This window comes from Lepidochelys olivacea (genome assembly GCF_965140295.1).
Source record: "Lepidochelys olivacea isolate rLepOli2 genome assembly, chromosome: 18".
NCBI lineage: Eukaryota > Metazoa > Chordata > Testudines > Cheloniidae > Lepidochelys > Lepidochelys olivacea.
This window is the reverse complement of record NC_140428.1, coordinates 24,527,195-24,645,403: the sequence shown is the minus strand read 5'-3', so window position 1 is coordinate 24,645,403 and position 118,209 is coordinate 24,527,195. Positions and strand designations below refer to the sequence as shown.

Genomic DNA, 118,209 nt, shown 5'->3' with positions numbered 1-118,209 from the left:
ACAGCAATAAAACAGCCCTATGAGCTGAAGCCCTGCGACCCAGAGGTGTCTGGCACAAGCCAGCAGCGGGTTTTTCTTTGCGGTGTAGACATACCCTCAGGGGCTTATGCATGAGATAGGCATGCCCTCAAGGGAGGCAGCAGTGTGCATGCTCAGAGGCAAAAACTTAGGCACTGAGGGAACTTTTACACTGAAAACGTAGGCACTGAGTGAGTTTAGGTGTCTACAGTGTTCAGCAGGAACTTTGTGGATCACAGCAGAGCCTAAAACTAGGACTTAGATGCCTACACACACAATTTAGGCACCTCGGTATCTATGTGGATTGGGAACTTAATGCCTAAACCATGCAATACTGTTTCATAAGTGACAATAAATAAGTGGGGTTGAGGCAGGCATAATCTACTGAATATTTCTTTAACTTTATATATAGTTCAGTCCACAGCTGCTTTATTCTTCATGTGATCACAAGCATTAATACTTTACCTGATCTATGATCCTCCATCAAATACTAGTTATCTGACTGTTTATAAATTCTCTGCCTTTCTCTCCAGAATCATCCAGTTCCTCCCTCATTCCAGATACATTTTCTGATAATAGTGATGAGTCTTTACATTCTGCCACTGTCTCGCTTTAAGAAATTTCCAAAGTTGATCCATATTACAGAACGTGTGGTCTGGGATGCTGTTCTATCTAATCTGACACCCACCACAGTGCAAGAATCTAGACTCCTTCATTATTGCCAAATCTTCCTGCTTAAGAGGTAGAAATCTTCTCATGAGCTGCTGTCACCTTGGAAACATCCAGAAAAAAATGCTATCCCTATAAAGAAGCACATTATTTAGCCATGTAGCAAACTGTTTTGTCAATTCTAATGAGTCAGAAATTCAAATGTCATGAGACAGGTCCCCCTACATCTTAACTCCTTTTGTTTTGAGAATGTATCTTGTAGTAGATACATCTTCATACTGTAGGTGCCTGGCACCCCACTGAGTACAGTATAAATAATGATGATGATGTGTATAAGACAAGGGTAGACAAAATGGATAGGTCTCTGCTCTGAGGAAATTAATCTAAATTAGACACAATGCAATTAACAACAATAAATAAAGAGTGAGGGGATGGGAGGACAAGAATTCATGACAGCCTCCTCCTGACGCTGTGTGCCATGCAGCCTCAGTCTCCTCAGCGTGCAGGGTCAGGGAGGCTGTTACTGGCATAGAGGATGGCATGAAAAGAGGACATAAAGCACCCTTCAGAAGAAGAGACATAGGGAGCATCAAGGTGAGCTGAATCTGCAAAGCATAGAATACCCGGGGAGCAGCAAGTAGAGATGAGGTGCAGGTGCAGAGCTGTGTGTGACACTGGAAAGGATGAGCCTGAATGATAAGAAAGGCTATTGGAAGCCAACAAAGGGCCTCAAGCAGAGGGTAGAAGGTGGGCTGAAGTGATAGAGTGGTTTAGTGATTAGGGCAATGGTCTGGGACTCAGGAGACCCAGGTTCAATTCCCCATTCTCCCACAGACTCCCTGCATGACCTTGGACAAGACTCTTGGCCTTTCTGTGCATCAGGTCCCTCTCTGTAAAATGGGGATAATAGCACTTCCCTACCTGACAGGGTTGTTCTGGTGGTAAAGACTGAGAGTCATTCAGAATGGGCTCTATAAATATCTGAGATGGAGGGGTGAGGACAGTGACTTTAATGGTAGAGAGCCCTGTGGGTGCAATGTGAGAACACAAGAAGCCAACTCAGAGGAGGTTTGAGTAATTAAGTAGAGATCTTGCTGCTCCATGACTGCATGTGTCTGGAGAACTGAAAGAGATCTCTTAACAGACCTAATAAAATCCCTTCCCAACAGATGGAAAGCCATTTTCCCAGGTTCAATTATTTAAAAATCCAAGAGCTCCTCTATAATAGAGACACTCTCTAAAACTCTTGGGAAATTTACTAACTTTAAATTACAATATGTATATGCATTCTCCAACTTCTGCATCTTTCTTCTAAATTGTCTATTGTCTCTAATTAGTGTTTCAGTTTGATCCTGGAGAATAGTAATTTTCTTTGTTGTCTTTTCTTCTCTGAGCTTTTCTGGTGGATCTGTCACTTTTCCCTGTGCCTAAACTCTAGTTTCAGTTCCAATACCAAATGTAAATAGCATCTAGTTTAGCTCCCTTCTATTAAAGAAACAAGCATAGTGACGCTAATGAAGCTTCTCTAGGTTTACATTACAGCAAAGAGAATGGCAGGATCTCTTTGTATGCACAACGTCCTCCTCCAAAGTTGCCAAAGTGCAAGTCTCTATGGCCTCAATTCTGCAGCTATCCATATATTAACTGTTTGCAAGATCTAGAACCATATTACATATCTAATACCCAACATTCATTTGTTTCCTGCAACCAGAGACTAGAATGGGATCCATGAAAAGACTCTATATCCATTACAATGCAATGAATTCTCAACTTGTGGGATCCCAACACAACAGGACCAGAAGGGCCATAACCACCTTCTCTTTCTTTATGCCCTCACGGGAGAAGGTGCTAATGAAACTTTTTGTTGTTGTAATATGGGGTCATGATATGGAAAAGGTTGAGAACTGCTATATCCCATATCAATTTAACTGGTGCTGTAATCAATCCCGCTGCAGTTTCCTTAAAGCAAACACTTTATATATTTCCCAAACCATCATGTTTGAGGGCAAATATGATTTTTAATATCCAATATTAGTAATTAATGGTTAGATTTATAGATCTTTACTCACATTGAGTAGCATCATGTTTTGGGAGTAGATCCATTGATTTCAGTAGGGCTACTCACTAAGTAGGAAGGCATGAGGTCAAGCAGAGGTTTACTAAACACATTTTATAGATAATTGTTTTAAGCCTGTAGGAAATACTTGTTGCTATGGGATGATGTTGGGGCAGCACCTGTGTCTCAAAGGTGCATGGGTGGAGGCTGCCTGAAAATACTGTCTTGGAAACGGGAATTAGCTGTTTGAAAATGCTCCACATATAAAGTTACAAAACACAGGTTCTTTATCATGATTGAAGATAGCTCAAAGCACTCATCCATAAAGTGGCTTTAGCACAGTATGTGTCCTAATACATGATCAAAACTCAAAATTTTGAAATATTTTGTGGAACAGAAATTCTGAAAATTTTTTATTTGGAAACAATGAAGTGACCTTATTGAACTGCTCCATCTCAATACTGTTGAAATAATATAGCACAATAGAAAAATATAAGATCTATTATATAAATGTAGAATAATAAAATCAATTGTTTATAATACAAAAGTCTAAACAAAACAAGAAAATCAAATTGAAATACTCCATTTTGATTATAAGTAATTTCAAATGTTTCCTTAAAAAAAAAGTTATTCAAATTGACACATTCCCATGAAACATTTCAATTTTAACGAAACTGCATTTTTTGACTGAAAAGTTGTTAACAGACCAGTTTTCCACCAGCTCTGATCATCTGGGTTTTTTAAAGTACCCTAATACTAGTCTATTCATTCTGGAGAGCTCTGCTTTCTCACTAGGATTAAAAACAAACCACTTTGTCCCTGCTTTACATCTGACCCATAGGCCCCCCACCACTACCAGGAATGTGGGCTAGGCTGAACACAGTTCTCAGTATCCATTAACATCGCTTCAGACTCGGCCAAAGGAATCTTTACAAATGTTACATGACTTTTTGTTCCAATTCAGAATGAAAACAAGTGTCTAAATATCTGTATGTCCTGTTGAATGGAAATTCCATTTTCTGACCAGCTCTAATCGTTACTCTTCTAGGGCTGCTCAAGGGATTGTGCAATAAAGCTCTGCTCCTATTTTAGAGCTTTTGGCAAAGTTATGATTCTGCCATTATTTTTGAGCAAGGACATGGTTAAATTTAAGGCTTTGAACTCATGTTTCTTTACTGTTAAAAATACAAGTGACCCTGTTATTTTCTTTTTTATTAAAAATTAGTCAGACAACATTTGAAACCGGCCCTGACCAAATGCTTATAAAAAATACCTTGACAATTATATCCAAGCAAAGAACTATATTACAGTGTGTATTACCATATAGACTTATTCTTCCTAATGTTTAATTGAGAAGAAACCTGCTTGAAGGTCTTTGCTGTATCAAAAGCAGCTTGTTCTGTCTTTCATCTGTACACCCTCTGACTAGTTCTGAGTCTGTGTAGCAAGACTCCTTTACCCTACTACCATGGTTGCTTATTACTAAGCTTTTATATTCCAGTCTTGAGTTGCTTAAAATACATACAGGAAGCAACATGCACAGAATCATAGCAGTTCATAATTAACAAAATGTATAGATTCCTCTGTAGTTAATAGATCTCATCACAGAATATCCTGATCTTATACTCTGCAGATTTATGTATTTATTCAGCTTCAAGCACTGCCAAGATTTCATAGTACGCAAAATTAACCATATGCACAAATCTTCAAAGAACTGGGGCCTATATCCTAAACTATATGATCTTTGAGGCAGGGACCGTGCCTGGTTTTGTGTTTATATAGTACCTAACATACTCTAGGTGCTACTAGAAACAAATGCTATCATTAAGGTGTACATGTAAAGGGACTCAGTCCCTCTTGCCTGTCCTCAGACTCCTCAGACTCATACTTGACCTATAAGACCTTGCTCTCCCAGCCCTTCAGTTCAGCTCCCACTATCCTCAAGTCCCTATATCATCTTCCTCCTGAGCCTGATAGCAGAAGACTAGAGAGTCCAGTCTTCCTCTAGCTGGTGGATTGCCAGAGAAGAAATACCTACTTTAGAGGGCAAGATCCCATCCCACCCCACCCCTCCAGACAGCCTCACTCCACTCCTCTAGAAATTTGTAGTCTTACTACTTGAGTAACTTCCTGCCCCTAAACTGCTGAGACAAGGTAATCCTCAGCCTCTTTAGCAACCAACCACTTTAGGCTCGGTTGCAGCCTCTCGTCAACAGTGGTGCTGGTCAGCCAATTAGCCACAGGTGAGGAGGTAGCTACTCTATCCCTTAATCCTTAGCAGTTCTGACAGAATGGGTTTTATGCACCCCATCACAATATAACACGACCACCAGCTGTAAAAACACTTGAAAATTGGCTTAAATAAATACTTGTAGTTGGATACTGCTTCCATATTGCAAGCACTGAGGTTATTTTCTGTAATATGAATAGGGAACTACAAGGAAATATTGCATCCAGTGAGGTAACCTTATCCATTTATTTTAGGTAAATATGAGAAATTCAGCAGCAATCACTGTATGAAACAATGGGCCGTATGAGCCCATCAGTTTCTAACACAACTCCCTGTTTTATTTAAATGTAGAGTTGTGCTTAAAAAATGATCCAATATTTTTATGTCTAAGTCAATTATAATGGAATGCCTTTGAATACCTATTAAAGACATAACTAAATACAAAAGTTTCAGCATGGTTTCTTGTTCCAGTTACCAAACAGGTCTGAGTACACGCATGAAATATCTGAAAGGCTCCATTCCTTACACACCTGTAAATATTTGTTTCTGACACAAGTGAATCTGCAATTTCTGTGGGATTATATACCATTTGTACTTCAAGCCAAAAATAATGGATATTTAGGGTGAGTTTAGATCTTAATGGTCTTTTACTTAGTTAACCTAATTTGATCACAGGCTCTCACCATTTGGAGCTGGAAAGGATACATACCCCTTCAGAGGGCATAGCTAAATTCTCTCCACTGAATGTACAGTGACTGACAGGTGTTCACAGATTCAGCAATACCCTGTAAGAGAGAAAGTATTTAGACACCAAGTGGCATTTTATTAAATGTAATGACTTATTGTTATTACTTCCTTTGTTATTCAAATAACTAACATGTAATCTAATTACTTTTTTACTAACATAATTTTGCTATGTTCTTGTAGCTATTGTTAAAGTGTTAGAAAGCACCTCAAAATCTACAGTTTATACTGAAAGAAGAGGCAGGATTTGCAGTATAAGTGACATTATACTCGGTAGCATGATCAGCACTCATGATGTGCTGTAATAGCCTTTCATTAGACATTAAGGGGAAAATCCTATTGTCAGATTTGCACATGCTTATCTCTGAAAACATAATAAAGATAACTACATAAAATACAATTAAGAGAGGTCTGTTCTGGGCTGGAGTTCCGGATTTTTTAGTACTTCAAAATGTGTATATTCTAAGCATGAATCTGCATGACTTCTGCATTGCAGAAAGGGATGTGGATTCCTCAGAATGAGGATTTTTCATCATAAAGCCATCATTAAGTGGCTTAAATACTCTGGGTTCTATCATTCATTCTTCCCATAAGTTTTCAGTAACATATATATATATATACCAGGCACAACAGACAAATCACAGCATAACCTAGTGTCATACAAGAACAACAAAACCTCATATGCCTAAATGACGTTACAAATACACTGGACAAAATTCAGAGCTTAGGTGTGAAAGGGGTGTAGATGTTGGTGTAAGTTACATATTGGTAAATGCGGTCTGACTCTAACTTAGTGTAACTCACACGCTGAGGAGGTCAGAAGAAAGTATACATTACACCAGTTCAGACTCACCACTGAATTTGGTACCAAGGTCCCAATCCTGCAATCAGATTCAAGCAGGCAGACCATTGTACCCATGTGGCACCCCATTAACTTCATTAGGACTCCACATAGGCACAAGGGAGTCCTGGCGGCACAGATCAGATTGCAGGTTTGAGGCTTAAGGCCTTGATTTTCAAGAAAGCATGTACCATATTCTTAACTTTAAGCACACACTGTGACTTAAGCAAATGCTTAAAATTAAGCACATATTTAAGTGCTTTCCTAAAGCCAGGCCTACATGAGTAAATCTAGAGTAATCTGAGCACAGAGGGAGTTTTAAATGGTGAAATATGCATGTTTGGGGAGCTGTCAGAGGTGTAAAGTACACCTGCTTTAGATTTCTCTAGCCTAGACAGAGACTTACCTGACTTTGGCATATAAATACACAAGCACCATAGGTGGGATAATCCACTTTAAATGTCAGAGCCGGTGCCCAAACATCACACTGAGAGAGTTGATACCAGCTTAAACCTATAGGAAGGGGACGTTAGATGGCAAAGCCATACAAAGAGAAAAGAAGCAGTTTGCCAGGGCAGCCAGCTTGTAAAGATAAAGGCATAGAGTTTGTCTGCTACTCACACTGTGCTGATGGCCACAATCTCCAAGTGGGCATATATCACTGGCTGATGCCAATCTGAAATTGAGAGAGGAGCCATTCTTATGCATCTCCAGAATGGGTCTGACTATAGAACTCTGACTGTTTTATTAGTCTTTTGCTACTTTTCATGTTCTTCTATATCATTAACTATCAAAATGTGATTATATATTTATAGCTTCTACAGTGCCCTTTACCATGTATCCAAAAGTTAGTTTAAGTATTAAAGCAGTGTGACTTTAAGGTAATTACCTATTGCCACAGAAACTGTGCGATATACAGACCCTATAAATACTGTTTACTAAGGGAAGGCAGGGAAATTACATCTAGTAGCATATTAATAAACAGCCTACATAAAGAAAGTAACTCAGATGTGAATGTATAAAGCGTTGGGTCAGTATTTATAGATTAGCAATTTAACTTAACTTTTATAAAATCACTTTATTTCACACCATATATGAACTAAATAGTACATTCAGTGTAATTGTCTATGTATTTTTAAGTGGCTGTTTTTTTGTGCTAGAAAAATGTTCAATACAAATGAACATTTTGACATGGGAGCTTATATTTTAACTGACAATACTAACAATAAAATAACATTTTAGAAAAGCAAAAAAAAAAAAACCCCAAAAACATGAGCTATGTATTTATGGGACCAGATCCTGAGATGATGCAAATTTATGTTGTCCACTGACATCAGAGCTATTCTGATTTATATTAGCTGAGTATCAGATCCACATTTTGTAATTCTGGGTTATTTATCTGGGTACAATTTAGAACCAAGGATTTGCTGATAATGGATTTATTTTGTGCTTTTCAGTGTAGGATACACATTGTGTATGTGTTATAGCATAAGATAAAATATACTGAAGAAATTATGCAATTTGATTATCTGTTGAGTATCCTCAGATGTGTCTATTGAGAACACTTTAGCTCCATCAGTCTAAGTTGAGTTAACAGAAGGCTTAAAATAATTGGTTGGGAAAATTCCTAATATTTTAATTTTAGTTTTAAACTGCATTAGAAGCCCCATTAAACTCTGGGTTCTAAAGCACCTAAAACAAGTGAGACCTTTAACCACACAAGTCCGGCATGTATTTGCAAGTACTGCATACCTCAGAAGACCATTTCAGTTTAAACTATAAAGAATAGTTTGAATATGGTGGTTAACTGTATGCAGACTTAAAACCTATTCTCACAAAGCTATTCCTGCCTATTTTGTGGGGGGGTGGAAGACCAGCACATTACCTATAATTGCTTTCAATTTGCTGTAATGATTGCATCCAAGTATTTATTAAACTGGGCTTTTAAATTGAAACAAGGCAGATAATGTATGGTGCAATGATTAAAATGGCACTTTAGGACAAGCACTCAGCCATGAATAAAACTGTCCCTCCATATTTTTGCAATCAATAATATCCTGTAAATTGTTTGTTATGCCTTAAATTAAATACAGTTGTGATAGTACACAAAGTCTCCATTCTTCTGAAGCCCTGAACTAAATTCTCCTCTTAGTTACACTGGTACAATATTACTGAAGTGTAACTGAGAGCTGTGTGTGGCCCACAGCTTTTTTAATTCTACTCAAGCAAAAAGAGTGAATGTTCTCTTGTTAAGGGCAGATGAAATAAGCAGCAGATGTTAAGATGAGACCCTGATTCTGCAAATACTTATGCATGAAATCAGTGGGACTATTCATGTGAATGAACTTACTCTCACATACAGGTATTTGCAAAACAGCAGTCCTACTCTTTTTTTTTTTTTTTTTGTGCACAGCAATTTAGCGGTACAACCTGAAACAGAACTCAGGACTTCTGACTTCCAGTGCAGTGTCCTAATAGCTAAATCACATTGCCCCATCTCCAGCACGCCCAACCAGCAACTTTCACCAGCACCAAATTAGCCATAAGGATACTTGTTAATATGAATATTATTGATACTGTTAATAATTTTGTGTTACCTGCTACGTTAGGAATTGATTTTTCAAAATATTCTTTTGAAAAACTAAATGTATTTGTATAATTTAAATTTCTGTGGGCAGAATATTTTGTTACTGATTTAGAATCTTTAATCCACTGTGCCTTTTTCAGCACTGAGTTACAAGGAAGAAGATGTGGGCTCCATGCCCCTAATCATATTACATTCCTTTGGTATCCAAGATTCCCATTCAATTCAGTGGGACTCTTGGTTGTCCAGTGAATATAAGATCAAGCCACATGTTTACAGGTGAAGATACAGATGTGATGGGCATTTCTATGGAGTCACCTGAATAAAAAGAATAATAATTATAACAATATTAAATAATACTTTGCTTGTCTTAAAACTCTTAGTGTCTTAATTTTCAAAGTACTTTTACAAGCAATGATTTAAGCCTAATAAGACTCTAGGATGTGTGCAATTATTATCATAATTCCCATTTCACAGATGAACAATTTTAGGAGAGAGAGGTTCCAGGGACACTGTCAGAATAAAAATCATATTTAAAGCACACCTTTTGTTACCATTATTATTTTTAAATTTATTATTTATACTTCAGTAGCACTTACTGGAGCCCTGCTATAAATGCACTGTACTTTAGTGTGTGGGTGCTGGGTGGAGGTGGCTTGTGATGTACAGGAGGTCAGAGTAGATGATCTGGTGGTCCCTTCTGGCCATATGACATAGTAAAAAATAGTCCCTGCCCTGAAGAACTTACAAGAAGGCTCTGATCTTCATAGAAATCACAGAAATGTAGGGCTGGAAGGGACTGCAATAGGTCATCTAGTCCAGCCCCTTGTGCTAAGGCAGAATTAAGTATACACAGACCATTCCTCACAGGTGTTTGTCTAACTGGTCTTAAAAACCTCCAGTGATGGGGCTTCCACAACCTCCCTAGGAAACCAAGGTAATCTTGCAAACACATATTCACATATTTAACTGCAAGCATGTGTGTAGTTCAAAGGACTATTCACAATATTAATATAAGGAATTTTGTAAAACTTTAATGGACCTGACCAACTTAAATATCATATACTGCAAAGAACTTAAACTATTAAAACATCAATTTCTCTATACCTGTCCTATGAAAAGCAATCAAGTCAGTTTCACATTTGCTTTACACTCAGTTTCACATGTTGCTGCTTAGTACTAGGAAGTTAAAATGTAAACACTGCAGGGGATTTGTTTGCAATGTAAACAACTGTTTCCAGTGGAAATTTAAAAAACAAATGACTGGAAACATTTCTGTAGGATGTTTTGTAAAAGCTTGTGCTTGTTTTTTCAAAATATACATTGTTAGGGTCAAATTAGAGTTGACAAATCCCAGGAATGCCATCTACTGTGCTCTAACCATTATTGACACTGTGCTTCCTTCTTAGCCCAGAAACAAACACCTGACTAGTGATGTGAAGGAAATGATAGGGTTTTTTCCCCTGAAAAAAAGACAGTTTTTTTTTTCATCCAAAAAAAAATGAGACTCTGGAATTTTTTGATGAAAACTGATGTTTACTTAACCATTTTTCACTGAAAAAAGTTTGAGGAAAATTTGAAGCTACTCTTGACTCCCAGGCCCCCGCTGCAACTACCGCACTCACTCTCCACTGCTCTAACCAGATCTTAATCCCCTCCGAGCCAGGAAGAGAGTCCACTATTCCTGACCTTTAGACCCAGGCTGTAAACTGCCAGGCCCTACTCCCCTCCCAGAGCCAGGCCTCCCAGTCCCCCTCTGTTGTAGACACTGGACTCCACTCTCCTCCCAGAGCCAAGACCACCTGACTGCCTATCCTCCTCTATCTGCCACCCTTACGCTGCCCACCCCCATCCTGGTAGTTCTGGGAATCCCAATTTTATGGTGCCTACGCCCATGTAGGGATCAGAGGGCTGCCACGGCTAGTGTGTGTGAGCGACGCTGCCACTTAGCTGTGTTGTGGGGCCATCACACCACATGGTGTGGATGTGGCAGTGGGACATAGTGAATGCCATAGCAGAGACAGGGTGGCTGCTAATGGGAAGTGGGCAAAGGAGGGCGCCTGCCTTGGGGGGTCACTGTGTGTGTGTGTGGGGCTAACCTGTGAGAGGGGCACTGAAAGGGGCCTGACCTGGTGGGGGGGTCGCTGTGGGGAGCACTGAAGGAGGGGCTGACCTGTGGGGGGGCACTAAAAGGGACCTGGCCTGGGGGTTGGGCGTTACTGAAGGGGGGGGGCACCGAAAGGAGCCTGCCTGGTGGGTCTCTCTGGGGGGCGGGGCTGAAAGGAGCGGGGCGGGCCCAGCTCAGGTTCTGGGAGGAAGACGGCGATCCCCTGAGCGGCCTGCCAGCCTCGGGCACTGTTGGAACGTACCATTTCTTGGGGGGGGAGGGGAGAACACAGAAGCCCAAAGACGGCAGGGCTCCTCCCTAAGTCAAGCAGCTGGTTAGCTCGCGGGGAGTCACAGCGAAGCGGGTTACGAGGCTGATGGACTTCATCTTTGCAGGGTTAAGGCTTTAACGTTTCTTCCTGCTCTCCCCCCCGCTCTCCCAAAGTGGTTCGTTCCGTTGCCTTAGCGGCTCCTACAACAACGGGCGCGGGGCGCGGGACGCGGCTCGGGGAGGTAGGTGGGGGAGTCGGTTGCTGCCGCCCGTTGGTGGCAGTTGAACCCCTGTCTCGGTGGGGTGGTGCCATTAGCGCAATGGCTGGGGGATTGCTGAGGTGCCGGCCTGCCCCTTTCTGCCGGGGTGCCCGAACTTAGTGCAGCCCCTGACCCTCATGCCTCACCCGCTAGCTGAAGGGGTCTTTGGGGCCCACACTGTCTGGGGCAGACACGATTTTGAGGGGCTGAGCCCCTCTGCCTCCTCCGGTCCTGCAGTGGGGGGCGAGCCCTGTCCCCAAAACCGATGTCGTGACCTGTCATGTCCTGGTGCGCTTGCATTACCTCCAGGGGTGCGCTATGCCCCTATGTTCTGGGGCTGTCGTGATTTTAATGGGGCGAGCAGTTCTCCCTGCTTTGGCAAAGGGAACGCGTGCCCTCCCCCAAATCACTGTCACGAGATTTGCAAAGTCGTGACGTGTTGTGTCCTGCCACCATTGCGTTATGTCACAGGGTGCGCTACGCTCCTATGGTCCAGGGCTGTCATGATTTTAATGGGGCAATTAGCTCCCCCTACCCTGCCAAAAGGGATAAGGTCCTTCACCAAAATCATGCTCACAGGCTGCAGCTGTGAAACATAATGAGGCACCGCACTACAGCATGATAGTGTTATGACGTGAGGATGGTATGTCAGGTTGCGGTATGGTAATGTCATGCTTGGATGCAGGATTATTGCACTCGCAATAGTTGCACTGCATGTTGTGTCCCACCATTTCACAGTGGTATTTTAATGTGACATGTTGTATGGTGACAGTTTGGCTCAATCTCATTAGATATTTGCAACACCATGGTGGCATTTTGACACAGCATGATGGATACAACTGTATTGTGTCATGTTATGCACGACACTGTTGTGATATGCTGTAATATATTTGATCCAATGTCACGTGTCAAGTGGGCATTTTGACGCAGTGTGATGTTGTGATGCAAAATAGCTATTCTGCCATATGATGAAACGTTTGATGTTACGTGCCTTTCACTGCCCATGTATTTATTATTTTATTTAAAGAATTATCCGCCAATATAGATTATGCATAAAACAGACCAAAAACGTTAGTACAAAAACATATCACAATAAATTTTGACCCAATTCAATCAGTTATGTTGCCACATTTCAAGAGAAATTAGACTTAATTAGACTTAATTCTTGACAATGTGAAGTTTTGTCAGAATGTATTCATATTGCCTCCCAATACAATGACCTTTTGATACATTGTTGTGTTATGTTGTATAGTATGGTATTGTAATGCTTTGCTGTACTGTTTTGACATCATGTTATTATCTGATGACCTTCTCATGTACTGTGATGCTCAAAACTAGGTTGTAGCTTCAGTCTCTTTTGCCTCAGCTGATACTTCATGGAAAACTGGAAAATGGTCTATTTAGAACCAATTTTATTTCTGTATCACACAAGTTCTGTATATATATATATATATTTTTTTTTTTACTCATGAGGACAATAGGATCCCAGTTTAATGTTGCAGGAAAACACGTTCTTTGTTAAGCTTTGTAACACTTCATCCCCCTCTGTCAAGTGCTCTGGGGTACTCAGATGAAGCACACCGCATTATTATTAATTATTTTATTATTTTTATTATTAATTATTATTATTATTTTATTTGCTCCTGTTGCTCATCTGAAGGTTAAAATCAAAATGTATTTATGGTATCATAGTTCATGCAGCGGTGATTGATGCCACAAATAGTGAGGTTTATGGGACAAATTCTCCAATGGTGTGAGGAATACAGCCCTGTGAGTTCAAGGTGGAGTTAAAGCTGCAGAAATTTTTGAGCTGTTGAATAACCAAAAGACCTTTTCTTGCAAGTGATCTTAATAACAGAGAGAATGCAAGAAAGAAGAAAATACAGCCCATGGCAACAGAATGGTTTCTACGTAGAATGTTTTTTCAAAGTTTTCTATGAAGTGACAGTGACTCTTTAAACCTTCTGTACAAATACGATCATTTTTTGTGCATTATTCCCCTCCATGCAATGGTATAAAAATAGGTCATGCTAATTTTTTATAGTAAAGTGCTGATGCTGTTTTTAATCCTTATCCATGTTATTATTGTACTTATGGTGTATGTTAGGTATCTCTTTGAAATCATTTCTTGTTGCTGCTCAGTTAGGACCTGATCCAATGCCCATTAAAGTTAATGGGAGACTTTCCATTGGTTTTAATAGGTTTTGGATCAGACCCTCCAATTATCCTTCATTGCCACATGTAGCATAGTCTCCCATCTGGAAAGCACAAGTTTCTCTTTTCACAGAGGGTGAAATTTTCCCAGCATCATTTGGTTTGGGCCATGGAAACTCCAGTACTTTCATTATGTGAGAAGGTGGGGTGTTGTGAGTCACAGCTCAGGGAGGAACTCCTACACCATCCGTAGCTCAGTGGTTTGAACATTGGCCTGCTAAACCCAGGGTTGTAAGTTCAATCCTTGAGGGGGCCATTTAGGGATCTGGGGCAAAAATTGGGGATTGGTCCTGCTTTGAGCAGGGGTTGGACTAGATGATCTCTTGAGGTCCCTTCCAACCCTGATATTCTGTGATCAGGTAGTCACACCAGCCACTGCTGCCTCCACATGATAGAGGTGGGCTCTTCACAGTCCATTGTAGAGGGATAGGGACATGATGTAGAATCCACAAAAGGACTGAGGCACTGCAGTGCTGTGTGTCATGGTGCCTAATTGTTAGGCACCTAGAAAATCACAGGAACCATACTGTGATCCACAAGGCTGAGTTAGGCTCCTAGGTTCCTTATATGATGAATGAGGTGAGATAGGTGCTGGGAAACGAAGTCCACAAAAGCCAGCAGACTAGGCAGCTCTCTGCCTAACCTAGCTAATGGGAGATGCTGATTTGCTAAGCCCTGCCCCTGCCTTAGTAATGCCCCTAGGCATTACTCTGCTAGTGATGCATGAATGGGAACCCCTCTCTTGGCTCTGGCACCTATGTAGTTTCTTGAGGAAAAGAGAGAGGTGCCTGCCTCGCTCCACACAAAACATCCAGAGGAGGAGGAGCTGGTGTTGCTACTGCCCACCTTATAACTTTTAGCTCAGTTGTTAGAGCATTGCTCTGGGATGTGGGAGATACAGGTTCAATTACCCCTTCTTCCCCCAGCAGCGAGGGAGGAAGGGTTTCGCACCTCTCAGGAGAGTGCTCTAACCACTCAACTATGGGCTATTCTGATGTGGGGATCCCTGTGTCTCTCCTGTTGAAGCTCTTCCACTGTGGATAAAGAGTGATTAGAGGAGGGACTTGACCCAGGGTTTGCTGCCCACCATTTGGGTGCCCCAACTGCTGGACTATAAAGTCTTTCCCAATCTCTCTCTCTCGCTCTGTGTCCAGCCTAGTTATTCTTTATTTATTTATCTAAGTGGAAGAGTTTAAACAAGAGAGAATGATATTAGATTAACCCATAGCTCCATGGTTAGAGCAGTCTCCTGAGAAGTGGGAGATCCCTGTTCAAATTATTTCACCTTCTCTGCCAGGGAGGGGAGAATTGAATCTGGGTATCCAACATCTCAGGTGAATGATCTAACTACTGGGCTAAAAGTTATAAGGTGGGCACCATGACCACCTCTTCTTCCTCCTTGAATGTAGAGTGAGAGAGCAGTGTGTATGTCCAGGTGCCAGGTGAGTGAGTTTGGTGGAAGTTTTGGGGATTGCAGTGAGGGATGCATGAACCTAAATCTGCGTTTAGGCACCTAAGTAGCTTGGTGGATTCCACCCATAGTCTCTGGCTGATGATTATATGGACCCAGAGGCTGCATGCCCAGCTGAAGGAGCAACCAGGGAAAGTTCCATTCCCCCACTCACTACCCCAGCATAGTTTCCCAGCACAAAGCCTGTTTAATAAGTCCTTGCCTACACACTAACTTCTACCACCTTAACAAAAGGCATGCTTAAAACCAGTTTGTTTAAACCAGTACAAAACCCTTATTTGGGTTTAACACTGTCTTATATTGATTTAGCTCAAATTGATTTGAGTCCCAATCCTGCAAAGACTTAGGCACATACAGTTGAATTCAATGGGGCTACTTATGTGCATAAAATTAAGCACATAAGTCTTTGTGTGAATAGTCTTAATGATGTACCATCTGGTAATAACTCCAAGTGAATGCCACAAGGTATTTACTGAATGTGGGTAAATTTTATCAACATTGGGGAAGTATTTTCTGGTAACAGTGAGAGAACTGCATCAGAAACAAAGGTTATGAGGAAGTGACTCAAGCTGAGCCTACTCTATACTGGTAAAGTGTCATGAAGGTGGAAGGGTTATTTTTGTCTTTGTATCAGAACCAGTGGGATAGGACTGTAATATTTATATGGATCCAGGGAAATTATAAATTGTTCTGACAACATGCTAACCACATTCCAAAACCTGTTGCAGCTGCTTTATATCTGTGAATAAATATGTCACACACAGCAAATTCTGTATGTACATTATTAAAATGTCACACATGTGGTATCTGTGTGACTAAACAGATCATATTCAGCACTTACAGTGTCTCAGCTATTGTAGCTCCTTGACTAAACAAGTCACACTTGGCAGGGTTGGTTTGTTTGTTTGTTTGTCATTGCATATGTAATAGTATTTTAGCTGAATAAGGGTAGGTCTACATAGCCCATGGCAGCGAGTCTCCCTCAGGCTCACTGCGCTCATGCTACCGCACTAAAAAGCTGTGTAGACAGAGCTTTGAAGCTGCACCTCTGGCTGGAGCTCAGTCTCTGAAGCCTGGGGAGGGAGGTGGGCTTCAGAGCACAAGCTCCTGCCTGAGACGCAACATCTACACAGCTACTTTTAGGACTGTAGAGCAAGCCCAAGTCTGTCGACCCAGGTTGTGAGGCTCGCTGCTGCAGGCTATGTAGACATACCCTAAGAGGACTAGATTGAACAAGGCTGCAGACCTTTTGGCTCTAGTACTATAGAGGTAGCATTGAGGCTTTTTCAAGTTACTTACTAGCACTAAGGGGTCAAATCCTTCTCAATGTATATGTATGCCTAAGTGCTTTTTGCTGGATTGGGGCCAGAGTGTTCAGCACCTTGATAGATTTAAGCCATTGTTTAGTTTGGTATTTGTTTACATTATATATATTTCACTGTGAGTTGTTCACCCTGACATTTTTATTGAATTTGAGGGCTGTTGTGTTGGGGTAAAATTTTCAAGAGCTCCTAAGTCCTATTTTCAAATATGACAAGCATTTAGGGTCAGATTTTTAAAGGTATTTAGGCACCGAACAATGCAGTTAGGCCTCAAGTAAGATTTTCAATGGGAGTTAGGCACCTAATCACTTTCTGTGCTTTCAAAATTCCCACTAGGCACTTCTATGCATCTTTAGATGTTTAAGTATCTTTATAATTCTGACCCTACGTGCTTGAGTCACTTTTGAAAATGGGAACTTTTACTCTTGGTTCCCTCTTCACCTCCATTTTGCTTCCTAAGGTTCAGTCACATGCATGATCATAACTGGGAGTCTGACCCTCTTTCCCGCTTTCTTTAATATTTAATTCATAGAGAAATTCAGTCAGCAAATAACATTTCTTATACTGTGCAAACAGACTTTGCCCTCTCTGTGAAACAATGGGCCAGATTTGTTCTGTTTAAAAATCCACAACAATTGTGCTGTTGAATGTTAATTGTTTGTTATTTTCAGTTGCTAATATGCTGCATCCAAACAGTAATGAAATATCTGATATTTTTGAAAAAAAATTTACACAGAGTGCTATAATAGAAATGATAAAATAATAATAGACATACTTTTTACCGATGCCACTAATTAGACTGTTTTCTCTACTGGTTATGTAGTAATTCAAACACAAATTGTACTAAATCTGATGGACCCGATTCTTCTCCCATTGACACAGGTTTTAATTCTGATGGAATTGCTCCCTGGCTTACATTGGTGAGAGTGCATTCAGAATGAGGCTGGCTAAGTCTCAGATCCACAAAAGCAGGGAAATTTACAATTAAAGATTAAGTAACCAGTGTGTGGTATCTAGATGGCGCACTAGATTCAAACTAGTTTGTACATTTTAGGATACAATTCCTGTATATAAAAGGAGTTGGGTAAAATGACCTAATTGTTCTTTTTCAACTCTAGGCCCTGATTCTCAAGTGATGTAAATTGGCATAGCTCCATTGAAGACAATGGAGCTACCCCAATGTACACCACCTGAGTTAATGGCTCCTAGTTTTTATCATAACATTAAGAATCTGATTCTTGCAATACTTGTGGACTGAAACCTCTCACTGACTTATAGGATGTTTTGGGTTCACAAAGACTGTAACACTGAACCTTAATTGTGCATCCTATAGACCAGGGGTGTCCAACCTGAGCCTGAGAAGGAGCCAGAATTTACCAATGTACATTTCCAAAGAGCCACAGTAATATGTAAGCAGCTCCCCATCTGCTACCCCTCTCCATCCCCTAGCGCCTCCTGCTCACCGACAGCCCCACCAATCAGTGCCTCTCCCTCCCTTCCCATGCCTCCCACCCGCCGTAATCAGCTGTTTTGCAGTGTGCAGGAGGCTCTGGTGGGGAGTGGGGAGGAGCGAGGGCATGGCAGGCTCCGGGGAAGGGGCAGGAGCTTTGAGGGAAAGGGTGGAGTGGTGGCAGGACCTGGGGCAGAGCAGGGGGTTGAGCAGTGAGCACCCCACAGCACACTGGAAAGTTAGCATCTGTAGCTCCAGCCTTGGAGTCAGCGCCTATACAAGGAGCCGCATGTTAACCTCTGAAGAGCCGCACACGGCTCCAGAGCCACAGGTTGGCCACCTCTGCTATAGACATTAGGTACTGGACACATGATAGATGCATGCACTATGAATATCCCTGCTTTTATTTCTATTCACACCCATATACTTCTTTGGGAACTGGATTTGGCCCCTATAATACCTAAATGATGTTTTTGTTAGGTACATTTCCATGTTTTTTAAACTGATTTATCTTCATACATTTTTTGTACATAATTTTGTTAAATGAAGCAAACCTATGCTAAAAATCTGTTTTCTTGTCAATTGTCATAAATAGCTTGCTGAGTGAAATTATATTTTTGAATATTAATAAAAATGAATTAATATAGAACACCTGACATTTCTCACAAAACTAGCAATCACTGGGTTAAAATGTGACTGGAAGCACTGTCATTGTTGACCTTATTATGGTAGGAAAATACGCTGGAAATGGCCTAGTTTTCTCTTTAAGAGATCCATTAAAATCCAGACTCAAAATGTGCAGCTAGTAATTAAATGTTAAATTGTAGCCAATTATTTCACATATATGAAATATCTGCTTGATCAAATGTGATTAGTTCATCTCAAAATATAGTCAGCATTTGTGTGTGGAGTGGGAATATTCATACACCAATTATTTCCTCTGGTAGCTGAATTCTATTAAAAGAATTGCCAGTATGGAAGATACTGAGTTCTTTGATATTTGTGAAAAGGAACAGACAGCTGCTACACCATTTTTGGAACAAGAAAAAGATGACAACAACAGTGTAACAGATCAGTTCTGGAATGTGGCGAACCAACCGAAAGGTAAAGGTGAAATATTTTGCTAATTTACAAATGCTGACATATTAATGTACCTACTCATTTGGCTCTTTGAGACAGTACAATACAGTACAGTCCACACAATAGATTTGGAGTCAAACTGAGAGCTTAGTTATATTGGTATAAATCCAGAGTAATTCCATTGACTCCAATGAGGTTACTGCAGATTTATATCAGTGTACCTAATTATAATCTAGTCTTTCACTGTTTATCCCCAGTACCTCTACTTCTCAAATCAAACAGTTGCTCACAGAGATACTGACCGCACTAATCAGGGTTTGACTGTGTAGTTCCTTAGTATTACACAAGGACAGCATACAAATATTTTACTGGATGCAACCTTCTTTTCTATTTTCGTGCCCTATTACCAATTATTACTCAGAGTGCAGTGCTGGTACTGACCTTAAAATGAAAAATTTCTTAGGCAAGCATTTTATTTTTTCATCATCATCCTGGTACATGGAGACTACATAAATATTTAGTGAGAAATCATTCTATTATTGTTGCAGCAAGCTAGAAGAATGAAAAATATATAAATGCATGCAGTGTAGAATAGGTTAGTGTTTGTTGACAGCATTTTATTATACTGCCTGCCAAAACCTATCAATGATCCATAAATCCTGAATTCCATTTGGCTAATACAAACTTTCTTCTTATAGCACTTACATTTGATCGTCAATGACAGTTCTGTAATGAAGGTGGAGAGCATTTGTCTGTTTTATTTCCCAGGTGTAAAATTGCTTTTATGTGTATTTTGTGACGAGAAGTTTTTGATTATACACAGCAATAAAGCTTTTAAGATGTCATCTCCGTGCTGCTTGTCATGTTTTGACTTGGCAGGAAATGTACATTTTAATGTCCAAAGTATCTTTATTAAACTGTTGTTTTTCTTTAATTTTTGTTAGGACACAAGACTGGAGAAGAGTCAGAGGAAGATGATAAAATCAAAAGCAAGGATGCTTCTGAAGGAGTTGGAGAGGACTTTGATTCTAGTGGGTGAGTAATTTGTATACTCAGTCATCAACTATGCTGGTAATTTCTTATATGGTTTTAATTTGCTTTTTGTGGGAGAAGATTTATTTATCGGGACTTCAAGAATACACTGGATTTCTTTATAGGAAGTAAGAATTGTAGACCTTTCTGACAAAGCTGTTCTAGTAATGGAAAGCAGCAAGGCATAGACAATAATGGTAAGATGCAGACAAATTTTGGGCCATATTTATCACATGGAATTTATTGGGATCTGCAAATAAGTGAGACTTTTGTTTGTGTAAGAACACCAGGCTCGGGTCACATGTTGTTGAACAGATAGGCATCAATATAATTGTACTAATGCTACTTTGGGTCTGCAAATAGGCGGTACAGCAGATTATTATACTACTAAAATCTCAGTAGACCACAGTTAAAAAATCTAACACAGGTCACATGTGAAAATGAGTCTGGTGGTTTAAACATGGTCCAATGGAGGTGCTGCTTCATTTTGATCAAAGCACTCTTAGGCCCGGTTTGACAAGATTGTTAATCTCTTCCCAGGAGTGAGCTGGCAAGAGGATAGCAGGAGTGATGAAGATCAGGGAATAAGGTCCATTAGCCTGTTTGCATGTGGAAACTTGCATCTCACATATGCTTAGCTATAGGCAGACTTCTACATTCTCAGTTCCATAGGCACTGAAACTCAAAGTTCATTGAAATAATTAAGAAAAAGAACCACCAAATGTATTGCTCTCTATACACTTCATGGGACCTGAATGATAGTTTATTAAATCAGTGGGACATGAATCACTTAATGTACTGCTTTTAATACATTTTAAGGAAGTCTGAAATGTCCCCTTGATGGCTTTGAATTACTGTCCAAGGATCTAGAATTTTACAGGCTCAGGACAAAATTTTAAATTTGGGGGCCTAAAAGTGCCTAAATAAATGGCTTGATTTTTCAGAATTGCTGAACACACACAGCTCCCACTGAAGTCAACTGGAGCTACGTATGCTCAGTATCTTTGAATATCAGGTCACTTATTTAGTTCCCTAAATATGGATTTGTGCGCCTGACATCAGCTTCCCACGTTTGAAGTTCAGCTCTGGTTTACATCTGCATAACAAGGATTTTAGTGCTGATTTTGTTCATTTTTTGTTTGTTTTGTTTTTTATGCTCACTGTACATTCATATTCCTGATGGAAGCTTAATTTTAAAAACTGAAGGAAAAAGAGTGTAAGTGTGTGTTCGTATACCCCAAATAACTATTTAAACGCCTCAACGTTGTCACAGTGGTTAATCATTTGTCACAGTGGAAGTCTTTTTTTTTTTTTTCCAATCTAAAGGGAAAGCCAGGAGTGCCACATGAACAATGGTAATAACAATAATAATAAGACCATAAAGTATGCAGACAGAGTTCGGATATTAAACCTGCGCAGAAATCTCAACCAGCTTGACAACATAGCCAAAGAAAAGGCTCTTACCATTGCAAAAGCAAGGTTAGTGTGTAGCCATGGGGTTCAGCTGTCACACAAGCATAGATAAACCACAGTTTTTGTTTTGTCCTCCAAAATCAAATTCCAGGATATCATTCCTGATGTAGCTATTGTTTATCATAGTTTGTATTATTGTTTGGTGAAAGCTATATTTATCCCAGCAAAAGATATATTGCAAACAAGAATGGAGGCTGCAAGGGCACTGTAGGATGCAAATATAGGTTCTGTTTTCCTTAGGTTCTGTAAAACCTTGAAAGCAGTAACTCTATTGATGTAAATGCAGTTGTACCCACTTACCCCAGGGTTGTCATGGAAAAAAATCTAATTATATTTGGATTTATACATTCTCCGGTAGAATTTGCAATCAAAACATTGCACCATTGTGCTTGTGTGAGAGAACCAGAAAGTGAATTTGAATATAATCCAGGATGAATATTACTAGTCTCTTTCCATTGTCCAAACTGAGAGACAAGTAAATTGAACATTAAAAATTCATTTTCAGTTCATAACTTGTAACACAGGTGAGGAAGCTTTTTTTTCTTTTCTTTTTAAAGGACTGTTAATCTAACAGTGTCCCTTTTTTGTGAAGATAAATGCATGTTACAGACTCAGTTGTCATTCTCAATTTTTATTCCTCCATACTAAATCATATAAATAGTTCAAAAGAGACACTTGTTGATTTTACATATCAGGAATAAGAAATGGCAGCAATATGAGTTTAAACTCAGTAACTCCCATGCTATAAATCCATACTATAAATCCATTGTGTGATACTCAGGACATTAGTTGAATATACTAGCCATTGCTGCTATCTGTGCCAAATCCTGCCTTGATTTAAATCTCTATTAAAATAAACTGGAATTGCTGAGGAAATGGCAGAAAAAAATAGCCTCCTGTAAGATCCTCAGCTTGTTTAAGCTGTCATAGCACCACTGATGTGAGTGGAATTGTGACAGTTTACATCATCTGAAGATTGTCCCTTAAGTTTAATGTCAAAAACAGATGTACATTGGCAATGCTCTTTGAGGCCTATATATTAAATAACATTAATTCCTCCCTTTAAACGGATAAGGCTAAAAAAGAGTGCTGGACTCATATGAGTTAAACAGGATACAAACAAACAGTGATGAGTATTAATAAAATGAGGATTTCAATACTAGCGACTAGGAACAGATGCTTCTCTAAGTTATTTCTAAGCAACCCCACTGACCCAACTGGCTGTTGGGAACATCAAGTAGATAATTCAGAGTTTGGTGGTCTAGCTAAACCTCTAAAATCAGGACTGCATTTTGCCCTCATATTTCATGAACTACATATTTTCAGGATTTCATTTAATATTCAAAACCACTAATGTGTTGCTATTGTCTTTGGGACTAAGCTGCCATGATTCTTTTAAACAAGCTCCCTGAGTTTACGATCACTTAGGGATTTTTAAACAGAATTAATCCTAATTGATAATAAGCACTAAAAATCCCTTTTTCTGAAATGGAACAAGACTTAATTGTTTGAGAAATTGCTTTTTCATATTGAAAATATTTTCCTATTGCTTTATGTTTCATTAGCAATCATGTACAGTCAAATGTGGCCAGCTCATACTGTGTATGCACAATGTGTAAAGCAACAAAAGGAATGAGAAAAAAAGCCAAGTTAATCACAAAAGCTATATTAGAGCTGCCAAGAAAAATGTCATCTGCAAGTTATATAGTGAGTTAGGAGTGTTTGGCACTGGGAATTCATGCCTAGGGACCAATAAATGATCAACAGAGATGATGAAAACTCAAAGAAGGAACCATTATTTCAGCTGTTCTGTTGTCTATTCTGATTGTTAATTCCTCCATTCTGCCCCTCAGGACTACATAGTTTAAATATCACGTTAATTTTTTTTTAAGTGAATGAAAACTGAGTTACTCTTAAAAACTAAGAAATTGCAAAATAAAGCAGGTGGCATGCTTTTTGGCAGTGCAAACAGGGCCGACCTTACAGATGGGTGATGTGGGCAAGCACCCAGGGCACCGTGGTCAGGGAGATGCCATGGTCAAGAAGTGTGACAGGCCTGAGGTGTGAGGCCATAGAAGGGAGCTTGGAGCAATGGGGTGGGGGGAGGCAGCGAGGCCCAGGGATAATGGGGGATGGGGAGCGTGGGCAAGCAGCGAGAGCCAGGGCGTATGGGTGGGGAGCTAAGGGAAGAATTGGAGGCCTGTGGTGATTGGGGGATGGATGAAGGGTCAGGGGAGGCAGCGGGGGCCAGCGGTGCCAAAATACAAGTTCGCCCAGGGTGTTACCTGCACAAAATTCTCTATTACTCGCATACTCTACGGGCACCCACCTTTACCCAGTTCCTAGGGCTCAAGGTGGGGCTCCCTCTTAATTTAGGCACCCACCCTTACCCCATTCCTAGGGCTCAGGGTGTAACCTTATGCTCTAGTGCACCCACCTTTACCCTTTCATGGGCTCAAGGCGTAACCCTCTTAATTTAAGCGCCCACCCTTACCCTTCCATGGGCTCAGGGTTACACTGTGCAGGTTTGTGGGGTCTTTTACCAGTGAAAGAGCCTTACACAGTAATATTCTTAACCTCCTATTTAACAATGATTACCAAAAAAGAACGCACATGTTAAGCATACAATGCTCACCCCTCCCAATAAGGCAGATGAACTTTTTTTGATGGCCAGTCAATATCAGGTCATCTGGGGTCACTCCAGCTTCTGCTCTGTATGGTGTGGTTGGCAGGGTGTTGAGGTCTGGCAGCTCTGGTCTTGGGGCTGTCCTGGAGTGGGTTCCAAAGAACTTCCTTTTGAACCCCAGTTTATATAGTGAAACTTGAGTCTTGCTTAGCTGTACCTTAACCAATCATTTTACTAAATTATTACTAAACAATTTTCTAACTAATCCTAACATATTGTAAAATAATTCTTCAACTAATCACACCCCACCATCTTAATTGATTTACCCCTAGAAAAATTAATTATTTAACAGACAGAAACAATCAAAGAACCAGACAGAGACCATACAGATAAACAATAGAGAAGTGGGGACCATAAAGGCAAAACAATAAAGAATTAGGGATTTTACAACTACAACTTGTTGATAAGTGATTTCTTGCCAAACAGAATGCCAGCAAACAAAGTTTTCTTTAACCGTCTTAAGATTTGTTTCCTTATCTGGTGGTGATGGGTACTGTTAGGACAGGATCGCCTTCTTAACAGCCTGATATTACATTTTTTTAATCTAATTTAGATGAAATATGAGGATGTGACTTTCTGCTTTTTGGTTAATGGCTGCTGGTCTTCTAATATGGCTGCAGACAAAGGCCTTAGGCCTTACAATTTGGCTACAGGAAAAGGCCTTATCCTTATGAGAGCACCATTTTCCCTAAGACTGGCCCTGAGTGTAATGCCAGTACAATGCAACCTTAGAGTTGAAAGACCTTGCAAAAGAAAACTTGACTCTTTGGCCTGGATCTGCAAAGGTACATAGGTGTTGCAGTGCTCAGTCACTATAAGTGATTCTCAGTCTCTTTCTCTGGCCCAGTTAACATTTTATTAAAGTGGAATGGCTTCAATAAGAGAGACTGAGAGCAACCCATATCAGAATATCCCATAGTCCTGTGGTTAGGGACTTACTGAGAGGTGGTGAACCCCTGTTCAACTCCTCCTCCTCAGGCAGACAGGGGAAATTGAACAGGAGTCTCCCACATCAGTACCCTAAGCACTGGGCTGTATTATAAGGTGGGCTGCCTCTACTTCCTGGTGTTTTGTGTGGAGTTAGGCAGCCTCTGAGCACACTAATGGACTGGGTCCTGCAAGCAAGATAGGTGGAGGAGCTCCTCTCTTCCCTTGGTTTGTTGATCACACTGAGGCTCAGGCATGAGATAGGTGAGTGGACACCCAGAATGAGGCAGCAGTACTCATGCTCAGAGGCAGAAATTTAGGCACCTAGGGGACTTTTACTGCAAAAATTTAGGTGCTGAGAGAGTTTAGGCACCTAAAGGTTTAGGTGGCAGTCAAGCAAGGGTTTTGCAGATTGCATACAGTTGGGACTTGGCACCTAAAACTGGGTTTTGGACATCTAAGTCACTTTGTGGATCTCGCCCTTTGTTTCTGGACTACTGGCCATATGTTTCCCTGGAGTTGAACGCTGCAGCATGCTGGCAATTTTAGCAGAACTTTCAAATGCTCAAGTAATAGTTATTATTAATTATTATGAGTATTACTGTAGCAATTAGGAGCCCTAGTCATGGATAAGGACTCTATTGTGCCAGGTGCTGTACAAACACAGAACAAAACAGACAGTCCCTGCCCCAAAGAACTTACAATTTACGTATAAAACAAGAGACAACAGATGAATGCAGGTAGATGAGGGAGTACAAGGAATGAGATAGTACTGAACAGCATTATAAGCAGTGGTCTTAGCACATCAGAAGCCTAATCATTGCCAAACTTTTGTAGGAATCATGGCAAAAGAGAATTTTAAGGAGGGATTTGAAGGAAGATAATGCATTATTTTTGTGGATATGTATGGGGAGCACACCCGAAACATGAGGGGCAGCATGAGAAACAATACAGATGTGCTTGTTTGAAAATTTAACAAGGGGTGTTGGAGGCTGGCATTGTTAGCCGATCGTAGCCGAGGATCAACATCTCAATAGTGAATCAGAGATAATAGGTGCGGTGGAGATAGGCCATGAAGAGCCTTGAAGTGAATACAGGCAGCTTATGTTTGATGCAACACAGAAGGGGAAGATGGTAGAAGGAGGCAAAGAGCAGGGTGACATGGTCAAAGCAACAGTCTAGAACAGCGGTTCTCAACCAGGGTTCTGGGTCCCCTGGGGGGCTGTGAACAGATTTCAGGGGGTCTGCCAAAATAAATCAGAGAGCAGGGCCAGCATTAGGCTCACTGGGGCCCAGGGCAGAAAGCCGAACCCCAAGCCCTGCTGCCCGGGGCTGAAACCAAAGCCTGAGCAACTTAACTTCACAGGGCCCCCTGTGGTGTGGGGCCCTGGGCAATTGCTCTACTTGCTACCCCCTAATGCTGGCCCTGGCTATTAAGCTACTGAAAAACAGCTGTTGTGGCACAGGTGGGCCATGGAATTTTTATAGCACGTTGCGGGAGGGGGGGTTTAGAAAGAAAAAGGTTGAGAACCCTTGGTCTAGAAGATGATTTTTGCCTCAGCATTCTGAATAGATCTGACTGGGGCAACTTTGCATTTGTCAAGTCCAGAGAGAAGGATTTTGCAGTAATCAAGATGCACAATGATGAGAGCTTGGCCAAGATTTTTAGGTGTGTGGATGGATAGGAAAGACTGTATCTTAGTGATTTTATGTACAAAGAATCTGCAGCATTTAGACGTAATCTGGATGTGAGGACCTAGACAGAGGTCTGATTCAAAAATGACGTCCAAGTTACAGGCCTGAGTGACGAGCAGAAACCCAAAGCCTCTGACATGGTACGATGCCAGAACTAATTACAACTAAAAAAGATACTGTGCAGAAGATCTGCAGAATTCAAAAAATGGAACTGTTGTGAGTGGCAGGAATAAAATACAAGCCAGTGGAAAAGATTGTGTTATCCTTTTCTGGAAATCTCAGCAGCACACAGCGGGAAAGGTGTGCTCATCCACAACTGCCCAGTCTCCTCCTTTCTCATAGCAGACCTTGTACCCATGGAGTGCACTCCAAGGGGTTTCAGAAGAGAGGGAGATGAAACTTTGGCAGCGGTTGATATTTCCTTTCACATGGGACAGGGAGAGCCATGCATGGAGGATCCAATTCACCCATGGATCAGGAGTGAGGAACAATCCCACCTGGGGATTTGACTCAATAATTATCGTATTTCAAGTGACTATTCCAAATTATTAGGAAAAAAGAAGTTATTATTTTCAGATTCTGTAACGTTATGATGAAATGTACATAAATTATAATAAGGTAATGAGGAAATTTCGGTTCTAAGTATCATTGATGAACTATTGCTATGTAACTGAGAGGAGAAAGTTTTAAAAGAATTGTTTCTGTGAATTTATAAACGGTGCTCTTGAATAGTGAGATGTTGTAACTTAGTATTAGGGTTTTCTGCTTTTATTTTCTGTTATATTTCAGGGAACTTTTTTGGAAAATAAATATAAATCTGCAAAGCTCAATATTTCTAGACATTTCCTGCCGTTTAGTCATGATCCTCCCAATGTGTGCACTCAAGATGTCAACTCGTGTCCTTCCCAATTGTGCAATCATCTTGGAGTGGCAGGAAGTTGATGGCTGGGAGTAAAGAGGCCAACAGCTGTTTGCAACATTTTTTCATCATAAATAAAAACTAATAATTATCACTGCATCTTCCTTGAAAAGTGGCTTTTATTGGTAAATATCCATGCAATTTTTAAACGGGAAGTGCCATTTATAACTGTACTTGAAGCTCAACTGCATATGACCTACTTTACAGTGACATGCTGTGAAAGATTTCCCTTGTCAATTGCTATTATTTTGCAGAGCTAGGATAACAATCCTTGTACTTCATTATCAAACATAATTCTATTAATAGTTACAAATATTTGGGTGACTGGGTAGCTTAGATTTATAAAGCCATATGGAGTCTTAACTTTGGGTCACTGGTTCAAAAGTGACCAAAAGACAACCTTCTGATGACTATTTGGTAGCCTAAACGGGTGTGTCTAGTTCCTAGTGGGCTTCTTTCTGTCTACTCATCAACTAAAATCACTATCATAACTGCAGTGGATTAGACGCCCTTTATTGGCAGTCTTAGCACAATGGGGCCAAAGACTAAACTGGCCAGACACACTGAATTTCCTACTTACTGCTCAAGAAGGTCCCTCCAGAATTTAAGGCGGATTGCCATGGTGTCATATGGAACCTGCACTGTTTCTTTTTGTGCTATACTTGAATAAATAAAAGACTTGTGCTGTCAATATAACAATTTATGAGTCTGTTCCAAAGCCCATAGAAATCAAAGGAAAGAATTTCATTGATCTCCATGGACCCTGGATCAGGCCCCATATCTGGAGCATAACATCACTTACCTTTAATTACATAGGTAGTTTCACTGAAGTCAGTGGGACTACTTGTGTACTAAAAGTTAAGTATTCACCTTAAATGTTTCATTGCATGATGGCCAAAAAGTATAAAAAACAAATTACAAATATGCTGGAGGAGGCTACATTTTAAAAATACTCTTTATTTATCATCATTGGTAGATGCTACTAGAGCTCTGAATGAAACCAGAATTAATTAAGAGGTTATATTTTTTTCTAAATTCCTGGTACAAATACTTTAAAGTTAACAAGTGCCTCTAAAGAAACTCTTGATAGGATCCAGCTATGATCCTGAGGAGCAGAAATGCTTCAAGAGAAGGAATGGGAAACATACCAAATATAAATAAGGATGTTTTGTTTGTTTCAGAGAGGAGCTCAGTGCCTGCCAGCTGCGGATCGAAATGCTAACAAAAGAACGAGAGTGCACAGAGACCAAAATAGAAGAAGAGAAAGAGGCTGGAAATACGTAGGTAGAGGGTATTTCTGGTTGTCACAGATTATTGACATGCTCGGTGTTTACACGTGGGAAGGGGAAGGTAATGAGATAAACGTGACCTTTTCCCTCTTCTTGTTATTGCTGAAAATGTTTGATAACATTATTAAACATATTCTTGAATCTATCAAATGACACCTAATAGGTCAATGTTTAAAAGTCATTGCCATTATCAGGATAAAAAAACAAGCTGGTTATCTCCATGGGCCATGCCATCTGGTAAGGAGCAGTGCACTGTCATACTGTGCTTGGAGAACCGATCAGATAGGTTAGGTCTCAAGTTGGTGAAGACTAAGTGATACAGTTACTCTCCAGGCAGCTTATTATTCACACCAACAGTACCTTCCACTTGATATACAGAGCAGCAGTGCAGTAGCTTGGGAAAGGCGCATCTGTGCAGCTTCCTGTCCAGAGGTAAGATGCTAGTAGGCAATTGCTGTGGAGCAAGAAGTGAGGATTGGAGGTTAAAGGAATGTCTCATGACAGCAGATATTTATGAGCTAGTCCTTTGCATTTGGACAACACTGACAAAGTGGAATGACCAAATGCAGTATTTTGTAGTAGCTAGAGCAGGGAACTAGGTGTCAGAACTCATGAATTCTTTATTTTGTTTTGTCACTGACTTGTGTGACCTCAAGCGGGTCACTCCGCCTCCATTTATGCATCTATAAAATGGGAGTGATAACTCTTTAGTTATCTGAAATCTGGTCTTGTGAGATCTCATAAGAACGGCCATACTGGGTCAGACCAAAGGTCCATCTAGTCCAGTATCCAGTGGCCAATGCCAGGTGCCCCAGAGGGAATGAACAGAACAGGTAATCAAGTGATCCATTCCCTGTCGATCTCATGGAAAGTTTCTTTCTCTGTAGCACTTCCTATCTGAGGAGCTTAAAGTAATTTACAAACATTAAATACTCTAGGAAACTGTAAAAAGGTGAAGTGTGAGATAAGTTAAATTTTGAATCTAGCACTGTGTCCTGCAAGTACACATTCAGATCCAGACTCTAATCCAAAATTTTCCAAAAATTTAAGTGTGTGGTGTTGTGGGTCAGGATCATATTGCATTATGGTAATATCCTAATATTATATATAAGATTTATTGTTCCAGTGGTAAATATGGTCAAAACATTTGCTTCTGAGTTCTGTGTAATTCTCATGCCCTTTATCCCAAACATTTTTTATTTTAGTAGACAAACATATCTTCTGCTCATCTTTAAAAAATAATAACCCCATCAACTAAAATGCATACCTTTGCTCATGGGATTAATTAAAGTTCACAGTGGCCATCAGATTAGTCATTTTATGAGAGATAATAGTCTCCCAAGGATTTATGGGGACTTATCTTGTGATTCTTATAAGAATCACAGGCATTACTGAGAATACAAACATGCCTCACTTGGAGAATCAACCCATTACAACCTATTGTCATCATTTTATCAGTGATATATCCAATGTACCTGACAGTCTCACTGAAGAATATCATATATACTTTACCAATGAGTTTTTATATATTTGTCTTATACAGATACAGCCTGTGGAGTTTTACAATATAGTCCACATATGCACTAAATTTTTGTTTGGATGTGTAGCCCTTGTAAATTACTAATCCCAGGATACAATGCACTGTCTTAATCAGAGTAACCTTCTCACATCAAGACAGAGCATTGCATGCTGAGACCTGTAGTCCATATGGAGGCACCTTAATATTGAAAGATGAGTTCTAAAAAGAAGGTATATGCAATTTGTTCATTTTATGCAAGTTTGTCATTGTAGCACTCAGCTGGGCAAAAACCGAGTGCCATTGACACAAGGTCCACAACGAAAATATGATAATCTGACAGATAATTTAATGACATTTGTATACCTTTAACTTTGGTTGACTCTTCCAACTCCCAAGAAAGCCCGTTGATCACGTTCGTCATTTTACATGAGAAAGGACTTTCTCATTTTTAGCCTTACACAGAGGCTAGAATGTATGAAAGGGATTTTCAGCCTGGGATAAATAAAATGTAGATTTAAGAAATGTATGTGCTATAGTACAAATAAAGTCATCTTAACATATACAGTTAGTCTGGTTTACATTTATCATTCCTTCCACCCACCATTCATTTAATCATCTGGTTAATATAGATCAACTGACATCAGAAGTATGCTATGTCATTTTTAGTTTTGCTATGCTCATGCCTGTTATGACAAGGAACTGGTACTTATATATTCTGTTTCTCAGTGTTGTGTGTTTGTGAAATGCACAAATGCAATATAATACAACAGCAGCTACTGAGCTTCTCTGCTGTGAAGTGGGAGTGAATTTACTGGACCTTTCTAATTTGTTTAAATTGAAAGCAGTGGGTGGTTTGTGTGCTGGTATCCAGTGTATTGTGAACCAGCTTTGCAGCTGCCACTGTGCCCTGTATTCTTCAGGTTAATAAAATGTCTCAATGAATAACAAACTAATAAAGGTAACTTAATTGCTAAAACAGAATGGCTAATGATCAAAAACAAGTGACAAGTGACTAAATGTTTAAGGAAAATGAATTCTTGTGTAGTAGACACTATTCTGTAATATATAGTTTGAGTGTGATTGAATTTCAGATTCTTTGGGCAAGTAAACATAAGAATTTTTTAAAAGAAAATTATTTTAAAAAATGTAGTTTGATTGTCTGAAGACTCCAGGGAGTGGAGTTTGCAGCGTAATCGGGTGAAATAGCTGAATTAAGACTTTTTCAATCTTTTGCACAGAAATGTACGCTCTCCAATAACAATGTCCTGTTTGATCCCATATGGCTTCTAGAGTTAATTTCCATAGTTCTTCCTCTCAGGAAGTCTTTATGGAGTAGTTTTGAGACACTGTATCCTCATGTAATTTATTGTAGAAGAAATATGCTCAGTATCAGATGCCCTATAATTTAAACAATCATTAAATAAACGCTAAGAAGAGCAACATAACTTTTATACTTATGCCAGGCCAAGGTCTAATCTGTAGATATGCTGCTATGTAGTAGTTCTGATAGCAACTATCACAATGGTCCATTATAGATATTTGCTGCTTAATAATGGAGTAGGAAGATATACCAAATTCCTGGCTTAAAGACTTAAATAACATGATATTTTAACAGTTGTTAAAATATGAATTATCATTAATTTAGCATTATTGGTACCTATGCAGTGATATTTGGACTTAAGTTAATGACAATGTTAAATTATGCTGGAGATGCAAATGAAAAATATGTTTTCTATTTAGTCAGGTTCAAGTTACTATTCAATAAGCCTGAAATAATACAGTACTTTAGGTTATGGCTACAAGTGAGTTTGTGCCATGTACTGCATCTTACAATGCACTGGTTTTGTTTTTAGGTTGTAGGGCTTCTGTGACCAATGGCAGAATTAGTCACTTCACCACTTTGGGCCTCTGTGTCAGGGCCAGGTAGTGGGTGGCCTGTGTGTATGGGTCAGTTACCATGTTGTGGTCAGGAGACGAGCACCAGAGTCAGCGTCAAGCTGGGTCACAATACCAGGAATTCTGGTACTGAGTTACAGGCAGGTGGCAGGGGCAAACTGGGATCAGAAGCTGGAGTCTAGGGTTCACAACAAGTCAAGGTCTGGAACAGACACATGCAAGCAGTCTACATCATTGCTCAGGCAGCTCTCTGTGATGGCTTCCTGGCTTATATATCAGCATGGGCCAATCAGTGGGCTATGGGAGGCCACCACCCAGGTCCAGCTGGGCAGTACATGCTGCAGTGTCTTACTTCACATGGTCCCCCAGCAGAAACATGGCCTCAGCTTCCAGTGATGATATGGAAATGTCAGGAGTCTGAAACAGTAGAACCTCAGAGTTACAAACAACAGAGTTACAAACTGATCAGTCAACCACACACCTCATTTGGAACCAGAAGTACACAATCAGGCAGCAACCCACACACACACACACACACACACAGAGCAAATACAGTACAGTCCTGTGTTAAATGTAAACTACTAAAAAAATAAAGGGAAAGTAGCATTTTTCTTCTGCATAGTAAAGTTTCAAAGCTGTATTAAGTCAATGTTCAGTTGTAAACTTTTGAAGGAACAACCATAACGTTTTGTTTAGAGTTATGAACATTTCAGAGTTAGACGAATAACCTCCATTCCTGAGGTGTTCATAACTCTGAGGTTCTACTGTAGTCCCAGATTCTAGTGCCATATGATTCTTGCATTCAGTTTGCTTATTTTTCAAACCTGGGATCGATACTTATCCAGCACAGCTATATGTACAAATTAAATCCCATGCAAACCCTATCTTGAGGGCTTACACGGGACTTAAGTGATGCACTGGCCTTCTGCGCAGGAGTGTATTTCATCCTTGGAGAAGTAAGGAGGAGCAGTAGCATATATGAATCATTCATTATAAATTACATTCAGATGGACCAGGTTTCAGACCAGCTGAAAATACACATTTGTGTATGGTTCAGGTTTGAAAGTATGAGGTTTACATTATATTTCGTTGACACAATTTTAATCAGTGTAAGTAATTGCTGTTAAAACAAGCATGTTAAACACAGGGCGAAGCTATCTTTAAATAGTATCAGTCATTTTTTATGCTTTCTAATAAAATTAAGAATCAGTTGATTTTTGACTTTGACAAAGGTAGTCAAGCTAGTTTTGATACTTAGCTCAGTAAAGCCCATTTTGGGGTGTACGGAGTAAGAAGCAGGATCATTACTCATAGAGGAATGTTCAATATGTGGAATGGGACAGAGATTTCAAAATCCATTTATATATCATGACATTTCTTCAACAGATGATATACCATGAACCTGTCCCACAATTGACTTTTCCAGGATTAGCAAGAGACAGATTGTCAGCAGAAAGTACTCATTTATTCTGTTTATTACCAGCAGTAAGACAATGCATTCAACTAACTGCAACTGTTGGAGTGGCAAAAGGCCTGATTGCAAGCACTGAAGGGAGAAAGATGGAAATGAGGGAGATTTATATTAAGGGTTGTTATTTGGGTCAGTGAATTAAACACTTCTTTTTTCTGTGGAAAGCTTGATAGATTGGAGACTCTGGGACAGATTCTCTGCTGGCATAACTCCATTGAAGTCAAGGGAATTACTCCAGCAGAAAGTTTGGCCCTATGTGGCCTTTTTTCCATCCTGGAAAGTTACCAGTCTCAGTTCTCCTCTGTTACATCAGTGAAACTCAGCTGAAATAACTGCATTTGCACCAATGCAACTAGGAGCAGAATTTATCTACTCTGTTTGCCAAAATCTTGGGGGGTACAAGTAAGGTTGTATTATCATTTTAAAAGCAGACAACAATCTTTGTCCTATTTGTTTTCCTAAAATTAACTACATAAGTGGTATTTATCAGCATTAGAAATTACAAATCACTTTAAAATATGGCCGAGTGATGGTAAAATGCTCTCATCTTAATTTTCAATTAACCAGTAGATAGTAGTTTAATGAGATTGTGCCTTTCAGAAGAGAATGGACACTTTAGGAGCCATTATTGAAAGACATTATGTTAATATAAATTAGTGGAATTCTAAAACAAATGTCTCAGCCTTATGGCACCTTAATTATTTCTGGAATTTTTTACTTTGCAAGGTTTTAACATACATTATTTCATTTTTTTCTTTTTAAATGTAACAGTGCTGCTGTATTCCGCCTACAGGCAATGCACAGACGACTGTGTGCTGAACTGGGGAATGAAAAGGACCTTGAGTCAAAAATTGCTTTGATGCTGAAAGAAAATGTGTAAGTTAAAAAGTGAGAAAGAAGTGAGAAAGAATTGAAGGGACTGATCTTCAGCCCAAAGTCCTAAACCAACTTATTGATTAATTCACAGTTTGAAAGGGAGTGAACATAAAGCATGCAAATTTGTAACAGCTGATATTTAAAGCGATTGAAAACTTAGAGGCAGTAAAGCTTGTGAAAAAGTTTAAAGGACATAGTCGTCATTTTCTTTCCGTCCTACACCATTTGCAATACTGTCTTAGAAGCCTGAAAATAACATCTCTCTGTATTCATTATGTAGTTTTTGTGGCGAACATTTTTGTGTGTGTGTGTTCTGAAAGGAGCTGAAATGCAGACAGTTATTTTAGAAACTACTACTCCTTCAGTGTATAGAACAGGTGCCTTTATCAGGCTTAAACAGCATCATCAGAAATGTGAGCACAGCTGTAGGAATTGCAGGCCAAATTCTCTGCTGGTGTAAATAGGTGTAACTCCTCTGTTAGTGACCTTGAGCTGAAGCAGTTTGACCCTTGCAGCGTGAGCAGAAAGACACACATCTGAAAATCAAAGACTTCAGAAACTGACCTTTGATACTGTTCTACTACACCAGCAATATTCCTTTTACATAACAAGTCACCGGAGTTGTGCTCATGTAGATAAACAGAGAATTTGACCTAGGATTTGGTTCATTGCAGTGATAGTGGAAAGAAAAATATTGTCTCTTTGTAGATCCCACAAAATAGCATTTATTGCTTTTTCAAATTTTAATGTTTTGGAGTTCATATTTTAATTTTGTGGTAAAGCTGTAGTGGATTTAATAAAATCTCAGGTAGACATTCTGAAACCTTTATTTGTCATGTTAAAAACAGTTTCAAAGTAGATTTTAATTTTGGGCTAACCTACTAGAGAGCACAACATCAAAGAGTCAATAAAATCAACAGCAATGCTTCCATTCACTTCTGTGGGATCGGGATTTGACTACTGATATTAGGGCTGTTCAGTGAGACTATTGCATCCTAAGCTCTGAAATACAGTGAACTTGTATCTTTTACTTAGTGTCTCTTACCAACTTGTGTGTGTGTTTCCAATAGCAACTTATTGTTAAAGGAATTTTTACTGAGAAAACAAATGTTTAAAAAGTGCTTCACTTTCATAGCATCTCTAGTCAAGTATACAATTAAGTTCAGGGAAATGTCATCACTCTACTTCCATTATAAAGGTACACGAAGTATCTGCACCAGGATAGGGCAGGTAACTGCATCTGATCATCAGTTTGCAAAGAGCTGCTGTTTTCTAGTGTACCAGTGGGCCTTATCTAAGGTATTGTGAATTTTCAAAAGGCATTGTGAGGTTAATCTTGAAGGGACAATGTGACAGTTGTCACCATTATTGATCAGTTGAAAGACAGTCAGTTCTTTGTGTCTTTCAAAATGAAAGATGCCTTATAAAACACTGGCGCATATGGCTGGAGATTTGACAAGAGACTACGCCTCTCTTGGTGACCTTGAGAAGAAGCAGCTTGACCCTCTGGGGCATGTTTGCACTACAGTTGGGATTATTTCTCTCAGTCCAGGTGGACAGCCACATGATAGCTTTGCTTGAGCTAACACACTAAAAATAGCAGTGTGGATGTTGTGGCATGGGTGGCATCACGCGCTAGCTACCTGAGTATGGACCAAGGGGATCAGATAGGCTTGTACACACATGGCTAGCGTGTGCTGCAGCATCCACACTTCTATTTTTAGCATGCTGTCTGTCTACCAAGGGCAAGCTTCCACTGCAGTGAAGCCATACCTTAGAGTCTGAGCAGAAAGAAACACATCTGAAAAGCAAAGACTTCAAAACCAGACCCTGGATATTTTTGCTACCATATTAGCAGTGTTACTTTTGCAGAACAAGCACTCTGCATATTTATGTGAAGGAAGTGTATTCTATTTTTGTCAAGCTCTCCATCCTGCAGATGCCACAGTTTAAACTTGAGTAGAGTCATTCCTTGGTTGTTACATAAAAGTTTTCCTTCAACTTTGTGCTGATGTTGGGGCCACATGGGAAACTGAGTGAATATCTGTCAGATTCAGGATAGTGAGCAAACATTTTGAAAGACACCTGGACACTGAAGGGTAATTTATATGAGTTATAGTCTTTGCTGTCTTTTGGAAAAACCAAATGCTTAATATAGAAGGATCACAGAGTGTGTCTCTGTAAGTTAGGTATTTCATGACTGCAACTTCTCTAACTTGCTCTGACTCACAAGATGTCGAAAGAATCTCTTTCAGAGGTCAGAATTGATTCTTGTTTACAAAAGAAAGTGCTGCCTGTGCGACTGCTCCACCATTTCAAGCACCTGCATGCTCACTCTTTTGACTTGCTCTTCAGCAATCCTTCTTTCTTTTTCAGATGTGAGAAAAACACAAGGGACTTTTCCAAAAATCTCCTAACATCGTCATTCATAGGTTAACTTGGGTTTCTATTTCTCCCCTATTTCCTTAGCATCCACCATGTACTATCCACTGAATGAGTATAATGCCGCTTGCCAAAACATTAATGTCTCCAAATGTTGATTTTATATAAATTGATATATAATATTTTGGAGTAACTTACATGAGTTTCCACATAAAGCAAAGGCTTTTGAGAGTAGCGCTTGACCTCACACATACCCATGCAGTACCCTGCTTTGGAAATGATTTGTGGGCCATATCCTTAGCTGCTGTAAATCAATGTAGCTCTGTTGGTTACAGTAGAACTATGGTGATTTACACCAGCTAGGGATTTACACCAGCTAGGGACATATAGGTCCTTGTCTTATTCTGAAGTAGGAAGAAAGGTGGAGTAAAGTAGACGTTTCTCCCTGTGATCCTTATTAGGAAGATTCTAACTTCTATCCTTTAATGTATTCTTCCTGAATATATTATAATGACATTCCCCAGGGTACAATCTGGACTATTGAACAGCTGTGTCCCCTCAATTTTCCAACCTGGGGTGCTTTCTACACTGCTTCGCTGTTAGAGCAAGCACTCCTGGTCTGCTCTCACACAGCCTCTAGCATGTAAATTCCAGCTATACTGTCTGAGTGCTATGATCAGCCACCCTTGAATTACACTGCAGAGCAACACCAGCAAATTCCCAGTCCCAGACTTCCCCCAGAAATATGCCTCTTATACTGCCCAACCCTCTCCTGGACAACACAAGCTCACTGGTTTAGATAAAACAATAAAACAAGTTTATTAACTACAAAAAGATAGATTTTAAGTGATTACAAGTAAAAATGCTGATTACAAGTATTTAGAAAAGCTGCACGAGCGAAGTCCATGGGGCTGGATGCACTGCATTTGAGGGTGCTAAAGGAGTTGGCGGATGTGATTGTAAAGCCATTGGCCATTATCTTTGAAAACTCATGGCGATCGGGGGAGGTCCTGGACAACTGGAAAAAAGCTAATGCACTGCCCATCTTTAAAAAAGGGAAGGAGGAGGATCTGGGGAACTACAGGCCAGTCAGCCTCACCTCAGTCCCTGGAAAAGTCATGGAGCAGGTCCTCAAGGAATCAATTTTGAAGCACTTAGAGAAGCCGAAAGTGATCAGGAACAGTCAGCATGAATTCACCAAGGGCAAGTCATGCCTGACTAACCTAATTGCCTTCTATGACGAGATAACTGGCTCTGTGGATGAGGGGAAAGCAGTGGACGTGTTATTCCTTGACTTTAGCAAAGCTTTTGTTATGGTCTCCCACAGTATTCTTGTCAGCAAGTTAAAGAAGTATGGGCTGGATGAATGGACTATAAGGCAGATAGAAAGCTGGCTAGATCGTCGGGTTCAACGGGTAGTGATCAATAGGTCCATGTCTAGTTGGCAGCCAGTATCAAGCGGAGTGCCCCAAGGGTCGGTCCTGGGGCCGGTTTTGTTCAATATCTTCATTAATGATCTGGAGGATGGTGTGAATTGCACCCTCAGCAAGTCTGGTGATGACACTAAACTGGGAGGAGTGGTAGATATGATGGAGGGTAGGGGTAGGATACAGAGGGCCCTAGACAAATTGGAGGATTGGGCCAAAAGAAATCTGATGAGGTTCAACAAGGACACTTGCAGAGTCCTGCACTTAGGATGGAAGAATCCCATGCACCGCTACAGACTAGGGACCGAGCGGCTAGGCAGCAGTTGTGCAGAAAAGGACCTAGGGGTTACAGTGGACAAGAAGCTGGATATGAGTCAACAGTGTGCCCTTGTTGCCAAGAAGGCTGACGGCATTTTGGATTGTATAATTAGGAGCATTGCCAGTAGATTGAGGCACATGATCATTCCCCTCTATTTGGCATTGGTGAGGCCTCATCTGGAGTACTGTATCCAGTTTTGGGCCCCACACTACAAGGAGGATGTGGAAAAATTGGAAAGAGTCCAGCAGAGGGCAACAAAAATTATTAGGGGGCTGGAGCACATGACTTATGAGGAGAGGCTGAGGGGACTGGGATTATTTAGTCTGCAGAAGAGAAGAATGAGGGGGGATTTGATAGCTGCTTTCAACTACCTGAAAGGGGGTTCCATCTACACTGTTCTCAGTGGTAGCAGATGACAGAACAAGGAGTAATGGTCTCAAGTTGCAGTGCGGGAGGTTTAGATTGGATATTAGGAAAAACTTTTTCACTAGGAGGGTGGTGAAGCACTGGGAATGGGTTATCTAGGGAGGCGGTGGAATCTCCTTCCTTTGAGGTTTTTAAGGTCAGGCTTGACAAAGCCCTGGCTGGGCTGATTTACCTGGGGATTGGTCCTGCTTTGAGCAGGGGGTTGGACTCGATGACCTGCTGAGGTCCCTTCCAACCCTGATAGTCTATGATTCTAAGCATAAAAGCCAGAACTGGTTACAAAGAAATAAAAGGTAAAACACAACACCTAACTTTACAAGCTAAAGTGAATTCAAAGCAAAAGTCTCTCTCACCACATGTTCTAGCAATATTACTGGTTGACTTCTTTTCAGACAGGATATCTTCCTCAGTCCAATGATGCTTCCTTTGTCCTTCAAATGTTGTCGATGCCGTGAGTACAGAGGAAGGAAGAGATAACTTGGGGTGTCTGCTCTCCATTTGTGTACTTTTTCCTATTCTTTGAGAATCATCTCCAGCTGGAGTTCAGGAGACAGAAAATCTGTGGGGACGGGAACCTCCAGCTTATTTCTTTGACAAAATGTTAATTTCTCGCTCACACCCTTTTTCCTGCCAAAGAATGGCCACTTAACCAGGTGATAATCCATTTGATTTCATTGACACCTGGCTGAGGTGCCAGTTTGCCTTTTGTCTCTGAGGAACTGGTTTGTGACTAAAAGAAAAGGAGGACTTGTGGCACCTTAGAGACTAACCAATTTATTAGAGCATAAGCTTTCGTGAGCTACAGCTCACTTCCTCAGATGCATATCGTGGCAGTTTCCACGATATGCATCTGAGGAAGTGAGCTGTAGCTCACGAAAGCTTATGCTCTAATAAATTGGTTAGTCTCTAAGGTGCCACAAGTCCTCCTTTTCTTTTTGCGAATACAGACTAACACGGCTGCTACTCTGAAACCTGGTTTGTGACTGCTTCCCCAGATCTGGAATATGTTTTAGTAACATCATATAGTAGAATATTATAACTTTACATACAATGTTGCCACACATATTTTACCAGGATAATAATGATCAGCAAATCATGAATTTTCAGATGATAGTTTACAAGGCATAGTTTATACAAAATGTATCATAGCCTTGAAAAAAGGGTGGACGTAGTGATGCAGACTGTCACAATTATGTACTGAATAATATATAAAGAATTGTATCTATGCATATTTACTTAGTTTCTAGTTCTTAAAAGGAGGTGAAGGGAAAGCAACATCAGCAACCACAGAAAACTGGTGCTGATGAGTGTTTGTAGCAACATAGGTAGCACATATCAATTAGTGATCACCACAAGTGTGCAGGTCACTTAGGATAATTAACTCTCCCTGTATCCCATTTGGAACCATTTTTAGTTTGAATATAACAGTGTTGTGTTATTCGCTGCAGTCTCCCAGACACCCTTTAATGAACTATAATACCAAAATAATAGAGACAGTTTAGTAGCACTCTGTATTTTTCTGCTCATGCTGTTAGTTGATGCATCACACTTACAAAATTATTCAGATGATAAAAAATAAAATGATATCTTTGCAGAAGGTAGCTGGCAAACCCCTTTATAGTTTTGCACCAGCAGTTCAAATACTAAACAGCCATATCAAAGCAAAAGCTCAAGCAGGAACTTATAGCCATGCTTAGCTAAATGATTAGGCAGAAAGTAGTATATCCTACTTCAGAATTACATAGTAGCTTTAAAAAGCTTCTTTGATGCTTTCATTTGGTGTGTGATTTGCGTTAAACGCATTAAACCTAAAAAAAAGTTGTTAAAGATTGTGACAGCCAAACAAGCCAAACAGATAAAAACACTTCCTGAAACAAGACAAAAAAGTGCTAGTTAAGTTGTACTTTCTAATTCCTGATTTCATCTGAAAGCATCAGAATGTCCTAAGACTTTCACTTTTGCTGAGAATAGTTCTCTCCCCATTCTGTGTCTGCCTCAGTCATATCCTTCTGTAAAATTTTCAAGAGCACCAAAGTGACTTAGGAGCCTACATCCCATTGAGGCACTTAGGCCCTGATCCACAAAGGCAGTGGTTTTCAACCGGTGGTCTGTGGACCCCTGGGGGTCCAAGACTATGTCTAAGATTTCCAAAGGGGTCTACACCTCCATCTGAAATTTTTTAGGGGTCTGCAAATGGAGAAAGGTTGAAAACCACTGATCAAAAGTATTTAGGGATTTAACTCCCATTGATTTCATAGATCTGGGCCTTTGGAGAATACGTTCTATTGAGCTTTAATAAGACTTTGGCTCCTAAATGCCTACGTTACTTTTGAAAATGGGACTTTAGGGCTCATTTTACCTGATGTGAATATTGCAATTGCCTGGTCTGGCAGGTTCACATATAACAGGACCCCACACATTTTTAAATCTCATGCAGTTCTAGGACTCCATATTGTCTGTGATCTGCACACAGGTTTCTCAGAGACTTCAATAGGATTTTATCCTAACACCTTGTCTCTGGATGTGAGGGCATGGATATTTACACTTTAATTCAGATTTAATGTCCTGTATCAATCTTAAGCATCCTTAATGCACCCCTCACCATGGTATCTAGGCACCTTGGTCAAAACTCAGAATAGTCAACTCTAAGGACCATCACTGAAAAAGCTTACAAACAAACTAGATGTTTTTGAATAAAGAAAGTATTAAAAGCATTCTTTACTGTCGAGTAAACATTCTGCCTTTTCTTACATTGGGTAAATACCAGCTTGAGGAAAAAGAGGAGTTTGAGGAGAAATATAAGTGACATCTCTAAAAATCAGAAGTATTAATACTAGTACTAACAGGATTATTAGCTATGTCCTTTGAAACTAGCAGGGCATAGCGTAAAACATGGCTGAACTTCCTTTTTCACTATGGAGCTGGTAGCACTGAATATATGTAATTAATTGGTCTGCTTTCCTTTTCCCAACTATCTTTGCCCATTTCATTTGCATCCCTTTAATGAAAACATCTCACTCTGTGCTTAAAAGGTATGAGATGTGGCAGATAGAAATTGAGCAGGGGAAATTTGGAAGCCTCCGGGAGCAACTTGAGCAGGATGAGGAGGAACTAGAGAGACAGTGCAAAGAGCGGGCAGAACAGAGGATTCAGAAAGAAAAGACTGTAGCCCAGCTGGCAGAACGAAAACAACAGGTTGGAAAAAAGTAAGCACAATAACTGATAATCCGCTTTCCTTTCCCCAACTATCTTAGCCCATTTCATTTGGATATTGGAAAGGTTTCCTAACTCAAAGGATGCTAGTTATGAAGGCTCTTCATGTAGGTACTCACCACAGAATATTTACACAGGGAAATGCAATTAAAGGGGCAACATAAACCAATGGCAACAGTCCACAATCCTACAGCCCTTGGGTAAGCAGAGGACCCCTTGACTTTAGTGGGAGCTGTTCGTACATCAAGACAGTAGGACTATGCCCACTTGATTTTTATTTGTGTTTTGCAGAAAAGAAACGGAAGCCTGGGAGGCGTATGAGAGAAGACATCAAAAAGTAGTCGAAGATGCACACAGGAATCATGAGAAAGCAGCTCAGTTTCTAAAAAAATCTATGTCAAGGTTCCATTAGCTTTTCCCCTTGCTAGTATCATAACACAATATCTGAAATGTGATACCTGATCCTCAGCCTTTAAGAGGAAACATTTTACAGCTAGATTACATTGTGACATTTAACCCTTGTCTACACTAGAAATTTATGTCAATATAACTACATCGCTTAGGGATGTGGATTTTCCACACCCCAAATGACATAGTTATACTGACCTAACCTCTGGTGTAGACAGCGCTAGGTTGACAAGAGGGACACAGCTATCACCTCTCAAGGAGGTGGACTATCTATGCCGATGGGAGAAGCTCTCCCACTGGTGAAGGTAGCATCTTCACTAAGTGCTACAGTGGCATAACAAGTGTAGACAAGCCCTTAGAAATCTCCAGCCATACCACCTAGTGCTGTGATCCTGCCAGGTCTCACAAGCTAAACAGGGACTTGAATAAGAGGCCTCTGAGGAAAATCCAGGTGACTTGTGAAGTAGTGTGGGTGAATCAGTAGTTGGGATCCTTCCTTTTGAGTCTGTTTTGACAATTTTCAGAGTAGCAGCCGTGTTAGTCGGTATTCGCAAAAAGAAAAGGAGGACTTGTGGCACCTTAGAGACTAACAAATTTATTTGAGCATAAGCTCAATGTAGCTTATGCTCAAATAAATTCGTTAGTCTCTAAGGTGCCACAAGTCCTCCTTTTCTTGTTGTGACAATGTCCCACTATGGTCTTAGGGGGCACTGTATTGCTGGAGGAGTTGAGTTTTGAGTTAGATGCACTATCTTGGACACTTGTAGGCTTGTCATTCCCTTTATACTTTTTAACTGGGGAAAAGCTGAATTCCAAATCAGATGATTACCTATCTAAATTACCTCTGAAGTTTCAAATGGATATGGTAGTTTTCACTGTGTCTACTAAAACTGCTGCACAGTGTTTCTTTGCACTGTTTCTGTTACATCTCTGCATTGTACTTCAGTGGTAAATGAGATGAGCTCACTCTGTGTTGCTTTATGTTTTCGTAAATAACTATTGTTAGTTTCTGGCATAAAAATAAAAACTCTTTACAAAATATTTGTAAATCAACTTTACATGTATATTAGAACCTTATACACTGGAAAGGTAATTGTATATTTTCCCTATTATTCTTTAGTTTTTTCTTTGGCAATATGGACAAGATGCCAGAAATTAAGTCCAGTGAATTCATTACTTGACTGTTCTGAGTCTTACATCTCAAGCAAAATATATTGTATCTACTAGAATGGAATCTAGGATCATGGTAGTTAGAGATGGAAAAGACCAACTGGTTAAAAAATGAACCAAATATATTTAAATTCATGTTAATAGTTATGGGATTTTCTCAGGCTTGATTTAGGAGATACCATGTATAAAAAGGCCCATATTTAGGGGTATATTTGTAGTCTGTAAACAATAGAGCAACTTATGCAAGCATCAGCCTTTGTTTCAGTAAATGTCATTGTATATCTTTGGTTATATAACCAACACCTAAATCTTTACTATATTTTTGTGGCTAGATGTTGATCTCGATATGGAATACACCTACTGGTAGATACTCAAAGTTTAAGAAAATATATTGTTGAACAAACAATCTTTGTGGCCCTTTGAAACTTAAGTGGTTCTAAGTAGAAGAGTCCTCCAACTGTTCTATTTTACTGGACCCGTTATCATATAAACACAGTGTAACCTACAGGAGGAATGTTTGGCAATGTTAACAATTACTGTTTGCCAGGTTAGCCATTTTAATGGTGAATGCTTCACAGCAGGACATGAACCTGAAAGGCTTTATTCTACCAACAGAATTCATCAGAAAGAAGCAAAGGAAGAACTGAAAACTCAGGAGCATATGGAAAAAAGGATGCAAGCTGTGCTGTCTCTGAAAAACAACATAACTTCCAATAGGGTACCTCTACGACTGCTAAGATTAGTAGTGATGCAATTGATTCTCTGGAGTGACAGATTTTAATGCAAACCATTTCAATCATAGAATATCAGGGTTGGAAGGGACCTCAGGAGGTTATCTAGTCCAACCCCCTGCTCAAAGCAGGACCGATCCCCAGTTTTTGCCCCAGATCCCTAAATGGCCCCCTCAAGGGTTGAACTCAGACCCCTAGGTTTAGTAGGCCAATGCTCAAACCATTGAGCTATCCCTCCCCCCAATATTCAGCTTGCCCCTGGTATAACATGACCTAGGAGTCTAGCCACTAAAGGTTACAGAGTCAGACTCACCAGGGCCGGCTCCAGCATTTTTGCTGCCCCAAGCAGCAAAAAAAACACAACTTGCCGCTGAACGGGGAGGCAGAGTGATGGTGCAGCCGCCGAATTGCTGCCAGCGACTGAAAAAGATGGTCCCCGCCGCCAAATTGCTGCCAAGCGCAAAATGCGCTGTGACGGAGCGGCCGCTGAATTCCAGCCACCGCCGAGGGCAGATTGCCACCCCAGAGCCCGACGTCGTCGCCCCTTTACATTTGCTGCCCCAGGCACCTGCTTGGTTCGCTGGTGCCTGGAGCCGGCCCTGAGACTCGCACGTCCAAATTCAAATACCCTCACTCTCATTGAGTAAGTACCTTATTCCAAGAGCAGTTCACTGCCTTCAGTGGCACCACACCTAGACTACAGTATTCCATGAGTAAGGGTGTCAGAATCTGGCCTAGAGGGTGGTTGACTGTATTGCTCTTAATACAGAAATACTTTACAGTATATTAAAATAAAACATTTAACATAACATAACAGTTAAACTAATTTAAACCAACAGGAAAATGAAGAAATTCAGATTTAAGGCTATCATAATCTTACTTGTTTGAATCTATATATTCCAGAGTCTGAAAAGATGGTCTTAACTAGCCACTGATTGTATTATAACCACCAATGCCTGCCACACATTGTTGCATAGAGTAACTTGTTTCAGGGGAGGGCCCTGGAGAAGGAGGTTGGAGATCAACAGACATGGTTCATGCATTTAGTCCTGACCCAGCCACAGCTCTTTGCCAGGAGCAGAAGTAATCTGTGTGAGCTAGGGATGCAATTGACTCAAATATTGCAAATAAAATCAGGTACAATTAAAGGATTTTCAAAAACCAAACAAACCCAAAGGCAAGTTCAACTATTAAAAAGAAGAAAGCAACCTCTTGGTAGAAAAATCCACCATCAATTTGTAAATAGAGAAAGGGACTAAAATCAGAGTCCATATTGTGTGAGTAAAATATGTAACTGTTATTTGCATGACTTTGTAGGAAACCCTTCGAACCCTCCAGCTGAGGGACAAAGCAAAGGCTCTTGAGGCAAAAAAGCAAGAGATGAAGATGAGAGGGAATATTCTGGCAGAAGGAGGCGATGTCACCAAGGAGATTTTTCTCCATAAACAACGTGTTGAGTTAGAAAGGCACAAGCAGTAAGCAGTCATTTCTTTGTATACGTTTTACTCCAGGTCGATACTCATACAGGAGTGAATCGTCACCTCACTCCACTTAGAAACTGAAAACATGAAATCTATATTGCTGTTAGCCTTGCTACCCCAGGGAACTGAACTGATTCTTGGAGTCTTGTGTAGCTAGAGACTGTCAATCCAAATCCTCAAATCATATGAACTGGCAAAGCTTTATTGACTCAAAGAAGCTAGGTTGATTTATATCAGTTGAGGATTTGGCTCAACTGTTTTTCCTTATAGTTTAAAAAAGTGTGAAGGAGTCACTGGTTCAAATCCAAACCATGACCCTAACCTGCCACTGCATCTGTGCAGGTATAACTTACCATGCATAAAGAGACCCATTGAAGTCAGTGGAGCTCTGCATGGGAGTCAGCCCACATGGATTGAATTGAAGGATCGGGGCCTTTGTTTGTTAAGACCAAAATTGTTGCCATCTAAGGGTGACTAGTGGCCCACATAAATAGGTATGAAGTTTTGTCCATTCTCTGGCCAGGTGTCCATGTCCTGAAAACCACCCCAAGCAGATGGAAGTGGAACTCTTATTGGTAGATGTACCAGTGAGGCTGTGGATGACTGGCCAGGGAGACTGAATTGAGCTATAGCTCACGAAAGCTTATGCTCAAATAAATTGGTTAGTCTCTAAGGTGCCACAAATACTCCTTTTCTTTTTACTCTGAAACCTTTAGAAGTGAGCCTCTAGGTTAGGATTGAAGCAGATTGAGGAGGCAGTGTGGGGACTAATCACTAATGCACTAGATATCCATAGAAATAGGAGACTTCAGTCTTAGGAGATGTGAACCCGCCACTTTCACTAGCACTAAATGCATATTATAAAAATTAATGAATAAACATTCTGCAGGAGTTATGGATACTCTGTCCTTGAAAAGACTACCTTATTTTTTTAGGTTTAAACCTTCATCTTTTTCACTATTTCCCCATGTAATTTACATAGCAGTCCCAGTGTGGATCACATGTTCTGCTAGACTTGCTATTGGCTATACATGACAGTATGTTCCTCACAACAGTTCCTTTCTAATTTCAGCTATCACTCTGCTAACCTGCTATTTCTCTGAGTGCCTTTGTTTTGATCTTAGTCCTTTCTTCCCATAACAGAGATGATCTGTGCTCTATCTCCTATCTGAATCTCAACCTGAGCATATGTCCCTGAATTATTTGCAGAATAATTAATTCTTTAACCATTAGAATCTGTAATTTAATTTGTACTGTTCAATTTCAAAAAGATAGCAAAATTCCATATCAAATGTGATTTAGGGCTAATATGATGTTTTGCTATTAAAGTTTCTGTAGACTGCACAGTAAACTCATGAACTAATTGTACAGAAGAAAGATGGTCTTTAGGTAAGGCACAGCACTGGGAGTCAAGAATCCTCTGCCATTTCTGGGACTGCTACTTTCCATGCCTCAGTTTCCCCAAATGTAAACTGGAGGTTATGTCACATAACTGCAAGGATAAATTAACTGCTGATAAAGCAATTTGCAATATATGAGTCAATATATATGTGCAAAAGATTATAATGTCCTGCCTATATTTAGAATAAGCAATCATTTACACACAAATCAGTTGAAAATGTAAACCTCAGAAGCTAATTGAATCTTTACTATAAATAATTTCTGTTTCTGAAAATTATATAGAACCTAAAGGAATATAGATGAAAGGAATAGAAATAGCAATTTTTCCTGTAGATTCTGTTAATTCCCTTCTCAACAGAATGGCCCCACCCACACACTCATTTTGTTAGCTTAGGTTAATCACCGTAGACTGCTAGCTAAAGTCTGTACTTTAAAGAGACATGGCTTCAAAATCAGATAATTTCAGACAGAAGTGTGTTTTCTATTGCTACAAGTAATATTTAAGATTACTATAACTGAAAGAGTATAGAGAAAAAATGTCTTCCAGCTTTTTCAGTTTGTTTACTTTGTGCATTGACTACACTTTGGTTATGCTCAGTTTCAACAATATTTGTGTTGGTCTTTGATACAGCACAGGGAAGACAAAGAACATTTTAAAATATAAGAAAATGTTATTGCAAAAATCACAGAAATTGTCAGAGGGATTTAGGGGCAGGCATAGGATCTCAAATTACTTCTCTATTTTTAAGGTACTTATATGATCTCCACTACCATGGTATCCGAGCACCTCAAACTTTGTACTGTATTTATCCTCACAACATTGCTGTGAGACAGAGTTGTACTAGAACTACTAAAAGCACTAGAACTGCTAGTATTGAAACTGAGGCATAGAGAGACTGAGGGCTTGTTTACATAGCATGGCAATGCGCATTACGGGGGTATGATTTCTAAAGCACGCTAACATGTTCTGTACTAATTGTTCCATGTAGATCCTGCTGGTGTACACTAAAAATTACCTACTGTGCTTTAACATAGTATTGTTGGGTACTTTTAGTATGCACCAGCACGATCTACAAGGACCAATTAGTGTGCTTTAAAAAAAATCACACCTCTGTAGTGCGCAATGATATACTGTGTAGACATGCCATAAGTGAATCACTCAAGGTCACACAAAGTCTATGGCAGAGCAGAGATTTGAACCTGCATCTACCAAGTCCCAGGCTAGTGGCCTAGTCACTAGACAGTCCTCCTTTGAGTTCTTTTGTTATAAACTGACTAGATCTCAAGTTTACAATATCCCATTAAAGGATAAAGTCTAAGTGAATCGAGAACATTACAGTTTGAAAATCTTACATCACTTTCAGCCTTGGGGAATGGGCCCTGATATCCTTCCCAAACAAGTCTTTTTAAAAGTCATAATTGAAAATATTTAGTCTGTAGAAATATGTAGAAATCATAAAAATCCCATATTATCTTGATATACACGGATCATCACTGCACTATAAATTAAGGGCTCAAAAAATGAACCCTTTGGTAGTATTGTTAGTGCACAGCAATGGCTTCTTTCTTACTTTCTTTCTGGTTTCTGTTTGTTTTTTTAATTCTTTAATACAGAGAATTTACAGAACAGCAGAAATCTAGAAAAACTGAGATTGTAGCTCGGATTTTGCAAGAGGAAGCATATGTAGAGAAGCAGAAAAAACATCAAGTTTGGGCAGAAGCACTTAGGAGTCAGGGTAAACTTCAGGATTCCTTACGGTGGAGAATCAAAACATGGCAGTATATTGAGAATGCCTGTGAAGATCCAGCTGCAACAGTACTGCAGGTAAGCAATGCTATTATACCTAAGTACCTTTAGAGAACTGGTCAAATGTTTTAGGGCTGCTGTTATCAGAGTGGCAGGGGAAATAATGTTTGTTCACCGCTGAAAAGGTATAGTTTGAGTTGGTGGTTGTAAAAAAGCATTTGCATTTGCTAGAGCCTGGTGCTGTACAGTACAATATGAGCAGGCAATGGGATAGTTTCCCCATTAGATCTCTCAATAGCCATCAGTCTCAGTCTGCTAGTCCAGTTCTGACACTCTCTTGAGATGGAACACTTCCTTATTTAACTCAGAAGTAAAATGTAGTTGTAGACTTAGTTTCAGATTAGCTTGTCCCAAGTGACAAATACAGCTCTGTTTGGAGCCTCTCCACGCAGCTTTTACATCAGGCAAGTGGGGTAGTTCTTTCAAGACTTGTGATCCTCCTAACCAATGCCTACAAGTATTTTACCTCCATAATATTCCAGGCTTTCGCTGGCTCAGAGAGGAGGAGTGTGGACTTTTGTCCCCAACTTAGATCCTCCCATATGACTTCTTGTCTGGTGTAGCTCTGTTATTTAAAAGAAAGAAAAGAAAGGAAAAATGTATCTGCCAGTGAAAATAGGCACAGTACAACCGTTGTTAAAAACAACACATGAAATTGGGCTGCATCATTTATTAGAGGTTGAAGCAGCTTCCTGGCAGTACACATTAATGAATACCCTTATGCCTGAACATTAGTTTCCAACCTACTAACTCCTGCAATTCACATGATGATGTGATTTCTTGTAACATACGGTTTTCACTGTGCACAATGTCTTCCAGATTAATTAGCATAAAACAGTCCCAGACCTCCATACTTCATAGTCTATTAAAACATTATTAAGTGTCTGTTCTTACGGTATTGCTGCTGGAGTAAAACAATAGTTCCTTGGAATTTTGCTCCTGTCTCATTGTAGAAGTCTTGGCGTACTCCATCAGCTTGTTCCTTAGTTGATGACAAATCTAGTTCTGTGGTGGATTTTTCTGAAAAAGCATTGCAAGATACGATCCATGAAAATGATGATAAAGAGGCGAGTCAGACTCTAGCTGAGCCAGAGTTTACAGGACTTTGGAGTCAAGAATGTAACTTATACAAGGTAAAACTTTTAATTTCTCATCTTATCCCCTGCATTTTTCCCAGTAATTGGCCTTCTCACTGTCTTTAGAAGTTTTCTGACTCTTGCTATCACCATGTGAATGTGCACTCAAAGCCTTGCATGAAGAATTCATTTGAAAGTTTTGTTTTAAAGAAGGTACCTGCACATGTAAATCTTCATAGAACCACTAATGTGTTAAAATACTTATCAGTCAAAGCAGTTGAAGTTTGCCACTATATTCTCATACTGTTTGTTCCCTTATATAGAGAAAATTAACTGGCTTAGTTTTAGTTCCAAGATTTGTGGAGACATATATCACTTCATGTTTGCTGGCTCGTTTGACTTTTAAAACTGAACATGACATTCTGTTGAGCTGGTAATGAAGATCATTTCATGTAGAAAACATTTTTTTTTACTTAGTGCTTGGCATAGAAAGCACATCTTTCAGTATAGCAAAGTAACAACATTTAGGGCTCTGATCAGAAATAAATAATGTACATATGCAAAGTGGAAATTGATGTTTTCATAATGCTGCCAAGCACTTGTACATTTTACCAAGGCACATACCTTCCATAGATCTCTTTTTTAAGTCACATGTGACCTTGAGAGTAGACTTTAGCATCAAAGGGCACCGTCAGTAAAAATGTATTCTCTTTCTATGGAAAAAATAAATTGGAATCAAAGCTGAGATGGCTATAAAGTTAGTTGACTTTGTGGAGCAGTCAGTCACTCTGGAAGTCAGAAAAAGACTCACTTTAAGTGGGGGAGAGGCAGTATTACTGTATACAATAGTCAGAACATAGTGTTGCCCAGGTGCAAAGTACAAAACAAGTGGAAGTTGGGAGGCTGAGTTCCAGCTGAAGGGAAGTAGCAAAGAAAGAAGCCAAACAGGGTTGACAAGATTCCAGTCACAGGCTCCTCTACCAACTATGGCTTTCTTCTCTTACAAAATATCCTTTATGAACACCTCCAATCAGTTATTTATAGCCCCCGAAGTCCTTGCTTGTTGAAGTCAAGAGAGTTGCACGTCAGGGATAAATTTGGCTCACAGTGTTTCAGATGAACTGGTATGTGTAATAAGATCTTAGCACAGCCTTAACCTGGTAAGCTTAATTCAGTTCCAAAGCTGAATCTTAGCACAATAGGTTCACTGGAAAGAAATCCCAATATTTTGCAGTGTTTGTAAATTTCTGTAGATGACTAAATCTTTGCATTTACAATTCCAATTAAATCATTATTTTGTTTAATTGATTGATGGATGTTGGCCTCTCTGTAATGCTTGCCAGTTTGCAAGTAAACAACATGGAGACAACATAGGCCAGTGTAAAAGTGCTGAAGCAGTTTCTCATTCAATGGCAACAGTATGAATTTCTCTCATATTTCCATTAAGCCAGTCCTACGGTTCATACTAAGGGTCAGGTTTTGCTCTTAGGTATATCAGTGTAAAGCTGAAGTAAATCCACTGACTACAATTTACTGTTAACATAAATCCTGTTCCAAGCTTCCCTCTGTTGAGATCATTTTTCCCAAGGTGCTTTGAGAGCCTTGGCTAACAGGCATCATGAAGTGCAAAATATTCCATTTTTGATTCTAATTTCTATGTATACACTGCACTGTCTATCATGTGACCAATTAAACACTATATGTAGTCACCCTGGAAAGCAGTACAGACCCACACCATGAAATGGACATGCTTAACAACAGGAACCATTCTTGAAGTTAATGGAGCCACTCCAGATACATTCTGATGTAGCAGATGGCAGTGTCTGTCCCTCTGTCTCATTGACACAAGTAAGGGTGTTTTGCCTGGTTGAGGGCTGTGTAAGGTCTTCTTGATTTGCCCTTGTATTTTCTGAATGTCTAACCTCTTTGCAGTGGTAAAGAGATTTTCACGTCCAGATGCTGATAACCCAGAATCTCACATTCACTCTTTACATTATGTTAAATCCAGAGAGTGAGAGGCGGGTGTGCAGCTGTCAACATTTTGTTGCATTTTGGCTGGTAGGCAGCTGGGTTTCTGACTCCCTCCTACTCAGAGACTGGATTTATTTATTTATTTTTCACTATATAAAATGTGTTTATAGTGTTGTGACATTACCCAGGGTACAATCTGGATCGATGAACATGTGTCCTCCCAGATCTCCAACCTGGGGTGCCTTTTACACTGCTTGGCTGTGAGAGCTACCACTTGTGGTCTGCTCTTACACACCTTCCAGCATGTAAATTACTCCCAGATATACTGCAAGACTTCTATGGCCAGCCACCCTTGAATTACACTGCAGAGCATCACCAGCAAATTCCCAGACCCGGACTTTCCCCCCGAATTGTGTGTCTTGTACTGCACAGCTTTCTCCTGGACAATAAAAGTTCATATAAAGTCTATCATTTTATTAATAGAAAATGATATGCACAAATCCTGTTATCCCAAATGGAGGTTCCCAAACACTTCAATCCAAACATACTGCTCTAGATAAAACAGTAAAACCAAGTTTATTAATTACAAAAAGACAGATTTTAAGTGATTACAAGTAATGAAGCATAAAAGTCATAATGGTTACAAGTAAATAAAGAGTAAAATGCAACTATAACTAACTTAACAAGCTAAGTGATTTCAAAGCAAAGGCTTCTCTCACCATATGTTCTAACAGTCTTACTGTCTGAATTCTTTCAGTCAGGATCCCTCCCCCACTCCAAAGCTGTTTCCTTTGTTCTTCAAGTGTTCTGGAAACCCTGGGTAGAGAGAAGGGAGGAATACTTTGGGGCGCCTTCTATCTCTTCTTACAGTCCTTTCTCTTCTTCGAGAATCATCTGCAGTTGAGGTTCAGGAGACAAAAGTCTGTGTTGACAGGAACCTCCAGCTGTTTCTTTTGTCAAGATGTAGATTTTTGACCACTTCCTCTTTCCTGCCAAAGAATGGCCACTTAACCAGGTGGTAGTCCATTTGATTTTGTTGACTCTTGGCTGAGGCGTTGGCGAAACTTTTGTCTCTAATTGCATCATTTTTGACTATTTTCCACTTGCTTAAACTGCAGGCTATAGTTTGGTAACCAGCAACAAACTGCCATTTGGGCTGTTAGCTCAGTTTGGAATTGAAACAAGGGTGGAGAGGATCAGAAACGGTACATAAAATTCCTCCTCAGTTGATTGTCCCATAATGATTATCATTATGTGGATGGAACTTCTGGAAGAATGCTAGTAATCAGAAAGAGAGCTTAAAATGAGAGGGATGAATGCCTAAATATCTAGTTCAACACTTCCTATCTGTTCAGTTCACTGCCACTTTACCTCTTATACAGACGACAGTTTTCAGTACTTGTATTCAGCTATTCCTCTCCTTGACTCTTTAAATGTAAAAAGAGAAAAACCTAAATTATCTAGAGTAGTTGAGAAATGGCCCAAACCACACACTTCCTTGTTGTAACTATATTGGAATTACACACATGTTCAAAACTGTGCAGGCACATTTTCTTCATGCTTTTGAAAAATTGGACCTATAGTCTTTTTCTTTTAAATGATAGCTTCTTTAGCTTTTCCTAAAAGGGCCAAATTCTACTTTCTGATAAGTTTATCCATCGCTGTGGAAACACCATGCAAGCATCTGAGAGCAGATTTGGCAAATATGCTTTGTTAACCTACAGTATCATTTTCTCTTCTTACTTTCTAGTCTAGAGAATACGTTGAGCCTGATTTTCAAGAGGCCTCAGATTAGCCTTTAATTTTGAATGCATAACCATTTGTCTGTCTACATGCTGCATTTGCACATACAAATCAACCGATTATATACCCAGCTATCCAATCAGTGCTGCTAATTAAAATATGAAAACTATGTTTTCTGGAACGGATTTAAGGCACAAATTTGTAAGGTCAAAATTTGGGTTCTGTTCTGAAAATTTGATGGAATACAAGAGTGTACAAAAAAATCTCTGAACTATGGTTTCTTATCAATAAATTACCATTTTTATTGGCTTCAATTATTAGATGCCAAAAGATGAAACAGATCCAAAGCCACTAGGTGCAAGTAAACTGGAAAGAAAGATTTTCACTGAAAACTTGGAGAAACTTCAAAGTGGAATTATTCGCAAACAAGTTGTGTCCGGTCGTGAATTTAAGGGGTGTCCTTTTTATAGCAAACCAAGTCTTATTCACTTCAAGGTTGGTGCATATTTTGCATTGTGGCTTTGTGTATTTACTGTATGTACAAACCAGTGTCTCAGTCAAAAGCACATTGCAATCAAAGGCAAGACTCCCATCGACTTAAATGGGCTTTCAGACTTTTAGGAATTAAGTCAGAAAGGTCAGCACATAATCTGAACCTGCCTGAGGAGATAAAATTATATGTGGTTCTTGTTAGGCTATGTTCCATGCTAATCAATTAAAAGTAAATTACTTAACGTAATAACTGTTTCAAGAGTATGTGGTATAAATACAATATTAATGTAATAAAAAGCTGCTTAAAGAAAGTCTTGTATCCCACTGTCAAATATAATTTAATTATTAACAGGAACAAAAGCTTTCTAGTATTCAACACGTCACATTCTCCTCCCCTTTCCCCCCTCTCCCACCATGCGCTGTCACCTCTTACAGAGCCAATTTCCAGGCCATTGTGAAATGTTCCCCAAATAGGCACACTTTAATGACTATTTTGTAGCATCAAATATGAACTCAACTTTTCGGCCAGCCACATCCGTATTCATGGTCAGTGCGCCAAAGTTTATTCCTTCAAGGCACATGGGTAAGCTATGTGGTGGGTACATAACTGATGAACAGATATATAGCCCATACTTCCCAACCTGTATGCCCTGCTCTGGAATACCTCCTAGTATGGAGGACTGGGCTCTCCGTGGGTGTAGAGTGATGGCAGAATTGGGGTGGAAATATCCTCCCTCATGCAGCCTTTCTGCTGTGGCTTTTCATATACATGGGAGGAAATACATAGTAGGACAGGGCTGGTTCTAGTCCTAGCTCTTCTTCATACTTTCTGTGTGATCTTTGGCAAATTACTTCAGTTCCTTAATGCTACAGTTTCTTTATCTGCAAAAGGAAGATAATACTTCTCAACAGATACCATATATGCAGGATTCTTGCTTCAGGGTGTTAACTCCTTAGCAAACTTCTCTAGCTCTTCGGTATTTTTATGCTTGAGGGCAGGTGGAACATGTGCCAAGCCCCCTATTAGCCCCTGCTATTATAGCTCTTTAATTTTACCAGTTCATTACAATGCTTCCCTTCTCAGTTTTTTGAGAACTAAATATGTTTTACTTAAAGATTTTGATATCCCTTATGAAGCTTTGAACTGGTGGCTTCTCAGCAGTGAATTTCAGAAATCATTTGGCTATATTGGACAGTACCATTTCCTCATTTAAAAACATGCCCAAAGAAAACAGTGAACATGGTAGAAAAGTAAAGTGGCTGTATCCAAGCGGACACACAACTCTCTTAAAGTGTCAAACTGAAGTCATGGTTCTGGCACAATGCGAGAAGTCTTTGTAAATCTTAAAGTGCATTATCAACAAGACTGAAAGCACTGCCTTTATGTGCCCTGTCCTTTGGCAAACACTCCAGTGATCATTTCATATTTCTTTTCATATGGAAGTAAACAAAGGATGACAGCCTCATAAACAGATGAGGGCCAGAGGAAGAAATCTTTTTACCTTTTCCTGTTGTGGCTGGAGTTTCATACACAATTTTAGTAATAAATTATTAGCTCATTCCAAAAATATGGTTGGCGTGAAGTTCCTATTACTTCAGTAAGGTTCACATGGCCCAATTTTCACTCAGTAGCTTCTACTGGTGAGTATGGAGCACATTTGAAAATCCGGTCACTCCACATGCCTAAAGGCTGCTGAGCTTTTTTGAAAATCTTATTCTAATTGTGGGTGCTGAGCACTTTTAAAAATCTGACCATTAGATTACATGTGAGATTTAAAAGTATCCCCATGTTTAAAAAGACCAGCAGATCAGCTGTTAACTCTTTTGTAGTTTCCCCTATTCCATTGTTACTTCTCTTTTTATTTGCAGAATAATTTTTATTTCCTTTACTGTGACTGCAGGCACACTAACTGACTGGGAGCCCCCTTCTTAAGAGTCCCAGATGAATCAGTGAATTACTACTATGCTACCTGCACCTTTTAGTAGGATGATGTATAATAGATGGTATTCATATTTGTAAACAATTTGCAAATTAGTGTTAATCTACTGTTGGGTAATTATTTAGTTTTCCTTGTTAATAATATGTAATTAATTGATGATAGTGTGCCTATAAAATACAATTCTAAAAGGCAGTGAATAATACCTAACACTTGCATAGCATTTATAATTTTCACAATTCCATTTGAAGTTAGTGGGAACTGCAGCTACACAATCCCACCTTTAGAAGCGGGACCCTTAGGCCTGGGGAAGGATATGCACTGGGGAAATTTCCTCTAAATCCTAACCAGTTTTTAAAAACTAGCTGGAGCCATAGTGTAGACCATAGTTTAATGACTGATTTCAAAACTGCTTCAGAGTTTCTGGTTCTCAGTCTTGTGCTCAGAGCACTAGACCCTGAATCAAACTTTAATGTAATAATATTCTTATATGCATTCACTGCAGGCAACAAAAAAATGGCTTGGAAACATCAAGTTGTGCACACAGCTGGCTAACACTACCACATGATCCTATTACTAGTTCCCACCTCCTCCTTGCTGTTTGTTGTTCAGTTGTGTCTCTTGTCTTAAATTGGATTGTTTGGGGCAGGAAAGCTTCCTAAATGTGTTTGTACAGCACTTAGCATAAAGGGCCATGATCCTGATGGGGACCTTCAGATGCTACTGCAGTACATGTTGTAAAAAAAAAAATCATTATCACATGTGAAAATGCTACCAGCTCCATGGAGGTGTGATTGAATCTGTGTGCTATTTCTAGGATTTTGATGTAGGTAAAACCTACAAAAAGAAGATAATTTTGATAAATGCATCCTACAGTGTTAACTTCTGCAAGCTGGTGGGAGTCAGTGAGCATCTCAAGGATTTCATCAATATTCAGTAAGTAAACAGGCTCAAAATCTGAGAGGATGACTTATTGCAGCCTTAACATCAAAACAATCGGCTAAAGTTACAATCAGGAAGCTATTGTATTTATTGCATTTATATTTTATTCTCAGTAGAGTCAGTTCTGTTAAATAGAGCTGTAAAAAATTACCTTCCAAAACAAATCTCATCTCCCTTTGCTATTTCTTCTTCCTTTTCCCATCTCTCATTTATGTCATGTACAGTATGAAACCATAGCATCAAGATCATTAGATCCCTTATGTGAACCCTCCACCCTGCTTTAAAAATGTGCTAATGGGATTTTATTTACTACCATCCACTCCAAAACGGAAATTGCAGCAGATATAACGTCTCTGCTGAGACTTGGGGGGGAAAATGGGTGGCTAAAATTAGGAATCTAAATCCAAATGTAAGCACTTAAACATGAGGCCTGGTTTGCAATAGTTCTCAGTACCATTCATTTCGGTGCCTGGACACAGAATTAGGAGCCTCACTTCAGGCATCTATTTTTTTAAATCTTGGCCTGTGCTCTTTGGCAAGATGACCTGTCAGTTGTTGACTGTTTTTACAGAAATGTGTTGAATAAAATCACTGTACCCAACATGTTCAAAATATCAGGACCCCACTCACAGTGGTACCTTTGGTCATTTGTTCCAATCCTGCAGAGGCCTCATGCATCCTAGTTTATGAAATGAGGCTCAAAGGTTGGCCATAAGTAATACCCTTAAATCATGGAATTCTATACTGCATACTCTCCCCACCTTTCCAAAGCCTGCAGAAACCTCACGGTGCAACTAACATGTAAGTATAGCACTGTGGGATTTCAGAGGGAGCGATCACATAAGAGGGAGTATGAATGAATGAGTTGCTGCTCTATTCACCACACTCCCTCTCCAAACCCAGTGACTCTCTGGCCAGTAAATACACCTCTACCCCGATATAACGCTGTCCTCGGGAGCCAAAAAATCTTACTTCGTTATAGGTGAAACCGTGTTATATCGAACTTGCTTTGATCCACCAGAGCGTGGAGCCCCGCCCCACTGGAGCGCTGTTTTACTGCATTATATCCGAATTTGTGTTATATCAGGTCACATTATTTTGGGGTAGAGGTGTACCACAGAACTTAGGGCTCCATCCTGCAAAGTATTAACCTGTGAGCTTAACTTTGAAGTTAACTGGCTGGTGGCATGTGCCTAAGTGTTTTGCTGGTACAGGGCCAGGATACTCCGTACAGTAACTCCTCACTTAACATTGTAGTTTTGTTCCTGAAAAATTGACTTTAAGCAAAACAATGTTAAGTGAATCCAATTTCCCCCTAAGAATGAATGTAAAATGCAGGGGGCGGTGGGGGTTAGGTTCCAGGGAAATTTTTTTTTGCCAGACAAAAGACTATATATATATATATATATATATATATATATATACATACACATACATACATACACACACAGTATAAGTTTTAAACAAATAATTTAATACTGTACACAGCAATGATGATTGTGAACCTTGGTTGAGGTGGTGAAGTCAGAGAGTGGGATAGAATCATAGAATATCAGGGTTGGAAGGGACCCCAGAAGGTCATCTAGTCCAACCCCCTGCTCCAAGCAGGACCAATTCCCAGTTAAATCATCCCAGCCAAGGCTTTGTCAAGCCTGACCTTAAAAACCTCTAAGGAAGGAGATTCTACCACCTCCCTAGGTAACGCATTCCAGTGTTTCACCACCCTCTTAGTGAAAAAGTTTTTCCTAATATCCAATCTAAACCTCCCCCACTGCAACTTGAGACCATTACTCCTCGTTCTGTCATCTGCTACCATTGAGAACAGTCTAGAGCCATCCTCTTTGGAACCCCCTTTCAGGTAGTTGAAAGCAGCTATCAAATCCCCCCTCATTCTTCTCTTCTGCAGGCTAAACAATCCCAGCTCCCTCAGCCTCTCCTCATAACTCATGTGTTCCAGTCCCCTAATCATTTTTGTTGCCCTTCGCTGGACTCTCTCCAATTTATCCACATCCTTCTTGAAGTGTGGGGCCCAAAACTGGACACAGTACTCCAGATGAGGCCTCACCAATGTCGAATAGAGGGGAACGATCACGTCCCTCGATCTGCTCGCTATGCCCCTACTTATACATCCCAAAATGCCATTGGCCTTCTTGGCAACAAGGGCACACTGCTGACTCATATCCAGCTTCTCGTCCACTGTCACCCCTAGGTCCTTTTCCGCAGAACTGCTGCCTAGCCATTCGGTCCCTAGTCTGTAGCTGTGCATTGGGTTCTTCCGTCCTAAGTGCAGGACCCTGCACTTATCCTTATTGAACCTCATCAGATTTCTTTTGGCCCAATCCTCCAATTTGTCTAGGTCTTTCTGTATCCTATCCCTCTCCTCCAGCGTATCTACCACTCCTCCCAGTTTAGTATCATCCGCAAATGTGCTGAGAGTGCAATCCACACCATCCTCCAGATCATTTATGAAGATATTGAACAAAACTGGCCCCAGGACCGACCCTTGGGGTACTCCACTTGATACCGGCTGCCAACTAGATATGGAGCCATTGATCACTACCCGTTGAGCCCGACAATCTAGCCAGCTTTCTACCCTGGGATATTTCCCAGGGATTGCCTTAGTGCTAAATGATAAACTAGCAATTGGCTGAGCCCTCAAGGGGTTAACTCGTTGTTAATATAGCCTCACACTCTACAAGGCAGCAGGAATGGAGGGAGGGGAGACAGCGACAGGCACCCAGTGTGTGAGAGGGAGATGCGCATTTCCCCTTTAAGTAGGCTGACCCACTCTTAAGTTCACTGCCTTGTTAAGTTAATCAGCAAACTGAGACCACAGCTGCTGCCAGGAAGCCCTCTCCATCCTAAGCCCTCTTGTGTGTCCCCCTGCTCTATGGAGATGGGGTAAGTGGGGTCCGGGAGCAGGGGGGGACACCCTGACATTAGCCCCCCTTATCTCCTCCCCCAGCAAGCAGGAGGCTCGGGGAGCAGCTCCAAGGCAGAGGGTAGGAGCAGTGGCTTTTGCACGGGGAACTTAGGGGAGTGGGGAGCTGCCAGTCCACCCTGGTTCCAAGCCCCCACCAGCTAGCTGCACCGGGCTGCTCTTCCCGTAAGCAGTGGACAAAGCAGGCGGCTGCCGACATTATAAGGGAGCATTGCACAACTTTAAACGAGCATGTTCCCTAATTGATCAGCAATGTAATAACGAAACAACATTAACCAGGATGACTTTAAGTGAGGAGTTACTGTATCTTGCACCTGCATGTATTAATTTCCATTTGGCACACTGGGAACCCCACTAGAAGTGTTACAAAGTACTGGCTCCGCAAAGCGACTGATAGCCACTGAGCCACAAAGACATTGCAGAGGGATTTCAACCCTGCCTTGGTCCCCTGAGAGTACTGAGGTTTAGGCATTCCCCATGATCATAACACCACATGTGCTTGGGAGCACACAGACCCTCCCCTACCAAAGGGAAATGGTATGGATTTTAAGTATCGGGGGGAGCCACGTTAGTCTGTATCCACAAAAACAACAGCAAGTCCGGTGGCACCTCAAAGACTAATGGATTTATTTGGGCATAAGCTTTCGTGGGTAAAAACCCACTTCTTCAGATGCATCAAATTTTTACCCACGAAAGCTTATGCCCAAATAAATCCATTAGTCTTAAGTTGCCACCGGACTCCTTGTTGGTATGGATTTTAAACAGCCATTAAGGTGCAGAAATTGTAAAGTACTCTTTTGCATAGAAGGAGATGCCATGTGCATTTATGTGCACGCATACATAAGAAGCGAGAACATTTCCTGATTCTGCCTCTTCTTTCTATTCCCAGACTTTTTAGCTAGGGTGCATATCATAGAAATAGCTTTTAACTGTAACAGAAGTGTATCTGGGATAGAAATGGGAAGGCTTGAAAATTCCCATAGTCCTAATTAATATTTCAGTCAAGCTTTTGCTGGGCACAAGCTGCCTATAGTGATTCTCCTGTTAATATATTGTGAAAGCATATAAAATAATTCAATCTGAACATAATATATAGTATGTTTCAAGCTTTCCCTAAGCAAAACACTTAAAAATGCAATTCTTGTTGCCTTTAAATACAGTGCAACTTTGAAGAGATCCATCCTATTGATTGACGTTTGTGTATTTTGCCTTCTTGGAAATAACTTGCTTTGGAGTAAAATAAAATGTGACTAGAAAAATTATCAGGTACATAAGAATGGCCATACTGGGTCAGACCAAAGGTCCATCTAGTCCAGTATCCTGTCTTCCAACAGCGGCCAATGCCAGCTGCCCCAGAGGGAATGAACAGAACAGGTAATCATCAAGTGATCCATCCCCTGTTGTCCATTCCCAGCTTCTGGCAAACAGAGGCTAGGGACACCATCCCTGCCCATCCTGGCTAATAGCCATTGATGGACCTATCCTCCATGAATTTATCGTGTTCTTTTTTGAACCCTGTTATAGTCTAGGCCTTCACAACATCCTCTGGAAAGGAGTTCCACAGGTTGACTGTGTGTTGTGTGAAAAAATACTTCCTTTGTTTGTTTTAAACCTGCTGCCTATTAATTTATTTTGGTGACCCCTAGTTCTTGTGTTAAGGAAGTGTTATTTATTCCTTCTCATATTTACCTTCCCCACACCAGTCATGATTTTATAGACCTCTGTCATATCCCCCCTTTAGTCATCTCTTTTTCAAGCTGAAAAGTCCCAGCCTTATTCATCTCTCCTCATATGGCAGCCGTTCCATACCCCTAATAATTTTTGTTGACCTTTTTTGAACCTTTTCCAATTTCAGTATATCTTTTTTGAGATGGGGCGACCACATCTGCACACAGTATTCAAATTGTGGGTGTACCATGGATTTATATAGAGGCAATATGATATTTTCTGTCTTATCTATCCCTTTTATAGCTCTTTGGAGTCCGCCTGGGACTTAACTATCTTGAGTAGTTTTGTATCATCTACAAATGTTGCCACCTCACTGTTTACCCCTTTTTCTAAATAAGTTAAATAGGACTGGGCCCAGTACAGACCCCTGGGGGACACCACTATTTACCTCTTTCCATTCTGAAAACTGACCGTTTATTCCTATCCTTCATTTCCTAATTCCTACCCTTTGTTTCTGGTAATTACATGAAGGTCTTTAGACAAGATAGAATTTAATTTCACATAGTTCCTTCCATATTCTAGGTATTTGAAAATGCCTGCCTTAACTGATTTCTTTTTAAAGACACCTAAGGGAGTTAGATGCCCACTTTCCACTCACACATTGGTGATAAGATGATTTGTTATAATTAACTGCACAGAAAAGCACTGGAGTTTATAGACATGGACCAGAATTTTCAGAAGGGCTCAGCAGCCACAACTGAGACCAGATTTTAAGATCCCAATTAGGCACCTCAATAATTGGTCAGATTTTCAAAGGAGCCTGGCATCCAGCAAACTGAGCACTTTTGAAAATCTGACTATTTACTTAGGTTCCTACAGGGGAGTTGATTTTTCTTTTTTCTCTGAAAATCTGGTTCCAGTTGTGGGTGCTGAGCATTTGAAAATCTGGCTGATGTAGGGTAACAGATTCCTGCTCCAAATATCTTGCAAGCTAAATAAACAGACAAAAGAGTGAGGAGGGATGGGGCATGAGAATTATCTGACTTTTTGTTTTATCTAAAATCATTAATATTCCATGCCAGTGTGAGGGGAAAAAATTACATGGTCTTGCAAAATGAGGATTAAGAGAATATTAGTAAATCTAACATGCCCATCTCTGTAGTATCTGATAGTGATCGTGAACAAGGGGCTAATCCAAAGCTCATTGAAGTCAATGGAAAGACTCCTATTCGCTTCAGTGGGCTTTGGTTCAAGCCTTAATTAATACTTCTATTGTTTCTTACTTAATATATCAGGCACTTTGAAAAAGGCAAAGAACCGCTCTGGTAATTAGCGAAAAGGGACCTGAGTTTCTGTCTGGGCTACCGAAAGGGATTTTACATTAACATAGGCAAAAAAATTTCTGTCAGCTGCCATCCTCTGTGGTATGGCTCAGGTTAACTTCCTCATTATTGGTAGTTCATATGAAAGGCTAAGATGAAAAGAGCTGATGAAATAAAGGAATAGAAATCTTTACAACAAAGATCATTTAAATAGAAATTTCTAGGGATGTCTACATCAATTCTTTAACATAATATTGATAATAGATTATGTAGCAAAATATTTTGTCCAGTTGGGACAGATTCCAATAAACGACTATATTGATAAATTCCTTTGTATACCTATGAATCAGCAAATGAGAGCATCCTAGGTCTGTTTCTTTTTAAGCATGGGCTAATCTTAGATTAAGATGTTCTGAACCCAAGAATTCAGTAACTTTAATTTAAAAAAATACCAAGGAAATATCACATTTATTTGGAACTCTATTAAACCAAACAAAAGAAGACCAAATATAATCAGGCTTAAAAGTGAAAAAAGCCAGCATTGTGTGTGTAAATGCTATTTATTAACAGATGAAACAGCTTGAACCAAACTTGCTTGCTTTGCATATAATTGAATTTAAAAGTTGCCAACTCTTCAGGCTAACCTGAGGAAATAGTTTCTGTCATTGATGTTTCTGTTGTACCCCAGTGAAGTGACACAAAATATTGCCCACTGAAATGAACAAGTCATGTTAATACAATAACTGATTTCATACTCGAGAGATTCTATTTTACAGCTCACTGCCCTCTGCCACTTTGTAGTGATAGGCTGTGCTTTGAATTTCTAGCCGCCTCAATAAGATAAGCCATGGTGCTTAACAAACCAACCCCCATCCTTTCAGTCCCTACAACAGTGTATTGGAATATCAACAAGATACAGTTACTGAGTGAGCACAACCTCCTTGAGAGCTAAAAGTTCTGAATTCAATCTGCTGTAGAAGCTCTTGTTAAATTTTACCTCTTGCTTTCAAATATCCTTCTCAGTACAGCCTTTCATGGCCCTTTGCAATTTTAATTTAATTTAACACATTTTGAATTAGAAATAGGACATTTGACTCTATTGACTAGTTTAAGCTATTACAGTGTCTTGAACATTGTCACATTCATTGTTAAAGGGGAAGAGGTTGGATGCTGAACAATTTAGTCACAGACTCATGGAGAAACAGATGCAAATTTGACCCCAGTTCAAGAAAGCACCTAAGCACATGCTTAATTTTAAACATGCTTAAGTGCTTTCCTGAATAGGAGTCTAACTTTATGCCAGCTTTGGAGTCTACTGTACATTGATCTAAACTTTGAACCAATTATTTTAACTATTAAGACTTCTTAATTAAAATTAAATGAATACACTTTTTTATGGATTAGGAAAGCCATTTTCTTACACATCTTTGGATGCTCTTGAGGATTGGTTATTTTTTTTCTTTATTTAGCATGTTCATTGAATTGCATATTTAATTCAACATTTCTGATATGTGATTGAAATATAAATTACAACTTGCTAAAAATCCTAAATCTTACCTTGGTATAATAGGTTTGTCAAAGTACCTTCCAATTTCAAATTAAGCTTCAGGTACTGTGAGCAAAGTACGTTAATGCAGTTTTTGGGAAACTGCATGGAAAAATGTCTGAATTAATTTAGGTTTCAAAAACTAAATTATACTCTTTCCCCTTACATTTACCAAGTAGCTAGCTAGAAATTTTACCTATATATCTTTTTTCCAATAAGACTGTGTAAGATAATATACTAATTGCTTGTACAGCACAGATCACGTTTGTAAAAGAGGCTGTGTAATGCTTTACCTTATCTCAAGTAGAAAGCCATAGATTAACAATTTATTACTCCAACCAATTTTTGCCAAGCATTCGGAAACTACTGAGTAAATCAAAGCTGTCTTAATAGCTGACTTACCTACCTTCCCTTAAGAGAGTCGCACATGTGGATTTTCTTCCACTGTTAGAATTTTTTCATAAGGCAGGCAGTTATATACTTTGTGTTTTAAAAATAATACTAGTGATAGAGAGTATTTCCACCAAAGGACAGCTATGTTCTCATGCTAATGGACATACTACACTGCACATGGGAGTCATCAATCAATGAGCAAGTTCAAAACAAACCCGTTTATAACTAGAATATGTGTTCCAATTATATGGGTTGTATGCATGCACACATGGCCCATGGCAGCATGGAGTGTCTCCCTCGCTGCTACTTCTAGCTATTGCCAGGTCAAACTGCCTCAGGCAGTTGCTACTCCCTCATGGGCAGATCTGAGGGCCAGTGGATCCAAGGAGTTCACAGACCCCTGACCCACCACTGGGAGTCCTCATCCCTCTATATGTTCCCACAGAGTAGTCTGCCCAGGAGCTCAGCACACAAAGGGTAGCTCTGGAGTCATCCTGGACATGATCCTGCATCATCTAGGTTAATGGGAGTTTTTTCATTGACTTGAATAGGAGCAGACTCAAAACCCCATGTAGCTACCCATATGGAAAAGGGCTGTAGAACTCAATATGGATGTAACCAACATGGTTCCTTAGATATTACTCCAAAAGCCTCTAGAATGTAAGAGTCTTAAAGAGAGACATTCTGTAGAATTCTATAGCAGGGACAGAATTCTCCATTAAGTTTTATAGGACCATTCAAAACCCCAGTTTGAAAGGATCTCAGTTTCTATAATATCCTGTAGGAATTTTCCATAAGGGACTCCATAGCTGTCCACACTACTCTCCCTCATCACACACACACACACACGAACTGCAATAATGCAGACGTGTTTAGGGGTGCAAGGAGATACAGTGTGAATGAATGTACGTAATATGGTGAAGTAGTAAACATTGCAGATGTTTGGACCTTGATGTTGATTACTCTCCAATGAAAGGTCATCATCTTTGCCATTTACAGGCTGCACTGGCTGAATTTAGGCTACCTTTGCGGTTGAGGGTCCTTGCTAAGAGCGAAGATTAGTCCAGCAAACTTTCTCTAGACTGTAAGCATGTTTCAACCCCAGAACCTTGAATGGTGTTCCCTTTTTTCAAGTGTGATTGGAGGAGGATTTTTTTAAAATGTGCCTTTAATAAGATTAGTTTTTCTTATGATTTAAGGTGTGTTTCTAACAGTGCCAAGATAGTCCAGCTTGCCTGGGAATTCCCCTTACTAATAATATCCAGTTATTTCATTTGCTTAGTTTCCATCTTCTCTGGCATGTTGCCAGAACAGACCCTCAGCTGTGACTCACTAGCAGTACTTAGAATGCAGCAGCTAGATTTCTTGTCTCATAAATCCTGTTTCAGTCACAATTGAAAAGAAGTTTAATGGTCTCACTGAAGTCCCTGGTGGACTTTTTGTTCACATCACAAAGACCGTACAATATGGCACAATTTGAAATGACTGGCAACTTCTACTCAGAGGATAAGATATAAATGTTGCTGTCTGTACAATTTGCAACAGACAACACATACTGTAATGTTGTGTAGTCAGCTTGCAACTGCATGGTTCTTTTTAATTTATCTCTTTTTTTCCTTGCTCTGGAACTTGATTAGCAGAGGTATTACAGGTCAGGATGCTCAACAGACACATGTAGATATTAGGAGAAGCTGTGTCCTTGTAGCTAGAACAGGGGACTGCAGTCAAAAGACTTAGGTTCTATTCTTGACACTGCTACTGGTACTTTGTATGATCTTGGGCTAATCACTTCACCCCCAATGCCTCAGTTTCCCCATCTGTAAAATGGGTACAATAACACTCATCTTTTTAAAGCACTTTGAGATTTTCCAGTGAAAAGCTCTATACAAGTACAAAGTGTGATTATTTATTATTTCTCAATGTTTGCACAGCCTTTCACTGGCCTGTCACTCTTTCTGACTTGTGTGTAATAAATTCACCCAAGTAAAAATATGTAATTTTCCTGTGAATTTTGGGAACTGGATTTTGATATATAAATCTAACTCAGTGTCATACATTTATGATCTGCACAGCTTTGATCCACCTGGCCAGATGTCTGCTGGAATGTCATGTGAAGTGGTGGTCACATTTAAACCAATGGTAAGTACAGTTTATGCAGCAATTATAATACAGATACGTTAGTTACAGGATGGTGTGAATAATAGTGTTATCCACCCACCTAATTTGATAATAGTATCATTTTAGTCCGATTTTGTTTATTGTTAGAAAGGAAACAAAGATAATTACAACCTTAAAAATAATATTCTAATTTAACTATCTTGCACACCACACACTGGCATTTTCTAGTGCAATATTTGTTTATAACTCCAAGCATTAAGTATATCTGTAGCATGTATTCTCAGGCTGAAAATTGCTCCAAACTGGAACATATTAGATGTTACCTCCTGAAATAAGTTAGATAATTACGAAAAAAAGATTGCAGTTACATAGAAACCTAGACACACTAAAATTATGTTACAGTATCGAACCTTAAGAATGTATTTATTTCTTCTTTACTGTAATTAGTTTATTTATTAACTTGTTCAGATGACTAAAGATTTAATGTTTAATCTGTTTAGATGCATCATTAATTTTTTTAAATTATTTTGTTTAGATAAATGAAGTTCTTGAAGGAAAAGTCACATTTTTGGCTCAGAATGGTTCCTTTTCCATTCCACTGAAATGTACAACCAAGAGATGTGTGGTAAGTCAACTTTTTTAACTTTAAATACTTTGGATGAGAGAGTCCAGTGTAAGAGCAAAATGAATATAAATATTAGTGAGAATACTTAGAAATGTATACACTTCACTTATTCCTCTCTGTCTAAAGTACTCTTTTGCCATAATGATTCATTCCTGAATAGATTCTTCTATGAAAGTGCAGCATTACTATTAGCATATTTCATAAAGATTTGTTTATAGTTTGTTTACTAACATGCTTACAAAGAACCTTACAATGTCCAACATTTGTGCCTAGTAGATGCATTGTTATATTTTGAGTTAAACAAGAAATGCTGTTTTTTTAAAGTCTCCGGCCCCAAACTCTACAGAGATTTATGCATGTGCTTATCTTTAAGCATGTGAGTACTCTACTCTAACTGGAGTCAGTGGGACTCTTACTACTACTATTTATTAATTATGTGCAATACAGAAGTGCCTAGGTCCCCTAGTCATGCACAAGGATCCCATGGGGCTAGGGGCTGTACAAACACAGAACAAACAGATGTTCTGCCTCCAAAGAGCTTACAAGGTACTCATGTGCTTATAGTTAAAATCTGTTAAAATTATAGTTAAGCCTTTATCATTTGGGTCCTCTAATTAACATGCAAAAAGGGTAGGTAAATGCGTGGTACATGTAGCCAACACCCATTACTTTTCCTTCTTGTTTTATTTTGAACATAACATTACAACATGTATTTCATATTTTACTGGATGTGAAAATAACTTATTGTATGAGAAGACGTGCTATCTTACACATTACAATCAAACACTGAGGGTTTCACTGAGACCTTTAAAAAATCACTTTAATGTATACAGCTCACTATGAGCTGTGACCTTAACTTCCAGTGGAAACCAGTTGGGAGTTGTTTTAAAAATTGTGGCACAATATGACAGGAGAGGGGAAAAGATGTTCAAAGTCACAAACAGAAGTTGCGTACCTTACTTCCTTACGTTTCTTTGAAAATCCAGCCTATGTCTAGGAAATTGTTCATAAGCTTAGCTTTCCATTTAGACAAAAAAAATCATATAACATCTTTAGATCCCTCCATCTATTCATAATAAAACTTATAAACTATCTCTCCTTACGCAAAGTGTCAGCCTTTAGAAAAATTTTAAACCTGGTTTTAAATGAGGAACATATACCTATTATATTTAAGCTATGACACACCGTATTTTCACAGGAGGCACTAGTTTTTCTTAAGTGGGGGCATTTGATTTCTCATGGGCTACTTTGAAGAATGTACTTTGGCAGAGCAGCAGCTCTTTTGAAACTTCCTTATCAGATAAGTGAAGATATATCAGTCACAAGATTGCATCACAGACCAAAAAAGATGGGGATAAACAATGTGTGCCTACAGACTGACACTAAACAAATCTAGACACTGGATGGAAATGGGTATGCAGGATGATTTTTCCAATATAGCAGTCACTGAGGAATCGGTTGCAAATACAAAATTTGGAGTATTCCTAGTAGTCCTTTTAGCAGCCCAAACAGGTATAAAAAGGATTTAGACACAAGAGAAATATCCTGGAGTAGAACTGGGCAAATTATAGATTTTTCAGTTCATTGGCAATTCTAAAATAAATAAATAAATAAAATTAATTATTTTAAAGTTGTGTCAGATCAAACCAAAAAGGAAATTTTTCAAAAATTTTCCATGAATCAAAGAGTTGAAAAAAATTCATTTCAGCTTGAACAAAAGGTTTCATTTTGGTTGAACATTTTTTTAAAGTTTAATTTTAAAAATAAAATTAAAGGAAATTTCAAAATGAAAAATTATTTTGAACCAAAAAAAATGTAAACATTTCATTTTGAAAATATCAAAATGTAATGGTTTGATTTGAAGGGTTTTGGGGTTTTTTTCTTGACTTAAAATGTTAGGCAAAAGCAATGTGAATCTGCAAAATGTTTCCACGTTTTCAAATCTGCATCTTTTGCTGAAAAAAGTTTCAGTCGAAAACATTTGTTTTGCTCTAGCTTGGAATTTTTAGTATTGTTGTTAAAATTCAGAAAAGTTTGAGTTTGGATTGTTTAAGTTCCTTTATTGTATTTCACATTGAGAGCTCAGCAGACAGCAAGTTTTACTCCGAGATAGTGGAACAAAGCAAAAATAATCAAATACATAGAAGAGGAAAAATAAGAAAATAGAAACTGTGAAAAGAAATGCAGTGTATTATTCAGGAAGTCCTCAATCTAGTAAACCACTTAACCATGTGCTTAAATTTAAGCACATGAGAAGTCATTTTGACTTCAGTAGGATTACTTGATACTGAAAGTGGAGCATGTACTAAGGGCATGGCTACACTGGAAACTTCAAAGCGCTGCCGCGGGAGCGCTCCTGCGGCAGCGCTTTGAAGCGCAAGTGTGGTTGTGCGCGAGTGCTGCGAGAGAGCTCTCCCAGCGCTCCTGGTAATCCACCTCCGTGAGGGGATTAGCTCAGAGTGCTGGGAGCATGGCTCCCAGCGCTCGAAGCCTGTCCACACTAGCGCTTTAAAGCACTCCGACGTGGTGCGCTCAGGGGGGTGATTTTTCGCCCTCCTGAACCAACATGTTAGAGCGCTATAAAATGTAAGTGTAGACAAGCCTGAAGGGCAGGGCTACACTTGCAGATGTAGAGCGCTTTGAGTTAAACCAGCCTTTGTAGAGCGCAGTAGGGAAGTGCTGTAGTCTGTCCACACTGACAGCCGCAAGCGCACTGGCATGACCACGTTAGCAGCTCTTGCAACGGCTACAGAGAGCAGTGCATTGTGGTAGCTATCTCAGCATGCAAGCGGCTGCAACGTGCTTTTCAAATGGGGGGGGAGTGTGACAGGGAGTGTGTTGTGTGTATGTAGGGGGGGAGAGTGGGTTTTTGGGGGGCTGAGACCAGGTCAGCATGCTGTCTTGTAAGTTCAGACAGCAGCAGACTCCCCCTTCCCCCTCCCCAGCCTCTCTTTCTCATACACAGCATTCCACAGTAATGGTTTGCTTTGTCTTGGAGCAGATAAGCAGCCGGCTGTCAGAAACAGAGCTTTCAAAGGGCATATCCTCATTCCTGCAGTGATTCCAAAACAATGACAAGAGTGGCCACTTGACTTAAGGGGATTATGTGATGTTTCTGGAGGCTGATCAGACCGCAGTAATGCAACACCTCGTTCACACTGATGCCCGGGTGTTTCAGCCAAGGCACACCAAGTGTTAATCTTCTCGCCGAGGTGGAGTACCTGGAGCACTCTAACCGCAGAGTCAGAGCGCTCTACATGCCTTGCCAGTGTGGAAGGGTAGTGGAGCTAGGACACCCAGGGCTGCTTTAAAGCGCTTTAACTCGCAAGTGTAGCCAAGCCCTAAGTCCATCATTTTTCTTCAACAAAAGGTGCTTCTTCTAATCATCCCTCTGTTCCCTACAAGTCAAGGTAAAAAAGTCAACCCTTGAAATGAGCAACTTTTTGTTGATTTCCCATAGCCATGAACACAGACACTGTCTTTATGAGTTGCTGGGGGTGCTCGACCCCTGCTCCATCCCAGGCCCCGCCCCCATTCCATCTCTTCTCCCAACCCCCCACCCCTGCCCCATTCCACCGCTCCCACAAGCGCACCCCACCCTTGCTCCTGCCCCTCTTGCCAGCACCTCCTGGGTGGGTGGGAGGCACTGGGAGAGAGGGGAGGAGCTGATAGTCAGGGCCACCGGAGGGTGGGAGGTGCTGGGGGGAAGGAGGAGCTGATTGGGGGGGCTGCCAGTGAGTGCTGAACACCCACTATTTTTTTCCATGGGTGCTCCAGCGCTGGAGCACCCATGAGTTGGTGCCTATGGCCATGAATACTGGTATTAAATATCACCGTAGTGCCTGATTCAGAACTTCACCCCTGACTTGGCAGCAAATTGCCAGTAAATAAATTGCCTAATAAATCAGCTGCTCTAATATCTATTTGCTACTAAATGTGAAATTTAGCAGCACAGCAAACCCATAAGAAAATATCTCAGTGATCATAAAGCCTTTGAGTTGTGTATATGGATTTGAAAGAGCAGATGGCCAGTTGTCTGCTATCATGGATTCAATGATTTTCCAGGCCATTACAGTTGTGTACATTCTCTATTTCACATAACTAGAGTCCTTGTCAACCAAAGTAATTTTCCTATGTCTTTGCTTCATTTAAAGTTGCCTCTTATAAAACGGATTTGTTTTCCATCCCTTTCAAAAGAAATAACACTTTCTATGGGAAAGGGTCCGTGGAAGCTTTAAAGAAAGATGCGGAAAGGGGAAAGATCTGAACTATAGCAACTTTAAAATTTTACGAATTGAAGTGTAAATTGTATAAAGAAACACTCTGTATGCTTTAAAAGTTTGTGGGAATTCAGCCCACTGTGGTCTGCTAGCAGATTGAAGGTTAACAAGTTTTACAAAAGAAAGACTCATTCTCTTCAGCCACGTGATGCTTGAAACTATTTCATATGCCTCTTCCATAAACTTAATTACAAGATCAATGAAAATTCCACCTCTACTAATGAGTCATTATGAGGTTAAAGCTGTTATAGACCTAACAAGCTAGAATGTGTCACAAATTGATTGCGAGTCAATACAATACATTGGACACTCTTCTTTTCCAGCAAGATAAGTCCAACTAATTGTGATATAAAAAGAACAACAGGGCCAAATTCTGCCCTGAAAACCAATGTATAAATACAGAATAACTCCCTGGATTTCATGGGAGTTACCACAGATTTATGCAATGATGTAACTAATCGCAGAATCTGGCCAACTGTTTCCAGCATCATTTAATGGAGTGAAAGGAAAGTTGTTCACTTTAATATGACTTTGTTGTTCAGATGGGTTGGCTTCTACACAAAAGACAGAAGAGTGCCCATAATTTGTGTCATTATTTGACATTGTCTTTGAAGAGGTAATAAGGACTTTCAAGTCTTATGCTGAAAATGGTAGATGTTCATTTAATTGACATTACTGACTATCTAGGACAGCAGTAATTATGGTTTTTCTCCTTACAGCTGGCACTAGATAAAGAGCTCATTGACTTTGGCACTCACGTGGTGGGGGAGACAATTTCACGGATGATCATCCTAACAAACCGTGGCGCTTTGGGAACGAGATTTAAACTTCAGACATCAGCAGCTGACAATGGCACATGCACAACAACAGCGAAATCTTCCCTTGAAAGAATGGTGGGTCCAAGGGCATTTCATCAGACTGATTTAGACACTCTAGCCAGTAGAGCTTGTTAGATTTGAAAAACAGTTATGCAACATTGACAAACGCAAGCATTCAAAAATAGAGTCTGGGCCTCCCAAAATATCATGGAATCAGTTTAAAAATTATAAAAAAAAATTAAAATAATACATTTGGGGTTTTCTGAGCATTTCAGGTATACACAGGTCACATTTTCATTCTTTCCTCTGCAACCACAAAGTTAGACGCTTATTTTTTTAAAAAAAAAAGAAAGCTGGGATAATTAGTTGATTCCAGGGTGGCATTTCCAGTGAATCTTTTTTTTTTTTTCCTCCAGTGCGGTTTTAAAAAAAATCATACCATCAATCTTATCATGCCCTGTAACTGCTGTCTTGATTAAAAAAAAAAAAAAAAAGTTTACATTTTAACAATGTTGTTAAAGTCCCACAGTAAATCAATGGGACAATTTGAGGATATTTCATCTGATTTTTTTTAATCAGCCCAATCTTTAGCTTCTTCTTCTTATATATTAGAGTTTAATTGGCTCCAAGGTATTTCAAAACTAATCTCTTTTTTAAATTTGAAGAAAGTGATAGACCTGTTATAAGAGAGACTGTCAAACATAATGTACAATAAAACTGCTGAGCTGACTCTTCACCATGGTTTTCCACTCTAATTCTATAATATAAAAGTGTTATTCATATAAGAAAATTGACTATTTAGAAATGACACCTTCTGAATTCACAACTCCTTGTCTATATTCTCTTTCATATCCCCTTTCTTTGCTAACTAAAACAAAGTTTTATCACTCTTTATTCCAGTGCAAATCCAGAACACCTTAACAAGTAATATGGATTCTATACATTAGCAGCAGACTTGCCCAGTTTCAAATGCAGAGTCTTTATCACTGGTAACAAGCTATGCTTGACTCAGATCCAAGGCTGAATTTTCCGCTTTGGCAGTTAAAGAAAAGCACCTGTTTACTTGTATGTTTTCGGAAATTTGTTATGAAGTCCTTGAGAACCAATACACAATGTCAATTTTCCTGAGTCATTTTTCTGAACACAGTCGCTCAATGTTCTAGTGAACTGTGCTCACTATATCAGTTCTGTTTCTGAGCAGCAATAATTGCATCCTACCGCCAATAAACCTGTAGTATAAAGAAGTGTGCACTTTGTATGGAACGCACAGTGCATTTTCTCCACACACAATATATAATGTAGATAGATAATAAGGCTACTTCCTTTCGAAAAGTGGCAGATGGAATTGGAGCTAGGTGCAATTAAGTTACATCTTATGTTTTATGTTTTAAAATCTTTTCTATAAATCATCTAATTAGGTTAGTCCTGCTTTAGATGGCATCACCTCTGAAGAGAAAGCCAGCAGCAGTCCTGTGGAATCATCTATATATGAAAACAAGGAACAAGTTTCTCCTGTCCATACTGAAGAAGTTACCCTACACATAAGCCTGCCTGAGAGCCAGAAGACTGAAAGCAACCTGGGCAGCAGCCATATAGGTGAGACTATGGTTTTAGAAAATTGACCTTCTGCAATTTCTGAGGCTAAGCATTCTCCTAGCAGTTTCATTGGTTCACATAGGAGACTGGAGCTAAGATGCTTAGTAAACCTGCTCAATAAGTGAAACAAATAACCATTCCAGTAGTAATAGATGTTTTTGTTTGTATGCTGTCCCAACCTAAAGGCATCTGGGCACCACACAAAAGTGACTAAAAATAATGCACTGGCACTCTTGCATATACCAAAAGCAGTGGAGAATGTCCCCAACAACCTCACTCCTTATCAACTACTAACCTCAGGTAAAAACAAAATCCAACTGAGTTTTCCTGCAGAGACTACAAAATTGTTATCATTGTTCTTGTCTCATCAACTGAACACCCACCTTTCACAAGAGAACCACATGACAAGTTTATTTTTACAACCTATAATTTTAGGAACAAAATGACATACAGATGAAGCTCCTCAGACATTTTTCCTTTCATCTTTTAATCTTTATTTTGTGCTTTATAAGATTGGGGGGGGGGGGAGAGACTTACAGCCATTAATACAGATATTTAAGAAGCGAAGTGCTCCCAGTCATTCTGATCATTTTACCATTCTGATCAAAAGACACTGAAAATCATATAAAGATTTCTTTTTTTAATTAAAAAATGGATTTTGTGTTTTGAACCTAAAAGATTCAGTAACAGTTCTTTAGATTGTTTTGTTCCAATTATCATGCTCTCTCTACAACATACAATATCTGTATGCTGTCTTTTGGGTGAGATCTTAAACGTTAAGATCTTCTCTGTTCTCCATGCATATTAAAGATCCCATGACATATTGAGCATGATTTGCTAAGTTGGCCAAAATTACCCCTCTTACCCCAATTATGAAGTATGTGTAAGCCACACACCTCCCGGGTGTGGTGTTCTGTCCCATGTAGTGGCACTGAGACCACTTAGAGACACAGATGAATGAGTCTGCTCTACAGCCTTAACTAACAGCCATATGGCTTTTAGTTCATGCATTTAACTCCAGAGGTCCCAGGTTCAATCCCGCCAATGATGACCAGGGTCTGTTGGCATTACATGTGCAGTCACCGGCTGGTTACTGCCCCCACTCCAGACGTGGGTACTTTTCTTTGTGCAATATGAATATAGTTTGAGGCACTTTGGAATCTTTTAGGAGGGTAGATGCTATAATCAATCTAAAATAATCATTATTAAGGGAAGAAGGAGAATCTGGGGAACTACAGACCAGTCAGCCTCACCCCATTCCCTGGAAAAATCATGGAGCAGGTCCTCAAGGAATCCATTTTGAAGCACTTGGAGGGAGAATTCCCACAAACTTGGAGGGAGAAGAAGGTGATCAGGAACAGTCAACATGGATTCACCCAGGGCAAGTCATGCGTGACCAACCGCCAAGTGGAGCCAGAGTGAATGTGGAACCTGTTGTGGGGGGTGAATTTGGGCTGATCCTTTGTGCAGAGAATATTAGTGCTAGTAACTGAATATTGGATTGGGAGAATTGCAAAATAGTAAGAGTCAGATGTTCGGCTGGTATAAACTGGTGTCAAACGTCCGATGTTATCCCGATGAAGAATATTGGACTTCAGAAAAGCAGACTTTGACAACCTAGGGAACTGATGGGCAGGATCCCCTGGGAGAATAACATGAGGGAGAAAGGCGTCCAGGAGAGATGGCTGTATTTTAAAGAATCCTTATTGAGGTTACAGGGACAAACCATCCCAATGTGTCGAAAGAATAGTAAATATGGCAGGCGACCAGCTTGGCTTAACGGTGAAATCCTAGAGGATCTTAAACATAAAAAAGAAGCTTACAAGAAGTGGAAGGTTGGACATATGACCAGGGAAGAGTATAAAAATATTGCTCGGGTATGTAGGAATGAAATCAGGAGGGCCAAATCGCACCTGGAGCTGCAGCTAGCGAGAGATGTCAAGAGTAACAAGAAGGGTTTCTTCAGGTAGGTGGGCAACAAGAAGAAAGCCAAGGAAAGTGTGGGCCCCTTAATGAATGAGGGAGGCAACCTAGTGACAGAGGATGTGGAAAAAGCTAATGTACTCAATGCTTTTTTTGCCTCTATCTTCACTAACAAGGTCAGCTCCCAGACTGCTGCGCTGGGCATCACAACATGGGGAATAGATGGCCAGCCCTCTGTGGAGAAAGAGGTGGTTAGGGACTATTTAGAAAAGCTGGACGTGCACAAGTCCATGGGGCCGGACAAGTTGCATCCGAGAGTGCTAAAGGAATTGGCGGCTGTGATTGCAGAGCCATTGGCCATTATCTTTGAAAACTCGTGGCGAACGGGGGAAGTCCCGGATGACTGGAAAAAGGCTAATGTAGTGCCAATTTTTAAAAAAGGGAAGAAGGAGGATCCTGGAACTACAGGCCAGTCAGCCTCACCTCAGTCCCCGGAAAAATCATGGAGCAGGTCCTCAAGGAATCAATCCTGAAGCACTTACATGAGAGGAAAGTGATCAGGAACACTCAGCATGGATTCACCAAGGGAAGGTCATGCCTGACTAATCTAATCGCCTTCTATGATGAGATTACTGGTTCTGTGGATGAAGGGAAAGCAGTGGATGTATTGTTTCTTGACTTCAGCAAAGCTTTTGAGATGGTCTCCCACAGTATTCTTGTCAGCAAGTTAAGGAAGTATGGGCTGGATGAATGCACCATAAGGTGGGTAGAAAGTTGGCTAGATTGTCGGGCTCAACGGGTAGTGATCAATGGCTCCATGTCTAGTTGGCAGCCGGTGTCAAGTGGAGTGCCCCAGGGGTCGGTCCTGGGGCCGGTTTTGTTCAATATCTTCATAAATGATCTGGAGGATGGTGTGGATTGCACTCTCAGCACATTTGCGGATGATACTAAACTGGGAGGAGTGGTAGATACGCTGGAGGGCAGGGATAGGATACAGAGGGACCTAGACAAATTGGAGGTTTGGGTCAAAAGAAATCTGATGAGGTTCAATAATAAGTGCAGGGTCCTGCACTTAGGACGGAAGAACCCAATGCACAGCTACAGACTAGGGACCGAATGGCTAGGCAGCAGTTCTGCGGAAAAGGACCTAGGGGTGACAGTGGATGAGAAGCTGGATATGAGTCAGCAGTGTGCCCTTGTTGCCAAGAAGGCCAATGGCATTTTGGGATGTATAAGTAGGGGCATAGCGAGCAGATCGAGGGACGTGATCGTCCCCCTCTATTCGACATTGGTGAGGCCTCATCTGGAGTACTGTGTCCAGTTTTGGGCCCCACACTACAAGAAGGATGTGGATAAATTGGAGAGAGTCCAGCGAAGGGCAACAAAAATTATTAGGGGTCTGGAACACATGACTTATAAGGAGAAGCTGAGGGAACTGGGATTGTTTAGCCTGCAGAAGAGAAGAATGAGGGGGGATTTGATAGCTGCTTTCAACTACCTGAGGTGGTTCCAGAGAGGATGGTTCTAGACTATTCTCAGTGATAGAAGAGGACAGGACTAGGAGTAATGGTCCCAAGTTGCAGTGGGGGAGGTTTAGGTTGGATATTAGGAAAAACTTTTTCACTAGGAGGGTGGTGAAACACTGGAATGCGTTACCTAGGGACGTGGTAGAATCTCCTTCCTTAGAAGTTTTTAAGGTCAGGCTTGACAAAGCCCTGGCTGGGATGATTTGATTGGGGATTGGTCCTGCTTTGAGCAGGAGGTTGGACTAGATGACCTCCTGAGGTCCCTTCCAACCCTGATATTCTATGATTCTATGATGTTCACATTCACGGATGACACTAAGCTTGGGTACGATGGAGGGTAGGGATAGGGTCCAGAGTGACCTAGACAAATTGGAGGATTGGGCCAAAAGAAATCTGATGAGGTTCAAGAAGGACAAGTGCAGAGTCCTGCACTTAGGACAGAAGAATCCCATGCACTGCTACAGGCTGGGGACCGACTGGCTAAGAGGCAGTTCAGAAGAGGCCCTGGGGATTACAGTGGATGAGAAGCTGGATATGAGTCAACAGTGTGCCCTTGTTGCCAAGAAGGCTAACTGCATATTGGGCTGCATTAGTAGAAACATTGCCAGCAGATCAAGGGAAGTGATTATTCCCCTCTATTTGGCACTGGTGAGGCCACATCTGGAATATTGTGTCCAGTTTTGGGCCCCCCCACTACAGAAAGGATGTGGACAAATTGGAGAGAGTTCAGCGGAGGGCAACGGAAATGATTAGGGGGCTGGAGAACATGACTTACAAGGAGAGGCTGAGGGAATTGGGCTTATTTAGTCTGCAGAAGAGAAGAGTGAGGGGGGATTTGATAGCAGCCTTCAACTGCCTAAAGGAGGGTTCCAAAGAGGACGGAGCTAGGCTGTTCTCAGTGGTGGCAGATGACAGAACAAGAAGCAGTGGTCTCAAGTTGCAGTGGGGGTGGTCTAGGTTGAATATTAGGAAAATCTATTTCACTAGGAGGGTGGTGAAGCACTGGAATGGTTGCCTAGGGAGGTGGTGGAATTTCCATCCTTAGAGGTTTTTAAGGCCCGGCTTGACAAAGCCCTGGCTGTGATGAGTTAGTTGGGGTTGGTCCTGTTTTGAGCAGGGGGGACTGAATGACCTCCTGAGGTCTCTTCCAACTCTAATCTTCTATGATTCTATGTTTATATCTGTGCTGAGTATGAATCAGCTAATGGTCCAAAATGCAGCAGCACATCATGCTTGCAACACAGGTTTTACTGAAAACATCACGCTGATATTCTGCTCTCTGCACTCCCTACTGGATCCCTGCTGGATACAGAGTCCAATTCAAGCTCTGTGATTTGGGGCCCTTCATGGGATTGGACCCAGCTCCCTCTGGGATGAACCTGGCCACCTATCACAGCTACATTCCACTAGACCAATGAAACTCACCCAGTAGCGGGAGGCTCATAAGCGGGGAAGATAGAGCTATCACCTGACTAGAGCAAACTGTCGACTATGAACTCACTCTCAAACAAGATAAGTTAAGAACAACAACAGGTCTTGCTGCATTCTGAACATTTACAGTACGTCTTTAACCATTAAATTGTACCCTCTTCTCTCCTGATCATTCATATGAACAAAGAGAAATCATTTTCTAGATTCCCCCATAAATCCCCTCCTCAAAAACCTGACAGAAGATATGGGCCTTGTATTATTCCCCAGAACTCAAGGGACATGAGTTCTGATGCTTTTAACACAGAGTTAGTTACTCAGGCCAAACATCCGGTTTGTCTTTTAGAACAATTTAGTCAAGATGCATTAATCACCGAGGCAGATCTCGAGGCAGAAAATGCACAAAGCCCAGCAGAACCGCCACATGAAGAAGAACTCATTGAAATTACATTGGGCAAGGTAATGTTTTTACTGAGATATGTACGGACATTCAGCTAGTCCAATTCTTGAGCAAGGAACTGACCATGAACCAAATCCTGCATTCTTTACTCAAGCAAAACTTGCGTTGGTTTCAGTGTGAGCACTGATAAACCCATAAGGTTTCACTGTATCACATCACACTTAGTGTGGTTTTATTTTAGGCATTTTATATGTACAGCAGAACCTCAGAGTTATGAACTGACCAGTCAACCAGACCCCTCATTTGGAACCAGAGATGGGGGGGAAAGCAAATACTGTAAAGTGCAGTCCTGTGTTAAACTACTAAAAAATAAAGGGAAAGTTATAAAAAAGATTTGACAAAGGAAGGAAACTTTTTCTGTGCTTGAATCATTTAAATTAAGATGATTAAAAGCAGCATTTTTCTTCTGCATAGTCGTTTCAGAGCTGTATTAAGTCAATGTTCAGTTGTAAACCTTTGAAAGAACAACCATAAGATTTTGTTCAGAGTTACGAACACTTCAGAGTCATGAGCAACACCATTCCCGAGGTGTTCGTACCTGAGGTTTTACTGTATTTGGACTCCGTAGTTTGACCTACTTTACACTGCCTTTTTCTGCCTAAAATGTACCATATCCAGCTGTCAGGAAAGAGTCTACACCTATTTTATACTTTGCACCATTTCAATTTTGGGATCAGCTACTCTGTGTCTTCTATGCCTTTAAAAAATGTACAATGTTTTATGTAAAATTAAACCAAACATATTGTAGTCAGACTGGGGAATTTTCATTGAATTTCATCCCCTTTCATAGATTCATCATTATTTCATGGAATTTGCAAACATTCCCACAACTGTATGGGATGTGAAGTCTCATGCTTTCACTGAAATCAGGCCACAGTTTGCTGCTTTTATTTTTATTATTATTAATTATATTGTAGCAGCACTCAAAATGCTCTCGGCCTTGCACAGACTTAGCAAGACACAGTGCTTGGCTTAAAGAGCTTGCAATCTAGAAAGATTTGGCGGGGGTGCGGAAATTTACCCAGAGAGAGAGAAAGGAGATTATATATATATATATAAAAATAATATGGCCAGAGACAAGGTTTCAGATGAGAATGAATATGATGGCAGGAGGCTACCTAGGCTCCTCTCAACTGTGGATGCAGCCTATGTGAGATTGGGGGAAAGACAGTTGCCTCTGAATCCACTCAGAGAGAGGCTGGAAATCCCTGACTTATCCCTCACTCTCACTCTCAGCAGTAAGTGGTGTTGGCTGCTTTGGAGCAGGATTTCCACATGTCCTGGGCTTTACAAAACCCACCGTAGGTTGCAAGCTTCAGTTGGCTTCTGCTGCTCCCCTTGTGAAGGGGAGTAGGAGAGGCTGTTGAACCTGCTGTTGTTGAATTCAGTGGGAGGAAGAACAGGCCCGTGAGTGGTAGCACAAAAAAGCATTGCTTCATGTATCACTTACATGCCAGCCCAGATAGTGTGTATTCTATCCTCCTTCCATCAGAGGAGAGAACACACAACTCAGATGTCACACTTAGAGTCCATGGCTGAACACCCTTTGGAAATTGAAGGAACTCTGTGACTCAGATTAGGTGCTCAGTTTTTTGAAGGATCAAGCTCTTTAAGGTACTGTTGATACATTTTCTACTATGTCCAGCATAGTGCATTCAGTCTGACAATGGGATGAGCTATGTAACTATATAGATCAATATAACATATTTATATTGATATATCAGTATGTACAAAGTAATACAGTACAGGCTCAGATGCTACCAGGATAAGCACAGTGTACGGTCCTATATAGAACAGAATAATACAGCCAGATTTTAAATGAAAGTTAGTAACACTTTTTTTGCATCATGTTTAGGTTACAGAAGGTGAAATTGGACCCTTCAGCTCAATCGAACTTCAGATTATTTTTACTCCCTGTGTCCCTGGGGATGTACGTGCAGAGTTTGAGATTACATTTGACAACCCAAACTGCAAACCAGTGAGTGTTTCTAAGTGCCAGGGTCTGGTCCAACACACTGAAGAAAAGCAATTTTGACATCCTTCTATGTGTAACAAGAACTACAAGGGGTTGGGAGGTGGGGTTGAAGCTGCGGGAGAGGTTAGAGAAAAATAAGTTTATAGTCATCCTGAGAAAGGAGAGTGAAACCACACATAGAATGCATGATAACTGGGACAGGTGACAACTCTAATTACCACTACAACGTATTTTAATGCTACACTTTTATTTCAGGCCACACACTGCCTGGGTGTTCATCTTAGCAGTTTGGCAGAAAATCTACACTTAGTAGCAGGCTGTCTGCCCCAAACCTGGCACTCCCCCAAATCCACAAAGAAGCAGCTCCACAAAAAGAGCTGCAGAGGAGTAGTCCAGACCCTCATGACTTTGTGGATACACTTCTTAGGAAGGAAGGAGTATTCCCTCTAGGACTGGGCTGAGTCCTTTGGTGGGGGGTCACTGTGGGAGCAGCTTGCACTGTGCTGACAATGATATAGCTGTTTATCCCACAAACAGACTGCAGTCTCCAGGGTTATTAAACTTGTAGTGCTAAATTAAAAAAAAATCCTGTATTTTACGTAAAAATCTAAAATATTAGCCAGTATGACACTCATGTATGCCTTCTATCATGTGTGGACAAAAACTACTATAGTTTGTGTTTTATACTGGTAAGTGAAAGCTGCAACATTTTAATTTATAAAGGATATTTTCTTCATTGTGTTTACTTAAAATGTCTTTAATATTAATAATAGGATATATGATTCTGCTGTTTATCAGCACAAACCTAATTTTCCTTTATCCTGAATTGTTAGAAATTTTCAATGGCTTCTGGAAAGTAGTAACCATTATTAATTTGTATATTCAAATATATAGCTACACTTTTGTGTCATTGGAGTCTCTGTTGATGTGCCTGTTTGGGTGCCCAATCCAAATGTCGATCTAAAGATCTGTATGTACGACCGGCTCTATCAGGACTGTATCATTATTCAAAGCAGGTAAGCTATCCCATAATATATTCATGACTGGTTAATTAAAATAACTAAATAGTGAGATCATAACGAGTGACTTGTCTGAGAAGGGGAAAAAAATCAAAAGCATCAAACTAATAGGTAGTGAACTACACTAATATAGTGACCAGTAGTATTTGAATAATTTTTGTTTTAATAAAACCTCAGAACACCTAATCAGGCCTTCAAAATTTTCATCCTACCTTGAGTAGACTGAAAGTCTTTTTTTCCATTACCATCCATTGGCTTTTCAATCGTCTCCATTCAGGAAGGCAAATAACCACAACCATAAATACCACAAAATGGTTCCCCTATTGGCTATGTCGGCAGAGAAGCCAAGCACTCAGCAGGCATGAAGACTGAATTACCCCGTCATTTGAGGATTGAAGAACATTGGTTGGTCAGTGGGGGAAACTCGCACTGCTGCTGCATGTGTTGTACCTGGATGGAAGACTTCAGTCTCTAAGGCAGACACCCAGCATCTTTTGCCAGCATTAAATTCACACAATATATTTTAGGGAGGGAAGGATGTTAAGCTTATTATTTCATTATACACAAGTACATTTAGTCCGCCTGGGATAGCGTACAAAGTGCCGTGTATTTTTCATTGTTATTCTTCCCCTGGCTTTCCCCTGTAGTTACAATCAATGTCAGAACTAGAAGCCAGCCTCAGGCCAATCTGCCTCATAAGATCTATAGGGCAACCACCATGGAGGTCAAGCATACCTTTAAACAGATACTATAGTACTTCTGTATAGTATAAGCAAACCTGATATGGCCTGTCTGTTTCTAAAAGGGCCAGTTGTATTTCCCTTAACCCCCACTCCTAGCCTGTGAAGTTCTCACTCTATATTATTAGCTAGATATTTAATTAGTAGAGGTGTTTATAATACAGTGTTATGTGTCGGTCTTATTTCAATTTGGATATTGTTGGCTTTGGAAGAAAAGGCCTCCATTCTTTTGGTTAAAAGGTTCACAGCTGCCTTTGTTATTGTTTTTCTCTCCCACTTCTGGCTCTTCTGTGCAACACCTCCTCTGAAGGCATCCCATGAGGATCATGGTGCTGAAGGGTGGGAGTAGAACCAGCAGTAGCCTCCCCTTCAGATCCTGCTGCAGCAGAACATGGTTGTAAATGACTCCTCCTTACTAGTTTGTTAGGTTTAGTTTGTCACTAACTTTACTTGGGTGACTATTTTTTCCTGGCTTCAGGGTACGTAGCAGAAAGTTAAAAGGAGAAAAAAATATTCTCATTCAGACTACAGGAGTTCAAAGCTTCCAATACACTTGGCATGATCCATGGGTCATTAATGTTCAGACTGTTGTGTAGCATTCTAGGCATATTTTGGGAATATCTACACTGCAAAGAAAATAAAATCCATAGCAGCAAGTCTCAGAGCCGAGGTCAACTGACTCAGACTCACGGGGCTTGGGCTACAGGACAAAAAATAGCAGTATAGACATTCTTGCTTGGGCTGGAGCAAGAACCCCTCAGTGGGTTTCAGAGGCCAGGCCAAAATGTCTGCACTGCTACTTTTAGCCCGATAGCCTGACCCTGAGTCAGTTGATCTAAGCTCTGAGACTCACTGCCATAGGTTTTGGGTTTTTCTGGTGGTGTAGAGATACCCTTTGTTTCCTAGATACTTTATATACCTAGCATGACATCTTGTGGCTAAGGCAGTGGCCTGGAACTTGGGAGACCTGAGCTCTATTCACAGCTCTCCAACAGACTTTCTGTGTGATGTTGGGCAAGTTTTTTTATGCTTTAGTTCCCCAGCTGTAAAATGGGGATAATAAAACTTTCCCCAACTCACACAAATGTACATTCATTAATGATTGGAAGGTGCTCCAATGCTGTGGTGCTAAGTCCCATATAAATACATAGATGGACCAAATCCTTATTTCAGAGGATCCTGGATTTTTGTCCAGGTACTTATATGGCCCTCACCACTGTAATATCTGTGCACTGTCCCATGGTGTCAGAACATATTGCAGTGTAAAGATAGTGCTGTAGATTGTTAGTTTCCTAGAGGTCTGTGCAGTGGCTCTTACCTTTAGAGAATGGTTATGTGAGCTACTCTGTTACTTGACTTCCATGTGCTGTTTTTTTCTGTCTAATGCAGTTATTGGCTGCTAGATGCTGAGTATTCCTATTTTAACAATCCCCATATTTTAGATTCTATTTAAATGCATGCTAATAGGATTGGTGTGGGGTTTTTTTACACTATTTCTGTTAGAAGACACATATTCTAAACTTTTTACCAGAATTAGACACTGCAGAGATTCTTCACAGTTGGAAAGAAATAGTAGAGCTGTTATCTCAGAAATTCAGCTCCCAGATGTGACAAACACAAGCTATGTAAGAGATTTACTTGCTCTAAAATAACCCATTCCCAGGAACAGGATTACAAATGCAGAGGCGGAATAACTTTTGTCAGTTAAAAGTGATTAACTCTCCCAATGCAAATCCCAGGTTCCTGTTTTAGGAAACTGTCAATTAGCTTAGGCCAAAATTTGGCCAACCAAGGGGAGCAGTCCTACAAGATGCTGAGCTTTCCAACTTGCATGGAGTTTAGGGCGCTCAGAACAGTGCAGGGTGTCCTCAGGATCTTGGAGGATCAGGTGCTTTACTTAGCCTCCCAGTGCTAGAAAGAATACCTGCGTTGTTTAAGCATCAGATCTGAAACTCTAGTATCATATACTCAGACATTGGCAGCGTTGGCTCAGCCTTTCAGTATGCTGAAGCAGACACTTTCAGTCCCTTTGGTTCACTGTGTGGAGATCTTTCAGATGAAGCCCAGACCCTTGCCACCCTCCATGGTCTTTAAAGAGTCTGTGCACGTGGTGTTGGAGGAAGGATTTGCTACCGGTGTCCATTGCTATACAGTGCACCTCACACCACTGATCCAGCAGAATGCATGAGAAACAAGCAGAAAGGACTACACTTGCTCATAATCAGTCTAACTGATTTGATCAATTACAGCATTAGAAAAGCCCTGGGAAGAAAGCAAATGACTAATTTTGATGCTTTCATCTGTATGCACCAACCACTTCTAGATTCGTTCCTCTCTTATTTCCGTGTTCACACAGGAGACAATCTCCATCTTGCAGTGCTGCAGGTGTAATGCTGACAGACCCCGGTCATCGGCAGACAGGATCAAACCGGGGACCTCTGGAGCTTAGTACATGAGCCTCTACTGCATGAGCTAAAAGCCAACTGGCTCTTAGATTTACTTCCATGTGCTGTAGAGCAGACTCATTTAACTTTCTCTCCCTAAGTGGTCTCAGTGCCACTAGATGGGACAGAACACCACACTCAGAAGGTGTGTGGGTTACACAGGCATCCAGGCTCAGGGGATTGCTGGGCTTTGACTCATGAGTTAATATTGGGGTTAATACTTGTTTACATTTGTTGGTCCTACCCATGCCAGATTACTTTTGCCTAGCAGTGCACAGGCCTAACATTGTAGCAAGGCTGTCCCTTCACCTCTGAATTGGTTCCACATGGAACAGAGTCCATGGGTCTCTGGCGCTGTTGATTCAGGAAGGAAAAAATGTGTGATAGGTACACAAACTGCTTTTATTCTGCAACATTTTTGTTTTGAAGCAGGATGAACTCAAATACAGAAACCCAGATTTGGAAGCATTGTAGCCTGACAGAGAACATAACTGTGTGATTTTGCTTTAACAATTCTATGTGCCCAGCGTAACTGTCCTTCACTTACAAAGAAAGCTTGGAATAATTCCAAGTGCAACATACAAAACTGAGCTGCAATGGGAAAAGAGAGCTAAAGCACTGAATAAAATGTAGCTGTTGAGCTGGCAGCACAAACCCACTCAGGTCTGTCTGATCTGTTTGCAGAGCAAAAGCCGCTCTACGCTTGAAGTTTGAAGTATGCAAAGAACTGAGTAACCACATGGAGCTTCTTCCGAAAACAGGTTACATTCAAGCCCAGTCATCCTTCAGTGTGCAGCTGAAGTTCCTGCCCAGGTGAATGAATGGTATTAATCACCTCTCTGTTTAGTATTTAAGATATTAATTTAGAGAGCCTGTCTGCAAAAAGAAAAGGAGTACTTGTGGCACCTTAGAGACTAACCAATTTATTTGAGCATGAGCTTTCGTGAGCTACAGCTCACTTCATCGGATGCATACCGTGGAAACTGCAGCAGACTTTATATACACACAGAGAATATGAAACAATACCTCCTCCCACCCCACTGTCCTGCTGGTAATAGCTTATCTAAAGTGATCATCAAGTTGGGCCATTTCCAGCACAAATTCAGGTTTTCTCACCCTCCACCCCCCCACACAAATTCACTCTCCTGCTGGTGATAGCCCATCCAAAGTGACCACTCTCCCTACAATGTGCATGATAATCAAGGTGGGCCATTTCCAGCACAAATCCAGGTTTTCTCACCCCCCCCCCCACCCCCATACACACACAAACTCACTCTCCTGCTGGTAATAGCTCATCCAAACTGACCACTCTCCAAGTTTAAATCCAAGTTAAACCAGAACATCTGGGGGGCGGGGGGTAGGAAAAAACAAGGGGAAATAGGCTACCTTGCATAATGACTTAGCCACTCCCAGTCTCTATTTAAGCCTAAATTAATAGTATCCAATTTGCAAATGAATTCCAATTCAGCAGTTTCTTGCTGGAGTCTGGATTTGAAGTTTTTTTGTTTTAAGATAGCGACCTTCATGTCTGTGATTGCGTGACCAGAGAGATTGAAGTGTTCTCCGACTGGTTTATGAATGTTATAATTCTTGACATCTGATTTGTGTCCATTTATTCTTTTACGTAGAGACTGTCCAGTTTGACCAATGTAAATGGCAGAGGGGCATGTGCAAGTCAATTTTTTCCTCTTACACCCACAGACTGCAATGGCTGGACTTCATACTATTGATTTCAGTGCGATTGCATAGCTGTACTGAATTTGGCCCTTTCAGGCACTCTCCCCTTCTCTCCTCCTTCTCCTCTATTCTTCTGAGATGTCAGAGTCCAAGGAGGAAATTGACTTGGATTACATTCCTATGCAGTAATACTTTCCCTGTGGTGACAGCAACAGTGTGAAAATCTTAGCAGTTGCAATCCTAGTTGGTTACTTCTGTCATTGTGGGGGAAGCTACTCTTTCAGAACAGTGAGACACACATCAGTGTCACATGGTTGAAAAGGTATTTCACTCTCTCATGGGTGTGCCTTCTAGTCAAAGATCACTAATTAGTTAACCCCTGAACAAGTGGCTACAGAGCACATGCAGAATAGCCAAACTTGCTGCTGCATACTCACATTATTGTATACCTTTCCTCGGAGAGGTTATAAAGGTTTTCACCTCTCATTTTGGGATTGTTTTCTATATTTAAAATAATACCACCTTCTATTCTTAAACATGTCAAAAGCCTTAGTCCAGCAAGATTCTCTGCCACCCTTTCGCAAGAAGGCTATGTATATAAACAGAAGAGAACAGCTATATAAACCAAGAGATCCATTCGGCTATTTAAATGACATGGTCTTTTACTGACCATTCTCTGACTAAGGCTATAATCACTTTTTAAACAGAATTTAGTGAGTAATTTCCTGTTCAAGTATAAATTGAATGGTTAGGTTCTGATTCTCCTGTCACATCCCTTTGAATCTGGTGTAAAACCAGTTGCATCAGTGAAATTATTCCGTATTTACAGCAGTGATAGTGAGAGTAGAATCAGACTTTTAATCTGATTTCCATTGGTGCTGAGCATCTGCCTTTCGCATTGACTTTATCTGGAGTTGTGAGGTAAAAATTCTAGTCTCATTGATTTCAGTAGGGTCAGATTTTCACCCATTTGCACTCAGCCTCTCCAAAAATTAGACCCTCAGCTCTAAAATGAAAATCTAAAGTCAGACGCCAAAGCTTTTAACAGCATAATTTTCAAAGAAAATATAAATGTTACAATTCTTCCTACATAGCCAATTCTATCCCATTACAACAACAGTTATCACCATTATGACAATTTCCAGTTCCTAAACTTCAGATTCTGTGAAACACTATTACCAACATTTGCTGAATGGATAGAAGCACAACGTGGATTAAAAATGTTAATCTGCATTTGAAAAATGGGAAAGCTACACACACACACTCCTTTGAAACTGATCTGTATGGTACAGCATGGGAGGTGGGGTATTTTTAGGGTACATGCTTGATGTATAATGCTGAGCTAGTGACACATTGATGCAAATACCTAATTGGTTCAGCACGACAAATTCAGGCTCCTCAAAAGAAGGAATAGTCCATTTATTTTTAAATTAAGCTTTAAATGTGTTGAGCAGGAATGATAAGTGTGTGATAAGAAGGCTGGGAGGGCTTGGGGAGCTCTCAGTCTTCAGTGAATATCCCAATACTTAGTCATAGGACATGTACTGTAATTGTACTCCTTCTTGCGACAGTCATGATTTCAGCCTATTTAAAAGCAAGATTTCTCATTTACCAACTACCAGAATTCCCCAAGTATTCTGCTTCTTGGTTTCTTGGAGGTTGGAACAGATTCCGTAGACACTGGCAGCCTAATGTCCACACTGTAAAAAACAAAATAAAAACATGGCAGTGGGTCTATAGACTCAGGTTTGCGCTATGGTGCTAAAAATAGCAGCATAGACATTCTTGCCGGGGCTGGTGCTTGAGCTCTGAAGTCTGGTGAGGTGAGTGGGTCTCAGAGCCTGCTCCAGCCCAAACAGGAACATATACACTGCTGGTTTTAGCACCATAGCATGAGCCCTGTGAGGCCCAGTCTGTAGACCAAGACTCTGAGATTTGCCGCCATGGGGGTTGGTTGGTTTTTTTTTTGCCATGTAGAGGTATCCTCAGAGCCCAAGCAGGAATGTCTACACTGCTATTTTTAGCACCATAGCACAAGCTTAAGTGGGTAGACCTGAGTTCTGAGACTTTCTGCCATGTTTGTTTTGTTTTTTTTGCAGTGTAGACATACCTGTGTGACTTTACCTGGTGATAGCTTGCAGACCACCTTGCATAAAAAGTAAAATAGAACTATGTATTGCAGAAATGTTAGAAACAATATATGTATTTTTAAAGTCACTCCATATTAATAAAAAGGTAAATAATATCAAGCATACTGAACTCCACTAGGAACAGATCTCAGGAGGTTGCCTCTTCAACAGTTTGAAGTGACCTCTTTTACTGAACACTGTGGGACACAGACGCTAATTTCTCCATTAGAAGATTTAGGAATGCAAAAGAAGAATATTCCAGGAATGTGTATCTATGGAAAATTTGTTTTTGCAAAAACGTTTAAAATCTTCAACTCTCAATGCCAGAATATATACCTAACCTTTACAGATTGAAAAGTAAATGCCAATATAAACTAAAGAAAAATACCAACACTACATCACGCTTCTGTTTATGACAAGCAATCTCATTTGCTCGTTAACTAGTCTTTAAGGATACAAACAGTAAGTGTCATTTTTTGACAGCCTCCATAAACATATTTATAAATGACCCAAGGTTTCACAAAGATTCTGGAATAATCTCATTGACATTGGTTGGATTAACTTTCTGTTCTTCGAGTCATTGTTCATATTGATTCCAATTAGGTGTGCACTCGCGCTGTGTGCAGTCATTGGAAAGTTTTCCCTTAGCAGCTCCCGTCAGGTCGGCTGTGGAGCCCCTGGAGTGGCACCTTCATGGCTTTGAATATGTGCCCCTGCCGACCTGGTCCCTTCTCAGTTCCTTCTTACCACCAGTGACCATCACTGGAACTGCGGTCGCTTGCGTAGCAAGTGCTTCCCCTAGCATATCTTCTAGTTTGTAGTTGTAGTTTCTAGTTCACAGTTAGTGACAGTTGTATATAGTTGATAGATAAGGTTTGGTAGTGGAGTTTTCCCCCCAGGCCCCGACCCCTTCCTTGGATTCCGTGGCATGCCTCGGTCCCAAGGGTTTAAGCCCTGCGGAACCTGCAGCAAGCCTATGCCAACAGGCGACCTCCATGACCCATGCCTGAAGTGTGTGGGGGAGGCGCATGAGACAGAAAGGTGCAAAATCTGCAGAGCTTTCTACCCCAGGACGAAGAAGGAGTGAGATTTCCATCTTAAACACCTGGAAGCATTCTATCTCCCAGGTTTCCCAGAACAAGTTGGCAGACCACCTCAGCAGATCCTTCCACAATCACGAGTGGTCCATCCGCCCAGATGTTGTACACTCTATCTTCCAAAGGTGGGGGTGTCCCCAGGTCGACCTGTTTGTCACCTGGAGCAACAGAAAGTGCCAAATGTTCTGCTCCTTCCAGAAACACAGCCCGTGCTCGATCACAGAGATGTTCCTGCTACCCTGTGGAAGCAACCTGTTGTATGCCTTTCCCCCAATCTCCCTCGAGCACAAGGTCCTACTCAAGGTCCACAGAGATAGAGCAGAGTTAATTCTGGTCGCACCAGCATGGCCTCGCCAACATTGTTACACCACGCTCCTGGAGGCGTCAGTGGATGCCCTGATCACATTGCCACTCCTCCCCGACCTGATCACTCAGGACCATGGTTGTCTTCATCACCCCAACCTCCAGTCCCTCCATCTCACGGCCTGGAAGCTTCATGGCTAAACCCCATGGAGCTCCTCTGCTCGGACCCAGTAAGAGAGGTACTACTCGGCAGCAGAAAACCCTCCACTAGGGCCACTACCTAGCAAAGTGGAAAAGGTTCACATTCTGGTGTGCTCAGCATTGCACACTTCCACTCCAGGTGCCCATCCCACTCATCCTGGAGTACCTGCTGCACCTGAAACAGCATGGTCTCGCAGAGGACAAGCAAAGGAATTTTTTAATGTGCTACATGGATGTTTAACTAGAAATAACGAGGTGAAAGAAAATTTAGGCTGAATATCAGGAAATCCTTCCTGACCACAAGTTCTGTTAGACAGTGCACTAGTCTCTCCAGGATAGTGGTGAAAGCCCATTTTTTGGGCTTTCTAAGAAAACTAGAGAATATATTGTTGGGAGCAATCCTGAATTTGCAAGGGTAGAATCAATGAGGGAAAGGGGCACAAACTAAAGAAGGAAGACGTATGAACAACACTATCTTTAAAGAGTAGATATGCAATTGCAGTGACGATTAACAGGGGCCTAAACATTTCTTTGTGAAAAATGTCTTTTTGCCTCACTGTTCTGCAATCAGTGGTGTTTGTGGAGGAAACCTATCTAGAGAGCTGGTAGCAGAAATAGTATCACTGTGGAGACTTAAGTATGGGAAACTATTCACTCCAATGCTCTAAGGGTTCAGCTTTATAAATAGGCACATAGATCTAAAAATAATAGAGCTTTTGTACTGACTTTGCTTGAAAACTCTGAAATTGGGCTGTACGAGAGTGAGGAGTTTCAGCAACTGAAGCTCACACATTCCCTGCTAATGACAAATCTGGTATGTAATCAGACAAAGGGCTGTTGGTCTTCATGTTTGTTTCATTTCTGCAGCCTGTCTTTATTTATGTCTTTCCGTTGTGTTGTGATCCCATTGATACTGACTCAGAGGGACTGGTAATTAATTAACATCAATGTCAACAGGAACAGATTGCCTAGGTTGGTTTGCTCACGTACTCATGACTGCGGCCAGAATGCAGGAGGCTTAGATACTGATTACAAAGCAAGTTTTAATTCCCATTTATGGCCATAAAGGTTTTGCTAGTAAAAAAATAGAGGAGCAGTTTTGGAAATACTTTACTAAAATGCCTGTAAATAAAACCCTGCTGTATAATCGGCTCCTTTAGTAATACAGGCAAAACACACATCTGGGTCTTAGTCTCATTAGCATTAATGGGAATTTCATGCACCTATCAAACTAGACCCTTTTCATGTCCAGCTTTTTCGTTCCAGCATAACATTTAAATAGAAATAAAACAGTAGGAAATAGCCTGGACTAGTAACATTTACACTATTCATTTGTTGGAATAAATTGCTCCCATTCCAGCAGAGCATTTACTCCTATATCCAGGCGCGCTAGAAGTTTGGAGAATTTGGGGTTCTGGAACCAACCTTGGTGGCTATGGCCCATGTCTGATTGAAAGATTAGCTTTTATGCTTGTTCTAATTTTCCCCACATTTCCTAGATAAATGCAAAGAAGGTAGTAGCCATGAAGAGAGATCACTGAAGCACTAAACCTTTTCTGTTGTGGTTTGTCTCATGTTTCAAACAGACATTAACTGTGTTATTATGGCCTTTTCAACAGTTTGAAATATTTAGCAATAACCAATTTTTATTAGAGCAATATTGAATTAATTGGGAGCTTATGGGTGTTCCTTACTTTTGAAAATCAGGCCTCCCAAATGCCTAAATATGAACTTAAATCTGGGAGTTTCAAAGGGGCCTCAGAGAATTAGGCACTCAATTCCCACTGGAGATGGGGATGGCATTTTCAAAAGCAATTAATGTTCCTTACGAGAACAAGTCCCATTGAGTAATAACGCCCATAGGCTCCTAAACTGGGTTTTTTAAAAGGAGCTTGTCTTTGGAAAATTGGGCCTTAGTCAGATCTATTAATACGAACATCACATTGCTAATTATCCTCATGAAAGCTGATTTATAGCTACCTGCATAGTGAGGGATGATCTTTCTGTATGAAATATACAACAAGTCTGCTTTACCTCTGACACAGCTGCATTATCTGTCTCTTGGACAGAGGCATATTCTCCTAGGTTATCGTATTTTTTGGTTGGAAACTCCCTCCATGCTCTTCCTCAGCATGGGCATATTCAAATTCATACAAAGACTTTAATTTAGGCCCCAGTCCAGTGAAGCATGTAAGAATCTGAGTGGTCTATTTGAATCCAAGTGCTTTGCTGGATTAGAATGTTGATGAATATACCTTTTGGATCTTAACTAAACTCAGTTGTCTTAAACTTGTACTTGATTCAAAATATAGGCACTGAAGACTCAATTATTCCTCCTTAGCTAGAGAGCAGTTAGGTTGTCCTTAAGAAAAATAAATACATTTTTCTATTTCAGGCACTCTCTCCCAGAAGATGCAGGAAAATATTTTGACACAGAAACCAGGGTTCTGGAAGTTCCAATGACAATAAAGATTGCTGATAAGGTTAGTGTTATTGTGTGTTGCAAGTAGTAGAAGATTTAAATTTTAACAGGCTCTCCACAGTCCAAGCAGCCTAGAATTGCAAAGAGTGTGGAAATCTCAATAATTCTGTGCTGCTTCAGGGCCAGATTCTGACACCTTACAGACAGGAGTTACGCGGTTAGCCATCCCTTTGAAATCAAATCAGTAGGACAACTGATGAAGTACTAATCCTTCCTCTCGCTGATGAATCTAATGGAAAACCAACTCAACAGGGCTACTCATGGAGTCAACTGCAGTATTCCTCCAAATGAGTAGGGTGGCAGAATCTAGTCCTCACTGATCCAGAGCATAGCTCTAGTACTGATATTAGATACTCTTTGGGCCAAATTCACACCTGATGTCAGCAGGTGCAATTCCATTGACTTCAGTGGAGTTGCACTTGGTGATACCAAATCTCAGTTTGAACCTTTGTGTATTAGTGGAAGTCTGTGATTAAATTAATTAAAAGATGCTCAAAATGGTATAATAGATGGTTAGTTGTGTAAAGTCATTTTCTATCAAGCCTCTTCAAAATGCAAACCCTAGACTTTGAATAGTTAAGGAAGGTGCTCACTTATTCACTGAGGAATTCTTATGTTCCAGAGAGCTTTTAGGTACCATAGCACACAGTTTTATTCTGAAAATATAAAACATTTTACAGCAAATGTACATGTATCTTAGAATTCATATTTCATACAAATGCAGGTGTGACTACATTCCAACATATGGAATCTGAAATACCTAGTGATTCTTTTGGCAATTTTAGTTATAAAATAGGCATGTTTCAATTGCTTGTTGTTAAGAACCATGATAAACTGAAGTTCAAAATAAGAATGCTACTTAAATCAAATTGCTGTCGAGGAATAGAATAGAATATCTTAATTCACAGTGTCTTTTTGGAAATCTTTTCACTTAATTCATATACCCTAGTTCGTGCCCACTGCTGCAGTTCTTACTCAGTACTTTCAATCTCGTTTCAGACTAAGCCCGTTGAATTTATTGTCCATGCAATTGTTACTACCTCTGATTTGGAAATCAGCCCAGCTGAAGTGAATTTTGGTTACTGCACTATCTATGAAGCTGTTCAGACAACCATAACTCTAACAAACAAATCCATCCTGCCACAAGAGTTTGGATTTGTTGGACTCCCTGAGGTACCTGGCTGGGTTTTCCCCCCTTCCTTTGTTTTAAATATATTTTATTCTTGTGAAATGTTGAAACTTTGAGTGCAAATGAAGCTTGTGACTTACTGTCATGGATCTTGGACAGGGTTACTGGCCTAGAGGACAGAGGGGAAGCAGTAGACATGATATCCTGATTTTAGTAAAGACTTCCAAGACAGGTGGGGCTCCTGGTTATCATGTCTCAGTGATTCCAGATCAAATTTGCTAAGTTTTCAAGTTACCATGTTTTTCTGACTTCCAGCTCTGCAAACAACCTGGGCTCGACTGTGTTCTTTCTGGTTCGTGCATTATCACCAGCATTAAAAATTATGCAGGACAAACTCCGGCCTCAATTATACCTGCTCAACTCAAATTACCCTGCAAATCCCAGTTATCCTCTGCAACCTGGCTGAATGCTAAGAAGACTGTGCAGGTCTCAGTGAGGGTATAATTTGCCCTGCAGAATTTTTAATACCAAAGTAATGGGGATGTTGGAGCACGAGCTCACCCAGCTTGAGACACAGACCCCTGGTGAGTTTATGATGTGGCAATTAAAGCAAGCCCTACATCTTTTAAAAGCTTTCTAACCACACAAATCCAAGATGGGGTCCCCAAAAGACACAGGACCCCAACAGTGCCACTTCCATCAGGTCTCTCTTCAGAGCAGAAAATCTACTTCAAATACTGAACTCTGTAAGACTGTTAAGCCTGACTTGACAGAGACAGCTGCTGGTGCTGCTGACATGTATGCTGCAGGCATGCAACAAATCAATCCCTTATTAGCAAGAAAGGTGTCTAACTTAACAAGAGTGAGGAGAATTTTAATTCTAAATGGCCATTTAAGCTAAAGCAAACATTGGAGACCACAGGGTCCTGAGGGCTAAGACTTTTGGGGCCTTTTTGGAAATCAACTACTCAAGCATCAGGTCAAAGGAAGATGCCTGCTGAATGAAGCCTCCAGGGCACAGCAGGTTGGGCTGAAGCTTCATTAAGTGCTAGGGAGAACCTGGCAACTTGGGGAAATGACTCGCTCTCCAGCCTTCTCAGAGAATGAAAACCAAAGAGGCTGCTGACATAAGATGTCAGGATCAGTTGCAGTTACATCAGAGCTTCATTTCTCAGATATGCAGGTGGGGCTCAAGCTTAAGCTGTCATTTATAGCAGCAGCACTGAAGATCTGAGACTTCTTGGGATCCTGACTCATACAGCACTGCTTATTCATTTTAAAAAGCATTCATGCAGGAAAAATTGGCATGCAATCTATTTTAATGGCTGCATACAAATAGTACAGGCCACTCATATGGCTTTTAAACAAGTATCAATTGTCATAGCAGTCTAATGAAATCTTCCTTCCTTGATCAAACCAGAAGACTCCGGAAGAAGTGTTGTGAGAGCTATATGCAGCATATTGGGCCTCATCTATCTGAGCACCTCATAAGCATTAATGGATTTATCCTCACAACTCCCTAGTGAGGTAGGAAAGGTAGTTGATATCTTTCTCGCATCTCATTCAATCTTGCAAGGGGATAGTTATTAGGGCTGACAAGTAATTAAAAAAATTAATCACAATTAATCGTGCTGTTCAACAATAATAAATACCATTTTCAAATATATTGATTTCAATTTCAACACAGAATACAAAGTGTACAGTGCTCACTTTATATTTATTTTTATTATAAATATTTGCACTGTAAAATAAAATAGTATTTTTCAATTCACGTAATACAAATAACTGTAGTGCAATCTCTTTATCATGAAAGTTGAACTTACAAATGTAGAATTATGCACAAAAAAATAACTGCATTCAAAAATAAAACAATGTCAAACTTTAGAGCCTACAAGTCCACTGAGTCCTACTTCTTGTTCAGCCAATCGCTCAGACAAACAAGTTTGTTTACATTTGCACGAGACAATGCTGCCCTCTTCTTGTTTACAGTGTCACCTGCAAGTAAGAACAGGCATTCGCATGGCACTATTGTAGCCGGTGTTTCAAGATATTTACATGCCAGATGCGCTAAAGATTCATATGTCCCTTTATACTTCAGCCACCGTTCCAGAAGACATGCTTTCATGCTGATGATGGGTTCCGGCTCAATAATGATCCAAAGCAGTGCAGACCGACGCATGTTTGTTTTCATCATCTGAGTCAGATACCACCAGCCAAAGGTTGATTTTCTTTTTTGGTGGTTCGGGTTCTGTAGTTTCTGCATAGGAGTGTTGCTCTTTTAAGACTTCTGAAGGCATGCTCCCCACCTCATCGCTCTCAGATTTTGGAAGGCATTTTAGATTCCTAAACCTTGGATCAAGTGCCGTAGTACCTTTAGAAATCTCACATTAGTACCTTCTTTGCATTTTGTCAAGTCTGCAGTGAAAGTGTTCTTAAAAAGAACAACATGCTGGGTCATCATCCGAGACTGCTATAACATGAAATATATGGTTTCAGAGTAACAGCCGTGTTAGTCTGTATTCGCAAAAAGAAAAGGAGTCCTTGTGGCACCTTAGAGACTAACCAATTTATTTGAACATAAGCTTTCGTGAGCTACAGCTCACTTCATCGGATGCATACTGTGGAAAGTGTAGAAGATCTTTTATACACACAAAGCATGAAAAAATACCTCCCCCCACCCCACTCTCCTGCTGGCAATAGCTTATCTAAAGTGATCACTCTCCTTACAATGTGAATGATAATCAAGCTGGGCCATCTCCAGCACAAATCCAGGTTTTCTCACCTCCCCGCCCCCACCACTGGATTTGTGCTGGAGATGGCCCAGCTTGATTATCATACACATTGTAAGGAGAGTGATCACTTTAGATAAGCTATTGCCAGCAGGAGAGTGGGGTGGGGGGAGGTATTTTTTCATGCTTTGTGTGTATAAAAGATCTTCTACACTTTCCACAGTATGCATCCGATGAAGTGAGCTGTAGCTCATGAAAGCCTATGCTCAAATAAATTGGTTTGTCTCTAAGGTGCCACAAGTCCTCCTTTTCTTTTTATGAAATATATGGCAGCGTGCAGGTACAACAGAGCAGGAGACATACAATTCTCCCCCAAGGAGGTCAGTCACAAATTTAATTAACGCATTATTTTTTTAACGAGTGTCATCAGCATGGAAGCATGTCCTCCAGAATGGTGGTCAAAGCATGAAGGGGCGTATGAATGTTTAGCACATCTGGCATGTAAATACCTTGCAATGTGGACTACAAAAGTCCCATGCGAACGCCTGTTCTCACTTTCAGGTGACCTTGTAAATAAGAAGTGGGCAGCATTATCTCCTGTAAATGTAAACACACTTGTTTGTCTTAGCGATTGGCTGAACGAGAAGTAGGATTGAGTGGACTTGTAGGCTCTAAAGTTTTACATTGTTTTGTTTTTGAGTGCAGGTATGTAACAACAAAAATGTGCATTTGTAAGCTGCACTTTCACAATAAAGAGATTGCACTACAGTACTTGTATAAGGTGAATTGAAAAATACTATTTCTTTTATCATTTTTACAGTGCAAATATTTGTAAAAAATAAAATAAAATGAGCACTGTACACTTTGTATTCTGTGTTGTAATTTAAATCAATATATTTGAAAATGTAGGAAAAAATCCAAAATATGTAATAAACTATAGAATACCAATTGAAATGTAACAGTGCAATTAAAATTGCAATTAATCATGATTAATTTTTTTGAGTTAATTGCATGAGTTAACTGTGATTAAAAATCAACAGCCCTAATAGCTACATAAGAATAGGATGGTTACCATGGACAATAAGTCAGGATTTCCCTTCAGGCTTTCTGCTTTCTCAAATGTCAACTCCATTGAAATCTGAGGTGATAGAATTTTACTGCTTGGTCACATGTTGTCCAAGATGAGAAATCAGTTGCAGCAGGAAAGGTAAATTGAAATTGCAACCTTCCAAGTTATTCTAGAACTAGAAGCCTGCACAGAATTCTAGTCACCCACAGACACTATTCCTCAGATGAGTGTCTCGGGCCGAAGTTCCTCAGGCATGTGTTTCTCGTGCCCTTACCCTTTGTTACATTGTAATACACAAGATTTCTTTTTGTCATTTTGAAGTTTGTAGAAATTCAACCGAGTGATGGGTTTGGAACTCTCCTCCCCCTGGAAAGCCTGAACCTGGACATAATCTTCAAAGCCAACAAGGCAAAAGAATACAGTTTTGAGCTGACCTGCAAGTCGGAGATTAATAGGTATGTTAAGAATCTGGAAACACAAATGAGTAAAGGTAGAAGTGTTACTTTGAATCAATGGTGGAGTTCTAGAGTCAAGATCAGAGTCTGATAATTAAGTCCCGGAGTCTAGGCTGTCTGTACATTGGCAGAGGCAGGAGCTTTGTGTCGTACAAGAGGTGCTCAGTGCCTGCCTGCCAGGTTCAAGTCTTTACTGAGTTAATTTATTGCCTTTTTGCCAGCTCTCCTCCTACCTCACCCAAGTCCATCAATACTGTATGCCTCCAGCTATAAATTTGCCTCTTATTTTCTTTACCTGCAACTTCCTCCCAACCCCTTTTCTTGGTGGAATTATTGAAGCTTTACATGGGTCCTGTGCATGTTTCTTCTGAAGATGCTCATCATCTGTGCCAGGTGATGCTCTATAATAGTGAAGGCGTAAGGCACAAACTTTCAGATTGCATCTCACTGCATTTCTATTCAGAAGTTCAGAGAGATAATTCAGGTACAGCTTCTCTAGGGAGTTGCTCATTTTAAAACAAATACCATATTTGCCTCATTGTGCCATCCTTAGGCAAAACTTCCATTGCAATCGATAGGAATCCTGCTTGAATAAGAGCTACAGAATCAGGTCCCCAGGCTTCTGGGCTGTTTAAGATGCTCTGTTTGTGCTGAGACAATTTATGGTGTGTTTATTTTTAGACAATTCAAGCTGTCATGCAAAGCAGTTGGAGTCCACCCACCTCTTGAGTTGTCTCATTCCTTAGTCAAGTTTGCAGCAACAGCTTTAAATGATGTATCTACAGCAACTCTGTATGTGATAAATGGACATGTGAGCCTCAACCGCTTTACGCACGCTGTCCCAAGGATCGGCAAAGGGGAAATTGCCCCTGTTGGACCCACTTCCTTTGAATTCCTTGTGCCAGAAGATTCTCCTGTGACAATTATGCCTTCTGTTGGGACAGTTTTGCCAGGGAAGGTAAATTCATTCTGAGTATGTCAAGTATTTGAATACAAATGATAAACTTCTATGATCATCTCTAGCCTTACAAATTTAGTACCTATCAGTCCTATAATTAATTCATTTTTGTATCCTGATCTTAAAAGAATACTTTTAATGGAAATCTAGAGCTCAATGATGCAAACAAGTATGCATGTAATTTTACTCATGGACAAATTTGCATCAGTGTTATAGCATGATTTATTTAGCTGAAAGGAACTTAAATATAGAAAATTTGGTGGTAATCTAACACTATTGCAGCCTTGTGAACTTTTAAAAACACAGCTACTATTAGCCTTTTTCTTTAATTCACCTGGCTCCCTTACAAAAAGGGGCCAAGGTATCCAAGGTCAAAATGTGTTCTCAAACTCGTGCTCTCAGCTTCTATTGATTTTGGTGGGAGTTACAAATAAGCAAGGGCCAAGTTCTGCCCTTAGCCACTGATGTTAATTTGCAGCCCAATGTCATTCATTGTGTGCAATCTCTCTACCTCAGAAATGCTTGATACAAGTGTACTTCAGACCAGTGTTGTCAGAGCAGCTAATCAGAGAAGAGGCAGTTCAAATGCTGTGCAGGGCAGATGCACAAAGGATGATGTTGAAGAAGATTCGTGAATTGGAAATGCAAGTAAGAACAGTTTAAAAAATCAATGCGCTTAGTTATTCTGCCAACTCTCAAAGGAAAATCAAGCTAATTTTTACAGCACTACTTATTTTGCATAAAATTATTTGCAATTAGAAATACAATAAATGAAGCCAAGAATCATATACCAGTGATTAGCGGTACAAAGTGGCAGTTAACGCAATCAGCAGACTGGATAAATAAATAAATAAATATAGGGTAACATTTTCAAAAGCACCTGACTGACTTTTGAAAGTGGACTTTGGCTCATAAGTACCTTAGGAGCTCCTAAGTGCCTAAAAGGGACTTCTGAAAATGGGATGTGCACCTAAGTGACTTAGGCACTTTTGAAAATGGGTCAGATTCCCAGCTAGTGTAAATTAATAAAATTCCACTGAAGTCAATAGAGCTGCATTTATTTACTCCAGCAGAGGATTTGCCCTCTGAGGTTGAGTGAAGCAGCTCTAAGCTTGAATGTCCAATTTCACTTTATTTTTTATTATTTTATTTGACCACCACCAGCTGGCTGCTGACGTGCTGTATCCATTGCTTATTGCCCTAATCATAATTGTATCGCTGTTATCTTGTGGTTTTGGTTACATCCATCTGTCACCTCTTTTTATATACTTTGATTGGGAGTTCTCTGGGGCAGAGACTATCTTTTTTCTGTATGTTTGCACCAGCATTCACACAGTGGAGCCATGATCCCTGACTAGAGCATCTCCACAGAATAATCTATAACAGTGGTTCTCAAACTGTGGGCCAGGACCCTAAGGTGGGTCTGGGGCCCGGTGCTGAAGACAAAGACCGAGCCCCACTGCTCAGGACCGAAGCCTGAGGGCTTTAGCCCTGGTGGCAAGGCTCAGTTTACAGGCCCTCCACCTAGGGCTGAAGCCCTGGAGCTTGGGCTTTGTCCCCCACCCCACCCTAGGGCGGCGGGGCTTGGGCAGGCTCAGGCTTGGTCCCCACTCCTGGGATCGTGTAGTCGTTTTTATTGGCAGAAGGGGGTCGCAGTGCAATGAAGTGTGTGAACCCCTGATCTATAATAATTTGTAGCCACCTATGGGATTTTAATAGGAATTGGGTGTCCAAATTACTGAGACAGCTTTGAAGTATCACATGCATGTTATATTTATATATACATATAAAATGCTGTATTTATAGAAGAGGAAAGACGAAACTGTGGCAGGAAAGAAAGATGGAAAGAAACCAAGTTTTGCCGCTTTCAGACAGCCTTTGAGGGTCAGAAACAGTAAATATGCAGCTGCTAGCAGTGGCTTTGAGCCACCAAAACCAGAAGAAATAAAAACCAAGTAAGTCAGTAGCAGCAGCTTCTACTGGGTAGCGAACGAATGCCATTTGCCACATTGGTTTCATTAATCTATTAATCCCTGTGTGTGAGCGAGCAATCTAACTTTAGGGGAGAACTAGCCTTTTTTATTACAAAGGTTATTTTCAAAATTAGCAATGCTTCTAATCTACACTGTCAGAACTTCTCCTGCAAAGCAGAGAATCCCTCATTATAGATCAAATAGCAGAGCTGTGGGCTTGAAAGAATGTACCGTGTAGCATTAAACGTGGCTGTCCTATAACTCAGCTGAATCAACCACAATAGCAGTTTAAAGGGCAATTGGCCTGTTTTTCAGATAGGAGACTGATTAAACACTTTAATGACAGAAACTGACAGTGAATGATTCACCCCTTCCAAATAAATTAGTTGCATTTGTATCGAGTAAAATTCACCCAGGGCAGTACAAGGCTCATGCCCACTGCCCAAGACCCACTGACACCTGAATTTGGCAGTTAAATGGTGTATAGTTAAGGACCACCACTAGGATGGGGCGAAATTCACCCATTGGGAAATATAACAGTGATTTAATTTAAAGCTTCCAGGTAGTCATTTTGCAGCATGCAGGTCAGCTGACAGAAAATTAACATTTATTTCACGTGGTACCTAGCAGTTTATTCATTTAAATTTATACCATCTAATAAGAAAGTCCAGTGCTTGAGGGCCCTGATCCAACAAAGCATTTAAGCATGTGCTTAACTTTAAGTAACTAAGTAGTCCCAAGTATCTGGGTAGTCCCACTGAAGTAAATGGAACTACTCATATGTTAAAGTTAGGCACATGCTTAAGTGCTTTGCTGAATTGGCCCCTTACATGCTTTGGACAAGAATTAGACGTTCAGTGTTATCCATTAACTATCAGCATATAAGCAGCTTGTATTTTTAATCATGAATTGTTTAAGTATACTGTAACTACACAATTCATTCCAAAGGAAATGCGTATTTGAGAATTCTGAGGCATTGCCAGATGTACTCTATCACAGAAATATGTAATTTAGGAATAGTACTGGAATATAAAAAGATGCAATGAAAATGTTTGCAAAATGGATTTTCAGTAGAAAATCCAGCATGGGAGAATCACACTGAGAATTGTTTTGTCTTCTCTAGTGTGACATTAAGTATCTGAGTTCATAATTTTTGTTCTCTGTGACATGAACAGAAAAGCAAACTACTTATTAAACACCTCCCTCTGTTGAGCAGATCCATTGCCTTGTAACAAATGAGCACACAGCTTTACTGCTAAAGTCTACTTTTAAACAATTAATGATCAATAAATAGTAAATGCAAATGCTTACTAGGTCAGGTCTGCAATGTAATATTCTGCTTGCTGGCATTAATACTAGAGTGCTGTGTTACTACATGATTTTTGCTTTCTTCTTATTAAGACCATATTCTTGTGCTCTCTAGCTCTGAAGAATATATTGCAGCTCAGTATTCCCTGATTAGGAATTTCACAGGAAAGTTTGAGAGATACATCATACCTTGCTTTGTTGCAAGTGGAGATACTGATGAAAAGAGAGGATCGGAAAATCTAAAGTACAGGTACTGTATAAATGAGCAGCATGACACTATATGAATGCAATTTATAGTGGATCAGAAAGGTCAGAAGAAAGTAGGGGCACATGTTGAAAAAAGTATTCATTTGTTTTTTGGGGAAAAGGCCAGATTCTGATCTTAATTGCCCCATAAATCAGTGGAATAACTTAGAATATACACCACCATAATTGAGATCAGAATTGAGCCTGCAAATATCAAAGCACCTTAGAGAATATTTACTATGTAAAGTTTATGTGCCAGATTCAGTCCACCTCTTCTGCCTATGCAGATGCAAGAAAAGAAGCCAAGAATTATACAGTCTCTTTAACACATATGCATAATGCTTTTTCCCCTCCTGCATAGAGTAAGAGCAGATTTCAAATACCAGATTTTATGATCTAACAGCAAACATTTTTTTTCCCCATCTCCCCAGTCCTTATAACACCTTGTACCTAGAGTTGCACTGTCCTGCTGTAGCACCATCTGTTGTGGTCACTTCAAATAATGGAAAAAACATCATCAACTTTGGAGAGGTCGCAGTAGGTATGAAGTTAGAATTCAACTTTTGAGGTTTTTCTGCCTGGCTTTAATTCCTTTTAAATGTAGCTTTGTTATGATTTTCTTACTCACTGTAGGATCAATTTTCAAACATAGGTGTCTAAATTAGGCCAGATGTAGTCACACAAATGGGTAAGCAGGAGCTCAGATAACCGTTTAAGGTTCTTAAGAGACCATTTGGTGCCCAGAGATGTAATTAGTAGCCCTAATGGAGACCACCTGTGTTTGTGCACTTTCACTGCACACCAGCCCCAGAAATGGAGTGAACATTTTAGCAGAGCGAAAAGTGGGAGTGAAATGTAGCTCTCATACGTACAGTCATGCATGGAGATCTGATGCAGTGGAAGATTACTCAAACTACTCCTAACAATTCTTCTTTGAGGTTTTATGGTCTTTTGTAACAACCTCTGTTAAAAACAAATCCACTACTAAAATGGGTTGTGAAGATGCATTTTTCCCTCCTGGATAGAATTTTCTAGCCAAATAATGTTTGGAGAATACAATGTGGTCATTGACAGGTCTAGCCTCTTCATGACAGCCTTCTAATACATGGAACCTTCATCACAACCAGGCTGGCTATAAAATGTTGATTTATAAATACCACATTTAGGAAATCCCAGTAAGATGAAGAGTAAAAAGTCTCATGCATTGTAAATACTTTTAAACAGCCACCTGAGAGGTATCTGACCTTCTTCCTTGAAAGACTGGGAGACACTAGAAGTGTCACATTTGTTGCTTTCTATCTTGAAAGAAAGGATCCGTCTGTCACTAATTTCAGAACTTTTTGCTAGCTCATTCTTGGAATTAACATTAATGGTTTTATTTCCTGGCCATTCTGTCTAACACTGGAGTGCAATGAATATTGTGACACCATAAGCAAAGATGGCACTGGGCAGCACTGGAGTTAGAAACTGGAGTGTCCAATTTAGTGGTCTTTCTTACTGGTTGATTACAGTAACATTTCTGAAAGTGTTGTTTTTATACATTTTAGGCCACAGAATAATCGAACGGGTTACAATACAGAACATCTCCCAGGAGCAGCTAGCAGTATCCTTGACTCGAGTGTTCACTCTCCACAACCCACTTATTCAGGCACTGTTGACTTTGGCCCTATTTCTGCAAGAATTGTTCATCATTAGGATTGTAAAAGCACCTTTAATGGAGACAGTGTAGTTCAGCTATGGTACCCATCTTTCACAGCTAGATAGACTGTAAAATCTATTTTACAGGGTTGGAAGAAATGAACTTTGGAAGACCACTTCCAATCTAAATGCTTTTGTAAAATTCTCACTATTCACTTTTCGCTGGCAAATCTCTATTTAAAAACCAGACTTGAGAGGCTCTTCATGCTCATGCTTCAGCCCTTTCTAAAAGGGCAAAAGCTACTAGCAATGCAGCCAACTCCAGCACCAACATGACACACATAAGCTCAGAGACAAAAAGCCAAGTTTTTGCTCAACACTTCTCCCAACTTCTGGAAATCTTCAGTTAGAAAAGGCTGTTCTCTAGGCTACCAGTATTGCCGAGTCTAAACAGGGCCAGAAAAATCTGAGAGAACATCTCCTCTCATATGCTGGTTTAATTTGTGTGCTTCCCACCCCAGGCAAAACCTAGGGACAGAGCTGCAGGGAAGTTATTACAAGTTTTTTTTAACTGAAAAAACCCTGTTTCAGACATTTGAGTTTTGGGCAAAGAATTGGGTTGTTTTTTGTTTTCTTTGGTCTAGCTCACTAACGCTAAAAAAGCTGATAGACCACAGGTTGGTTTGAATTATCTTTAAATCCTGCTCTTGTTCCCTTAGTTTGTCACCTATAAACTTGCATTTCCTTGAGTTGCAACATTTCAGCTAGGATTCTCCATCCTGAACCCCAATGGGCCCTTCCTATTGATCAGTCCAGTTGGCACTCTTGAGCCAGGGGAAAACCAGTTTCTCTTCATTTCTTTTTGTCCAAATGAGAGTAAATTGGTGAGTAAATATTTTATATATATATGACAATATTTTACACACGGGGAGACACATGGATAATAATAAGCAATCAGAAGCATTTAAAAATACAAGACTTGCCCAAAAATATATTTTTAAAATAATGTCAGTACTGGTGCACAAATAATAAAATAAAGAATGTTCATGCTGAAGGAGTTCTGAGAGACATTTGACTGGTTAAGACCTGATTTTAGCATTTTTTCCATGGAGAATTATATTAATTTATGCCTGGAATGTCTTTCCTAACAAAGGATCTCAGAATGCTTTGCAAACTACACAGACAGGCCATCCCACAGTGCTTTGCAAACTACAGACAGCTCGTCTGAAATGCAGCCACTTCTGGGTGGAGAAAGTAGGCAGCTGATGCACAGCACGGTGCACAACAGTGGAGTCTAAAGACATACACAGTGGGCTCTCTATTGTCTATTGGGAATGTGCATGGCTCTATAGGAGTCTGACCCTTAACAGAACATTGACAGCAGCTTAACATTGTTCTAGTAATGGGCAGTCAGATAAGCTGTGTTCTTTAGTACATTGGTATCACACTGAGGTCATTCTCCCTGGGAGAGTTCATTATAGATCCAGGGCTGGATGCTCAGAAAGAGGTAGGCTCCAAACTTCTATTTAGCCTCCTAACTTCCACTGATTTCACTCTTAACTCCTTTTGAGCATCCAGTCCCTCAAGATTTCTTAGACAAGGAAATATAAGCCCCCTCAGAATCAGAATAAGAAAGTAGGGCCAAATTCTGGCTTGCTGTCTAAGTGCCCTCAAGCCCAGATACACACATACAGTACTGCAAATCCAGATCCAGTGTGAACCAGCCCTAGCCCCACCTCTAACCCCAGCACAGGCAGAATGCTACTGTCAATGGGCATGCCCACAGATAAATGACCCGATGGTCCCTAAGCCCTGGAACTATCCTCTTCGTAGATGTTTCTATAAAGGACCTGGGATGTGATTATGAAGAGCTAGGACGTTCCATCCCCATTTCCAGGTGCCTATGCACAGCACCCAGCTGGCATTTAGCCCTGGCTCTGTATTGTACCCTGAAATTCTAAAGCAAGTGTCTGTTACAGTTGACCAGTATGAACATCCTTCTTTGCAGTTCTTTGAAACTCTGGATATCCGGAGCATAAAAGCCACCCTGACCCTCAGTATTACTGGCCATGGGGTGGCTCCATCAATTGCTTGTTCTGTGGAAGGAGAAGTGCTCGATATGGGATATGTCATAGCAAAAGAGAAGGTCACTTCCACATTCAAGGTAAATCCTGACCTTATGGAAACTCCCTTGTGTCGAGTTGAAAGACCTGATTAGTGGTGGGTCAGTACCATTCCTAGTTGGTCAGAAGCATGTAAGAGAGTTTCCTGACAGGATGTTATGCTGAGCAGTAAGTTGCTTCATTAAACATTTAGCTTTTAAGCCTGTGATGAACACCCGGGACAAACTGTTAGTTCAGGGAGTTCATTAGAAGCTGAGAGTCTTAAAGGCTAACAGTACTTCTACCTGGCAGGGGTGCTGAGCTGACTTTGCACTGCTTGGGGGAATTCTGCCTACAGAGGCACTGGGGAGGGGTGAGCGTCTTACTGCACATTTAAAACCACCTCTTGAATGCTCTTCTCCCTGGTTCTGTCCAGTACACACAAGGGTGAGGGAGGCCAGAAATGGCCCCTCAAGCATCAGCAGCAGAGTTACTTGCCCTTCCCTCCCAGATGTTCCCCTTTGTAGCCACCCTGATTGTGCCTGCCTCCTGTCTCCGTGGGATGGGAATGTGCCCAGCTAGTGATTACCAGGATAGGCTAGAGAACAGTTTAATTGATTCGTTCATCTGCTGTAGATTTCCACACTGCTAATCCCAAATCTAGTGAACAGGCCAAGTGCTAGAAGCAAACTGTTAGTCTATTAAATCTTTCACTGTGCAGGCATCACAAAGCTTTGATGGGAAGCAACTAGCATGTATTTCCTGCAGGTGGGTTCCAAGAGTAGAAAAAGCTCTGTGTTGTCTGGCAAGAAGAATGCACTGTGGATAATAGTAACCCATATGCACCATGTATGGCACCTCGGCATGCAATGAACAATTTCAGCCCATTTGCACAATACACATCCTACAGGGTTTTAAATCATTTCCCCAGTTAAAATGCTGTTGTGTCAATGACTCCCTCCAGATACAGAACACTTCTACTCTGCCCCTGAGATACTCCATCAAACTAGAATCACTCTCACAAACAAGGGACAAAGAGCAGCAGAGACTTCCCTTCTTCATCACGTCTCCCCCAGGACGGACAGATTTTGTTGGTAAATAGTTTTTCATCTCATTAATCAAGTACGATATAGGAGCCAAATTCTGCCTCGTGTTTGGTCCATTCAGGTCCACTGAAGCCTTTCAGTGGTGGGGGTCACAACACTGTAACTAAGGACAGTATTTGCTTCACTAATAGCAAATGCGTTAATTATTAATTCCTGGTTGGTACAAGTTTACATAGCCTAAGAGAACGTTCCCAAGTAAGAAGACTCTATTGTTGAGATCTGGTTAAACCCACTCAGCATATTACCCATCAAATAGCAAGATCAATTTATGTGTAATTAATACAAGAAAGTAAGAATGGTTTAATGGCACTTCTCCAGTTCCTCCAGGGAAATGGGTATTTTGAAAAACTTCATGGGTGGTTCCAACTAGGCTTTTTAACACCCAGATTTCCAACTTTGCTGCATAAACATGCACCAGAAATTTTACTATTTACCATTGGGACAAAAAAGGAAGTGAGACAGAAATATAAAAAGAGAGGTAGAACAGAGCTCTCTTTCTGTCATCCTTATATTTCTGTTTTTTGCTCTTCCAGGTACACAGAACTACAGTGGGTTAAGTGTGTTCAACATATTTCCAGTAGAGGGCAGAATTGAGCCTAGGAAGAGTCAGGATTTCACTGTTACCTTCAGTCCAGACCATGAAAGTTTGTATTATTCTGACTGTCTCAAGGTTGTGCTCTTTGGCAAGGTAAGGCAACCTCAGGGCATCTGGACTGTTAAATCAAAGGTTGCCATATGGCTCAAACTGAATTTATCAGCATGGGCATTGGGATTCTACCAGGAGTGGAAATAATTGTATTTTGTTATTAATTCACAATGACTTGGAATAAGATCCCTCTTCTCCATACATAACCCCACTTCGCAGCTGGGCAAATTGTGGGGAGCCAGCATATACCCTTGTCAATTGCTGAGCACAACTTCACATAGGTTCCCAGTGCAGAGAAACTGTTGAAGGGACTGGGATAGTGGATCTTTTCCTGCAGAGCCCATGCCCCAAAAGCCCTTCCTAAACAGAGGCTGCTCTTTCTACTGTGAAGCTGCTCTGCTGTTCCTCTGCATGGGGAGGGAGTGGTCCCTCTGTGGAGCAGGTACTGGGCTTAGACAAAAGCCAGATGGGCAACATCAAGGGTGATATTCCCACCTCCTAGGAGAGACTAGCCAACAGTTAGCAAGGAGTGCCACCTAGTGGCTGCTACCAATACTGCAAGTAAAAAGGTTACTGCAAACATTTCAGGTGAGTTTGCATTCCCAGAGTTTCGGGTAGGGATAAAGCCAGAAATCTAATTGTGGCTGAGTTGAATTATGCATGGTTTCCACACCCAAAACCATGAAATCAGTGATGAGTGCCTGAAACCTGGCCCAGGTTCACAAATCTCGGACAGGTCATATTTTATACCAGATAAGTTTTGCCTGTCTGGGAGGTCTACGATGAATGCTTTGCCCTGTTATCATGGAGACACTCTGCCACAGAATGAAAGGCTGAGTAAAATACATGTCCCCTACCAAGTCAGCAGCTGATTGCAGAATGAAGATGACAAAGATCTCTTGCATCATGGAATATAATTGCATACATAAAGGAGAGACTAAGCTCAGTTGCCAGTGTGCCTGCAAACAACTGAGACAGATTATACAATCGTTTCTAGACAGCTATTACAGTTGTGTCGAGATTACTATTACATCAAGACCTGGGCTGTAACCTGCATCTGCAGAATTCTTGTCCTACATAGGAAATAGCTCATGTGATCTGGCTGAAGGGTGCTGCAAGAAACCATATGATGTTTGTGGAAGGAGGGGATCCCTTGGATGTGCCCGTGGAGTCTTTGGCTATAACATCACCCATGTCTGAAGAAGCAGCAAAAGGAGGTAACAACCTGCCTTTTCTATTTTTATTCTAATGTGGGAGAGTGCTATCAACATAGATTTATCGGTCTCCATTTGTGTTAAAAAAAGTTCACAGGAGATCGCACCTCCAGCATGTGGGTACCAGAGTCAAATGCCAAAGGGCAGAATATTATGGATGGGGTTTGACTCAATATAAAAATGGCAGAAAAACTTGTTATCGGGAGAAGAATTTTCTCTAAATCTAATACAGTAGAATTTCTCATCCACATGAATGGCGGGCTTTACCTCATGTGGATTAGACAGTTTTTCAGTTTAGTATGTGAAAAAGGATAAACTAACAGTACAGCACAGAAATGTATTTTAGCTGCATTTCTGTAAATGGCAAGTGAAGGTTTACTTTAAAATGCTTATAAAATTCTCACATATATGCACACTCAGCATTGCTCTGATCAGAGACTAAGACCTAAGGAGTTGCTAATACAGAAACTAAATGGGAGGTTGAATGTAAGATATGGGTTTAAATTCAAAGGAGATATGTAAACTACACCCATTTAAAGATGCAAAGGAATATAAGTGAGTGTAACTTACACGCTAAGGGGCCTGAATAGAAGGATGAAACAGAAAAAGCAAGGAATGTGTAAGACGACACAATTTAACAAGACCTTACCCTTCTTTAAATTCACTCTTCCTTCCAACCTGTTGGTATGTAAGTCAAAGTGTGGTAGGAACTGTTCAGACACTCTTGTTGGTGGACTTTCCTACTACCACTCTCTCTGCTGGTGCTTTCTGGCATAATTTACACCATCTTCGACCAACTGATCAATAAGTCATTTATGCCTGACTTGGGACCAACATTCATTGGCTGTTCCAAAGTTAACTTGATCCATGTCTGTTTAGAGCTGGAAGAACCAGCAAAGCCTCTCCTCCTGAGCCTGGAGTACATCCAAGCAGAGAGCTCTGGGACTCCGGCAGTGAGGGAGCTGAAAATCGGGGCTATACGGACAGCTCAGTTTGCATCGAAGAAGGTAAACAAAATGAAAAATGCACTCAGCTCAGAAATTGAGTCAGCACTTGCAAATGGCTACCAACTGCTCTCGAGAATCCAGAGCCAGCAGAGATCCCACGTTAAATGACTTTCTGGATCTCCATTAAGCCTGACACCATATTATAAAAGCACTAGTATTGTTTGAAAGGATGGACGTTTATTTTTCAAGGGGAGACGAGGAATCAGCAGGAGGGTATTAGAAGAAGATAATACAATTAGTTGAATACATTTCTCCCCTAATTCTTAAATCCATAATAAAAGTGTGACTATGGACCAAATTAGCAGCTTTCACATTAACAACAAAGTGTTATGGGCAACTGTTTATAAAAACAACCTTCTGAACTTACACTTAGCTGCAGCTTTCAGGGTTGGTTTGTTGACAATGAAACAGACTGTGGTCCCCGCAAATGAGACTTCAAGACAACAAGTTAGTTTAATTTCATGAAAAATCTCTACACACTCTCCTTTTAGCCAGAGTGTGCTTCATTACAACCAAGCACATTAAATTCACTGCTTGTTTTCATGTCTCAGGAGCAAAGGTACAAGAGGTTTGGCAGGTGGGAGGCACAGTTCTACAGGTTAGGGTGAGGTAGCCTGTAAGCTAAGGTCTTTTGTACCCAGAAGCTGAGCTGGCTGTAACTAACAGCGTGTGTTCTACTTCACTAACTGCTTGTCGTTGCTGCAGAACGTAGAGTTCAGTTTGGATAACCTACCACTCCTGCAACAGAAGGGATTTACCATCGAGCCTGTTAAAGGAACAGTTGATCGTGGTCAAATCAAATGCATCAGTGTTTCTTGGATGCCACCTGCTGACTTTGATGTACGTTAACATTTCCAAAGCATATTGTTTATGGAAATTATTGTATACTAGAGGGAACAGAGCACAGTCTCACTAGCTTTCAGGATCAGCTCAGAAGCAAGTCTTCGAGTCATCATCAGTGCAGCTCACTTTAGATAGAAGTTATAACAATAGACCTGCTTCACTTAGTGTCTGATTTGCATGAAAACAGGATACAGGGTCTAGTGTTAGAGAATAGAAGCCAGGGACTGGCTGTGTCACCTTGGGAGCTTGCTACATAAATTCTGTGCCTCAATTGATCCATCTATGAGATGAGAATGAGGGGCATAATCACGCATACCTTATATGAGGCATTAAGATCTTTGCACTTACATAACACCTTTCAGCAAAAGTTTATTAGTATTAAATTAAATTAAAGTAACTGCTTTGGTCAGATTGCTTAGGTGGGAGTCATTTGATAAGCACTCTCATGCTAGATTTCAACAAAGAAAAGATTTTCTGCTGCCCCAATCATATGAAATCACAGACAAATTTAAACGCATGTTGCTGCAGTACCCAGGCTGTGGTAGCCCTGGATTCCTGTCTCTTTCATGGAATCATAGAAATGCAGGGCTGGAAGGGACCTCAAGAGGCCATCTCACCCATTCCCCCCATGCTGAGGCAGGACCAAGTATACCTAGGCCATCACTGACAGGTGTTTGTCCAACCTATTCTTAAAATCCTTCAATGTCGGGGACTCCACAGCCTCCCTAGAAACTTGTACTAGTGCTTAATTATCCTTAGAGTTAGCAATTTTTTTGGTAATATTCAATCTAAATCTCCCTTACTGCAAACAAAACCCGTTAATTCTTGTGGAGTTCACTACTTATTTGAGTTTGTTTTGTGACCCACCATAGGTACCAGGGTTTGCTTTGGTTCCTTCTACAGGGCCTTGGTATATGTTCAAGACACTGTCCCTACAAGCTGAGATTTTCCTCCATGCCTCATCCTCACGTGTTTCTTATTCGTTCTCTCAGTTTCCTCTCTCTGCAGGGATCCCTGTCGGGGTGGCAGGATGACTAGCATCTTCCAAAATTAGAAGGCTGCTGTCATTCTGTACAAAAGGAACTAGAGTTCATGGTATGAGGCCCTGATATTGACTCAGGGTTTCCTGGTGACCAGAGCTGGCTCTTACACAACTCATGGATAAAGGATCTCCATTTCTTTCCCAAACCCACAGTACAGCACAGTATGCCACACCCACACCCTGCTCGTTGTCATGGCTGTAACCTGATGATGCCATGCTCCCCACTAGGGAAGGAGTACCCTGTTGTTCCCAGCTTTCATTAGATTAGCGCAGTTATTAAGAGAGATTCTCTATAACCATAACTGGCACATCTGATAACTTCAAGATATTAAAATGCATAATTTACAAAATCTGATCAGACTTTTGGCTCTAGCTGCCAGATGAAGAGGACTGCTTATACTTACATATTCTTTGTTTGTAGCCAGATCACCCTTTGATGGTGGCAGCTGTACTGACCTTAAAAGGAGACATTAAAGAATCTTACAGAGTCCTCTTCATAGCCAGAGTTGTGTGCACATGAACTCCCATCAAATGAAGAATCCAAGCTAAACCTTGCGAAGAATCACTGAGGATTGCTCAGGCTGGTAACTCATTATTAGATCTCAGAATGTAAGGAGCTCGTGCAAGAGACTTCAGAGATCACTTTAGTTTGTACATGCAAAGATGTGATCACTGCAGAAACATTTCTGCTTTTGTAGAACTCTAAGAGTGATGGCTTTCTTCAAAGAACTTCTTTGTAGAGTATAGAATAAGACCCTGTGAACACAGAAAAGATGGCTGATAGTGTATTATCCTCGTTATGGGCCAAATCCTGAGAGATACCATGCACCTACAACTGCCCTGAACTCATGTCAGCTCAGACCCAGATTTTTAAAAGCACTGGGCTCAGTGTTGCAGTGCCTGACTGATTTAGGAGCCTGCACTCATTTTCAAAAGTAATTTAGGCACTTAAAAGTCTAAATCCCATCCATTGTTAATGCAGTTGTGGCTCCTAAGTACTTAAATCCCTTTGGGAAATGAGACTTAGGCATTACAACACTGAGTGTAGCAACCCCTAAATTCCTTTATAAAGCTGGGCCTCAGGGTCGGGGGGTTTGCCTGTCAGTGTGTGTAAGTTTGTCAACATTTTTCCAGCTGATCCTATTTTTTTGGTAATAGTTTTAATAAATATACAAAACAAGCAATAAACACACAAGACTTTTTCTTGTCTAAGACTGGAATTAAAACTTCCATATAAATCTCTCCCTCTGCTCCCAACCCAGTGGAAATCAGTTCCCACGGTACAGTTTGTAGAGAACAGCACAGAATTTAATCAGAAAGAGAGGGATCTCTGCCCCGTGCTGTTGACTGCATCACAGGATCTGGTTACTTGGATCCCTGTCTTATATTCACTCAAGTAATTTCATATTATACATTCATGTTCCCTAGGAGTTTTATAAGTGAAAGTGTTGATTTCTCCTCATTACCAAGGAGCTAAGCTGATCTGCATGTAGAAGGAAGCTCTGCTTCAATGGGGCTTGGTGCCAGCAACCACTGCAGAGAAAGCCAGGTTGACAGGGGAACCAAGGGGAGCATCAGGAAGCCAGGAGACACAGAACCTCTCTTCACAGGTGACCCTATATCTCCCACACATACTCCCCAAGACACCAGGGTGGGGCAGTATCTACTGCCCCTTTCTCTCAGGGCTTTTTGTCATTTGGCCCAAGTTTATTTCACATTAGCCGTTTTGCTGCTGGTTTTCTGCTGTACCTTCTGTATTAGAGACCATCCATTAACTTTTCATTGGACACAGTGGGGTAGGAAGTGCTATACCTGGTATGTTCAGCAGCACAAATGAGCATAAAGGAAATATACCCAGAACAGAAAGAGGAAGAAGAGACATGACTAGAAGTCTAACTACAGTCCTGCCCCTTTAAGACTCTTCCCATCCTGCAGTAAGGGAGTCTTATTTTCCTCTTTAAGTCAAGAACTCAGTGTTATGCAGTGGAACTCATGCTGCAGCCCAGGAGGTATTTTAAAGGGCTGGGATCATCTATAATAAACACCATCAGTGTATTTAGATGGATCACTTCCTCCTCCCACACGGCACAGCCTGTCCTCTTCTGCTGCCATTAGTGAGCATCAGATGGATCGTGTCAATAGCCCTGATTATGCAACACACAAAACATGGCATAAACACTTAGTCTGTGATTTGCTAGTTATAGAACTTCACCAGGTGGAGGTAGGCACCTGACAGTATCTTTAGGCCTCATTTAGATGAGCTGGCAACGTGATCCCTTCTAGCTCAGAAAGGAAGGAACAAGCCCAGATACAAGGATGTTGTTTATTATGTTCAGAAGTTAGAAATTAACTGGGACCTCCTATTTACATAATACACATGAAACATGCATGTGTTGCATCCAGACACCATACATCTATGTTGTTTGGAGGACAACGGGGCCATATTGACTCCATGACTTGGTTTCTGCCATTTAGCTGTCACTTAGTCCTGTTGTTTCCCATTACTTATTCATGTTGTCACAGTTAGAAAGAACAGCTTCCTTTTTATTGCTTCCCATCGTGACTTGCTTGTTTCCTGATTTTGGATTTCACTCCAAGTGGGGTGCAGAACCACAGCTGGTACAGAGAGACCTAATAATAGGAATATTTTCTAAAGAGGTTAATGAAGACGTCAAGTAACTTGTGAGGGGGGTAGGGTTCTGAAGTCTTACAGGGAGAGTAATTTCTAATATTTAAAATAGTAGTAAGTCTATTAGGGAACAGTTCATGCTTGGAGACCCCCCACTCCCTCTGCATCTAGGTTATGATAAGGGCATTTTTAGCAGGAAAGACCATCAAAATAATTAGCAGACTTATCTACACATCTCTTTCAACTATTTTGTGTTTAGAGGGAGATAAAAATCTCTACCCTACTTCAGTCTCACCTCTGATTCACACAGACACGAGCTCCCCAATCCAAATTCCCACAGTTCTTATGCTGATATCTCGGTAGATGATTACTTGGCTAATCCTGGATTTAATCCTCAAAATTATTTTGCCAACATGACAGAGGATCAGGAAGTGAACAATCCAAGAAGTGGCATTTAACAAAAAAAAAACAAAACAAAAAAACAAAAAAACACATAGCTTGTATACTAACTCTATCAAGAGACTGTCTCTGTAGCTTAAACTGGATCTGCAGAGTTTTCACAGAAATTAACCTACCATTTCAGGATTCCAAGACCTATTGCACAGTAAAGACACTGATTGTGTTGTGGAAACACAACTAGAGGGAACAGAGCAGATCTTAAAGACCCAAAACACAAATGTTCCCTGCAGTCACACTCCAGACATACACAGACACAGGAACATATTGACTGACTAGAGTGCAGACTGTTAATGTGAGAGAAGGAACCTCTCCCTTTCCAGGCTAGTGGTCCAGTCACGTCAGTGGCTGCATGTCCTCAGCGCCGATCAGTGGGATGTAACCCACACACCTCCTGGGTGTGGTGTTGTGTCCCATCTAGTGGCACGGTCATAACCATACAGCTAAGGATAGCCTAGAATTCCTCCTTACCTGTAAGGGGTTAAGAAGCTCAAATAACCTGGTTGGCACCTGACCAAGAGGACCAATGGGAAAAGAAGATACTTTCAAATCTGGGTGGGAGGTTTTGTTTTGGTGATTTCTCTTGGGAAGCAGAGAAGAATCAGGTCAGAAAACTCCTTCTGCTATAAACCATCCTAAAAGTCTCTCATCTTAAAAAAATTGTAAGTAAAAGCCAGGCAAGTCATGTTAGATTATCTTTTGTTTTGCTTGTGAATTTTTCCTTTGCTGGAGGGAGGTTTATTCCTGTTTTTTGTAACTTTGAAACTAAGCCTAGAGGAAATTCTGTTGTGTTTTTGAATCTTTTGTTACCTTGTAAAGTTATTTTCCATCCTGATTTTACAGAGGTGATTTTTATCTCTTTTTTTTTTTAAATAAAATCCTTCTTTTAAAGAACCTGACTGACTGATTTCTCTATTGTCCTA

General features: G+C 40.4%; 1 protein-coding gene across 1 annotated transcript; it reads left to right on the top strand.

Annotated features, from left to right (window-relative positions):
• The first annotated feature begins 11,718 nt into the window (after window positions 1-11,718).
• On the top strand, window positions 11,719-115,381 carry CFAP74 (cilia and flagella associated protein 74). Its single transcript, XM_084651623.1, has 39 exons — window positions 11,719-11,761; window positions 19,184-19,340; window positions 20,261-20,351; window positions 21,675-21,827; window positions 29,230-29,328; window positions 34,995-35,099; window positions 42,686-42,859; window positions 43,158-43,268; window positions 45,060-45,162; window positions 46,493-46,650; window positions 49,672-49,882; window positions 50,818-50,997; window positions 54,976-55,149; window positions 57,901-58,019; window positions 67,968-68,034; window positions 68,549-68,638; window positions 73,638-73,811; window positions 75,155-75,332; window positions 80,556-80,668; window positions 82,525-82,647; window positions 83,539-83,660; window positions 87,532-87,660; window positions 94,650-94,737; window positions 95,736-95,909; window positions 99,985-100,118; window positions 100,800-101,076; window positions 101,593-101,724; window positions 102,883-103,031; window positions 104,473-104,607; window positions 105,035-105,144; window positions 106,151-106,206; window positions 107,006-107,125; window positions 108,250-108,405; window positions 109,308-109,437; window positions 109,983-110,137; window positions 111,177-111,312; window positions 112,189-112,316; window positions 113,022-113,156; window positions 114,623-115,381. The coding sequence occupies exons 2-39, from the start codon at window positions 19,211-19,213 to the stop codon at window positions 114,719-114,721; spliced, it is 5,118 nt and encodes a 1,705-aa protein (XP_084507749.1). The 5' UTR covers window positions 11,719-11,761; window positions 19,184-19,210; the 3' UTR covers window positions 114,722-115,381.
• The last annotated feature ends 2,828 nt before the right edge of the window (window positions 115,382-118,209 follow it).

Bases quoted from the DNA above. Each gene is read 5' to 3' on its own strand.
- CFAP74 (XM_084651623.1), top strand. From the start codon at position 19,211: ATGGAAGATACTGAGTTCTTTGATATTTGTGAAAAGGAACAGACAGCT. The intron at 58,020-67,967 runs GTAAGTAAACAG...TGATCTGCACAG, and splicing joins AAGGATTTCATCAATATTCA to CTTTGATCCACCTGGCCAGA. The intron at 101,077-101,592 runs GTAAATTCATTC...TCTCTACCTCAG, and splicing joins GGACAGTTTTGCCAGGGAAG to AAATGCTTGATACAAGTGTA.